Here is a 144,179-nt window from a genome sequence, read left to right on the forward strand (position 1 = left end):
TCTCTCTCTATGTAAGACACTGTAATCAGTGAGTGTAGCAATTTCAATGATCAATGCTACTTTTGCCTTTTTTTCATGGACTACTATATCTGTTTTCCTGCATCTATTTTTGAACTGTTGTCAACAGGTGATCCCATGTAATAAACTTCATAATTTTTAATAGTGATTTGTGTCTCATGTTTCCAATGTTTCTCAGTTACTTCAATATTGTCATGTTTGCAGAATGCCCATTGGAACACTCTTGCCACATTATTATGGCTTTCAGTATTCAAGCCCTTTGCCATGAGTTATCATACTCACTAACAAGATGTAAGATTGTTTCAAGTTCTGTTTTACAGAACCTGAATTTGTCTGTTTCTTTCACATGTTCAATGGACTTTGTAAACCAACATGTAAGTAGTCCACTATCCTGGGTTGCCGCTATTGACCTTTTATCTTTTAATTTAAATTCCCCACTCCTTAACCATTCTTGTGTCAAATCTTGATTGACATGTGCATCTTTTAAGAGTTTTCCATACTTGCTGCTTATTACTTATGGCTTTTCCACATTTCTTGCCTTCTCATCTGATCCTTTTCCTTATATTCTGCTTTTGTTTTGGCACATTCAGTTGCTGCCTGTTTTTTGTCTACTTCTGGTTTGATTTGCATTCCCACTTGACACTGATATGCTTCTGCTAAGGTAACTATAGAGGTCATCTTAGATTTCTTCTTGTTGTCAGCCTTTCACTATGTCTGAATCTGATGAGGTCAGCAGATATATATGCAGTCCCACAATTGCAGGTCTATACATATAATCAATTTCAAGGAGGCCAGTACTTGGTAAACACTGATTTTTTATAAAGCATTTGATAGGTGTAAAGCATTTTTCTTGTTTTTATGTTCAACTGATTCTATACCTTTTAGAAACAGACAATCACCTAAAACAGTAAGTTAGAACTGTATGAACAAATTGGTTTATAGCTTGGATTTTATTTTTAGCTGTCAAGGCTGTTTCCAATATTAGTTTTAATCTTCTAAAATATTACTTACTCAATTGTATTCACATCTGTTCATGTTTTATTGTCAATCTTTCATCAATTCCCAAATATTTCTAAACTCCCTCCTGCTCAAAGCTCCTTTATATCACACTCCTGTCCCAAACTGATATTTTCTTGGTACTGAAGCTTTCCTGCTTTAAATTTGCATTTGCACATTTATCAAGACCAAATGCCATTCTTATATAACTGAGAAAGTTGTAATCAATTGCAGTTGTGCTTTCAACTCCTCATCTGATGAGGTATACAATTTTAAGCCATCCACAAAAAAAGACGAAACGCTTTTAAACACAGTTTCTTCTGGGAGATAAATTGTAACCATGACCTAATCTGTTATGTAGACAATTTAATGGATTAAGGGCAAGCCAAAACAACAGCAGTGACAATGAATCACTATTAAATATCCTGCTTTGAATTTTATCCTTGGTATGATAATTTGCCCTTTGTCGTGACTTAATTGCAAAGTGGTTTGTCACTGTTTTATAGTCACTGTAATATAATTGATCAATGTAGGATGTATATTAGATATCTGTACGCACTTTTTTATCCATGAATGTGGGATACTATCAAATGCTTTTTTGTAATCGATCCATGCCATATTTAAATTCTTCCCCTTTTTACAATTCCCCATCTAGCAGCAAATAATCCTTTGTTCCATATGACTTTCATTTGTTACCCTGTTGTTCTATTGCCATTGAGTTTTCTTCTAAATGACTATAAACTCAGTCATTACCAATTCTATTATAGAATGTATATATTGTCGGAAGACAAGTATTGATCTGTAGTTTTTAGGATGGCTTACAAGTTCACTCTTAAGGAGAGTATCATTTTTTCCTTTTGTTAATTAGGTTGGTGTCTGTTCATAATACACATATAGGTAGCAATTGTTCATGGCTAAATCTTCATGTAAAAACAATATTTTTAGTCAGAAGTTAGGTACTGCATTTGGGTCTGGGGTTTCCAATTCGGAGCTTTACTTAGTTCTTTTTTTTTTTTTTTTTTGCAACTTCTCTGGCTGTTATTTCATCTCATTTCGTATCCTGTACATTTGAACTTCTTGATGTTTCTTTTACTTCTTCTATCCTTTCAGCATCTTTGTTATGTTCCACATGGTCTTCATAAATAGTTCTCTAAAATGTGTCTATTTCTTCTCTTTTGGCAGCATTTCAATTCCTTTTGCTTTCTTTCCCGATTCTTTATAAAACTTTTAGGTGTCATCAATGAATTGCCTATTTTGTACTTTTCCTTTACATTTTATCTGCATATCTTCTGAGTTCTTCTGCCTGTACTATCTTTACTTTATTACTTGTGATACTGTATGATAGATCCTGGTCTGTTCTGATACTAAAAAACGGCTGATACAGTGGAACTGGAGAACACCAAGGCAACTTAAAAGAATCACAATCCACCATCAGAACACACTTTATTGCAGCAAAGCTTTTGGGCAACACCCTTTCTCAGTGCCAAAAAAAAAAGAAGTTATGTACTTACCATAGCATTCCATGTTTGTAGTCCATCTCGCCTACATTCTTGCTGGATGGGTTCGGAGCCAAGAACTCTGCCGATACTAAAGCTTGAGAGGTTTTACTGGCTCAAGGCTAACCCCTATCCCATGGTGCCTCATGACAAATCCCCAGATCTTGTTTGCAAGAAAATAACTACATACATAATAGTCAGTAAACTATCAATAACTATGCACATATAAACAGAATACTCTGTATTACTATCAATGCCAGGTGGACAGACAACTACAGCCAGGTCAGACAGCATAATGGATAGTCCACCAGTTCCTCCAGGAAACAGGAAGGGAGAAGGAGGGTGGGGCGCAAGAATGTAGGCGAGATGGACTACAAACATGGAACATTATGGTAAGTACATAAATTCTTTATGTTATGTAGTCCTATCTTGACGTAATTCTTGCTGGATGGGACAGCGCCCCTAGCACCTTTATATAGGTGGTTCAAGCAAATAGACTCTTCAGCACAGTGGACCCAAAGGATGACCTGTCCTGGGAGGTCAAGTCCAATTTGTAATGAGTGACAAAGGTATGAGGTCTTGCCCAAGCAGCTGCTGCACAAATGGTATCATTTGGGAGTTTTGATCTAAAGGCATGCTGATACTGCTCTGGTTGAATGGCCTTTTACTTTAGCAGGTAATTGTTTGCCAGCAGTTTCATAAGCATATGAGATGCAGTCTGAAAGCCATTTAGACAACATGACCTTAGAGATGGACAAGCCTTTGTTTTTGTCTGAGAAGGAACAAACAATTGGTCCAATTTTTGAAAATCTTTAGTCCTGTGCAGGTAAAACCTGAGAATTCTGTGGATATCTAATTGGTGTAGTCTGTATTCTGATTTGTTACTATGATTTGGAAAGAAAACTGGTAATTCGATAGTTGTGTTGAGATTATGCTCTGAACATACCTTAGGAAGAAAGGAAGGATTAGTTCTGAGGGAGACTCTATCCTTGTGGAAAACAATATAAGGAGGTTTAATGGTGAGGGCTTGCAATACTGAAACTCTCCTAGCAGATGTTATAGCTACTAAGAACAATGTCTTCCATGAAAATCAATTTCAAATCAGATGAAGAAGATGGTTCATAAGGTGGAGAAATTAAAAAATGTGAGAATTAGGTTCAGGTCCCAGGGCTCTGGTGGTTGTCTGATTGGAGGTCTGAGAAGGAGGACTCCTTTCAAAAAGGTTTTGCATAAAGAGTGGGACATGATTGGATTTCCCATGTAGCCAAAATGATAATTAGAGATGGCAGCTAACTGAACTCTAATAGTAGCAGCTGCAGCTCCTTCTTAAAAAATGGATGCCAGGAAGGACAGGATAGACTCTATGGGAGCTGAGTAGGGATCTATGCCTTGGTTTTCTGCCCAATAGAAAACATTTTCCATTTACTGGAATATAATTTCCTGGTAGAAGGTTTGTGAGAAGAAATCAGGATGTGCTTGACTGTAGGAGAAAGGGAAATACACCTGGCTATTCATGGAACTGGAGCAGCCATGCTGTCAATTTCAGGGTTTGGATGGTAGGATGGAACTGTCCTGATTGATGAATCAGGATGTCTGGAGATGGTTCCAGAATCCATGGTTCCTCCAAGAGATAGGGCCACAGGAAGGGGAACCAGATTTGGTGAGGCCAGTAAGGAGCAATGAGTATCAGGATACTCTTCAACAGTTTTACTTTCTGAATCACTTTTGGTATGAGAGGAAAGGGTGGAAAAGCATAAAAGAGTCCCGAAGGCCAATTGTGGACCAGAGCATCCCTGGGTGACATCTCCAGGTGGGGAATTAGGGCAAAGTAGTTGCTGCATTTGGTGTTCATGTACATGGCGAATAGGTCACAGTAAGGCTGGTCCCATTTTCTGAAAATCTCTTCCGCAACTTCTGTATTCAGGGACCACTCGTGAGACATCAGAATTGCTCAACTCAGTTTGTCTGCTATTACATTGGACTTCTCCAGAATGTGCATTGCTACCAGAAAGGGTTGAGTGTCCATCGCCCATTTCCATACTCTTAGAGCCTCTTGACAAAGTTGGTGAGATCTGGTAACCCCTTGCTTGTTTATGTACCACACTACAGACATGTTGTCTGACTGAATCACAATTGCCCCGGTGGGAAGAGGACTGTGAAGTGCTTGCAATGCATATAGCACCACTCTCATCTTCAGAACATTTATGTGCAAGTGGTTCTCGTAATCCTGCCAGTTACCTTGGACCATCATTCCCAGATAATGCCCCCCCCTCCCTATCTTGGAAGTGTCCGTGGTCAAGACTGCATTTTGTTGAGGGGGAGCAAGTGGGCGACCTAGATGAAGTTGATCAGTACATAACCACCATGTTAGATCCTTCTTGCAGGAGTTTGTGAGGAGTATTTGGTGAGACAAGGGGAGATCCTGCATTGACCACTGGGCAAATAGTAGCCACTGAAGTACTCTCATGGGCAGACAGGCTAGGGGAACTGTGAGAATGGTGGAAGCCATAGTCCCTAGAACCTGAAGGACTATCCTAGCCTGTACTTTGTCTTTCTTCAGCAATAATCTAACATGGTTGTGCAATGATTCTATCCTTTCTGGTGTCAGTTTTGCTGTCATGGTGGTTGAGTCTATGTCTGAGCCTAAGAAGACAATGCGCTGTGATGGAGATAAGGCTGACTTTTTTTAGATTTATTGTAATGCCTAATCTGGCGCACAAGGATAGAGTTTCATCCCTGGTTCTGATTAGTTATTGCTTGGTGGTAGCAGTGAGGAGCCAGTTGTCTAGGTACGGAAACACCTGGAATCCTTGACGTTTCAGGTGAGCCATTACCACTGCCATGCATTTGGTGAACACTCTGGGAGCTGTAGTGAGGCCAAAGGGCAGTGTTCAAAACTGAAAATGACTGGCTCCCAGCCGAAAGCATAGATGTCTTTTGGAGTGCCTATTCATTTTGATGTGGTAGTACGCATCCTGAAGATCTATGGAGCACATCCAATTGTCTTTCCCAATAAAGAGAAATATCGACTGCAGAGTGATCATACGGAACTTCGATTTCTTTACAGACTTGTTGAGTATGCTGAGATCTAGAAGTGATCTCCAGTCCCCTGTCTTTTTTGGAACTAAAAAGAATCGTGAGTAAGTTCCGGATCCTATTTGCTCTGTGGGGACTTCCTGGATGACTCTTTTTTGAAGCAATGAGATGACCTCTGATGTTGCACGGTCTAACTGAATGGGTGGCACAATTGGTAGAGACCCGTTTACTGGGAGATCAGAAACAAAGGGAATAAGGTAACCTCTGGAAATTATGGTTTGTACCCAACGATCTTGGGAAATTTGTAGCCAGGCATTTGGGTACAGTGAAAGATGACCCCAGGCTGCCTCCAGAGACGGACAGTCGGGCAAACCCTCAGGGGCGATGGAAGGGACGATCAGAGATAGTATCTCTATCTCCCTGATGTTGCGGACCTCCTCTACTGCAAGGGTGGCGTCTTCTGTTATATCCTTCCCCTCTACCTCTAGGGGAGGGTTGACCTTGTTCCTGAGGGAAACTTTTTTGGGATTTACGGAACCACATTTTCCCTCCTCTTTGACTCTTGGGATAGGGTCTGGAAGGAAGGGAGAAACAGACTCCGACAGCAGATAAGGTTTTCCCTTCCTGCTCACACCTGGTTAAAGTCTCTTTTACCCGTGGTCCAAAAAGAGTTGAACCATCAAAGGCGACGTTGGTAAAGGAAGACTTAAAGGATTCCGTGAAGCTGCATAGACGCATCCAGGAATGTCTCCTAAGAGAAATTCCTGCTGCGGCTGCCCTGCTCGCTCTGTCAGCTGCATAGGAAATCAGCCTCATGGAGGAGTTAGCTATAGAAGTAAGGGTAGAGAGCTGCGCTGATACCTTGTCCATGGATCCCGAAGCTACTGTACCCTGAAGGGTATCTCCCAACTCCTTCAGGAGATCCCGTTGAAGTCTAGTAAAATGGGACAGGTAATTCAGCGGTTGCAAAGTAAATACCACTGAAAAGAAGTATGCTTTCCATACCTATCCTTCGTCCTGGACTCTTTATTAGGAGGATGGATGTTTGAAGATGTCTCAGACAACTCCTTTTTTGTGGCCACTGCTACCACCATAACATCCACAGGAACTCCTTTAGAAAGAAAAGATTTGTCTTCTGGAGCAGTCATAAATTTGTTTGGCCTCCTCAGGACAGGCTCCACTGTGTGCAGGGAGGTCCAAGCTGTCTGGGATATGACCCCCAAGAGTTGGTCATATGGCAGTGTCACCCAGGAGGTGGAAGGTCGGGAACCAAAGGCCTCAAGGTACACTGATTCATCGTCAGTAGGGTTAGAGGTCTTCCAGTCATCCCTCTGTCTAAGGATTTCAAGGATGTCTGCAAAAGAGACATCCTCAGAGGGGGATCTTGGGGACCCTTCTGACTCATCCAAATTGGTGTCTGACATGACAGACTCAGGTGAGTCAATGTGCTTCCTCTTACAAAGTCTCTTCCGAGGGAGCTCTCCAGTGGGATAATCTGGGGAGGTCTCAGAAGAGGGGACACCTCAAATGGGGGCTCCTTGAGTCTCTGGTTCCCTATGCTGAGGGGGAGGTGGAGAGAAGAGGTTGCTACTGGCTGCTGGTGGGACATCGGGTCCAAAGGCAGGGCTTTAGCACTGGACAAAGCTTTCTCTATTGCTTCAAAGGCCTTTCCACCCCACTCCAAAGAAGACCTCCACTCTGAGGAAATGGGAGATCGGCTCTGAGCAGGAGGGGCAGGTTCCGAAGCAGACGTGGGAACCGAGCTCAGTCGAGCCAAAGCACCGAGAGGGAGGGTCGGTTCCAAAGAAAAATTTGGGTGACTACCCCTCTCAGAGTCAACTCAAGAGCATCGGCTCCCAGACCCGTCAGCTCCAGACTGAGCTGATGAAGACAGAGTTATCAGTTCTGAGGAAGCAGGAAGAATTCTCGGAACCAAAGGATCTAGCACAGAAGGACCCGAAGTGTTTGACTCCAAGAGCAAAGCAGTCGGAGGAGGAGGAGCAGTAGTCTGAAGACGGGACAGTTCCAAACCCCTTGGGTCCAGGAGAGCTAACTTTTTAGCCAGAGCTGGGTCACAGAGCAGCCTCTTCACCACCCGCTCGATATCCTCATCTGAAAGTGTCCTGGAGGAACGGGTGGCAATAGAAGGAGATCTCCTCCTTTCTAAAATAGGAGATCTCAAAGTTGGTGAGATAGGGTCCAGAACAGGTGAGTGTCTCAATACCGAAGCTTGCCTCGGCACCAAAGAAACAGATGGCATCGAGACAGAAGAAGCAGAATCGGAGACAGAACTCCTTGTCTCCGTTGCTTTAGACTTCTTTGATGGCTCCAAAGCTGGAACCGATGGAGATTTTCTCTTCAAAGTTTTGGGAAGTGTCTGACCAAATTCCAGCTGTTCCTGGAATTAACAAGTCATAAGACCCCTGTCATTTTGTTTTCTTTCATTAAGAACCCTATTACTGAAGGTATGACAGAAAGTACAGGGTTCTTGTAAATGAGCCTCTCCCAGACAGTACACACAGCTGGTATGACTGTCAGTCAATGACATTTTTTGAGAACACTTGTCACATTTCTTGAACCCAGAAGGGTGGTGTTCCTTATGTTCTCTATCTTTGTCTTTGGACATATTGCTGAGAAAAAAACAAAGCTAATAATAGTAACAATAACAATAACAACAAGGCTATGAAGAGAAGAAAGATTTTTTCTTTTTTAAAAGAAGATGGACTAGCACTCAGAGAGGAAAGGCCCTCTAATTTAAATGGGCAACTACAGCCCTCTAACTAAAGAGGGCCGTACAATCCTGAGAAAGTGGGACAGGGGATCAAGCACTCACTACAATCACACAGGTAAGAGGTAAAAAATATTTAGATAGAAAGATGAAGAAAACTAGATAAAAAATATCAAGATTTATCAAACAATCTACTTAGCCAATGAGCCAGTAAGGAGACAACCTCAAAGTTTTCATGGCAAAAGAAATCTGGAGAATTGCAATGAGGTACCATGGAATAGGGGTTAGCCTCAAGCCAGTAAAAGCTCTCGAGCTTTAGTATTGGTCGCTCGGCTCCGAACCCATCCAGCAAGAATTACAGTGAGATAGGACTACATAACATCAGCATACATGAAATGCACCACATTTAAATAAGAGCAAAGTAGTATCATGTGACCACAGCCAACAAATCACAGGACAATCAATTAAAACACTAAAAGGACAAAAACATACTTATAAAACATATTTATAAAGCATTCATAAAACATTTATAAATGTTGCTGTTGTATTCTCACTAAAATGGGTTTAATACTTACTAAATTATTCAGACCAGGCTTTAAATCTGCACACAACCTAATAATCCACTCGTATGCTTTATTTTCAAAATAATTATTTAAATCACCTCTATTTAAATGTGGTGTATTGCATCTATACTGTTTTTAGCATTGAGAAAGGGTGTTGCCCAAAAGCTTTGCTGCAATAAAGTGTGTTCTGATGGTGGATTGTGGTTCTTCTAAACTGTTCTGATACTACACATTGATTTACTGATTGTATCACATCTAAGTATTTTTGTTGATCTATTCCCTCTTCTATACTCTTCTAAACAGCGGCACTTCTTGTCTTAATTGCTTTATAGCTTTCTCTTTTCGATACTTCCATGATAACATTTTATTTCTTCCCTTCCTTTCATTTATTGGTCTGTTTTTTTTTTTGTGATACTTTATCTGTTTTTAATTTTTCCATAGTAATACATCCTATTTATTTCTGTTATATCACATGAATTTCTGCTAACAGTTTTGATTTCAGTATTCACCTGTTTTATCAGACTTCTAACATTTTTGGTCTTATTTACTTTTCGTAATCTAGTTCTTTCAACTGTCTGTACCTATCCACCTCTATTAAGTCAAGCAACTCTTCCTTCAGATCATTTTCTTCTCAACTGAGGACACATTCTCTGCTCTCTCTTTCTTGTGGGGTGTTCTACAGAAAGTTCCAGAAATCTTCCTGTGACATATTCTCTTCAGCAATATCCTACATTATCCATTGCTCGTTCATATGGGAACTCACTGACCTATCACTCTACAACATTGACTGCATCAGAGTTGCCACTGTTTCCTGCCCCTTTCCTTGCTGTACATCTCATACTGAACTTTTGTACTGGTTCCCTACTGAAGGCTTCAGGGCATCTTTATGTGGCAAGTGATCAGATGCTTTCCTTTCCACCCCACCTGTTTCTTCTTAATTTGGGGACTCATTGCTCCATCGTGCTGTAACATAAAAAGAAGTTATGTACTCACCATAATGTTCCATGTGAGTTGTTCCATCTCACCTTCATTCATCACTGATGGGTTCAGAGCCAATCCTCGGCTTTGACATGGCCGACTAGCAAGCTCAAAGTTCTCCAGTAGCTCAAGACCCCACCCCTTATCCCATAATGCACTGCTGGAATTACCTCAGATCTTGTTATGCTGCATACCATATAATAGTACAATAATTATTCTGCCTAGGAATGAATACACATTGAAAAACCAGGATGAAGACAGCCTCCAAGTCAACTGTCAGCCAGGAGGGGGAAGGAGGGAGGGACGTGAGAATGAAGGCGAGATGGAATAACTCACATGGAACGTTATGGTGACTACAAACCTCCTTTATGTGAAGTTGTTCAATCTCACCGTTCATTCATCACTGATGGGTAGCGTCCCTAGCACCCTGATCTTGAGTGGCACATGGAAGTACACTCTTCAGAACTGTAGAACCAAATGAAGCCCTGTCCCTGGAGGCCTTATCCACTTTGTAATGAGTTATAAAAGTGTGAGGTTTAGACCAGGTGGCTGCTGCACAGATGTTATCCAAAAGGCAATTTGGCTTGAAAGGCTGACGCAGTAGAAACTGCTCTGGTTGAATGAGCCTTTACCTTACTAGACAATGGCATATTATGACAAGCATATGTATAGGTGATGCAATACGACAGCCACTTAGACAGGGTTGTTTTAGCAACTGGTTTACCTTTTCTGGTCTCAGAAAAAGACACAAAGAGCTGATCTGATTTCCTAATGTCTTTGGTTCTCTATAAACATTGTCTATAAACATCGAGTTTATGCAACATATATTCCAATTTGTTGGTTTGATTAGGGAAGAAAACGGGCATCTCAATGACTTGATTAATGTTAACCTCAGAACATACTTTAGGCAGAAAGGATGGATTAGTTCTGAGATACTCTGTCAGTATGGAAGACCATGTAAGGGGGCTTGATGCAAAGGGCTTGGAGCTCTGACACTAAGGACTGAAATGATGGCTACTAAGAAGATAGTTTTCCATGACAAGAATTTTAGTACACAAGATGATGCAAGCTCAAAAGGAGGAAGAATGATACGAGATAACATAAAATTCAAATTCCAGGGGGAATAAGGTGTCTTCACTGGTGGTCTTATGTGAAAGGAACCTTTTAAAAAAGCCTTAGATAATTGGTGAGCCATAATATTCAAACCATCAATCCCTAGATTGAAATTAGACATAGCAGCTAATTGTACTCATACCATAGCTGCCGCTGCTCCTTTGTTGAAGATTTCTGTCAAGAATTGTAAGATAAAAGACAATGGCACTTGATAAGGGTCAATGTTGTGGGAAGAAGCCCAAATGGAAAATCTCTTCCACTTACTACGATACAATTTTCTGGTGGAAGGTTTGTGGGAAGCCAATAAAATCTGACTAGTGTCATGGGAAAGATTATAGAGCCTGGCTATGCGGGGAATTGGAGCAGCCAAGCGGTTAGCTTCAGTGTCTGCAGTGACGGGTGAAGATCCCCTGATGGATCTGTCAACAAGTCCGGAACGGGGTCCAGGATCCAGGGATCTTCCAGAATATGATGATTAAGAAATGGGAACCAAATCTGCCGAGGCCAATGAGGGGCTATGAGGATGATTGTTCGTCCCAGTGAGTTTGCTTTCTGTAAGAATTTGGATATCAGGGGAATTGGTGGAAATGCACAGAGGAGACCAGGGGGGCCAATCGTGGAAAATAGCATCCCTCGGGGAGTGACCTGGAGTGGGAATTAGAGCAAAATTGCTTCTGCATTTGTTGCTGATGTGACTGGCAAAGAGGTTGCAGGAAGGCTGGCCCCATTTGCAGAAGATCCTGTCCACAATCTCTTGTTTGAGGGACCATTCGTGGGGCAACAAGATTGCTCTGCTCAGTCTGTACACTATTACGTTCGATTTGCCTGGGATGTGCATTGCCAATAGAAAGTGCTGGGATGACAGTGCCCACTGCCATACTCTGAGGGCTTCTCAGCAAAGGGGATAAGACTTGGTCCCACCTTGTTTGTTCAGATACCAGACCACAGATATGTTGTCTGTCTGTATTGCAATTGTCCCTAGAGGAAGAGAGTCCTGAAAGTATTGCAAAGCTAGAAGTACTGCTCTTATCTCCAGGGCATTTATATGCAGATGTGATTCTTGATCTGTCCATGTGCCTTGGGCAGTCTTTCCCTGAAATAGCCCCCCCCCCACCCTATCAGGGAAGTGCCTGTGGTCACAGTGGCAACTGGAGGGGGAAGCATGAAAGGACGTCCTATTGTGAAATGAAGAGACGTCAACCACCACTGAAGATCCTTCTTGCAGGAATTTGTTATCAGGATCATGTGACTCACTGGAAGTTCTTGGTAAGACCATTGCATGAATAGAAGCCATTGAAGGATTCTCATATGCATCCTTGCTAAATAGCAGCCGCCATCAATCATAGAACTTTCAATACCTCTACTGCTAGGGCTCTGTTCTTTGATATTAGGGACATGATGTGTTGGCGAAGAATAGAAATTCTTTCTAGCGGAAGGCGGAGAGTGGTGGTTGACGTGTCTAGTTCTGTCCCTAGAAAAACGATAAGCTGCGATGGCAACAAGGCAGACTTTTCGAAGTTGACTGTAATGCCTAGCTGATCATAGAGTGTCAGAGTAGCCTCTCTTTCTTGAAGAAGTTGATGCCCAGTGGTGGAGGTAAGGAGCCAATCATCTAGATATAGAAACACCTGGAATCCTAGATGCCTCAGGTGAGCCGTGACTACTGCCATGCTCTTGGTGAACACTCTGGGGGCTGTAGTGAGACCAAAGGGCAGAGCTCGGAATTGATAATGATTGGCTCCCAACCAGAAACACAGGTGACCTCTGGATGGTCTGGCCATCTTTATGTGGTAGTACGCATCCTTGAGATTGATCGAGCACATCCAATTGTCCTTCCCCAACAAAGAGAGTATGGACTGTAGCGTGACCATTCCGAACTTCTCTTTTCTCACAAATTGGTTGAGTCTGCTGAGATCCAAAATGGGTCTCCAGTCCCCTGTTTTCTTTGGAACCAAAAAAAAACCTTGAGTAAGTTCCGAATTCTGTCTGGTCTGCTGGGACTGGCTGGATGACTCTTTTTTCTAGCAATTGGTGTACTTCTATTGCTGATGTCCCAAGTGACTGGGTGGAACGTCCGGGATTTTTTTGACGGGAAGAGGCTGGGTGGAGAATGGTATGAAATACCCTCTGGAAATGATACTTCATACCCAACTGTCATTTTCTATATTTAGCCAGGCTTTGGGGTACAAAAATAAGCGACCCCTGACTGCCTCCAGAGTAGGACAGCCGGGCCTCCTTTCAGGAGCACTGGTAGGATTGACCAGAGAAGTGATCTCTGTCACCCTGGTGTTGCGGACCCCCTCTGCCGCAAGGGTGGCGTCTTCCATTGAAATCCCTTCCTTTGCCTCTGGAGGGGGGCTCTCCACGTGTGTCTTGAAAGGCTCCTTGGGCTTTCAGGAACCACATCTTTCCTCCCCTCTGACCTTTGGGAAAGGGTTGAGTGGGGGTGGAAAAACAGACTCCGCTGGCTGACAGAGTCTTTCTTTCTTGCTCACACCTGGTCAAAGTCTCCTTCACCTTTGGCCCAAACAAAGATGAGCCGTCAAATGGGGTATTAGTAAAAGAAGACTTGAAGTGTTCCGCGAAAGAACAGAGTCACATCCAGGCATGCCTACAGAGAGCGATTCCTGTACCTGCGGCTCTATTCGAACCATCAGCTGCATATGATAAGAGATGCATGGATGAGTTGACTATCGAACTAAGGGTAGAGAGCTGAGTGGCAATCTTATTTGATACACTTGAAGCTACAGCAACCTGAAGAGTATCTCCCAACTCCTTAAGGAGATCTCTCTGCAGTCTGCTAAAATGTGTCAAGTAGTTCAGTGATCTGTGAGAAAGTTGCTGAACTGAACATGCATTTCCCATATTTATCTATGATCCTAGATTCTCTATTAGGAGGATGGATAGATGAGGAAGTCTCAGATATTTCCTTTTTGGTGGCTGCCACCACCACCATGGCATGAACAGGGACTCCCTTGGTCAAAAAGAACTTATCCACAGCAGCTGAAATAAACTTATTAGGCCTCCGAGGAACAGGTTCCATAGATTCTGGAGACTCCCACACCCTACGAGAGACCAGATCCATAAGCTCATCATAGGGCAGAGATACCCAAGAGGTGGAAGTTTGAGACCCAAATGCCTTCAGGAGAACCGACTCATCCTCAGTAGGGCTCTTGGACTGCCAATCACCCCTCTGCCTAAGGATTTCAAGAATCTCCACAAAGGAGATGTCCACAGACGGGGATTTGGGGGACCCTTCTGATTCATCCAGGTCAGTGTCCGATGTGATAGACTCCTGGGAGGAGTCCAAATGCTTCCTCTTGCATAATCTCTTCAAGGGAACCTCTTCAGGGGGAACTACTGTAGAGGTCTCAGAAGAGCAGGGAGTGCCCTGTGGGGCTACCTGAGGCTCTGGGTAGCCCCATAGGGAGCACCCTGTGGGGCTACCCAGAGCCTCAGGTAGCCCCACAGGGCACTCCCTGTTGGGCTACCTGTGGGGATACCTGAGATTCTGGGTCTCTATGCTTGGGAGGACCGGAGGAAACAGAAACAGACACAGGCACTTTAGGGGAAGAAGAGGCCAGACCTTGAGATGAGGAAGTCTTGGGAGACAACTCTCACCTCATGGCATCGAATGAACCTCAGCTCCGATTAGAAGGAGTTGATGGCTCCGATGGAGCCGCGATCTCCTCCCGCACCAAAGCCGTGGGCTCCGAGCCTGAGATAGGAGCCGAGCTCACCCAAGCTGAGGCCCCGAGAGGAAGAGTCGGCACCGACAAGTCGGTGCGGCTATCCTCCCCAGACCCGACTGGAGAGTGTCAGCTCCTAGAGTCCCAGGTCAGTGCCGAGAACATCCAAGCAGTTGGAGCCGATGACACTGGAGCAGGTGTTGGCTCCAAGGGATCCACAATAACCAGGTCAGCATCCTCCAGCTCCGAAGGTCCGATATGACTCGGAGGAGGAGGAGCAGACAATTGCTGTTCTACTTTTTGTGAGGAGGACTTTGGCATTGGTACGGTACTTTGTGTTTTTACAATTCAAAGGTAGTGGTCTTCGGCTCCGACGGTTGTGTCTGAGCCAAATCAGTTTAACTAGGCCTGGTGCCTTTAAGAGTTTCTGAACCAGCTGGTCCATATCCAGATCAGATAGGCTGACAGACGACCTGGAAGAGTGGACAGATGGAGCCGATTGGAGCAATATGGAAGGAGGTTTTTTGGCAACCGGTTCCAAAGCCATATCCCGGTTCTGAAAAGAGCGGACTCTCTGACCTCCTTCCTTTCTTGGATCTAGAGTCAGTGGAAAACTTAGAAAATTTAGATGATTTACTGGCTCCATCCTGATCAGACAGTGCCTCAGAAAAGGGGTGTTTAATGATACCCCTATCAATCAATTTCCTCTTCCTTTCAGCTAACACTCTTGTGGAAAAGGAATGACATATGCTGCAAGACTCTTGCAGATGTACCTCACCCAAGCAGTAAACACACTGCACATGGGCATCTGTGACAGACATTTTCTGTCGGCAGTCTGGGCACTTTTTAAACCAAGATTATGGATGCTTGTCCTTATTGTCAGACATTACACAACTCAAACACACTGATTAACTAAGAGTTGTTTTAACTAATAACTCACACAAACATACACACAGCCCAAAAGGGGCACTAACAACTAAATAACTACAAACAGTAATGAGAGATCCAAAACAAAAATCCCAAAGGGGATCACTGACTAATCACTAATCCTAAGGCCAAAAGGCCGAAGGCAAGATAGAAATACTGAGGAAAGGGGTAAAAACACAGAAAAATATACTATTTACTATCTAGTATATCTGCTACTAATAATAGAACAAGGGTATATAAAAAAGAAAAAAATATAACTTGCTGAAAGTTGAAAAACTCCCAATAAAGTCTCGAGCCAAGCTGGAAACCAAGAGATCCGTGCCACGGCAAACTAGATCAGAGGTAATTCCACCAGTGCATTATGGGATAAGGGGTCGGGTCCTGAGCTACTGGAAAACTTTGAGCTAGCTAGTCAGCCATGTTGGAGCCGAGGATTGGCTCCGAACTCATCAGTGATGAATGAACAGCGAGATTGAACAACTTCACATCATGTGTTAGACTTTCTACACTAAATGCTTCACTTCACAGGTAAATCATGTCAGCTTCTCTTTGTTTTACTTCTACTTTACTAGGCTTCTGTTCTTATTTCCCTCTTTGTGACCTTACTTTTTGTATTGTAAAGTTTTCCATATCTGGATGCCTTTGCCTGCCTTTCTCTTTATATATCTTTAGAGCTGTATTTTGTATTGATTAGTTTGGCTTTCTGCTTTGTATAAATATTACACTATCAGATCTCTTTTTCTTTCCTATGTCCATATTTCTTTTTCAAACCTTTAAAAATCTATAGGTTTTGTTCTTTATATTTTCACACTCCTTCTGCCACTTCTTTTTTCTAATCAGCCAAAATTTCTGTCTTTATAATGCTTTTCATGAATCTGTTGTATTAATGAACACACATTTGCATTTGAAGCATTTGACAATTTTTCTTTTGCAAGTAATTTTCTTTTCTCTAATTTCTCTTAATCTTTTTGTATATCTTATATCTGGAAATTATGTGATTCTTACAAAATAGTAACAAAACATTATCTTTTCCTTATCCACAATACTCAACTCTATCATTTTAATGGCTCTTTTTTGCCCTGGCAGCTTTTGTGGACTACTACTTCTTTCTACAACTACTGCCAATCATTAGCAGACCAGAGTTCCGCTGTGGCGACCCCTAACCGGGAAAAGCCAAAAGACACAATAACAACAACAACTTCTTTCTACAACAGAGGGGCCATACTTCTGAGCCTGGCCTAACCCCATTTTAGGAATGTTTCCGTGTCTTGAGGATGTTGCACTGTCATTTTTTCCAATCCTAGCACCAGTGTGCATACCAGGACTGGGCACTTTTTTGTTCTCAGACTTGTGCACCCAGCTGTCTTTTTTTAGTTTTAACCTATGTCTGTCCATGATATATACTGTATAAAATACAGTCTATGCATCAGTGTTGTCTTGGTGAGAAATTTTTAAAAACAGAGTCCACCATGTGAAGGTAGTCACCCCTTGAGGATGAATTCAGTTCCAGCAATACTTCTCTCCTTTTCTTGCTCATGTTTTCATCTCTCCATTCAGACCATTGCTGAGTAATGAGTATGGTACTGTACGTTAGCAGCTATTATCACAGACATTGCAGAACCTGTGCTGAGTGTGCTGTACTGTTCATATTACCAGTTGTAACCATTTATACTAGGGAATCAGCATTGACTGAGTGGTAACATCCATACAGCCATCTGTAAACATCTGCACTCCAGACCCTGGCTGATTATGTAGTATTGTACATATTATCAGTTGTAATCATTTACTCTGGGAAACCAGCAATGAGTGTGTGTTACTGCAGATATTTCCTGTTGTAACTATTTGCCCACTGGAACAAGTGTTTAGTGTATGTTACTGACTATTACCACCTCTAACCATTTGCACCTGAGAATCTTTGCTGAGTGTGCAGTACTATAAATATTACCATCTGTAGACATTTACACCAGAGATCCAGTGCTGTGTATACTGCATGTATTATCTGCAGTAATCATTTAAAATGGGGAACCAATACTGACTGTGAGGTACTGCACATATTACCAGCTGTAGCCATTTATACTGCAGACCCAGTACTGAGTGTGTGGTACTGTACATAATACCAGGTATAAACATTAATACTGGGTGACCAGGGCTGAATTTCTGATACCGTACATATTACCAGCTGTAACCTTTTATACTATGGAACAGTGCTAATGGTGTGGTACTACACATATTACCAGCTGTAGTCACTTACACAGGGGAACCAGAACTAAGTGCATAGCACTGTAGGTTTTAGTAGCTGAAACAATTTACACCACTGAACCAGTGCAGAGTGTCTGCACTGTGCATATTAACAAACTGTAATAATCTAAACTGTAGAACCAGTGCTGATTGTATGGTACTGTAGATATAACCAGCACTAAACTTTTATACTGGGCAACATTACTGAGTGTGTGGTACTGTACATCTTGCCGAACCTAATCATTTACACTGTGGAACTGCTGAATGTGGGGTTATGTGTATATTTCATGTTGTAACAAATTACAATGGGGAGCAGTGCTGAATTTATCATAATGTATGTATTACCAGCTAAGTATTTACACTAGGAAACCAGTGCTGACTGTGTGTTACTACAGATCTGTACATGTTACCAGCTGTAACCATTTACCTTAAGGAACCAGTACTGTGTAGGGTACTGAACATACTACCAGATGTAACCATCTACACTGGGGGACTAGTGCTCAGTTAGCAGAACTCTACATATTACCAGCCATAAACATTTACATTGGGGAACTGGTGCTGAGTATGCATTACTGTATATTTTCCATTTGTAACTAATTACATCAGGGAACGAATGCTGAGTGCATGGTACCAGACATATTACCAGTAACCATTTACACTTGGGATCCAGTACTGACCATGTGATACTCTATATATTACAGTTGTAACCATTTACACAGAGAAATAAATGCTGGGGATGTGTCACTGTACATATTGCAAGTTATAGTTATTTACATTAAGGAAAAATAAGTTATGTCTTACCATAACGTTCCATCTGTATTGTTGATCCTCTTTCAGTCATTACGCATGGGTATCGGTTCCGACCTCGGAACCGAGCCGGCCATTTTCCAAGCCCGCGTCAGCTTCAAACTCTCAAGCTAAACTCTTACCCACAATCTCCCTCTCCCTGTTACCTCAGATTGAGTTTGCAAGTCAAAGAAGGTAGAGGCTACCTCTGGTCAAATAACCTAAGAGAACCGGATGGTGAGATCCACTAGAAACCACAGGAGTGGAAAGGAGGGAGGGTCGTAATGACTGAACAAGGATCAACAATACACATGGAACGTTATGGTAAGACATAACTTCTTTATCTGATATTGTTAATCCTTGTTCATTCCTTACGCATGGGACAGAGTCCCCAGCTACCTCTATTCCTGGGAGGCTCTCATGGAAGGACATTCCTGAACACCATAGAACCAAAAGATGCTCTTCCCCTGGAGGCCAAATCCAATTTGTAATGATCGATGAAGGTAGCCCAAGTTGCAGCTGCACAGATGTCGTGTAAAGAAGTTCTGGCATGGAAGGCAGCAGAAGTTGCCACCGACCTTGTTGAATGAGCTTTCATGGTAGTAGGCAATGAGATATTATGTTGTGTATAAATAAAGGTCACACAGTCCTTCAACCGTCTAGCTAATGTGATCTTAGCAATGGCAGATCCTAATCTAGGTCCACAAAAGGCCAAAAATAACTGGTCAAATTTGCGAAAGGAATAAAGTAAAGTAAAATCCACTGCTCAGCAAGCAAACACTGTAGTTCCGTGAGGTAGATATAATGTAAGTCACAAAGGAAGCGGAGTACAGCAGAAGTAAGAACAAAACTCCAAATTTAATTCCAGGAATGTGCACTTATAACATACAGATGAGCGCTTTCACCATTACAGCTTATTCAGATCCTTGTATAAAAGTCACAGTAGACCTCCCCTTATGTAAGCAGCTCAATTAATCAATTAAAACAATTTTAACAATTAAAAGCAATGCTGGAGAATTTAAAGAACTCTCCCATATATAAACATGTTAATGTAAAGTAAGACAAAAATATATAAAACTTGCATAGTGACTTAAAAACATATAAATAAACATTCTGATAAGTTAATATTAAAAAAATACATAATCAAAAACATATACAAATAAATGATAGTTCATTTTATGTGCCTGCATTTTCTCAGCTTAGGTTTTATAGAAGCTCTATCATTCAACCCATGCCCCCTATCAGCTTTCAAACGAATGATCCAGTCAGTCTCCTTAGATTCAGTAAGATTCATAGTATTACCACCCCTCTTATTCACAACAATTATCTCTAGGACCCGAAACAAGAAAGTATGATCATTGTCATTGGTGGTTATATGTTTTGCTAAGGCATTGTGTAAAGTGCCCTTTCTCATGTGGTAAATATGCTCTCTCATTCTATCCCTTAACGGCCGGTTAGTTTTACCAACATAGAAACTCGGGCATGCCTGACAAGTAGCTAAATACACCACATTAGGTGTCATACAATCTGCATCTGCCTTGATGGAGAAAATGGTGTGTAAATCCGGGTGTATAAATACCTCACTGCTATCAATAAATGAACAGAAGTTGCAGTGACCACAGGGTTTAGTGTGACCAGTGTTCTTCATAATCCTATCATGTCTGGGGTGAAAAAGCAATCGCTTTAGGTTGTTCTTATTCCGAAATAGGAAACTTGGTGTCTCCCCCACAATGCGTTTCAAGTCATCATCAACCAGGAGAATATCCCAATGTTTACTAATAATTTCCTTTAACTGATGTTGATCAGAGGTATAGAGAGTAGAAAATTTAATGGATCTATTTAACATATGATCTCCAACGGTTTGATCTTGGACCCTGGGTCCAAAGTATGGTGCACCTGAAGTAGTGCGTGACATGTATGCTTCCTTCATGTATGGTATAATCTCATTATCCTTGTATCCCTGGGTCAGTAATCTATTTCTCAGATTGTCTAATTCTGAGATAAATCCCTGTTCAGTGGGGTTCAATCTCGAGGCTCTAATGGCCTGTCCTTTCATTATATTCTTAAAAACAAATTGTGGGTGCATACTAGACCTTAATAACAAGGAATTGCAGTAACATGCCTTGCGATATGCCCCCGTATTTATCATATCATATGTTAATCTCTCAATATATAGGTCTAAAAAATCAATTCTATGTGTGGAATAGTTCATGGTAAAAGTAAGGAATGTAGTTAAATCATTCATAATGGATAGTATTGATTCCAGCTGTTCTGATGTTCCATTCCAAAGAACAAAAAGGTCATCAACAAACCTTCTGTAAAACACCACATATTCACAGAAAAGTGCATTCTTAAATAAAACATGTTCCTCCCAATATGCAAGGAACATGTTGGCGTAGCTATTTGCACATGGAGTGCCCATAGCTACGCCATCATGCTGTTTGTAGATCTGGTCTTGGAACATGAATAAGTTGTTCTCCAAGACCAGTTCCAGAAAATGGACTATGAGGTCTATCAATACTGCAGTGTAAGTACTGTGTGCTTTCAGATAATTTAACACATAATCAAGTCCTATATCATTAGGTATTACAGTAAACAGGGATTGAATATCAAAAGTCACAAAAGTACAACTAGAAATTCTATATTGGTGTCCAATACATTCATACAGATCAATCAAAAATTGCTTGGAATCCTTCAAGACTGTAACATTGTCATTCAATACACATCTCAGATGTTTCTCCACAAAAACTGAGAGGTGTTCAGTTACCCAACCACGGCCAGAAACTATGGGTCTCATGGGTGGGTTCTTCATATTTTTGTGTACCTTGGGGAGACCTTGTATAATCGGTATAGTGGGTGTATGAATCATAAGGTATCCATATAGCTCCTTATTTATTAAATTACTTCTAAGAATGTCATAAAGCGTGTCATGAATATATCTGACAACAGAGTGAACCTGTTCCATGGAAGTAGGTTCATAGAACCTGTCCTGTAACATGGAGGACATAGCCTCCGTATAAAATGACATATCCAAAACTACAACTTTCCCACCTTTATCAGCTGGTCTAATTATAATGGTAGGATCATTCTGCAATTTCCTCAGACACTGACGTTCCCGAAAACTCAAGTTATCCCGCCTCTTCTGTTTTTGGGGTCCCAGTTGAGTATTATAGTAACTATACAATTCCTCCTCTGTTAACTTAAGGAATGCTTCAAGTAATGGGTGGTGAGTTGGTACAAAATCACTTAAATTCTTAAAAGCAAACTTCCTGCTCTGGGCTGATTCTTTCTCAGAATCATTATAAATGAATCTAAGCATTACATTCCTACAAAAAAGTTTTAAGTCCACCATTGTATCAGTCAATTTGCTCTGGCTTTTAGGAATAAAATTCAAACCTTTGTTTAATAAATTGGTATCATCATCTGTTAGAGTAATGTGGGGCAAATTATAAATTAACGCTTGTTGTTCCACATTCTCTTTAAAGTCTGATGGGGCATAAAATCCCAGATTAACACACCATTTTCTCCATCAAGGCAGATGCAGATTGTATGACACCTAATGTGGTGTATTTAGCTACTTGTCAGGCATGCCCGAGTTTCTATCTTGGTAAAACTAACTGGCCGTTAAGGGATAGAATGAGAGAGCATATTTACCACATGAGAAAGGGCACTTTACACAATGCCTTAGCAAAACATATAACCACCAATAACAATGATCATACTTTCTTGTTCCGGGTCCTAGAGATAATTGTTGTGAATAAGAGGGGTGGTAATACTATGAATCTTACTGAATCTAAGGAGACTGACTGGATCATTCATTTGAAAGCTGATAGGGGGCATGGGTTGAATGATAGAGCTTCTATAAAACCTAAGCTGAGGCGATGCAGGCACATAAAATGAACTATAATTTATTTGTATATGTTTTTGATTATGTATTTTATTAATATTAACTTATCAGAATGTCTATTTATATGTTTTTAGGTCACTATGCAAGTTTTATATATTTTTGTCTTACTTTACATTAACATGTTTATATATGGGAGAGTTCTTTAAATTCTCCAGCATTGCTTTTAATTGTTGAAATTGTTTTAATTGATTAATTGAGCTGCTTATATAAGGGGAGGTCTACTGTGACTTTTATACAAGGATCTGAAGAAGGTGTAATGGTGAAAGCGCTCATCCGTATGTTATAAGTGCACATTCCTGGAATTAAATTTGGAGTTTTGTTCTTACTTCTGCTGTACTCTGCTTCCTTTGTGACTTAAATTTACGAAAGGGTTTAGTACTGTTTAAGTAAAAATGGATTTGCCTGTGGATATCTAGGGTATGTGGACAATACTCTCCTCTGCTTGAATGATTGGGAAAGAAAACTGGCAATTCAATGGCTTGATTAATGGACTTTTCAAAGATCACTTTAGGCAGAAATGACGGATTAGTTCTCAGACACACTCTATCTCTATGAAAAGTCAAGTATGGACTCTTGATACATAAAGCTTGAAGCTCAGAAATATGTCTGGCAGAAGTAATGGTGACCAAAAACAAGGTTTTCCATGACAAATACCTGAGGTCGCAAGAAGAGGCTGGTTCGAAAGGTGAGATTGTCAGAGCTTGTAGAACTAATGATAAATCCCATGGTTGAATAGGTTCTCTAAAAGGTAGCTTCAGATGATTCACACCTTTTATGAAGGTCTTGCACAATTTATGGGACATAAGAGAGGAATCTTGGACACCCTCATGAAAATTAAAAAATTGCAGCCAAATGAACTCTAATGGTAGAGGCCGATAGACCCGATTGAAAAAGGCTGGCCAGATAGTCTAGTATTATCGACACTGGTGCTGAAAAGGGTTCTACTTGTTTATCTTTCAGCCAGCAGGTAAATCTTTTCCACTTGCTCAGATAAGTAATTCTAGTGGAAGACTTATGAGAAGCAATGAGAATATCACGTACAGGTAAAGAAAGATCATTCTGCCTGGCAATCAATGGAATTGGAGTAGCCAAGCCATGAGCTTCAGGCTGTTCAAGTTGGGATGAATCAGATTCTGTGGATGCGAGATCAACTCCGGGGTTGGATGGAGAATCCATGGTTGATCTAGTAGGTGAGGCCAAAGGAAGAGGAACCAAATCTGTTGAGGCCAGTATGGTGCTATGAAGATCACCTTGCTCTTCAACTGACATGCTTTTTTCAGAAATTGGGGAATGAGGGGAAAAGGTGGAAATGTGTAAAGAAGACCCGAGGGCCAATCGTGGACTAGAGTGTCCCTGGGTGACTGTCCCGGAGGGGGGAATCAAGGGAAGTAGTTGCTGCATTTGTAGTTGGTCAGGATGCAAAGAGGTCACAGCAAGGACGGCCCCAGCGGTGGAAGATCTCCATCGCTATCAAGGGATTCAGGGACCATTCATGGGGTTGAAGTATGCACCTGCTGAGTCTGTCTGCTATCACTTTGAAACTCCTGGGAATGTGTGTTGCTAGAAGAAAATGGTTGGTACCTATCGCCCATTGTCATATCCTCATGGCCTCTCGACAATGGGGGTAAGATTTGGTTCCACCTTGCTTGTTGATGTACCAGACCACCGCCATGTTGTCTGATTGAATTGCAATTGTCCCAGATGGCAACAGTTACTCGAATCGTGGCTGAAAGGAGATGCTGAAAAGGATACCATTGGGTGAGCAGTAGCCATTGTAGAAGCCTCATGTGAAACCTGGCCAGGGGAACAATGGTGATGGAGTCTGCCATGGAACCCAACAGCTGTAGAACCGAGTGAGCTGTGGATTTTTCCTTTAAAAGGATTGGAATTAGTTGTTGCTTTATCCTTAGAATTCTGTGCTCTGGTATAGCAGCTCTGCAGTTTTTTGTGTCCAAGATAACCCCTATGAATTCTGTCAACTGAGATGGGGTGAGATTGGATTTTTGCCAGTTTATGGTTATGCCTAGCCTTTGAACAGTGAGGAGAGAGTATGCCAGGGCTTTTTCCAGTAGATGTCTGGTGGGGGGGGGGGGTGGAAATGAGCCAGTCATCTAGGCATGGAAACACCTGGAATCCTTGAAGTCACAAGTGAGCTGTGACAACTGCCATGCACTTTGTGAATACTCTGGGGGCTCTAGAGAGTCCGAAGGGCAGTACTCTGTACTGGTAGTGACTGGCTCCTGCACGGAAGCACAGAAATCTTCTTGATGACCTGTCCACTTTTATGTGGCAATACGCATCTTGAAGATCTATCGAGCACATCAAATTGTCTTTTTCCAAAAGCAGGAGGATAGACTGTATTGTGACCATTTGGATTTTTTGTACTCTCACAAACTTGTTCAATACACTGAGATCCAAAATTGGTCTCCAGTTCCCGGTTTTCTTTGGCACCAAAAATAATGTTGAGTAGAATTCGGATCTTATCTGGTCAGGAGGGACTATTTGGATGACTCTCTTTCTTAGCAGCTTTTCTATCTCTAGTGCTGCTTCTTCCCTTTGACTGGGTGGAACATCAGGAAGGTTTTTTGAAGGGGCAGGACAAAGATTGAATGGGGATATGATAACCTCTGGTTATAATCCTTTGTACCCAAGAATCGGTGGTGATGGTTAGCCAGGCAGAAGGGTACAAGGAGAAACGTCCCCCAACCACCTCCAGTGGAAAGGAGTTGGGCCGCTCTTCAGGAGCACTGGTAGGATTGACCAGGGAAAGAATCCCTGGAACCCTGGTTATGCGGACCCCTCTGCCCTGAAAGGAGCATCTTCCCTGTGAGTTTCCCCCTCTACCTCTGGGGAAGAACTCGGCCTGTGTGTCACGGAAAGGACCCTGAGATTTCTTGAACCATATCTTCCCACTCTTTTGGTTTCAGGAGAAAGCACGTTGAGGAGAATAATAACAGACACCTACGGCAGAAAGGGTCTTACCATCTTGTTCACATCTGGCTGGTGTACTTTTAACTTTGGGCCCAAACAACGAGGAGGCCTCAATGCGGGCATTAAGAAAGGAAGCCTTAAAGGGTTCTGCGATATTGCACAAGCACATCCAGGCATATCGTCTCAAGACCACTGCTGAACCCGCTGATCTAGCTGCTCCTTCTGATGCATGAGATATCAGTCACATAGAGGAGTTCGATATAGATTCAATGGTGGCCAGCTGAGAGGCCACTTTGTCACGGACCTCATCAGACACGGCACCAGCCAAGGTTTCAGAGAGCTCAGAAATCAAATCCCTTTGAAGCCTGGTAAAATGTGCCATATAATTCAGGGACCTGATAGCAAAGGTCGCTGAAGCAAAGGTGCGCTTCCATATCCTGTCCAGGGTCTGGGACTCTTTGTTAAGCGGATGGAAGTCTGACTATCTTCTTCTGCCAGATCCTGTTTTGTTGCGGCCACCACCACCAAAGCATCCACAGGAAGACCTTTGGACCAATGGGGATCCGAAGCAGGAGGGGACAAAATCTTATCTGGCCTCTGGGGAATAGCTTTAATGGTATCAGGAGCCTTCCAAGCATGCTGCAAGATGAGCCGGACAAGTTCATTGGCAGGTGGTGTAACCCAGGAGTTAGGGGGCCAGGTGCGAAAGGCCTGCAGGAACACAGATTCTTCAGAGGTCAGATTAGGGGACTGCCAGTCACCTCTCTGTTTCAGGATTTCGAGGATATCACCAAAGGATACCTCAGAGGGTGACCGAAGGGATCCTTCCCCCTCATCGAAATCTGTGTCTTCAGTGAGGGACTCCTCTGTGGAGTCCATGTGCTTCCTCTTACACAAACTTTTCCCGTGGACCTCCTCAGTGGGAGAAGCTGGAGAAGACAGCAGAAAAGGGAATTCTTGAGGGAATATGTCCTGCGGCCCTTGCACCTGGTGTCCACTTGGTTTAACTTGTGAAACCAGTTTGCCAGAGGAGGGCAACGGTATAGACAGTCCAGTATCACCAGCAGCAGTGAAAGCCTTCTACATCAGTTGAAAGGCTGGTCCACCTGAAGAGGAGTGCATGTCTAGGACAGGGGTCACCCCTCCCCTAAGTGGCTCAGCCTGCCGACCAGGAGTCCCTGAATGGCTATGGAGCAGCAAACTATGCATGTCACAACTGACATCCTGGGTTGTAGCAAAACTTTCTTGCCATGAAGGTAACTGTGGCTCTTTAGTGAGATCCATAAAGAGGACCGCAAAAGGGGAAGACTGTGCTATATCCATAGACTTCAAAGGCATTGAAGGAGGAGAATAAGAAGGGGTCTTTGGAGATGGGTGATCACCTCCCAAGGAAGGATAGTTCCTTAGGGGCGGGATACCTCTGGCCAATAGTACCTGGTCCAAAAGATGCAACACATCATGTTCGGAAAGGTTTCTAGTGGACCTCACGGAGACTGAGGGAGAAACAGGCCTGTCCACAGAAGAGGCAGACTCGGTGCCCATCTCATCTATCCACACTGAGGACAATGATGCTGAGAGAGACTGGACTACTGTTGTCTGCACCGAAGAAGTCATCGGTGCCAAGGTCATGGTCTGCACCGACACAGGGATCGGTGCCGAAGTGGTTGTCGGTGCCAAAGTTGGAACCGACAAAATTGGAGTCAACAATAAAGGTGTCGGTTCTGAAGAAGATCTCAGAGCCAACGCAGTCAAGGTCTGCGCCGACTGAAGGTCAGTGCCGATACAGTGGTAATAGACTGAACCGAGGAGCCCCTCGGTGCCGATATATAGAAGGCTGCAAAAAAAGACGGAGCCGAAATCACTAATGGAGCCAAAGGCCTCGGTGCCGAAGGTCTAGGCACCAAAAGTACATTGGGCTGACTGAGTAAGCTCTGGAGCCAAAACTTTAGCCTTTTTAGGTTTTGGTTGGCTGGAGTCCCCAGCCGGGGACGAAGGCAAAGATTTAGCCTTAGTAGGAACATCCAAGATTTTCTTATGGGCTCTAGGAGGGGTTGAGGCCTCCAACCCAGAAATAGCCTCTGAAAAGGGAGATTTAAGAAGTCCCTTCAGTAACAGCTTGTTTTTCCTTTCCAACAAGGTTCTATTAGAAAAGTTCTCACAAATAGTACAGGATGGGTCAACAGACAAATGGGTAGCTCCCAAACAATAAATACACAAAGAGTGTGCATCAGAAGTAGGTAGTTTGTGTCCACAATCAGAACACCGCTTAAACCCCAGACTACCCTTCTTATCTGACATGACAGCAAATTAATTAATAGAAAATGTATCACCAATGGTACAAGAGAGTACCCGAAGGTATGAGAGAAAAAAGGAAAAAGATTACCAACGATGGTAAAGAGAGAATACCTCGCAGTAAAAGTGGTAAAGAAAGAAGCAGAAAAACCTGAAAAAATTATGTATGCTAGATACTATAGGGTAAGAGACAATGAAATATGAACTTTTCTGACAGAAAAGTAATCTAAAAAACTATTAAACAACAATTGACTGTACTTAGTTCAAGAGAAGTAGCTTGACACGACCGAATGGCAATGCGGCAAACGAAATCTGAAGTAACAGGGAGAGGGGGGTTGTGGGTAAGAGTTTAGCTCAAGGGTTTGAAGCTGACGTGAGCTTTGAAAATGGCCAGCTCAGTTCCGAGGTCGGAAATGATACCCATGTGTAAGGAATGAATGAGGATTAACAATATCAGATCCAGTGTTCTGTGTATCAGCTTCTTCATAATTACTTACAAAGGAGAACCAGAGCTGAGTGTGTGGGGCTGTAGGGCTGATATTAGATCACCGAATGCTTAGGTAAGCATATGGTGATTAATCAACCCCATGTAAGTGAAACCTTACAAAACCGAACTGTCAGAACAGCGATTTTTTTCCAAGGGAAAAAAAATCGCTGTTCCAACAAAAAAAATAAAAAAAAGAAAGCACTTTAAAACATGAAATTAAGTGGGGTGCTTCCCCCCCACCCCCCTACTTAAATATACCAACTCTGAGACTGCACTACAGTGCCAAAAATGGCAAACTACTGAAGCGGCCAAGCAAATTCTTTCACAGGGAAAGAATTTGCTTACATGCCGCTTTGATATTTTGCTATTTCAGTGTTTACAGTTCGACCAAGACGCATTTGCTAACGTGTGTCTTCGATTTGCTGATAGGACTCCGGGCTGTATATACTACCAGTCCTACCATTTACACTGCGGATCCAGTGCTGAGTACATAGTATTATGCATATAACCAGATCTAACCATTTATAACTGTGACCGAGTGCTGTGTGTATGGCACTATACATATTACCAGCTGTAATCATTTACACTAGAGAACCAGGGCTGAGTGTTGGTACTGAATGCATTACCAGGTTTAACCATTTACCCTGCAGATCTGGTGCTGAGTATGTGGATCTGTATATATTATCCTTTATAACAATTTACCTGGGGAACAGGTGCTGTGTGCATGCTGAACAAAATACATTACCACATGTCAACATTTACCATGAAGAACCAGTGTTGAATGTGGGATATTGGACATATTACCTGCTGTAACCATTTACACTGCAGATCCAGTGATAAGTGCATGGTACTGTACATGTAACCAGCTGTAACCACTTACATGGTGGTACCAGTATAAGTGTGGGGTACTGTGCATATTACAAGCTGTAACCACTTACATGGTGGCACCAGTATAAGTGTGGGGTACTGTGCATATAACAAGCTGTAATCATTTACATTCAGTACCAGTACCCTATATGTGTTACTGTACATATTATAGTTGTATTCATTGACACTAGAAACCAGTGCTGAGTGGATGGTACTGTACGTATTACCAGCTGTAACCACTTACATGGTGGTACCAGTATAAGTGTGGGGTATTGTGCATATTACAAGCTGTAACCACTTACATGGTGGCACCAGTATAAGTGAGGGGTTCTGTGCATATTACAAGCTGTAACCATTTACATTGGGTACCAGTACCCTATATGTGTTACTGTACATATTATAGTTGTATTCATTGACACCAGAAACCAGTGCTGAGTGGATGGTACTGTACGTATTACCAGCTGTAACCACTTACATGGTGGTACCAGTATAAGTGTGGGGTACTGTGCATATTACAAGCTGTAACCGCTTACATGGTGGCACCAGTATAAGTGTGGGGTACTGTGCATATTACAAGCTGTAACCATTTACATTTGGTACCAGTACCCTATGTGTGTTACTGTACATATTATAGTTGTATTCACTGACACTAGAAATCAGTGCTGAGTGGATGATACTCTACGTATTACCAGCTGTAATCACTCACATGGGGGTACTAACTTTACTGATGTTACCATTGAGGAAGACCTTATTGAACTTTTGGCTAAAGGCTTGTCCTTTGTTCCTGACTATAAACTTAAGCTTGCCAAAACATTGACAGATTTGAAACTTTTTGTTCGTAAATTAAACCTCAATGTTCTTTTCAGTAATGAAACTCCTTCTGATATACCTAAGTTCAAATTAACAAGTACTTTCAATCCCCCTCTACACCCCAGCCTCTACACCTTTGAGAAAGCCTGTGAACTCGACCTTAGATACTTGGCCGAAACTATTCATAAAATAGGGGATAATATGAATATTTCCCCCGACCAGAGCTTGGCTTTAAATAAAATTTGTAGTATGGCTGTTAGGGTTATTAAACCGGATAAGGGAGGGGGATTGGTCATTTCTGACCAAGCTGAATATGTCACTAGGATGTTACGGGTATTAGATTCAACTGCCTATGAAAGTTCTTCATTAAATGAAATGAATGGCACCTACAACAAAATTAAAGGTTATTTCAGGGATTTATACCTAGAAGGTAGGATCAATATCGACACCTATAACTTTATTGATATTTCCTACCCCAAGGTTCCCATCATGTTCGGGATCCCTAAGATGCATAAGAGTATCACTGATCCACCCATGCGTGCCTTGATTGATGGTAGATGCTCTATGACTAATCCTTGTGCCCGCCTCATAGACAGTATTATCAGTAAATACCTGAAAACTATCCCCCAAATTTGCAAGGATTCTTGGTCATTCCTTTCTATGATTAACAACATTGAATTTGATAAAGATCTAAACTTTTTGACCATCGATGTGGTCGATTTATATACATCAATCCCACATGAGGAAGCTGTCGAATGGACTGAACTTATGTTAAAGGAATGTGGGGCTTCGAATAATGACATCTACTTGGTTACATCCTTATTGGATATAATCCTCTCTTCCAATTTTTTTCTTTTTGAAGGGGAGTACTACCTTCAAAAGAAAGGCATCGCAATGGGTTCACCGTGCGGTGGCAGTGTCGCCAACCTGGTAGTTGCCTACTGGGAGAAAAAGCATTTATTCAATTTCCCCCTTTTTTTGGAGACTTCAAGAACATACACCCGGTTTTTGGACGATATTTTTATATTGTTCAAAGGGGATGGGGAATCCGCATTAAAACTTATTGACCACATGAACACATCTATTGAATTTTTAAAATTCACGTATCATTTCTCGATGTCCGAGATTGATTACCTGGATGTTTTATTAAACAAGGATATAGACAATAACAAATTTTGTTCTACAATTTTTAGAAAGGCAACATATTGCAATTCATTTTTGCACTTTTCAAGTTGCCATCCTTGGAAGCAAAAGCGTTCTGTGGTCAAGGGACAATTGGTCAGAGCTGCATGCATGTGCAGCAGTGACCTTGCCTTTGAAAAAGAGTGTACCTTCTTGGTTGATATGTTTTTGAATTGTGGGTACCCGACTAGTCTTCTTTTTGATCTTAGAGATGAAGTATCCCGTAAACGCCTGAATGGGTTTTATTTACCATTATTACTTCCAAAGGAGCAAGACTTGGCTCTTATGACTGTACACTCTTTCCACGACCCAAACGCGAATGACATTTTGGAGTCTAGTGTTGACCACGAACCTTTTCATGATGGCACTAGCCGTAATTTTTCTACTGCTTTCATTTCCCTATACAACTCAAGTTCTGGGCATTTGTGTTCTATTTTACGTAAAAATTGGTCCTTCATTACCCATGCTGGTTTGCAGGATAGGCTGGGTCCTTCCCCATTGTTTATTTACAAAAGGGGTAACAACCTGAAGGACCTATTGCAAAGAAATAAAGGCCTTGATTCTATGGTGAAGCACAAAGGCACATTCACTTGTGGGTGTTGCAAGTGGTGCAGACATCTCAGGGTTGGTAATTCGTTTTCTATTGGCAAGAGAAAATTTTTTATCAACCATAAGATTAACTGCACTACTAAATCTGTTGTATACATCGCCTTTTGTGAATGTTGCCCTGCCTTCTACGTGGGAAAAACGGATAGGCGTCTCTGTGACCGTATTTACCAGCATTTATATGCCATCAAAAATAAGAAAACCGACAATGCCCTCTCTAAACATATTTTAGGTAACGGAGGGCATAGTTTCCTTTTTATGGGAATTGACAACATTAAACCAACTATTAGAAGGGGACCCCAATCTTTAATATTAGAAACCTGCGAGTTGGAGTGGCAATTACAACTGGATGCTTTTTCCCACCCCGGTTTGAACGACAATTGCAACATATCGTCCATTTTAAAATATAAAAGTTACCTGAGGTAAATGGCTTCATTGCTGTTTTCACCTAGCGGGTTAGACAACTGGCCTTTACTTTTGCCTTAGGGTTTCGATTATTAATGGAGCCCCTACACTACTATTATTATTATCATTATTATTACCATCCCTTTTATACACATTTTATTGTTATTATTATTATCATTTTTATGTATAGGTGAGTTGGTTTATTCTACTCTTTGTTCTCTGCTCTAATAGTTTTTTAAGTAGGGGCACCAGTAGACTTACTTGCATTGTGGCACCAGAGAGTGGTTGCCAAAAGGGTTTTAACTTGTTGTTGTTAAAATAACTTATTTTTTAACCATATTTGTTTTTAACCACACTTGTTTTTAAAGTAAATTGGCCAGCCTTTTGGCAGGTTCTTACACAAACATTAAACATCCTTTTAATACACCTGTCATAGGGTACTTTTATATAAGCACCAACATTTATTCTTTATTTAGTGCTGTATTTATTATTACAGCCTAAAGGCACAATTTGATATGCTTAAAAGTGTGGTTTGACTTGTCTTGCATTTTGGTGACTTTGTGAATGTTTTCCAGCCAAAAATATATACATATGCTTCGGCATATATACACCTTTAAGTGTTTTAACTTCTAGAGGAGGATATGACATCATTAATGGTTCATTTCCGTTTTTTCTCTTTTTAAAAAACACTGTATTTTGTAAAGGTTAATGCTGATGAAGCTCCTGCTTCACAGAGGTGAAAAACGCTGTGTTTCTATTTGAATAAAGTGCGTTTTCTACTCTTTGGAACCTTGGCTCGAGTGGCACCGTTTGTTTTTTTATTAGTTTTTGTTTTTTGGTTTATTCTACCAGCTGTAACCACTTACATGGTGGTACCAGTATAAGTGTGGGGTATTGTGCATATTACAAGCTGTAACCACTTACATGGTGGCACCAGTATTAGTGAGGGGTTCTGTGCATATTACAAGCTGTAACCATTTACATTGGGTACCAGTACCCTATATGTGTTACTGTACATATTATAGTTGTATTCATTGACACCAGAAACCAGTGCTGAGTGGATGGTACTGTACGTATTACCAGATGTAACCACTTACATGGTGGTACCAGTATAAGTGTGGGGTACTGTGCATATTACAAGCTGTAACCGCTTACATGGTGGCACCAGTATAAGTGTGGGGTACTGTGCATATTACAAGCTGTAACCATTTACATTTGGTACCAGTACCCTATGTGTGTTACTGTACATATTATAGTTGTATTCATTGACACTAGAAATCAGTGCTGAGTGGATTATACTCTACGTATTACCAGCTGTAATCACTCACATGGGGGTACCAATATGAGTGTAGGGCACTGTGCATATTATGAGCTGTAACTATTTATACTAGGTACCAGAACTGTATGAGTGTTACTCTACATGTAGGTATATTAATTTACACTAGGAACCAGTGCTGAGTGGATGGTACTGTACATATTACCAGCTGTAATCATTTGTAATGGGAAGCCAGTGCTAACTGTGTGATACTGTAGATATAACCAGCTGTAACCACTTACATGAAGGTACCAGTAGGAGTGTGTGGTACTGTGCATTTACTCTGAGTACCAGTATTACGTGTATGTTACTCTATATATACAGTTGTATCCATTTACACTGGGAACCATGAATTAGTGTGCATTACTTTACATATTACTAAATGTAGCCATTAACACTGGAAAATCAGTGCTGAGTTTGTGGTACTGTAGATATTATCAGCTGTAGCCATTTATACGGGGCAATTAATATTGAGTGTGCAGTGAGGAACATTTTAACAGCTGTAACTACTTACACTGAGGACCCAGTGCTGAGTGTACAGTACTGGACATATTACTAAATGTAACCATTTATGCTGGGGAATCAGTGCTGCAAGTCATATTGCACATATTATCAGCTGTAACCATTTGCACTGGGTACTAGTACTGAATGTGTGTTACTCTACATTTTACAGCTGTATCCAGCTGGAACCGGTAATGAGTATGTGTTACTGCACATATTACCAATTTTAAGCATTTAACACTGGGGAACCAGTGCTGTGCTGTGTGTGTTGTATGGTACATCAGTGGCGGATCCAAGAAATGTCAGAAGGGGGGGGCGCAGTCTGGAGAGTACACCAGCAGTGGAGAGGAATACTGGGTGTCAGGATCTGTTTAAAGACCACCTTAACATGCTTAACATATGAAAAGATAGCAACATGCATTATGTTGTACAACATTGTGCAGTGGCTGTAATAGTGGAGGAAACGAACTGCTACCCAGCATATAGCAAATTTACAAATAGCACCAGGTGTTTCAAGGCATACCCAAGTGAACTTTGGTTACCCAAGGAAAGTCACAACCCCCTTCCATAGTGGCATAGCTTGCACATGCACTATGATAGCCTAGTAAAGAGTCACAATGAAGGCAATATCACTACAGCAGATGTCACAGTAAAAGCAAGCAATTTTGTTAGATTTTTGTGAAAGCGGTGGTGAACAAAAAAAAAAAAAAACACCTCTACAACTTAAGGAAATATACGTTATAAAAATGCCTAAAACATAACCATTGTAGCATATCACAGAGGAATATTCAATATAACCCAAATCTGCTTTAATTTTATGCAATATCAAATATAAACCAGAAGCACAAACATTTGGGTGAATCAGTAAAGATTCCATTTAATTTGTGCAAAAAAATAACAGAAATCACTTTCTTCAGCAGAACACAAAACTGTCTTCTAACAGTTCAAGTCCTATCATTTCATCACATGACAGTCCCCATATCTACTGGCCCCATGAAGTATCTGGACTGACCCGTCTGTGATAAAAGTAATTATTGCATCAATGTTTTGCTTCATAGAAAGAGTACTCACAGCTTGTATTCCTCCTAGCTCCACCCAAATATACTTCCGTCCTGCAAAGTTTAAATTACAACAGCAAACACCAAAAGCCGGCCATTTCATCAACAGACAGGCCCCATACACATTGTCTGTTTTTTTTTTGTATCTGCTCTGATCCTATTTTTTTCCATACACACAGTAATCACAGCTTGTATTCCAACATCTCACAAATACATCTTGATCTTGCAAATTCAGAATTACAAAAAAAAACTGTAAGACCAATATTTTCATTCACCAGCAGCCCGCATACCATAAATTACCTAAAGTATCTGGCTTGACCCTGACAGGATAAAAAAATGCATGACTTTTTCTTTCATGGATCAGTAATTATAGCATGTATTCCTGCTTGCTTCAAACAAATACATTTTAATCCTGCAAAAGCCAGAATTGCAGCAGCAATAATCAGCAAGGCCAATATTTTCACCCATGGACAGTCCCCTGTATTCATTGCCTACCCACAATATCTGGTTTGGCCCTGTCAGGATACAAAATAACTTTAGTTTTAGTTATTTGTTGACCTTGTGAGGATAAAAATAATTGCATTTATCTAGTTTTGTTTCACAGGAACAGCAATAACAGATTGTATTCCAGCTTGTTTCACCCAAATATACATTAGTCCTGCAAAGTTAGAATTACTACAGCAAATCTTTTCATCCACAGAGAGTCTGGGACCCACTGCCTATCCACAGTATATGGTTTCATCCTGACAGGGTAAATAAACAAAACATAAACATGATAGCATTAATATATTTTGCCCCACAGATGAGTACTGGGTTAACTGCTTTTGTGGGCTATTTGAGCTTAGCAACTTTTTTCAAAGGTGTGAATCAAACCTTGTACTTTGTGTCTATGAGGTAAGTACTTTTCCAATTATACCAACCCCAACCTCCCATACAAATAGTCACAAAAACATGTATTCCAGCTTATTTTACAAAAATGTGCATTAGATCCTCAAAGTAATAGTATTCCAGCTTATTTTACAAAAATGTGCATTAGATCCTCAAAGTAATAATTATAATAGCAAGCAGCAGGACTTTATTTCATCTACATACAGCCTCTTACATATTTCTACATACATTATCTGGACTGACCATGCCAAATTTAACCAATACATTAATGTAACCATTGTTGTATTTATTTATTTTTTCGCACAGACAGTAATCACAGTTTGTATTCCATCTTACTTCATCCAAAATAACACAGTAGCCCTGTAAAGACAGAATTACAACAGCACACAGTAGCGTCAAACTTCATCCACATATAGCCCCATACCCTCTGCCTACCTGAAGCATCTTCTAGGCTGAACTGACCTTACCAGGATAAAAGAAACAATCGTAACGGTTTCACTGCACAGAACAGTAGTCACAGCTTGTATTCCAACATATTTCAACCAACTACAGATTAGTTCAAAGAAGCCCACATTACAATATCAAACAGCACAGCAGGAGCAATAATTTCTTCTACAAACACTGGACCCATTGCTACCTATAGTATCTGGTTTGACCCTGCCAGAATTAAAAGCAACAAAAAAAAAAAAATTATTTACATGCTACTATCCAAAGAAATTCTGTGATAAACTTTTTCTAAACAAGATAAAAAAAATTGCTTTCTTATCATGTGTTTGCTCTACTTTGTTATGAAAATATAGCAGACAGCTATTCCCTTAGCCTTCGTGCATGTTCCTTCACTTTGGCTGGGAGGTTGATCGATTGGTTGGGATGCACATATAATAAGGAATGGGGATTCCTTGGGGGAAAGTGACAAAAGGCATCAGTAAATTAACTTGACAATAGGCGTGACTAAATGTAAATAACCACGAGAAGGAAATTATTACCGCTACCGCTTTTGAAAGTGAAAACCTTCAAGGGATATATTAAATACGTGGCAGACTCTCTCAACATGGAAATGTGAGGAGTGTGGATTTTTTAAGATACAAATGAGGAACATTCCCGGTAATGAGGTACATTGGAGTGTTGCTTTCTAGTATCACCCATGGCATAGCTCGTTGAAAGTAGACAAATTTGCTTCATGTAGAGGTACAGCTGCAAAACAGCTGAAGGGATTTCAGTGATCCACCATTAAAATAAAACATGCCAGTAAACAGAGGAAGCTTAACAGGGGCACCCATACTGCGTTTTAACAGTGTAAAGACAAAACGGAGGTGTAACAGCTTTCAAAATCATTGAGTTTATGACTGGGTGCAAACTTTTGTTGACAGAGTACGAAACTTTAGAGAAAACACGTAGTGTACTTGTTAAATACAGTGAGAGATCTATGCCACTTAAAGTAGTCAAAGCAATTGTATTTCTAATTATTCTGCTTTCAAATTCGCAAAAATTGGGGAGGAGATGTGAGCAACTCCTGCTTCCAACACGTTTGGGAGAGTATCACCCAGTGGAGTGGGTATTTAGGAAATACCACATGTTCACATTTTAAATCACAATATTTTAATGGAAGTAATTGCAAGCACTCATCACATCATAAATGTATGTAGGATTAAAAAAAAATGCTAATGTGGCTTTTAGAGACCTTGATGTTCTGTCCCTTAGGTATAACGGTTTCATCCATCACCGCCAAAGGCATCAAACAGCAATATATATAGTTTGTGTGGCAGGTGCTATTTCAAAAGGTGTTAAGGTAATTAATAGCGTACCCTGGGGATCTATACAGAGTCACCTGTTTGAGATATACGTCTCTGATCTCAAAAAGGATAACCTCGTCCTCTGGTTAATCAGTGTTGCAGATCACAGCAAACTGGGTGTAACTTGTCACCCCCTCCAAATATCTGTACTCTTCAGAAAGAGTTTATCGTAATTTATACCAGGTTTATCGTAATTTATACCAGGTTTAATACCACCTGCATGACACATGGCCTTTAATTTAAAGATAAAGTGTTACAGCAACACAGTGTTTCTTTTGGAAAACAGAAATTTCCCACAATATACAGTACAGACTGAATGTACATATGTCATGAAGTATTTATAGACTAGTGCTGTGTGCGGTCTCGCTCTCTTTCACACAACCACATTAGACTAGTGTGCTAGCTAAGAAACGTTCCCCATAGGATTTTTATGTGAACATTCATTCAGTTCCTGTGTTGGGTACCAGAAGGTATTTGTTTATGGATATTGTAAGTTATATACATGAATTTTTCAGTTGGTCTGTGGGAAATCCATCTTCTGTAAAAGTGTAGTTAGAGTGAGGGATCTCTGTTGATATGTCAATACTAGAAATGTTGAGGGACAAAAAGCCGTAAACAAACTTCCGAAATGACAAGAGAATAGTGAATCTCAAAAATCGCTATTCTCCTTAAAACCTTTTTTTTTGCACTGAGATCAGGCCCTCACACCCCCAAACTTATATATATCGACTCAGATCTCATGAGAATTATACACAATTTAATTTTCATTTTTATGACAACAACAACACTGTATCTTGTTCTGCTACATACCTCTGTATACTCTGATAGAGTTGTATGTTATGTTGCTTTTGTAGGGGGTTGTAGCAGTAATTTTTTTCTTTTATTTTAGGCTTTTTGGGTTTTTTTTAAAAGAAAGTTGTTTTAGTGGTTCCTTTGAATTTTGCACTTGGCTTGGCTCTGGATTTAATTGATATGATGTATTGCTTTGGAATAGAGGTCTGTTTTATATGTTATTAAAATGTAGTTTGTACTGCAGTATTGGTGGTGGTTTTGTGGCATAAATAAGATAGGATTAACTTTATGTGATTGGCACAGGATGGTGATAAATTCCACTTATTACTGGTATGTCTTCATGAACTTGGGGGACCATCCTTACCATATTCTCAGCTAGCAGGAAGTTTGATAAATTATAGGAGAAAAAGACTGTATTGTAGAGGCTTCTCATGGTGAAAGAAAGTTCATCTCGAAATCAAAGTCCTAGTTGTCAGACTGTGAAGCCTGTCTCAAGGACCTTGGCAAGACCTCAGACACTAAGAACTGTCCCAGAGCTTACAGTCTGCGGCCTGGAATTTTGACTAATAGAAGGGCTTTCTTCCACCTTGGGGGTTTCTGCATTCTCCTTCTCAGGTATGACACATTTTTAGTGGACTAGTGAATTAATTTCATTTGGTCTCTTTTATTCAAATGGCAACTGTTTTGTCTAAGCAGAGCACTTTTCGTGTTTGAACAATGTATGGCCACAGCTGCTTCTGAACAACCACTTCCTGATGACTTTTATTTTCTTTTTGTCAGATCTTGAATCGTTACAATACCTCATGGTTGAAGGATTGTTTCTTGTTAATATATTCTTATAGTTATGTTGTTAGATAGAACGGGAATGTTTCATTGTTCTATGAGGCCGCATTGCAAATGTGGTTATAGCAACTCTGATGAAATCGGGAAATTTGTTTGTAGCCTGCAAATGAAAATCTGAGCAGGTAACAATCCCAGTGGCTGTAGGGTAGTATTCTGGATTTCCAGTTGTGTAAAGGGACAATCCTGCTTGTTGTCTAGAATACATTTTTCATGTCATTTTTTACTGCTTGCATAGCCTTCTGAACCTGACTATAGGCCTGTGGGTATTCTGGGCCAGTGGTAATGTGACAGAATTCCCATTACAATGCAAATCCCTGCAATTCTGAATTATGTACATTGTGAATGATTGGTAGAAATAACAGTTTTGGAGATAACACGTTTAGCAAAAAAAAAAAAAAAAAAAAAAAAAAAAAATCAATGTTTATGATACTAATCATAGTTCTTCCAGAGTTAGAAAGAACTTGAGGGAAAGCATTTTTGTTATTCAGGTTCCTAACACTGAACGATACTACATTGCTTTTTGCCATACTGGAGTTTGAAGCCTGAGTAGACTGACATTGCCTAAACAGGAACTCTGGTACAGAGAACGTTTTAGTAGCCAGAAGTCCAAAGGAGATAGATGTAGTCCATCCTTGTCAAAACAAGGTATTAGCAGCACAGATGTGTGTAAAATGAGGGACAGATATATTTTATGTGGCTGTACCACTGCCCAGTTCAGGTACAGAAGGACCAAACTCTTTAGATCCAGAGGAAGTCAAGGGCACAGAAACTGTTGCCAGTGTTGATGCATGTCCCCTGGGAATTCTTCCAGTAACACGCATCTTTCCAAATAGTCCCTTCAGCTTTTGGTTTCCCTTTCCTGGTACTCCACAACGGCAGTTTCCCGAAGCACAGAAGGAGTAAGATGAAAGAGAGCACAATGGGACTTGTAGTTTACTTTGCCCTTACAGAAAAAAAGCCAAAAATGATTCCTTTGAAAACTATAGTGTAACCGTTAGATCTCAAAATAATTTTTACATTACCTTAAAGCAGATCACTCAGTAGTTATAAAGTCGTTTCAAACGACAATTTCTCCAGCTAGTGTTTTCAAAATTGAGCAAAAAGATTGTTTATCTTCCGACAACACTTCACAGCTCGTACCAATGCGCGTTATGCGCCTAAATTAAAAAGGGAGATGCAGATGGAGGAGGACTGTTCCGTTATTAATGATGTTCAAAAAAAAAAAAATCTGACTGCAACCTCCAATCACATCCTCGATCAATGTATTTGGCGCGTTGGTGACAGGATTCTACGGGAAAGATGCATCTGAAAAAAAAACGAAAGTTGGAAAAGTGGCCGGCGCGTTTCAAAAAAAAAAAAAGAAAGTTTTAAAAGGGGCCGGCGCGCGCCCTTGCGCCCATGCCTAAATCCGCCACTGTATAATACTAGCTGTAACTAGGGTACTAGTATTAATATGTGTTGCTCTACATTTTACAGCTGTATCCATTTACACTGTGGCATTAGATCTATGTTTGTGGTGCTGTACATATTATTACTGGAAACAGCTGTAAAATGTAGAGTAACATTGATTTAGTACTAATATCCCAGTACAGATGGTTACAGCTAGTGATATGTACCAAATGACGCATATTTTATTTATTTTATTTTTATTTTACATTTGTTGACCGGGCTAGTCCAACTGGATACGTGTCCATTTTCAGTGGAGGCCCGGGGAGAAAAGTTCCAAAACAAAAACATACAAAAATATATATATACTAAAAGTAACATACAAACTACTTGTAAAAAACTAAATATACTTAAAAATATAAAAACATCTGATGCTGAGATTTGGAGAGACATTAATATAGAGTAATGCATCTTCAGTTTAATATAGTATACAAAAAGAAATAAAAGTACAGTATCTGGTAGGAACTAAACCTGGTAGGTAGTACTAATTAGTATTTAGTAGTGACGGAAAAGTGGTTAAGTGGATAGCAGATAGATTAGAGAATAACAACTAGGCAGGGTTAGTACATGAACATAACCAATGGTTAGAGAAGAAAAGTTTTAGATTATTTTTAAATAGTGGGAGAGAGGTTAGGGTTGTAAGGTCTTGTGGTAGTTGATTCCATATTTTACCAACATAGTTAGAGAATATGGAGTCACCTGCTGAGTTCTTGGATAAGGAAGTGTGAATCAACATTTTGTTAGCAGAGCGTAGATTTTTCATGTTGTAATAAGGTTTTATGAGGGAAGAGAGAATAGGGATATTATTGGGTTGGTATAGGGCTTTATGGGCAATTATTAGTTGGTTAAAATGTAATAAGTGTGGTAATTCAAGCCACTCAAGTTGTTTTAGGTTCAGACAGTAATGAGTCCTGTAAGGTGTATTTGTAGCAAATCTGGCGATGTTGTTATAAGCTCTAGCTAGTTTGTTAAGATTGTTTGTAGAAAGATTGCTGAATATTGGGGAAGCATATAATAGGGTGGAAATTAAGTGGGTTCTAGCTATTGTGGTTCTGGCAACTGGTGTCAAGAAGGGTTTTATTCTATATAGGGATCCAAGTTTTTTATTAGTCAGTTTTGTTGTATTGTTTATGTGAGTGTCAAACTTTAATTGATTGTCAATTGTGATTCCTAGGAGTTTGGTGGTGTGGTCTGGAGAGATAACAGTATTGCTGTTTGATGTAAGTGTAAAATGAAGTGGGGGAGACAAATGAGAGGATTTAAAGAGCAAAAGTTTGGGTTTTTTGGGGTTGAGCAGAAGACAGTGGTTGGAGAACCATTCTTCTATAGTGGTAAAGGCTTTTTTTGTGATAGAATGAAGTTCAGTTTGGGATGAGGCAGAGCAGATGATAGTAGAGTCATCTGCATATTGAATACAGGTGGAGAGTGGGGTAGAGAGATAGAGGTCAGTTATGAAAATGGAAAAGAGAAGTGGACCTAAAATAGAGCCCTGAGGAACACCCAGGGAGGTGGGAAGGAGATCAGAAAGATGGTTTTGCCAGAGAACTGCTTGTTTACGGTTTTCTAAGTATGATGTAAACCAGTTCATAGCAAGATTGTCCAGTGAGAGGGACTTCAGTTGGTGGAGGAGAAGTTGATGATTAACCATGTCGAACGCTTTAGATAGGTCAACAAAGAATGCTGAGGAGAGAATATTGTTATTACGATTATTGTTGATAGAGTTAGTAAAAGACAGCAAGGCAGTGGTAGTACTGTGAAATGGGCGGAAACCATGTTGGCAGTTAGCAAGGAGGTTATTCTGAAGTAGGTGAGTTATTAATTGTTTGTGGATACATTTCTCCATAATTTTAGCAAGTGGAGAGAGTAGAGCTATAGGGCGATAGTTGGAGAACTCAGTAGAGTCACCACCTTTGTGAAGTGGGATGATGTGTGAGATTTTCCAAATGGATGGAATGGTGCCTTCTTTTATAGTTCTATTGATCAATATGGAGATTGGGAAGGCAATGGCTTTGGCTCCTATTTGGAGGTATTCTGCTGGTAGTTTATCAGCTGAGGGGGTAGTAGGTTTTAGTTTTTGAAGTAAGGAGGAGATATAGGAGGTGGGTATAGGTTCAAGGTGAAAAGGAGGGGGAATGGCGCTTGGGCTTGGCAGATTGGAGGTATCAGGGTTTAGTTGATTTGCTAGATTTAATATAGTAGTAGTAGTAAAGAAAGTATTAAAGGCATTTGCTGTTTGTATTGGACAATCAGGTTTGGAGTCTAGTGGATAAGGTGTGGCAACTTTGCCTGGGGAAAGTAATGTGTTAATAGTAGACCAGAATTTTTGTGGCTGTTGAAGGGAAGTTTGCTGGAGCTGGATATAAAAGTTCTTTTTATCTTGTAGGATAGCTTTTTTTGTTAGGTTTCTTTGTTGTCTAAAAGTTTGGTGATCAATAGTGTCTTTTGTGGTACCATTTGGCCCAAGATTTATTTCTATTATGAATTAGTTTTTTAGTTGAATTAGAGAGCCAAGGTGCTGGTTTGTTTTTCATTCTTATGGAACGCATTGGGGCATGATGGTCTAGGATAGCTAGGAAAGAGTTATTGAAGTAATTAACTGCTTCATTAATAGGGAGTGACTTAAGGGGGGACCAATTACATTGTTTAAGTTCTGTTAGAAACAGTTCGTTGTTAAAATTTTTTTTGCAACGGGCAGTTCTGACTAGAGTGGGGATACTTAAACTTGTTTTATGTCTAATGATGTATATTAGAGAGTGATCACTAAGGTCATCTGGGAGAGTTCCTGTTGAATAGTTTTGTGGTGGACCGTTAGTTAGTATCCAATCTAGGATGGTTTCTTTATTATTAAGTTTGTTTGTTCTGGTTGGAGAGTTAATAAGTTGTGTGAAGCCATACAGGTTAATCAGGGTGGATGGGTTGGTGTTGTTACATAAGTACCAGTTGATATTAAAGTCTCCTAGTAGAATTGTTTCTTGAGGGAGATTTGAGGAGAGCCAGTTTAGTAGGTCTTCTAATAGTGTGTGATTATTACCTGGGGGGAGATAGGTGCAGATTATGTTAACTGATTTGTGTGAGTTTAGTTGGAGTTTAGTAATAATTATTTCTAAGTTGTTGTCAAAGGGTAGTTTTTGATTTATTTTGTTGATTTGTAGTCCTGTTTTGTAGAGAATTGCTACCCCACCACCTTTTTTATTTTTGCGGTCTTGTCTAAAGATACAATAGCCTGGGGGAATAATTTCAGTGTCTTTTATTGTAGGTTTGAGCCATGTTTCGGTTAGGCAGAGGATGTCAAATTGCTGGAAATCTAGAAGAGCATGAATTTGTGGTATTTTGTTGCATATGCTGCGTATGTTTAGATGGGCTATAGAAAGTGATTTGGAGTGTTTGGTTGGTGGTAAAGGGATTGTATTAGGTTTGTTACAGTTAGTGGGGGCTGGGTGTTGGTTTGGTCCTGGGTTGGGGTGAATGTCACCATGTGTTAAGGAATGGATTTGTGCAAAGTTGTAGTACTGGAGAGGTTTACAATGATAGTTGCATAATTTTCTAATATTTGGAATTGAGTATCTGATGTAAGTTAGGCGGTGATATTTGGCTTGATAGTACCTAGGCTTGTAGATGGCATTAAAAGAGCTTATTGATGAAGGTAGAGAAGTTGTTAGAGTTTGTTGGGAAGGGATAGTAAGAGTAGAGAAGAGGGGTTGTTCATAATACGTTAAGAGGTAAGTAGTGGTAGGAGTTGTTAGGAGTGAGAGTACTAGTAGCCATTGGAATCGGTTAGGCATAGTAGAAGAGTATAGTAGATATTAGAGGAGAAGGAGAAAAGAGAGGGTTTACTATATGTAGGATAATATAGATAGTGGTGGAAGGAGATTTATACTTGAGGAGAGTAGAAGTATAGATATGGGGTGTGGCTGTTGTAGATTCTTTGATTGGCTGTTGGTGAAAGGGGGTGGGAGTATGAGGGTATAAGTTAAGAGGTACTGGGGGCGGGTGGGAATTGGGGGCAGGGTAGGGGAGCGGAGTGAGCCGAGGCTTAACGGAGGAAGACACAAGAGAGTATCTTGCCAAGGAAAACAATCTGTGGAGTGGAAGAAGGAGCAGGTAGGTCAGAGATGGAGTGCAAGTTTAGTTGTTAAAGTCAGTTAATGTGTATAGTTATGTTGCTAAACTAGAGTGTGGTATGGGAAAGATGCGAAGGGGAGGGTAAGAAGGAGCAGGTCAGGAATGAGTCTCTGTTTACGGGAGTAGTGAGTGAGGTGTAAAGGAGGTTAGAAGAGAGTCTATGAGGAGAAAATAGAGAGGTATGGAAGCACCCGCTTGTAGCCAGCTATTTAGCTGCAATGACTGGTTCCTAAGCAAGGGGCTTAAAGAAGGAATAAGTAGTAATGTTAAAAGAAAGAAGGGAATAAGAGTAGATGAGAAGGTATAAGTAGAGATTCAGCAGTAGTAGAAGAAAGGGGAAAGGGGGTTATTGACTGCTGGCTGTTCTAGGGGGAAGCTAAACTAACCTATGAGAGTCGATTTTGTTAGCACAGACACACAAAACAGGATATACTTTCACTGTCTTATTGGGTAGTTTTCTCAGGGAGCTGGAGGATATGACCTTCGTTGGAAAAATTCCAATGCTTCCAGGAGGGTAGTAGGCAGGTATGCTGGTGCTTGAATGGACCAGATAAACAAGCTAGTGTAGGATAGGAAAAGAGAAAGATAGTGAGGCTTACAGTATGAGTATTAGAAGGCAAGATTAATTATAACAGATACCTTTGAAAACAATTGCCAACAATAATAGCTGTAATGTACATGTTAAGAATAAGTAGACAATAAATAAAAACCCAGATATGTCAAAGAATTAACAATTGCACACATGCAAGCTTTAAATACAGTATTAGAGTATAGGCATTGTATTTTGATATTATAATTGTTGTGTGAGACAGTTAAAATACCTTTCACAATAAGCTGAGGTTAAACTATGTGGTAATAACTAGAAATCCCTCTTGATGTAGGATCTAATACATGGAGACCTACCATGTAAAAACACTATAGCTTAGGAAGTTAATAGGCACTTATCCTGGGGTGATACAACTGCAGAAAAAAATCCTGCTTTAAAATAACAACTCCTTAGGTAGTCGCTAATTAATTAAGGTAAAATATAGTGGAATGCATTCGCTAAGTACATAAAAAAAACCCTGCTGTCAGCTTAAAGAAAAACGCCTCAGGTGGTCGCTAAGTAATTAAGATAAAATATGGTAGAATGCATTCATTAAGTATGTAACACATGAACCCAGTGAGTGTGCATCTGATGGGAGTGAGATCCCGGTTCAAAAATAAGATTATGTTAAAAGTATGCCCGAGAGGGTAATTGGGTAATAAAAAAGATAGCGATAGGGAATCGTGATTACATTTCAACAAGTCGTACACAGTATCAGTTCTAAGTTACAAAGGACAATGCGTGTTAAGCAAAACAGGTTTTGTAGCGCTATTATGTGACACGCTCAATATGTATTGTCAATTAGAGATGCTAGGCAGGTCCAGATAATTATCGGAATTTGGATATTATTCGTAGTAGATAAGAAGCAGTGCACTAGATACATATAAAGTTTAAGTAGGAACTTTACATTAAAAAAAGATATTCCTAATTAGTACGTGATTACCAAACAGATAGTACACTCATTAACAAAAGTCTGGTAAATGCTACTCTCTGACGCACTCGGTTAATAAGCCCACGTGTAGACAGTAGTCAGATCCGAATACTTATCAGCACCAGATCAAGTTCAATAGGACAAAGAAGCGTACACTTGGTGCAAAGAAAATTTCAGTATGAACCACAAGTTTAACAGCACATATTCACAAATATTACAGTGATTCCAAGCGCAAAAAGCAGCTCACAATAACCGTCAGACATTACTAAGCATATTACTCAGATTAGTATTGAATATGTCCGTTTACAGGTATCATTAGCAAGCAGTCTAATTGATACAAAGTAATAAAATATGGCACAGCACTGGATCCCTTATGTAAATGATTACAGCTCATGACATGCACAGTAACACATTTTCATCACTGGTTCCCTTGTGTAAGTGGCCACAGCTGATAGTATGTATAATACCACACATACGATCTCAGTACTGGTTTCCCAGAATAAATGCTTAAACCTGGTAACATGTGCAATAGCACACACTCATTACTGGTTTATAGTGTAAATGGATACTGTTATAAAATGTAGAGTAAAAAGAAGTTATTTAACTACCATAACTTTCCATGTTAGTTGTCTTCATCTCGCCTTCCTTCTTGCTGTTTGGGTTCAGAGCCGATCTTCGGCTCTGACTCAGCCATCTTCTATAGCTCGAGAGCTGTTTACTGGCTCAAGGCTACCCCTTATCCCAGAATACCCAGCATCAGCTACCCAGATCTCGTTTGTGATAGCCCACACTAGACATAAGTAGAGTAACCAGTTACCTAAAAACTGGTTGTCCAATACACCTAAACAAGGAAAGAGTCATAAATTACCTGGCATGTGAAGTAATAAAAGATACTCAGCCAGTGAAAACAAGAAGGGAACTCCTCTCAATCCTCTATGAAGGGGGAAGGAGGGAGGGACGCAAGAAGGAAGGTGAGATGAAGACAACTAACATGGAATGTTATGGTAGGTACATAACTTCTTTATGTTAAGTTGTCCATCTCACCTTCATTCTTGCTGTTTGGGACAGCGTCCCTAGCACCTAAAATCCCGGGTGGCTCATTGGAACAGACTCTTCAGAACAGTAGAACCAAAGGAAGCTCTGCTCCAGGAGACCATATCCACCTTGTAATGAGAGCTAAAAGTGTGAGGGTTTGCCCAAGTGGCAGCTGCACAGATTGAGTCTATGGACAACCTAGAATGAAAGGCTACAGAGGTGGCTAATGCTCTAGTGGAATGACCTTTTGGTTTGGCTGGTAGCTCTTTATTTCGTAACTGATAAATAAAGGCAATAGTATCAGATAACCATCTGGATAAGGTCACCATAGAAACTGGAAGACCTTGTTTGTTGAAAGCAGAAGAAAGAAATAACTGGTCTGACTTTCTTAGTTCCTTAGTTCTAAAAACGCAATTGTCTGTGCACATCCAACTGGTGGAGCTTGTATTCTGCCTTGTTGCTGTGATTAGGAAAGAAAAGTGGGAACTCTATGGATTGATTTAAATTGTTCTCTGAGCAGACTTTAGGAATAATGGATGGAGTGGTCCTCAGAGAAACTCTGTCCTTGTGAAACACCAGGTAAGGAGGACGAACACATAGTGCTTGAAGTTCTGAGACACATCAAGCTGAAATGATAGCAACCAGAAAAAGTGTCTTCCAAGAAAGAAATTTTAAGGAAAATGATGCTGCCGGTTCAAAGGGAGGCAAAATTAAGGAAGCTAAAACTAAACTGAGCTCCCAAGGAGAAGGAGGATCTCTAACTGGCGGTCTAAGAAGAGATGTTCCTCTCATAAAGGCCTTGCAGAGCTTATGAGATATTACGCTAGAATTAAACATACCAATATGAAAATTAGAAATGACAGCTAGTTGTACTCTAATGGTAGTGGAAGCCACACCAGACTGAAAGAGTTGTGCTAGAAATTCAAGAATTTCATGGACTGGGGCTGAGAAAGGATCCAAATTTCTAGATTCTGCCCAGTAAGGAAACCATTTCCATTTACTAGCATACGTTTTCCTCGTAGTAGACTTATGTGAGTAAACAAAAATATCATGGACTGCTGGGGAGATATTGGAAAGTCTGGCTAAGGTTGAAAGTGGAGTAACCAAACTGTGAGCTGGAGAGTTTGAAGGGATTGGTGCAACCCACCTGATTGATGAATCAGAAGATCTGGAACCGGGTCCAGAATCCACAGTTGATCCAGAAGGTGGAGGTGCAAGAATGGGAACCATATCTGTCAAGGCCAATATGGGGCAAAGAGGATCATTTTGCAACCCAATAATTTTGCTTTCTGTATGAGTCTTGGTATTAGGGGAAAAGGGGGAAAAGCATAAAGGAGTCCCTGAGGCCAATCGTGGAATAGAGCATCTCTGGGTATATGACCTGGAAGAGGAAGCAGGGAGAAGTAGCTGCTGCATTTGTTGTTGAGAGGAGTGGAAAATAGGTCACAGCAAGGCTGTCCCAATTTGTGGAAGATAAGATCTGCAACTTCCTGATTCAGAGACCACTCGTGAGGCATGAGGATAGCTCTGCTGAGCCTGTCCGCTATGACATTGGATTTCCCAGGGATGTGCGTTGCTATCAGAAAACATTGGGAGGAAATCGCCCATTGCCACAGTCTGAGTGCTTCTCGACACAAGGAGTAAGACCTGGTCCCACCCTGTTTGTTGATGTACCACACCACTGACATGTTGTCCGTTTGGATTGCAATGGTCCTGGAAGGAAGAGAGTCTTGAAGGGCTTGCAATGCTAGGAGCACCGCTCTGATTTCTAGGACATTGATATGCAGATGGTACTATTGAGGTTGCCAAGCACCTTGAACTGTCCTGCCTAGATAATGCCCCCCCACCCTATCAGGGAGGCATCCGTGGTCACTGTGGCTACCGGAGGGGGTTGTATGAAAGATCTGCCCTGAATCACTAGTGGGGAGACCATCCACCAAGGAAGGTGCCTTTTGTATGTTTCTGTGATCAGGATCATGTGAGACATGGGTAGTTCCTGGAAAGACCGCTGCGTGAAAAGAAGCCACTGAAGGATTCTCATGTGGAAACGCACTAATGGGACAAGAAGAAAGGCAGCTGCCATGGAGACTAGAGCTTGGAGGACATATCTGACTTGAATCCTTTTGCTCTGCATTAGAATTAACATTTGTTGATGAATAGTGGAAACTCTTTCCTGTGGTAATCTTGCAGACTTTTTTTGTGTTTAATTCTGCTCCTATGTATGTGATAGACTGACAGGGCAACAAGGCAGATTTTCCAAAATTTACTGTAATGCCTAGTTGAGTGCATGATGTGATTGTATAATCCCATGCCTCTAAGAGTTGATGCCTGGAGGTAGCAGTCAGGATCCAGTTGTCTAGATAGGAAAACATCTTGAATCCTTGACGCCTCAGGTGAGCCGTGACTACTGCCATACACTTGGTGAACACCCTGGGGGCTGAGGTGAGACCAAAGGGCAGAGCTCTGAACTGGTAATGACTGGTCCCTACCAGGAAGTGAAGAAATCTCCTAGAGCGTCTGTCCATCTTGATATGGTAGTATCCGTCCTGAAGATCTATCAAGCACATCCAATTGTCCTGACCCAGAAAAGGGAAAATGGACTGCAGTGTCACCATCTGGAACTTTTCTTTTTGTACAGATTTGTTCAATCTGCTGAGATCCAGTATTGGTCTCCAGTCCCCTGCCTTTTTTGGTACTAAAAAGAATCTTGAGTAAGTTTGGGATCCTAGATAGTTTGCGGGGATTTCGTGAATGGTTCTTTTTTTCTAGCAGTCTTGAAACTTCTGTGACTGCTTGATCTCTTAGATTGGGTGGGGCATCTGGGATAGGCTTTTTTGATTCTATGGGGGATTGATGGAAGGGAATTTTGTAACCTCCGGATATAATGGCTAGTACCCAACTGTCTCTTGTTATATTTTGCCAGGCTTTTGGGCACAGCAAAAGTCTTCCCCTGACTGCCTCCAGAGGTGAGCAGTTGGGCAACCCTTCAGGGATGCTGAAAGGGCTTGGCAAAGAAGGTTTCTTTGTCATCCTGGTTTTGCGGTCCCCCTCTGCCATGAGGGTGGCATCTGTTATTGTTGTTTCCCTCTCTGCCCCTGGGGGAAAAAATCACCATGTGTGTCAGGCAAGGGTCCCTGGGATTTTCGGAACCACATCTTTCTGTGCTTCTGACCCTTGGGATAAGGTCTGGAAGGGGTGGAAAAATGGACGCCCATGGCAGAGAGAGTCTTGCGTTCCTGCTCACATATGGTCAACATGTCTTTCACCTGAGGCCCAAAGGGAGAGGAGCCATCAAAGGGGGTATTAGTGAAGGATGCTCGAAAGGGTTCTGCAAAATGACACAGCCACATCCAAGCATGTCTCCTGTGAGCCACACCTGTCCCTGCAGCTCTGCTCACTCCATCGGCTGCATAGGAAATCAGCATCTTGGAGGAGGTGACTATGGAATTAAGAGTCACAAGCTGAGATGCTACTTTGGCTGGTACTCCCTCAGCTGTAGGATCTTGAAGGGTATCTCCAAGCTCTTTCAGGAGATCCCTTTGAAGACGTGTAAAATGGCATAGATAGTTCAGGGACCTCATTGAAAAGGTTGCTGAAGCAAACATTCGCTTTCCATATCTGTCCATCATCTGAGACTCTTTGGAGGATGAACAGATGAAGAGGTTTCTGCTAACTCTTTCTTGGTGGCTGCTGCAACCACCATGGCATCAATGGGCACACCTTTGGAGAGGAATTGTTTGTCCTGGGGGGCTGTAATAAATTTGTTTGGTCTCCTCGGAGTAGGTCCCACAGAATCTGGAGCTAACCAAGCCTTTTGAGCCACTACAGACATGAGTGGATCAAAAGGAGGAGATACCCAGGAGGTGGAAGGTCGGGAACTGAATACATCCAGGAATACAGACCTGTCCTCAGTAGGGGCTAGGAAAGTCCAGTCCCTCCTCTGTCTAAGCATTTCAAGGATGTCCGAAAAGGAAACATCTTCAGAGGGGGACCTTGGGGACCCTTCCAATTCATCCATGTCTGTATCTGAGGTGACATACTCAGGGGAGTCTATGTGCTTCCTCTTGCACTTCTTCTTCTGGGGAGACTCTTTTGAGTGATCAGGGGAGGCTTCGGAAGAAGAGGGGTCACACAATGGGGTGTCCCCTGGGGCATAGGTTCCCTACTCTTGGGGTCTGGGGGAGGAGTAGAGGTTGGTACAGACACCATGGGGGGAGGAGCCAATGGAGCTGGCGGTAGAGCTGTTTCGGGGGACAGTACACTCCACATGACCTCAAAGGTGTCCCGACCACTAGGCAGAGAAAGCTCTGGCTCCAAAGATACAGGAGTCCTTCTCCACATCGAGGGAGACAGCTCCGAGGCCGATGTTGGAGCTGAGCTCACCTGTGCCGAAGCTCCGAGGGGGAGAATGGGGTCGGACAAGGGTCCGATGCCACTCCCCCCCTCAGAGCCGATGAGAGAGCCCCGGTGCCCAGATCCCTCGATAGAAGGTACAATTGAGGTAATCGGAGCCAACGTCAGAACTGAAGGAGAGATGATGATCGGCACCAACGGTTCTACTACCTGTGGATCCATGGTTTCCTGCTCTGAGCTAAATGTAGTCAGAGGAGGAACAGAAATAGAGGTGGTTGGAGCCGATACCTGTTGAGGTGGGCTGAACAGTAATTTTGCCAGTGCCTGTGACTTAAGCAACCTACTTACTACTCTCTCCACATCATGATCCGATAATCTAGAGGATCAAAAGGAGTGGAAAGAATGATGGCTATGTTCACTCTATAACAAGGGTGACTGAGGTGTCGAGTGGATGGACTCCAAGAATGGAGACCTCAGTCTCTTATGGGTCCAGGACGGCTCCAAAATAGCAGATGGAGCTGACGGAGGAGTTGCCTTGCCAGTGCCAGCCGGCACCGACATACTTGGTTGGTCAAGTAAAGGAGTCGGCTCTGAAGGTGGAGCTGATGGCTTGACAGACTTAGGGGATTTCGCTGGCTGAGTACTTTTAGCCAGAGAATCCTGAGGCTTCAATAATCCTCGAAGGATTAATTTGTTTTTGCGCTCCTGCAGGACCCTTGGACTAAAACCGTGACATATAGAACAGGAGTCCTGCAGGTGAACAGCACCCAAACAATATACACAACTAGTGTGTAAATCTGTCAGAGACATTTTCTGACAGCATGAGTCACACTTTTTGAAGCCAGATACCTTGGTATCTTTAGACATTTTCTTACAACAACCACAACAGCAAAAAGAAAAAGCTATACTACAAAACTAAGAAAGTTTTTTTTATTTATTTATTTATTTTTTTTTTACATTTTTACAGTTAAGGAACAAAAAGGAGAGCCTCTAATTTAAACAGCTGTCCTAAGGGGGGGGGGGGAGGAAGGGAGAACTCTCTAATTTAAATGAGTTCAGGGGAAACAGAAGGCCTGCGAGTTAAAGAGCGACAGCCAACAAAGCTACAACACACAAGAAAGTAATAAGGGATAAAGTAATATATCTAGACAAAAACTTGACAAAAAACTTGACAATTTTTTAAGAATAAACAACAAATATAATAATAGAAAAAACTATACTAAGCCTGAGCCAGAAACAAAGCAACCTCGCAGCTGAAGCAGCAAATGAGATCTGGGTAGCTGATGCTGGGCATTCTGGGATAAGGGGTAGCCTCGAGCCATTAAACAGCTCTCGAGTTATAGAAGATGGCCAAGTTGGAGCTGAGGATCGGCTCTGAACCCAAACAGCAAGAATGAAGGTGAGATGGACAACTTAACATCATACATTCGGTACTAGCATCCAGTATAAATGGTTACAGCTGGTAATATGTGCACTTCAACAAATGCAGCACTGGTTCCCCCATGTAAATGGTTACAGCTGATATCATGTACAGTACTATACACTCAACACTCGTTACCCACTGTTAATGGGTACTGTACTACAAACTCAGTACTGCTTATTAAGTGTAAATGGTTACAGCTGATAATACACAGAAAACCATACATACACTCTCAGTATGTATTACCAGACTTAACCAGTTACATTGTGGAACTAAAGCTAAGTATTTTTAATAGGATCAGCTGTTACCATTAACTCTGTGTAACCAGTGCTGAGTGTGCGGTTCTGTACATGGTATCAGATGTAGCCATTAACACTGAGTAACCAGCAATGATTGTGCTGTACTCTACCTGTAATAAGAAGTAGCCATTCACACTGGATAATCAGTGCTGAGTGTGTGGTTCTTTATCTGTAATCTGCTGGAGCCATTAGCTCTGGATAATCAGCGCTGAGGGTGTGGTTCCATAGCTGTAATCAGCTGTACCCATTTGCACTAGTGAACTAGTGGTGAGTGTATAGTTCTGTATCTGTAATCAGACATAGCCATTTACACTGGGGAATCAGTACTGAGAATGTATGTGTGGTACTGTACATATTACCAGCTGTTAACCATTTAATCTGTAAACTGGTGCTGAGTGTGTGATACTGTACATAATGCCAGCTGTAACCATTAGCCTGGGTAGGTAGAGCTGAGTGTGAGGTACTGTACATATTACCAGGAGTAACTATTGACCTTTAGGATCTGGTAGTTATGGTATAATACTGTACATATTACCAGATTTAATCATTTATACTGTAGAACAAGAGCTACGTCTGTGGTGCTGTACACATTATTATCGGTAACCATTTACACTGGGGAACCACTGCTGAGTATGCAGTTCTTTACATATAATCAGCTGTAGCCAGCTGTATGTGCTGTTTTGCACCTGTAATCAGATGTAGCCATTAACACTGAGCAACCAGTGCTGAGTATGCGGTTCTGTACTTATAATCAACTATAGCCATTCTAACTGGATAACACTGCAGTGTGCAGTTCTGTATCTGTAATTAGCTGTAGCTGTTAATACTGAGTAACAAGAACTGAGTGTGTGGTTCCACACCTGTAATTAGCACTTTCCATTAACTCTGGTAACCAGAGCGGAGTATGCGGTTCCGTACAGATAATCAGCTGTAACTATTAACACTGGGTAACCAGCACTGATTCTGCTGTTCTGTACCTATAATCAACTACAGCAATTCACACTGGGTAACCAGTGCTGAGTGTGTGGTTCCATATCTATTATCAGCTGTAACCAGTAACGCTGAATAACCAGCACTGAGTGTGTGGGTCTGTACCTGTGATCAGCTGTAGCCATTAACACTGGGTAACCAGAACTGAGTGTGTGTTTCCACAAGTATAATCAGCACTTTCCATTAACCCTGGTTAACCAGTGCTCAATGTATAGTTCCATACCTGCAATCAACTGCAGTCATTAACACTGGGTAACCAGAGCTGAGTACGGTGTCCTATACCTGTAATCAGTTGTTACCATTAACAAGGGGGAACCAATGCTTAGTGTACGGTTCCTTACCTGTAATCAGTCCTGGCAATTAATGCTTTGTAACCAATGCTGAGTGTGTGAATCTGGACCTGTAATCACCTGTAGCCATTAATAATGAGTAACAATTGCTAAGTGTTCTATTCCATACCTGTAATCAGATGTAACTATTAGCAATGATTAACCAGAACAGAGTGTTTAGTTCTGTACTTGTAATAAGCCATAGCCATTTACACTGAGTAACCAGTGTATAATGTGCAGTTCAGTACATATAATCACTTGTAACCATTAATACTGGGTAAATAGGGTTGATTTTGTGGCTCAGTACCAGTAATGAGCTGTAACCATTTATACTGGGTAAACAATGGTGAGTGTACAGTTCTGTTAATACAGTCATATGTAACCTCTAGCACTGGATAACCAGACCCGAGTGTGTAGTTCCTTACATAAGCTCAGCTATAGCCATTTAAACTGGGTATCCAATGCTGAGTTTGCAGTTCCATACCTATAAACAGCTGTAACAATTAACACTGTGTAACCAGTACTGAGTGTGCATTTCCATAGATATAATCAGCTTCAACCATTAACACTAGGTAACCAGTGCTGAGTGTGCAATTCCATACCTGTAATCAGGTGTTGCCATTAACTCCAAGTAACCAATGCTCAATGTCTGGTTCCATAGCTGTAATTGTATGTAGCAATTAATACTGGGTAACCAGTGCTGAGTGTGCTGTCTTGTACGTGCAATCAATTTTAAGCCAATAAAGCTGGAAAGCCAGTGCTAAGTGCTAAGTTCGATGCCTGTAATCAACTGTAGCCATTAATACTGACAACCAGAGATGAGTCTGTAGTTCCATACCTGCAATCAGCAGTAACCATTAGCACTGCTTAACTAGTACTGAGTTTGCAGTTCTGTACATTTAATAAGCCGTAGCCATTTACTGTCAGTAAGCAGTGCTGAGTGTGCAGTTTCATACCTGTAATCAGTGCCAGACATTAACACTGGGTAACCAGTGCTGAGTGCATGATTCCATACATTTAATCATCTGTAACCACTTACACTGATAACCAGTGCTGAGTATGCAGTTCCATATCTGTAATAAGCAGTAGCTATTTACACTGGATATCCAGTGGTGAGTGTGTGGTTCCATACATATAATCAGCTGTAACCATTTACACTGGGTTAACAGTGCTGAGTATGCGTCTCTGTTATTACCATCAGCTGTAACCATTAACACTGGGTAACCAGAGCTGAGTGTGAAGTTTCTTACATGTAATCAGCTGTGGCCATTTACACTGAATATACAGTGCTGATTGTTCAGTTCTATTAATACAATCAAGTATAACCATTAACAGTTGGTAACAAATGCTGAGTGTGCAGTTCCCTACATATAATAAGCTGTAACCATTTACAATGGGTACACAGTGCTCATTGTGCAGTTCTTTTAATACAAACAACTATAAACAATAACAGTGGCTAACCAGTGCTCTCTGTGCAGTTCCATACATATAATCAACTTTAGCCAGTTGCACTGGGTATCCTGATCTGAGATTGCAGATTTGTACCTATAATCAGCTGTAACCATTTAAACTAGGTATCCTGTGCTGAGTTTCCACTTCCATGCCTGTAATCAGCTGTAGCAATTAACACTGGCTAACTGGGCTTTAGTGTGCAGTTCCATACCTGTAATCAGGTGTAGCCATTGATACTGGGTAATCAATGCTGAGTGTGAGGTTCTGCATCTGTAAGCAGCTATACTTATTAAAAGTGGGTAAAAAGAAGTTATGTACTCACCATAATGTTCCATCTGAGTAGGTAACTTCATTTTTCAGCAACCTGTGGGTATTGGATCCGTCCTGGATCCAAGCCGGCAGCTTTCCAAGCTAGAGATCTGAGCTCCAAGCTCCTCCCCCTTATCCATAATACCCTGTTACATCCCTCCAGTCCTCAGATTGAGTTTGCCCAATTACCAGACAACACCAAGACAAACAATACCTGAACATCCTAACCTGATGCATACCAGGATTGAATCATTCTATCATTCAGGTAACAAAAGCCAGGTTAGGGGGAAGGAGGGGAGATTGCCTGCTGACAAATGAAGTTACCTACTCAGATGGAACATTATGGTGAGTACATAAATTCTTTATCTGAAGTAGTTAACTTCATTTGATCAGCAACCTGTGGGACAGAGTCCCCAGCTACCAAAAAAAAAACTTGGGAGGTCCTCAAGGAAGGATATTCCGGATCACTGCAGAGCCAAAGGCCGCCCTCCCTCTGGATATCAGATCTAATTTATAATGTGAAATAAAGGTATGAGAAGAAGCCCAAGTAGTCACAGAACAGATGTCATCCAAGGGAACTCTTGACCAAAACGCAGCAGAGGTAGCCATAGAATGGGTAGAATGAGCATGAACCCCCAAGGGCTCCAGCCAACCAGAAATTTTGTATGTGAGCAAAATGCAGTGAGATATCCATCTAGCTAGAATCACCTTCGTTACTCGTTTACCCAAGGATGGCTTAGCAAAGGAAACAAAGAGCTGTTCCGCCTGGCGAGAGGCAGCTGTTCTGTGCAAATAAAAGCGCAATTGTCTATGCACATCTAATGAATGCAGTCTGTACTCCCCCTTGTTCTGATAGTTAGGGAAGAAAACAGGCAGATTAATGGATTGGTTGATGTCAGCCTCGGAAGCCACTTTAGGTAAGAAGGAAGGATTAGTCCTGAGGGATACTCTGTCCTTATGGAAGACAAGATACGGAGGTTTAGTACAAAGGGCCTGAAGCTCAGATACCCTTCTAGCTGAGGTAATAGCAATTAAGAAGGCAGTTTTCTGAGACAAGAACCTTAAGTCAACAGAAGCTGCAGGCTCAAAGGGTGGACCAGTTAGAGCCTGAAGGACTAAGGTAAGGTCCCACGGAGGAACCGCATTCTTGACAGGAGGTCTTAAAAGAAAGGTGCCCTTTAAGAAAGTCTTATAGATCTTAGTGGAAGTTAAAGGACCAAGATTGTCCCCAATGTGGAAGTGGGAAATGGCCACCATTTGAACCTTCACAGTAGAAGAACTGGCCCCTTGATGAAAAATGTGAGATAGAAATTCAAGTACTGCTGGAATGGGAGCCGTAAAAGGGTCCAAATTCCTAAGCCAAGCCCAGATGGAAAATTGTTTCCATTTACTGTTATAGACCTTCCTGGTAGAAGGCTTATGCACCGCCACCAGGATGGATTTAACTGCGGACGAGATACCGGGAGTCCTAGCCACTAATGGAACAGGATCAACCAAGCTGAGAGCTTGAGGTCATCCAGATGCGGAGTTTTCAATCCCAACGGATGAGAGATTAGATCCGGAATGGGATCCAAGATCCAAAGAGGAGCTATGAGTTGAGACCATAGGTACGGGAACCAGGTTTGACGAGGCCAGAATGGGGCTATGAGGATAACCTTGATCCCCAACTGACGAGCTTTCTGTAAGAATTTTGTCATTAACGGGAGAGGAGGATAGGCATAAAGAAGACCGGATGGCCAAGCATGAACTAGAGCATCTCTGGGGCTCTCCCCCGACGGGGAAATTAGAGCAAAAAACTTGCTGCATTTTGCGTTCGAAGGTGATGCGAAGAGATTGCAGCAAGGTTGACCTCATTTGAGGAAGAACTGTTTCACTACTAAGGGGTTCAGAGACCACTCATAAGGCAAGAGGATAGTTTGACTCAGCTTGTCCACTAAAATGTTGGACCAACCCGGAATGTGCGTTGCCAGCAGAAAACACTTGGTGGATATCGTCCACTTCTAAACTCTCATGGCCTCTTGGCAAAGAGGGTAAGACCTGGTCCCCCCTGTTTGTTGATGTACCAGACCACTGACATGTTGTCTGTCTGAATTGCAATAGTCCCCGGAGGAAGAAGGGCATGGAGAGCATGCTACGCTAGAAGCACTGCCCTTGTCTCCCAAACATTGATATGCAGAACTTTCTCTGTTTGAGTCCACGTGCCTTGGACAGTTCTGCCCATGGAATGCCCCGCCACCCCAGGCGAGAAGCGTCCATGGTCACCGTGGCTTGGGGTTGAGGCATCAAAAATGGCCGCCCTTCCTGAAGCTCTTGGGAAAGGAGCCACCAAAGTAGGGAGTCCCTGCAAACTCTGCTGAGGGGAATCTGGGAGTCCAACGGATGTTGAAGGATGGACCACTGGACTTGTAAGTTCCATTGAAGAACCCTCATGTTCAAGTGGGCTAGGGTTGAAAGGTTGATAGCTGCTGCCATGGACCCTAGGGCTCTCAGGGCTAATTCCACTGGTGGGGCCGTAGATTGTAGAAGTGCTAAGACATGGAGAGTTAAGTTGCGGAGTCTGTCTGATGTCAAGAAGGCCTTGGACTGAAGGGTGTCTACTTTGGCCCCTATGAAGTCCAGGACCTGAACAGGTTGAAGGGACGATTTTTTGTAATTTATAGTGATCCCCAACTGGTGGGCCAAGAACAGGAAGCAATCCCTGGCTGAGCATAGTAGGAGCCTGGTGGGAGTGGCGCGGAGCCAGTCATCCAGGTAAGGAAAGACCTGTATTCCCTGAAGCTTCAGGTGGGCCGCTACAACTGCCATGACCTTGGTGAACACCCTGTGGGCTGTGGTGAGGCCAAAAGGCAGGACCCTGAACTGATAATGACTGGCCCCTAACTAAAAGCGGAGAAACCTCCTGGATCACCTGTCCATGAGTATGTGGTAGAACGCATCCTTTAGGTCTATGGAGCACATCCAGTCATTCTCCTGCAGAAGGGGGAGAATAGATTGAAGAGTGATCATCCGGAATTTCTCTTTGGCAATGAACAGGTTCAATGTAGACAGGTCGAGAATTGGTTTTAAGTCCCCCATCTTTTTTGGCACCAAAAAGAACCTGGAGTAATTGCTTGACCTAGACTGGCCTGGGGGGACGTGCTGGATGGCTCTTTTTCTTAGCAGCTACTTTATTTCTAAAGCCGCCACCTCCCTCTGACTGGGTGGAACATCGGGGAGGCGCCTCAACTGAGGGGGGAGATTTATGAAGGGGATAGAGTAACCTCTGGATATTATTCGGAGCACCCAGCGATCTCTCGTGATGGATTCCCAATGTGCTAGGTGTTCCGAGAAATGCCCCCGACTGCCTCCAGAGTGGAGCAGTCAGGCAACCCCTCAGGGTTGCTGTGCGGGTCAGTCGGAAAAAGGTTCCCTCGACCCGAAATTCTTCGGCCCCCCTCTGCTCTGGGCCGGCATCCACCTTGTCCTCCCCTGCCTCTGAAGGATGAAGGGTCTGGAATGTAACAGGACTGCTGGAATTTCCAGAACCACATCTTCTTTTGTCCTCTCTGGTTCCTGGAAAAGGACCTTTGAGGAGCTGAGAAGCAGATTCCGATGGCAGACAGCGTCTTCCCGTCTTTCTTGCTCTGGAGCAGCGTATCACGGATGGTCTTGCCAAACAGCATAGAACCGTCAAAGGGAGTGTTAGCGAAGGACACCTTGAAGGGTTCCGTAAAGTCACAAAGTCGGAGCCAAGTGTGACGCCGTAAAGCGATGCCTGCTCCACTGGCTCTAGCTCTCCCCTCCATGGCATGGGAGAGAAGCCGCATAGATGTGTTGGATATCGATTTTAGAGTGGCCATGCGAGCCGAGAAAGTTCGTTTGTCCTCGGCTGGCATGGACTCTGGGGAAGACCCAGTGTACTCTTTTACTAGATCCTGCTGAAGCCTAATCACGTGTGCCAAGTAATTCAGCACCCTTATGGAAAAGGTAGCTGAAGCAAACATCCACTTTCCGATGCGATCCATCATCCGAGACTCCTTGTTGGGAGGATGGACCGAGGAACTATCCTGTGCCAGTTCCTTCTTGGTGGCAGCCGCCACACCATGGCATCTACCGGGGAACCTTTACTCCACGCTGTCTTGTCTGTCGGGGGACTAAGGATCTTATCTGGTCTCCTGGGGATTGGCTCTACAGTGTCCGGCTCCTTCCATGCCCTGGTAGTAATCAGGTCTACCAGGGGGTTGGCCGGAGAGAACACCCAAGAGGTAGACGGGCCTGCATCAAACACCTCCAGAAACACTGACTCATGCGAGGAAGGTTTCTGGGCAGACCACCCCTCTCTAATGCTCAGCATTTCCATAATGTCTCCAAAGGAGACGTCCTGGGGGGTGACCTGGGGGAACCTTCCCCTTCCTCCAAGTTGGTATCTTCCGTGAGGGACACGGGGGAGTCCAATGCCTCCTCTTACACTTTTGTTTGTGAGGGACCTCCTCGGTGGGACTGTCCGAGGCGGGCTCACCAACAGGGTCATGCTCCTCTACAGGAACTAGCTGAGGCATAGACGCAGGCTGTCCCTGGGGCCGGATGATGGAAGACAGGCCTATTTGCGAGGGAATGGCGGGTGGATCCATAGCACGAGCTGGGGACCTCGAATCCCTCAAGCGGACCCTCTCCACCACATCGAAAGCCGAAGGTGAACCACTCTCCCTGGGATCCGAGAACAGCCCCCTCAGATCAGACGTGTGGATCGGCACTGGAGCCAAAGCGATCGGACCCAAAAGAGAAGTGTGCTCCGACCACATCGGAGCTGAAGACACACTCACCTCTCTGGATCCGAGGCTCGGCTCATGGCCCTAAGAGCTCGGATCCGAAAAGGGACCCGATAAACTCGAAGGTAAGGCCGGCGTCGAAGTAGCGATTACTATCTTACATAAGCTCAGCTATAGCCATTTAAACTGGGTATCCAGTGCTGAGTTTGCAGTTCCATACCTATAAACAGCTGTAACAATTAACACCGTGAAACCAGTACTGAGTGTGCATTTCCATAGATATAATCAGCTTCAACCATTAACACTAGGTAACCAGTGCTGAGTGTGCAATTCCATACCTGTAATCAGATGTTGCCATTAACTCCAAGTAACCAATGCTCAATGTCTGGTTTCATAGCTGTAATTGTATCTAGCAATTAATACTGGGTAACCAGTACTGAGTGTGCTGTCTTGTACGTGCAATCAATTTTAAGCCAATAAAGCTGGAAAGCCAGTGCTAAGTTCTAAGTTCGATACCTGTAATCAGCTGTAGCCATTAATACTGGCAACCAGAGATGAGTCTGTAGTTCCATACCTGCAATCAGCAGTAACCATTAGCACTGCTTAACTGGTACTGAGTTTGCAGTTCTGTACATTTAATAAGCCGTAGCCATTTACTGTCAGTAAGCAGTGCTGAGTGTGCAGTTTCATACCTGTAATCAGTGCCAGACATTAACACTGGGTAACCAGTGCTGAGTGCATGATTCCATACATTTAATCATCTGTAACCACTTACACTGATAACCATTGCTGAGTATGCAGTTCCATATCTGTAATAAGCAGTAGCTATTTACACTGGATATCCAGTGGTGAGTGTGTGGTTCCATACATATAATCAGATGTAACCATTTACACTGGGTTAACAGTGCTGAGTATGCGTCTCTGTTATTACCATCAGCTGTAACCATTAACACTGGGTAACCAGAGCTGAGTGTGAAGTTTCTTACATGTAATCAGCTGTGGCCATTTACACTGAATATACAGTGCTGATTGTTCAGTTCTATTAATACGATCAAGTATAACCATTAACAGTTGGTAACAAATGCTGAGTGTGCAGTTCCCTACATATAATAAGCTGTAACCATTTACAATGGGTACACAGTGCTCATTGTGCAGTTCTTTTAATACAATCAACCGTAACCATTAACAGTGGCTAACCAGTGCTCTCTGTGCAGTTCCATACATATAATCAACTTTAGCCAGTTGCACTGGGTATCCTGATCTGAGATTGCAGATTTATACCTATAATCAGCTGTAACCATTTAAACTAGGTATCCTGTGCTGAGTTTCCACTTCCATGCCTGTAATCAGCTGTAGCAATTAACACTGGCTAACTGGTCTTTAGTGTGCAGTTCCATACCTGTAATCAGGTGTAGCCATTGATACTGGGTAATCAATGCTGAGTGTGAGGTTCTGCATCTGTAAGCAGCTATACTTATTAAAAGTTGGTAAAAAGAAGTTATGTACTCACCATAATGTTCCATCTGAGTAGGTAACTTCATTTTTCAGCAACCTGTGGGTATTGGATCCGTCCTGGATCCAAGCCGGCAGCTTTCCAAGCTAGAGATCTGAGCTCCAAGCTCCTCCCCCTTATCCATAATACCCTGCTACATCCCTCCAGTCCTCAGATTTAGTTTGCCCAATTACCAGACAACACCAAGACAAACAATACCTGAACATCCTAACCTGATGCATACCAGGACTGAATCATTCTATCATTCAGGTAACAAAAGCCAGGTTAGGGGGAAGGAGGGGGGGTCGGCTGCTGACAAATGAAGTTACCTACTCAGATGGAACATTATGGTGAGTACATAACTTCTTTATCTGAAGTAGTTAACTTCATTTGATCAGCAACCTGTGGGACAGAGTCCCCAGCTACCAAAAAAAAAACTTGGGAGGTCCTCAAGGAAGGATATTCCGGATCACTGCAGAGCCAAAGGCCGCCCTCCCTCTGGATATCAGATCTAATTTATAATGCGAAATAAAGGTATGAGAAGAAGCCCAAGTAGTCACAGAACAGATGTCATCCAAGGGAACTCTTGACCAAAACGCAGCAGAAGTAGCCATAGAATGGGTAGAATGAGCATGAACCCCCAAGGGCTCCAGCCAACCAGAAATTTTGTATGTGAGCAAAATGCAGTGAGATATCCATCTAGCTAGAGTCACCTTCATTACTGGTTTACCCAAGGATGGCTTAGCAAAGGAAACAAAGAGCTGTTCCACCTTGCGAGAGGCAGCTGTTCTGTGCAAATAAAAGCGCAATTGTCTATGCACATCTAATGAATGCAGTCTGTACTCCCCCTTGTTCTGATAGTTAGGGAAGAAAACAGGCAGATTAATGGATTGGTTGATATCAGCCTCGGAAGCCACTTTAGGTAAGAAGGAAGCATTAGTCCTGAGGGATACTCTGTCCTTATGGAAGACAAGATACGAAGATACGGAGGTTTAGTACAAAGGGCCTGAAGCTCAGATACCCTTCTAGCTGAGGTAATAGCAATTAAGAAGGCAGTTTTCCGAGACAAGAACCTTAAGTCAACAGAAGCTGCAGGCTCAAAGGGTGGACCAGTTAGAGCCTGAAGGACTAAGGTAAGATCCCACGGAGGAACCACATTCTTGACAGGAGGTCTTAAAAGAAAGGTGCCCTTTAAGAAAGTCTTATAGATCTTAGTGGAAGCTAAAGGACCAAGATTGTCCCCAATGTGGAAGTGGGAAATGGCCGCCATTTGAACCTTCACAGTAGAAGAACTGGCCCCTTGATGGAAAATGTTAGATAGAAATTCAAGTACTGCTGGAATGGGAGCCGTAACAGGGTCCAAATTCCTACGCCAGGCCCAGATGGAAAATCATTTCCATTTACTGTTATAGACCTTCCTGGTAGAAGGCTTATGCACCGCCACCAGGATGGATTTAACTGCGGACGAGATACCGGGAGTCCTAGCCACTAATGGAACTGGATCAACCAAGCTGAGAGCTTGAGGTCGTCCAGATGCGGAGTTTTCAATCCCAAAGGATGAGAGATCAGATCCAGAATGGGATCCAAGATCCAAAGAGGAGCTATGAGTTGAGACCGTAGGTACGGGAACCAGGTTTGACGAGGCAAGAATGGGGCTATGAGGATAACCTTGATCCCCAACTGACGAGCTTTCTCTAAGAATTTTGTCATTAACGGGAGAGGAGGATAGGCATAAAGAAGACCGGATGGCCAAGCATGAACTAGAACATCTCTGGGGCTCTCCCTCGATGGGGAAATTAGAGCAAAAAACTCGCTGCACTTTGCGTTCGAAGGTGATGCGAAGAGATCGCAGCAAGGTTGACCTCATTTGAGGAAGAACTGTTTTGCTACTAAGGGGTTCAGAGACCACTCGTAAGGCAAGAGGATAGTTCAACTCAGCTTGTCCACTAAAATGTTGGACCAACCCGGAATGTGTGTTGCCAGCAGAAAACGCTTGGTGGATATCGCCCACTTCCAAACTCTTATGGCCTCTTGGCAAAGAGGGTAAGACCTGGTCCCCCCCTGTTTGTTGATGTACCAGACCACTGACATGTTGTCTGTCTAAATTGCAATAGTCTCCGGAGGAAGAAGGGCATGGAGAGCGTGCTACGCTAGAAGCACTGCCCTTGTCTCCCGAACATTGATATGCATAACTTTCTCTGTTTGAGTCCACGTGCCTTGGATAGTTCTGCCCATGGATTGCCCCCCCCACCCCAGGCGAGAAGCGTCCATGGTCACCGTGGCTTGGGGTTGAGGCATCAAAAATGGCCGCCCTTCCTGAAGCTCTTGGGAATGGAGCCATCAAAGTAGGGAGTCCCTGCAAACTCTGCTGAGGAGAATCTGGGAGTCCAACGGATGCCGAAGGATGGACCACTGGACTTGTAAGGTCCATTGAAGAACCCTCATGTTCAAGCCGGCTAGGGGTGAAAGGTTGATAGCTGCTGCCATGGACCCTAGGGCTCTCAGGACTAATTCCGCTGGTGGGGCCGGAGATTGTAGAAGTGCTAAGACATGGAGAGTTAAGTTGCGGAGTCTGTCTGATGTCAAGAAGGCCTTGGACTGAAGGGTGTCTACTCTGGCCCCTATGAAGTCCAGGACCTGAACAGGTTGAAGGGATGATTTTTTGTAATTTATAGTGATCCCCAACTGGTGGGCCAAGAACAGGAAGCAATCCCTGGCTGAGCATAGTAGGTGCCTGGTGGGAGCGGCACAGAGCCAGTCGTCCAGGTAAGGAAAGACATGTATTCCCTGAAGCCTCAGGTGGGCCGCTACAACTGCCATGACCTTGGTGAACACCCTGGGGGCTGTGGTGAGGCCAAAAGGGAGGACTCTGAACTGATAATGACTGGCCCCTAACTGAAAGCGGAGAAACCTCCTGGATCACCTGTCCATGAGTATGTGGTAGTACGCATCCTTGAGGTCTATGGAGCACATCCAGTCGTTCTCTTGCAGAAGGGGGAGAATAGATTGAAGAGTGATCATCCGGAATTTCTCTTTGGGAATGAACAGGTTCAATTTAGACAGGTCGAGAATTGGTTTTAAGTCCCCCATCTTTTTTGGCACCAAAAAGAACCTGGAGTAATTGCTTGACCTAGACTGGCCTGGGGGGACGTGCTGGATGGCTCTTTTTCTTAGCAGCTACTTTATTTCTAAAGCCGCCACCTCCCTCTGACTGGGTGGAACATCGGGGAGGCACCTCAACTGAGGGGGGAGATTTATGAAGGGGATAGAGTAACCTCTGGATATTATTCAGAGCACCCAGCGATCTCTCGTGATGGATTCCCAATGTGCTAGGTGTTCCGAGAAACGCCCCCAACTGCCTCCAGAGAGGAGCAGTCAGGCAACCCCTCAGGGTTGCTGCACGGGTCAGTCAGAAAAAGGTTCCCTCGACCCAAAATTCTTTGGCCCCCCTCTGCTCTGGGCCGGCATCCACCTTGTCCTCCCCTGCCTCTGAAGGATGAAGGGTCTGGAATGTAACAGGACTGCTGGGATTTCCAGAACCACATCTTCTTTTATCCTCTCTGGTTCCTGGAAAAGGGCCTTTGAGGAGCCGAGAAGCAGATTCCGATGGCAGACAGCGTCTTCCCATCTTTCTTGCTCTGGAGCAGCGTATCGCGGATGGTCTTGCCAAACAGCATAGAACCGTCAAAGGGAGTGTTAGCGAAGGACACCTTGAAGGGTTCCGCAAAGTCACAAAGTTGGAGCCAGGTGTGACGCCTTAAAGAAATGCCTGCTCCACTGGCTCTAGCTCTCCCCTCCATGGCATGGGAGAGAAGCCGCATAGATGTGTTGGATATCGATTTTGGAGTGGCTATGCGAGCCGAGAAAGTTTGTTTGTCCTCGGCTGGCATGGACTCTGGGGAAGACCCAGTGTACTCTTTTACTAGATCCTGCTGAAGCCTAATCACGTGTGCCAAGTAATTCAGCACCCTTATGGAAAAGGTAGCTGAAGCAAACATCCGCTTTCCGATGCGATCCATCGTCCGAGACTCCTTGTTGGGAGGATGGACCGAGGAACTATCCTGTGCCAGTTCCTTCTTGGTGGCAGCCGCCACCACCATGGCATCTACCGGGGAACCTTTACTCCACGCTGTCTTGTCTGTCGGGGGACTAAGGATCTTATCTGGTCTCCTGGGGATTGGCTCTACAGTGTCCGGCTCCTTCCATGCCCTGGTAGTAATCAGGTCTACCAGGGGGTCGGCCGGAGAGGACACCCAAGAGGTAGACGGGCCTGCATCAAACACCTCCAGAAACACTGACTCATGCGAGGAAGGTTTCTGGGTGGACCACCCCCCTCTAATGCGCAGCATTTCCATAATGTCTCCAAAGGAGATGTCCTGGGGGGTGACCTGGGGGAACCTTCCCCTTCCTCCAAGTCAGTATCTTCCGTGAGGGACTCGGGGCAGTCCACGTGCCTCCTCTTACACTTTCGTTTGTGAGGGACCTCCTCTGCGGGACTGTCCGAGGCGGGCTCACCAACGGGGTCATGCTCCTCTACAGGAACTAGCTGAGGCATAGACGCAGGCTGTCCCTGGGGCCGGATGATGGAAGACAGGCCTATTTGCGAGGGAATGGTGGGTGGATCCATAGCACGAGCTGGGGACCTCGAATCCCTCAAGCGGACCCTCTCCACCACATCGAAAGCCGAAGGTGAACCACTCTCCCTGGGATCCGAGAGCAGCCCCCTCGGATCAGACGTGTGGATCGGCACTGGAGCCAAAGCGATCGGACCCGAAAGAGGTGTGCTCCGACCGCATCGGAGCTGAAGACACACTCACCTCTCTGGATCCGAGGCTCGGCTCATCGCCCTGAGAGCTCGGATCCGAAAAGGGACCCGATAAACTCGAAGGTAAGGCCGGCGTCGAAGTAGCGATTACTATTGGTGCCGACTCCCCAGCTCCAAGGCTACTCGGATCCGACAGCTCTGAAACCCGATAATGGATTGGAGAAGGATCAATGGGGGCAAAGAAGGAGGCCGAGCTCCCCCCCTGGAGGGGTGGGAGGCAAGAGCACTCCCATCTGCATCTGGGCCTGAAGGAAGCGACGCATCATCCGGTCCATGTCCACGTCAGAAAGGCTTCTCGTAGACCTAGAAGAGGCCACCGAGGCTGGCCAGGAAGGCCACCTTGACAACCTCAAAGGTGGCTGGGGCTCCTCCTCCGGCTCTGGAGAGAAATGTGGGGAATGGAGCCGAGAGGGGGAGGACCCGGGAACCTTCAAGGGAGAATAGAGCTGCTTAGCCGGCGGGGCCGAGGGGGCTGAGTCGGCCTGCCGCTTGTGGCTCCTATGCCTCTCCCTGTCTTTGTCTCTCTCTTTCTCCCTCTCTCTATCTCTCTTCTCTTTCTTTCTAGGGTCCATCTCTCCCTGGGACACAGTGGGAGGTTGAGTCCCAGCCAGGGGAGCAGGAACTGTTGGCTGAACAGCCGGAGCCGCGACTGGCGCCACTGAGGGAGAGGAGGAAGAAGTAGAATCTTCGGGTAAAAGGCCCACTAAGATTAACTTGTTCCTCCTGTCTCTCAAAGTCTGGGGGTTAAAGGGGGCACATATCTGGCAGCCTGATGTCAAATGTGCAACCCCCAGGCAAAGAACACTCTGAGTGTGGCCATTGGCTGGGGACAGCTTATGGCCACACTAAGATCATTTGGAAAAGATGGCCTTAGGGCCTTCGGCCATGTCTACCACAATCACACTCCCTAACACACAGATAAGGGGAAGGGGAATACATTAAAGTTAAATTAAACTAAACTCAACTAGTCTAAGGGATCAACTATCACACACACGCACACACTTTTTAAACTGGTAAAAAGGTAGAGAAAATTCCTATCCTTATCTTACCTAATCGCAAGGAGCTTGTCACTCATGCTTATAGAAGCTGCGGCAAATGAGATCTGAGGACTGGAGGGAGGTAGCTGGGTGTTATGGGTAAGGGGGAGGAGCTTTTAGCTTGGATCTCTAGCTTGGAAAGCTGCCAGCTTGGATCCAGGACAGATCCGATACCCACAGGTTGCTGATCAAATGAAGTTAACTACTTCAGATCCAGTGCTTACTGCAGGGTTCCATAACTGTAATTAGCTGTAGCCATTAGCTCTAAGTAACCAATGCTCAGTGTTTGGTAGCCATTAGTGCTGGTTATCCAGTGTTAAGTGTACAGTTCCGTACATATAATAAGGTATAGCCAATTAAAGCTGGGTAACCTATACAGAGTATGCGGTTTTGTACCTGAAACCAGGTATAGCTATTAACACTAGGCAATCAGTGCTGAGTGTGCAGTTCCTTACTAATAATCAGCTGTAACCATTAATGTTGGCTAACTAGTGCTGAGTTTGCAGTACTATATCGATAATAAGTTGTAACTCTTTACACTGGGTAACCAGTGCTGATGAGAGGTTTCGTACATATAATAAGCTGTAGCCATTTACACTGGGTAACCACTGCTGAGTGTGAGATTTTATATTTATTATCAGCTTTGTCCATTTACACTGGGTAACTGTGGTGAGTGTTATAGTTTCATACCTGCAATTAATTCTATACATTAAAGCTGGGTAACCAGTGCTGAGTGCATGCCTCCATACCTATGATCAGATGTAACCATTAACACTGGGTAACCAGTACTGAGTTTGCAGTTCCATACCTGTAGTCAGGTGTAACCATTCACATTGGGTAACCAGTACTGAGTGTGTGGTTCTTTACCTGTAATCTGGTGTAACCATTAACATTGCCTAACCAGTGCTGAATGTGTGATTCCATACTTGTAATCAACTATAACCATTAATGCTGGGTAACAAGTGCTGATTGTGCAGTTCTGTACCTGTAATATGCTGTAGCCATTAATTCTGGTGACCAGTGCTGAGTGTGTGGTTCTGTACTTGTAATCAGCTATAACCATTAACACTGGGTAACCAGTGCTGGCTGTGAAGCTATATAACTGTAATCGTCTGTAGCCATTAAGTCTGGTGACCAGTGCTGAGTGTGCAGTTCTAAACCTGTAACCAGCTGTAGCCACTGGTGACCAGTACTGAGTGTACTGTTCTATACCTGTAATGACCTACATCCACTAACACTGGGTAACCAGTGCTGAGTGTTTGGTTCTGTATATATTACCATCTATAACCATTTAGACTGCAGAGAAAGTGCTGAGTTTGGAGTACTAGAAATAGGTGGGAGTAATTTCTCCCATATCCTGTTATGGAGGACACACAAGCTCATTGCTAGCTGTTGCCATGTTGATTGTGAAACCAGTACTGAGTATGCAGTATCACAGGTTGGTAGCAGTGCTTCTGTCTCTCTCCTTGGAGGAAGGCATACCAGCACATTGTGATCCATTACCTTTTAAAATGGAGGCACCACTGTTGTGAGTAGAACTGTACACCTTTGATATTTACTGTGATTTCTATAACTTGGCTCTCTGCACCTTGACACTGAACCTCTGTTGTACTTCATACTATTAAATATAATCACTGGATTGCACAGTTGCTTCCATATTTATGTACAGGATACACCCTGTAAAACAAGTGGATAAAAATTAAGTTACCCTTATATACATGCTGAGACTCATATCTAGTTTGGGTCATAATGCAAGCATATTGCACATCATGGAATTTTTTTTTCCTTTTTCACTTGAAAGATGATTATTTCATGACTTTAGGGAAGCAGATATGCACTATCAATTATATAGATGGCACTTTTCATAGAGTGTCACAACAATATAAGTTAAACTGGGCTTTGGTAACTAGATTAATATATGTGGCTGTAAATACACTAGCTTGATTTTATGATTTTTTTTTTATACATAGATATAAATAGATAGATAGATAGAGATATAGATATATTTTAATATATTTCTGACACTTTTTAATATTAAGTTTAAGGCCATAGCTCACTGTTATGTGCATTTTAGCCATCCCATTCTGCAGTGAAGAGGCACCAGTGGAGAAAGAATGATGCTGCAGACCTTCTAGTTGTCCGCAAAGCCAGTACTCCATATATTATCAACTTGTACTTCTAAAACATGGTAAAGATGACTATGCTATTAACCAAACCCTGTAATCACCATTATTAACTCCTGCAGGATCAGAAAGCTAGCTACTTACTTTAACTTCTGTTTATCCACTAACCTTGAATACCATTAGTTTGTTTATGATTCCAGCATGAGGGATATTATTAAGGCATGCAGCCTTTATAGTATATATTAAGAGGCAGTACTAAAAAGACATGATCTGCCTTTCACAAAGCCAAAACTGCTTCATGTTAAGAAATGACAGAGTTTTGGTGTCATTCTGTACTGGCTTTAGAATTACCCTCTTTACATCACCTATCATAGAATACAGATGAGACTAATAGGCCTGTAGTTCTCCAGTTCTGATGCTCTCTCTTCATTGTGACTTTGCAATATTGCTGCCTGGTGTTCTGGATCAGGGGCAACTCGTGGGGGTAATGACACAGAGGAAACTACCAGAGATTTATCAGGGTTTATATATCTTTCGGTTTTGATTTGTTTAGGGCTGCTTAAATAAGGTCAGAAGGCATGCGTACTACTTTATTATTTGGATAGATGGAGAAAGCAGATTTGCTTTCTGGGACCCAGTATATTTTTTGCAGAAAAAAGCTTTGCTAACTGGAAAATGAAGAAGCCATAAAGAGAGTCACTAAAATAAGTTATAAGCTAGCATTTCAGACAACATGAATAAAAAGAAGTTATGTCCTTACCATAACGTTCCATGTGGAGTGTTCATCTCGCCTTTGTTCTTACACATGGGTGTCGGAGCCGATCCTCGGCTCTGAGTCGGCCGCTTAGCAAAGCTCTGCATCTAGGAGAAGCTCGAAATCAACCTACCTCCCACAATTCCCTCTGCCTCTACCTCAGATCTAGTTTGCAAAACAATACCAGATCCAGCAATAACCAAGGTAATCAAGTATAACAGGGATACATAAGTATACATAAGGAGCGGACACTAGCTCAAGCCAGTAGAAACAACAGAGAGACCACTAGTGGGAGACAAGCAGACCAGACTTCTAAATCCGTATGTTCTTCCAGACCTGAGGGTGGGAGGGTGGGGATGTAAGAACAAAGGTGAGATGAACACTCCACATGGAACGTTATGGTAAGGACATAACTTCTTTATGTGAGAGTGTTTAATCTCGCCGTTTGTTCTTACACATGGGTAGCGTCCCTAGCTCCGTTACCCTGAGTGACTCACGGAAGAACATTCCTGAGCACAGTGGAACCAAAAGATGCTCTATCCCTGGAAGTCCTATCAACTTTATAATGAGTAATGAATGTATGCGGTTTAGATCAAGTGGCAGCTGCACAAATAGTGTCCAATGGCAGACGAGCCGCATGAGCCAGAGACGTGGAAACTGACCTAGTAGAATGTCCCTTTGGTTTGGTGGACAAAATCTGGTTTGAAGCAGAATACACAAAGGTTATACAATCAGTTAGCCATTTAGAAAGTGTGCGCTTCATCACAGCCATGCCCTTTTTATTGTCCGCAAAGGCTATAAACAGTTGGTCCATTTTCCTATGGTCCTTAGTTCTATCCAGGTAGAATCTGAGTTGTCTATGAACATCCAATTTGTGTAACATGTATTCCAATTTGTTGGAGTGGTTCTTGAAAAATGTAGGAAGCTCAATGGACTGATTAATGTTGTTAACTGAACAGACCTTAGGGAGAAAGGAAGGGTTGGTGCGTAATGATACCCTGTCAGGATGATAAATTAAATATGGCTGTTTGATGGAAAGTGCCTGAAGTTCTGATACTCGTCTGGCTGAAGTGATAGCTACTAGGAAAAGAGTCTTCCAGGACAAGAACTTTAAGGGACAGGAAGAAGCTGGTTCAAAGGGTGGTAAAATTAACTGGGACAAAAGTAAATTTAGATTCCAAGGAGCTGTAGGTGACCTAACTGTTGGTCTGAGATGAAAGGACCCTTTCATGAAGGCCTTACAAAGCCTATGAGCCATAATAGGAGCTCCGTTTTCTCCTATGTGAAAGTTGGAAATAGCGGCCAACTGAACTTTTAAAGTGGCAGTAGAGGCTCCTTGGTGAAACAAAATGGACAGGAATTCCAAAATCTTGTTTAGGGGGGCTACTAAAGGATCCAAATGCTGTGTAGTCGCCCAGTAAATGAAACGTTTCCACTTACTGGAATATATTTTAATAGTGGAAGCCTTATGGGAGGCAACCAGAATGTTCTGAACCGCTGGAGCAAGAAGATCAGACCTGGCTAAGTAGGGAAGCGGAGCAGCCAGGCTGCTAACTTGAGGGATAGGAGCGACGGGTGAGGAGCTCCTGATGAATGAGTCAGCAGATCTGGCACTGGGTCCAGAATCCAGGGCTCCTGCATTTGGTGGGCTTGAAGAAAGGGGAACCAAATCTGTCAAGGCCAGAATGGGGCAATGAGAATTATAGTCCTCTCCTGGTCTTTGGCTTTCCCGGAGGCCAATCGTGAATCAGAGCGTCCCTGGGGACATCCCCTGGAGGTAGTAAAAGGGCAAAGTAGCTTCTGCATTTGGTGTTCATTGGAGATGCAAACAGATCGCAGCAAGGCTGGCCCCATTTGCAGAAAATCCTTTCCGCCACTTTCTGATTGAGGGACCACTCATGAGGTAACAGGATGGCTCTGCTCAACCTGTCCACTATGATGTTGGATAACCCCGGGATGTGCGTTGCTATTAGAAAGTGACCCATGGACTCTGCCCATTGCCAAATTCTCATGGCCTCTCTGCACAACTGGTAAGACTTGGTTCCTCCCTGTTTGTTTATGTACCAGACTACGGACATATTGTCCGTCTGTATTGCAATAGTCCCTAGAGGTAGAAGGGGGGAGAAGTGTTGCAACGCTAGAAACACTGCCCTCATCTCTAGAACATTTATGTGCAGGTTGTACTCTAAGCTGGACCATTCACCTTGGACTGTCTGCCCCTGAAAGATGCCCCCCACCCTATCAGGGAAGCGTCCGTGGTCACTGTGGCTGTTGGTTTGGGTAACACAAACGGTCGGCCACTGATGAAGTTGTGATTCTGTAACCACCAAGACAGGTGTGCTTTGCAGGTATTCGTTATGTGAATCTCGCGTGTCAGTGGTAATTGCTGGAATGACCACTGTGCGAACAACAGCCATTGGAGAACTCTCATGTGTAGCCTCCCCATGGGAACTACAATGAGGGAAGCTGACATGAGCCCTAAGACTCTCAGGACTAGATTGGCTGGGGACTTTTTGGACAATAGGAGGAGAGATACGTGTTCTTGCAGGGAAGCTATTCTTGTGGAGGGGAGTTTTAGAAGCAAAGAGCGGGTATCTAGATCTGCCCCTATAAATGAAATATGGTGCGAGGGCTGTAACGCAGATTTTTCGAAATTTATCGAAATCTCTAGCTGAGCACAAAGTCTGATTCTGTAGTCCCTGGCCTGTATCAGTTGACGCTCAGTGGTGGCAGTAAGGAGCTAGTCGTCCAGATATGGAAACACCCGGAATCCTAGGCGTCTCAAGTGAGACGCTACCACTGCCATGCATTCGGTGAAAACACTGGGGGCTGAGGTTAGACCAAAGGGCAGGGCCCGAAACTGAAAGTGGCTGGCTCCCAGCCGGAAGCGCAGGTGATCTCTGGACACCCTGGCCATTTTGATGTGGTAGTAGGCGTCCCTGAGATCTATTGAGCACATCCAGTCGTCCTTCTGTAAAAACGGAAGGATCGATTGAAGCGTGACCATCCAGAACTTTTCTTTCTTCACAAATGTATTGAGAGTGCTTAGGTCCAGAATCGGCCTCCAGTCCCCTGTCTTTTTTGGAACTCAAAAAAACCTTGAGGAAGTTCCGGATCCTCTTTGGTCCGCCGGGACTGGTTGGATGACTCTTTTTTTCCAGCAGCTTTGAGATTTCTATAGCTGCAGGTTTTTGCAGATGGGGTGGTACATCTGGGAATCTTTTTTGTGGTAATGGGGGAAAAAACAAAGGGAATTTTGTAACCTCTGGTAATAATGCTTTTTACCCAATTGTCTGAAGTAAGGCTTTGCCAGGCCTGAGGGTATAAAGCTAAGTGACCCCCAACTGCCTCCAGAGCAGGACAGTCGTGCCTCCTCTCAGGAGTGCTGGAAAGGCTTCTCAGGGATGGTATCCCTGTCACCTTGGTTCTGCGGACCCCCTCTGCCGCTAGGGTGGCGTCTTCCATTTCTGCCCCCTCCTCTGCCTCTGGGGGGGGGGCATCACCCTGTGTGCCTGGGAAAGAACCCTGGGGTTTATGAAACCACATCTTTCCACCTCGTTGCCCTTTGGGGTACGGTCTGGATGGGGTGGAAAAACGGACTCCGACAGCAGACAGAGTCTTTCCCTCCTGCTCACACCGGGTTAGGGTCTCCTTTACTTTGGGACCAAAAAGAGTGGCACCATCAAAGGGGGCGTTAGTAAAGGAAGACTTGAAGGCTTCCACAAAGGAGCACAGCCGCATCCAGGATTGTCTACGAAGAGCAATCGCTGAAGCTGCAGCCCTACTTGACCCTTCGGCCACATACGAGATGAGCCTCATGGACGAGTTCACAATAGACGTAAGGGTATTGAGCTGTGTTGTAACCTTGTCTGAGACAGCAGCATCTGTATTACCCTGGAGGGTATCTCCCAACTCCTTGACTAGATCCCTCTGTAATCGTGTGAAGTGTGTCAAGTAGTTCAGCGATCGCATGGAAAAAGTCGCTGAACTGAAAATGCGCTTCCCATATCTGTCCATGGTCCTAGAGTCTCCGTTAGGGGGATGGACAGACGAGGAAGATTCGGACATCTCCTTTTTAGTGGCTGTGGCCACCACCATAGCATCCACTGGAACTCCCTTGGTAAGGTATGACTTGTCCTGAGGGACAGTTATGTATTTGTTAGGTTTCCTGGGAACTGGCTCCACTGTGTCAGGTGCCTCCCATGCCCTTCGAGCAATTAACTCCATTAACTCATCGAAGGGCGGAGTGACCCAGGAGGAGGAAGGGCGAGCACCAAATGCCTTCAGCAGAACCGACTCATCCTCAGAAGGGGGTAGGGCCTGCCAATCACCTCTCTGCTTTAGGATCTCCAGTATGTCAGCAAAGGAGACATCCTCTGAGGGTGATTTTGGGGACCCTTCTGACTCATCTAAGTCAGTATCCGATGTTAAAGATTCTTGTGGAGAATCTAAGTGCCTCCTCTTGCACAACTTTTTCCTCGGAACGTCATCGGGAGGGGCATCCGATGAGGCCTCCGAGGAAGAAGGGGCTCCCTCTGGGAGTGGCTGAGACACTGGTGCTCTACGCTTATGTGTAGTTGTGGGTGCAGAAGTAGACAACGGACCTTTACGGGAGGGAGAAGTTGCTTCTGCTGACGTGGTTGTCTGAGAAGACAATACCTTCCCCATGAGGTCAAAGGCCCCCAGACCCCGAGCCGAGGAATCCCCCGGTTCCGAAGAACACGGAAGTATCTCCGACATGGAGGCCAAGAGCATCGACCCCGAGGACGGAGCCGGGGTGATCCGTGCCGAGGCACCGAGGGGGAGAGTCGACACCGAAACATTGGTTTGACTCTCGGTCCCGGAGCCAAGGATAGATCGTCGGCTCCGCGAGTCTGCCAATGTTTCCAACGGAGTCGAGGTCAATGGTGCCAACCGAGGAAGGGACGGTTCCGGCACCAAGGGCTCCACTATCATCAGATCAACATCCCCCAGCTCCGAAAGCTGAGTAGGCCTCAGAGGAGGATCAGATGGAGATAAGGGAAGGCCTTTGAGTCTCGACACCAATTGGGAGGAGACTGAAATGAGCTTGGACAGGGCCGTGTTCTCCATTAACTTCTGCACCACGCGATCTACGTCGGTCTCGGAGAGAGGCCTGGAAGATTGGGTCGAAGGAACCAAGGACGGTACCGACCTCAATAGAGTAGGAGGTGGAAGCTCCGACACCGGTTCCAAGACTCGAGGCTCGGTCACAGTAAGAAGTTCAACACTCGGCCCCGAAGTCTGTGGAACCGGTGAACGAACCTTAAACGAAGAACTCGGAGCCGATGACTTGGGCTCCGATGTCTTCTACTCCTTCGAGGACTTAGAAGCCTGGTCTGACTTGTCAAGCACCTCTTGGAAGGCAGGCTTCAAAAGACCTCTATCCATTAGCTTCCTACTTCTATCTGTCATGACCCTTCCACTAAAAGAATGACAGATAGAACAGTCTTCTTGTAGATGGAGAGGGCCAAGACAGTAGACACAGGAGCTATGGTTGTCAGTGACAGACATCTTTTGCCCACACTGACACCTCTTAAATCCCGACTTGGCTTTTTCAGACATCCTGTGAGGAAAAAAACTGTACCAATATCAGACAAACACTTTGTCAAATGATTAGATGTAAGTCCACAAACACAGCAATAAAAATTGCAGTATCAATCCTAATCCAGTAAGAAGGTGGGGTAGGCCGTAAGGTAAACTAAACTATATATATATATATATATATATATATATATATATATATATATATATATATATATATATATATATATATATATATATAAGAGAGTAGCCAAAAGGATGACCAGACCCACACACACACTAAATTTAAGATGCCAAAAAGATGAGATTATACAAGAAAAAGAAGGTAGGAATTTAGCTTATCTTCCCAAAGTTGGTCAGAGCTCTTCAAAAATGATGCGATCGGTTGCAGCGGCAAACTAGATCTGAGGTAGAGGCAGAGGGAATTGTGGGAGGTAGGATGGTCTCGAGCTTCTCCTAGATGCAGAGCTTTGCTAAGCGGCCGACTCGGAGCCGAGGATCGGCTCCGACACCCATGTGTAAGAACAAACGGCGAGATTGAACACTCTCACATTTGTAGGTTAACTAAACCCGACAGAAAGAAACAATGAAGAGAAAGAAGAAACTAGTTATCCTTGTGTTGACAGGGTTAGTTCCAGTAGACTAGTGGCCTCTTTTAAGCAGAAATGAAAGATAGTATTCATACTACTTTGAGAAATTTGTCCAAGGAATCAAAGAACTTCCCCTACTTGTTTAATGTACGGGGACACTGTGAGTTGTTACATTTCCTGCTTTCATTCTGGGTGCATAGGTGGCTCAGAGAAGCAGGAAGGAATATGGAGGCAATGAGAGGGAGAGAAGAAGTAGCAATCAGTAAATTAAAAGAAAGGATTTGGAGATGGTAGTGGAGTTGGAAAGTAATCTGTTATCAGAAGATAATGTGGGGTCCCTATCAGTTTGTCAAGTACACTATTCCCCAAACACCTCTTTGTCAAGCCCAATTAAATGAAATCTTATTCCATCATATGATTGTTTCATTTAATTTTTTCCCAGGGGGGAAAACAGTGGGCCATCATCAGGGATTTTCCCTTTTCCCCAGAGTAGTGCAATCTTGAAGTTGATATATTTAGTTGGGGGTGTGGAGGGTGCATCCCCCCCCCCAGGGTGGGTTTCAAATAGTGTTTTTGTTGCTGTCACTGGGTTGGCCAAGTGGTTGCTTACCCTGGGAAAGTATTTCATTTAAACAGTCATTCGATGGATTAAGTTTCATTTAATTGGGTTCGATAAAAAAGTGTTTGGGGGATAGTGCATTCAATAACTGATATACACTCAAAAATGTGGTCAGAGGTTTGGAAGAGGTGGCAGGAGTGGAGAAGAAGGGTGAGGTGAAGAAGAAGAATGAAGTGAAGGCAGTTGAACCTTGGCAGGATTCAGAAAATTGGTTTCAAAAGGGTCTGTTTGAAGGTTCTAAATTGGAGTGTATAATTACAACTCTCCAATTGGGAGGGTTGCAGGATGTGTACTTGAAAGAAAAGTTGAACCAGAACAAACCAGAAAGTGAAATGGCAGCTTTGTGAGGTGAAATTTTGGATAAAATAAAGGAAGAGGAAATGAAAGAGATTGTATGAAAGAAAAAGAATCATATGCACAAATGGTAAAAGAAGGAAAAAAATCAGCAGAAGGAGAAAGAAAGATGGCAAGAAAGAAATTTGTCATGCAGCTTAGCAGTAAAAAAGAGAAAGAACTTGAAAGGTACAGGGTATGGGGCATGGTGACTGCAGCTTTGAGTATTTCACCTAAAGAGTTTAGAGCCAGTAATGTCTGTTACTCATAAAATTTTGGTCTATTGACAAATTACTGGCTAATTGTTCATAGGTTCATAGGTAGGTACTAGGCTATTGGCCCTAGGGCCTGTACAAGCCTAGCCAAAAAGGTACCCTGGCTTTCGCCACCCAAGAATTTTTTTTTCCTGTGCCCCTGTCAAGCAGAACCACAGAAGTGATCCCCGGAGTGAATTTCCTATTACCCATCCAATCATCAAGATTTTTCTTGAAGAGTGCTAATGAGGAGCTCTGTTTGACATAGATAGGTAGTCTGTTCCAAAGTATGGGAAGTCTCTGGGACAGGAATCTATCCCTCCAGCATGTTCTGTTTATTGTGGTGACAAGGTTTAGGTCCCTAGAGCGTGTAGCTTGGAGGGATTGGGATTTCTTTAAGTGGAGCATGTCCAACAGCTCTGGGTTTGACATAGCTTTGTATGTTAGGCAGAGATTGCCTCTGAGTAGGCGATATGCGACAGAGTAAAGCTGGAGTTTTTTGAGACAGTCTGCGTAAGGCATCTGTTTGAGGCCAGTAATCCTCTTTGTGAGGTATTTTTGTGGCCTTTCCAGCTGCTGTAGATGCCTTTTGAGGTACATACCAAAAGGGGCATTGTACTCTATAATGGGTCTAATGAGTGATGAGTAGAGGGGAACAATGACCTGTTTTTTTCTGGATGGGAAACCTTTTGTGATGAGGTGTGCCACATAGAAGGATTTCCTGACCACTGTGGCAATGTGATTATCAAAGGAGAGACTACTGTTCACCTGAGTCCTAAGGTCTCTTATCACACATTCGGTGTTAAGTAGACTACCGCCTATGTGGTAGTTCATGGGTACAGAGTTTTTACCAAAGGGGATGACAATGCACTTTTTGGCATTGAGCTTGAGACCATGACTTTGACACCAGGCATTTGTCGCAGTGAGGCTCTTTTGTAGGATGTCCATATCATTAGGAGTTTCGATTATGGCTCCTAGTTTGCAGTCATCTGCGAATTTAGTTAGTCAAAGACCTTCTGTGTTAGCCTGTACTTCAGAGAAGTAGATATCAAACAGGAGAGGACCCAGGACTGAACCCTGTGGTACTTCACTTGTCACTGGTCTGAAGTCTGATTTGGAGTCTGCTACTTTCACAGTGTGGGTTCTGTCAGTAAGCCAGTTGGTAACCCATCTTGTGACATAGGGATTTATACCTAGTTTAGTGAGTTTATCTATAATTCCAGAGTGGGGGATGATGTTGAACACCTTGGCGAGATCTAGAGAGGCTGTGTGAACCACCTTACCCTCATCTATGGCTTTGGTGACTACTTCAAAGAGGTCTATCAGGTTTAGGAGACATGATCTGCCTTTTACAAACCTGAACTGTGTGGGGTCCAGAGTTTGGAGATCTCCAATGTCTTTGTTTATGAGTTCCATGATGATACTTTCCATGGCCTTGCAGACCAGGCTCATCAGGCTAATGGGGCGGTAGTTCCCGGGGTCTGTTGTGGTCCCCCCCCTTTGTGGAGTGAGATTAACCATTGTGGCACGCCATTCAATGGGCACAAAGCCTGAAGTGAGGCTATGATTGAACATGGTACTTAGGTGAGGTGCCAGTTCATTCTGTAGTTCGTGTAGAAGGCAGCCTGGGATGTTGTCAGGTCCCATGAATGCCGTGTTCTTGGCTTTGGAGAGTGAGGTTTTTACTTGTGCAGCCATGCTTACAAGAACTTTGAATTCTTCCTGTCTAAAGATGGGCTCCTTAGGGGGTGACAGGGGGGTAAAGTTAGCACTGAACCTATCTGCCAGGATGTTGGCAATATCAGTTGGCTCTGTATATTTAGTGTCATTGTGCTGTAGCTCAGAGCAGATCTGAGTGTTGCCATTGAGATTCTTGACATTGCTATAGAATTAGAAGTTATGTACCTACCATAACGTTCCATGTTAGTTGTCTTCTCTCGCCTTCTTTCTTGCTGGATGGGTTCGGAGCCGATCCTCGGCTCCGACTCGGCACTTTCTTAGCTTGAGAACTCCTTTTACCAGCTCGAGGCAACCCTATATCCCATGATGCAAGGCGGGACTACCTCAGATCTCGTTTGGTAGCTAACATACCCTGCTAAGGATAAACCTAGAACAACTAGGAAACAACAACTCCTAACAAATGACTCTCCTACCTAAGAGTCAGGAGAGAACAACCTGAGAAGAGGAGACTTTTCAAGATCTGTCCAGGCCAGGGGAAGGAGGGAGGGCGAAGAAAGAAGGCGAGAGAAGACAACTAACATGGAACGTTATGGTAGGTACATAACTTCTAAATGTTAAGTTGTCAATCTCGCCTTCATTCTTGCTGGATGGGACCGTCCCTAGCACCTGTATCCCGGGTGGCTCAATGGAACAGACTCTTGAGATCTGTGGAACCAAAACTGGCCCTATCTCTGGAGGCCAAGTCCAACTTGTAATGAGAGACAAAGGTATGAGGCGTGGCCCAAGTAGCTGCTGCACAAATGGTATCAATGGGTAGTCTATCCTGAAAAGCTGCAGAAGTGGATAGACTCCTGGTTGAGTGTGCTTTTGGCTTAGAAGATAGTTGTTTGCCTCTGAGAGAGTACACATAGGAAATGGTGGAAGTCAACCATCTGGATAAAGTCACTTTAGAAACTGGAAGACCCATCCTGTTTTCTGCATAGGAGACAAATAATTGGTCCGATTTTCTAAATTGTTTAGTTCTATGCAAATAGTACCTGAGCTGACGATGGACATCCAAAAAATGCAGTTTCTGTTCAGCTCTGTCGGAATAGTTTGGGAAAAAGACTGGTAGATCTATAGATTGGTTAATATTGGTTTGAGACACGACTTTGGGGAGAAAGGAAGGGTTAGTTCTTAATGATACCCTGTCCTTATGAAAAAACAAATAAGGTGAACGAATGCAGAGAGCTTGAATCTCAGAAACCCTTCTTGCAGAAGTGACAGCCAGTAAAAATATAGTTTTCCAGGTCAATAACTTCAAAGAGCATGAAGCAGACGGTTCGAAGGGAGGTAGTATCAAGGATGCCAACATTAAGTTTAGATCCCATTGCGGAGGAGGATGCTTTATAGGTGGTTTTAGGAGAAAAACTCCTCTCAAAAAGGCCTTGCATAATCTATGAGACATAATGTTATTGTCATGCAAGCCAACATGATACTTGGAAATAGCAGCCAGTTGTACTTTGACTGTAGATGACGAGGATCCTGAATGAAAAACCTCCGCCAGGAAATCTAAAACAGAATGTACAGGAGCAGTAAAGGGATCAATATTTCTGGAGTTTGCCCAAATAGAAAAACATCGCCACTTGCTAGCATAAACAGTCCTAGTGGACGACTTCAAAGAAGACACTAAAATGTCTCTGACTGAGTCAGAAATCATCGGTAGCCTGGCTAAGGAAGGAAGTGGAGCAACCAAGCAGTGAGGTTGAGAGAATGAATGGCCCGGTGCTGCTGACCCGACTGGTGGATCAAGAGATCCGGAACTGGGTCCAGATGCCAGGGCTGCACCAGAAGGTGACGATGCAGAGACAGAAACCAAATTTGTCGAGGCCAATATGGAGCAATGAGGATCAATTTGGCTCTCAAAACAGTGGCTTTCTGAATGACTTGTGGAATCAAGGGAAAGGGAGGAAAAGCGTATAGAAGTCCCCGAGGCCAATCCTGGGTTAGAGAGTCTCTCAGGGGTTGGCCTGGAAGGGGAAAGAGAGTGAAATAATCTGGGCACTTGTTGTTTTGAGGAGTAGCAAAAAGATCGCAACAAGGAGTGCCCCACTTCAGAAAAATCTGATCCACTACAGATTGATTGAGAGACCACTCGTGAGGCATCAGAATAGATCTGCTGAGCCTGTCCGCCAATAGGTTGGACCTGCCGGGGATGTGCGTTGCTATCAGAAACCGCTGAGAAGAGATCACCCATTGCCAAAGTCTGAGAGCTTCTCAACATAACGGATAGGACCTGGTTCCGCCCTGTTTGTTGATGTACCAGACCACGGACATGTTGTCCGTTTGTACTGCAATAGTCCCCGTGGGAAGAAAGACGTCGAGGGCTTGCAACGTTAAAAGCACTGCTCTCATCTCCAGGACATTTATGTGCAGATGGTATTCTATGGGTTGCCACGTCCCGTGGACCATCCTGCCCTGATAATGCCCCCCCACCCGATCAGAGAGGCATCCGTAGTGACTGTGGCAACTGGAGGAGGGGGAATAAAGGGTCGGCCCTGATGAAGAAGAGGGAAGATATCCACCATTCCAGATGAGCCCTGCACGACTGTGTGACTAAGATTTCGTGCCTCATCGGGAGACTGTGGTACGACCACTGCATGAAAAGCATCCACTGCAGAAGACGCATGTGGAAGCGAGCTAGTGGAAGGAGAACAATGGCCGCAGCCATAAGACCTAGAACCTTCAGTATAAATCTGGCTTTGATCTTGTTGCTTTGCAAAAGAAGCCGAACAATTTTGGATGTCCAGAATTCTTTGATCTGTTAGTCTGGCTGACATTTTACGGTGTTTAATTCTGCCTATAAAGGTGATAGATTGGCAAGGCCGCAGAGAAGATTTTTCGAAATTTACTGAAATTCCCAAACTCCTGCAAAGCTGCAGAGTGTAGTCTCTGGTCTGAAGAAGTTGACACTTGGTGGTGGCGGAGAGGAGCCAGTCGTCCAAATAAGGAAATACCTGGAATCCTTGACGTCTCAGATGAGCTGTGACCACTGCCATGCATTTGGTAAACACTCTGGGGGCTGAAGTGAGGCCAAAGGGCAGGGCTCTGAATTGGTAATGACTGGTCCCTAGCCGAAAGCGGAGAAACCTCCTGGAGCGCCTGTGAATCTTTATGTGATAGTACGCATCCTGAAGGTCTATAGAGCACATCCAGTTGTCCTTGCCCAGAAAGGGCAGAATGGACTGAAGCGTGACCATCCGGAATCTTGCCTTCTTGACAAATCTGTTTAGATTGCTCAGGTCTAATATTGGTCTCCAATCTCCCGTCCTTTTGGGGACCAAAAAGAATCTCGAGTAGACGCCGGATCCTACCTGGTCTGCCGGCACCGTCTGGATGGCTCTTTTTTCTAGGAGTTTTGAAACCTCCTGTTCTGCCAAATCCCTTTGACCGGGTGAGATGTCTGGAAGGGATTGTAGAGGTACGGGAAACCTTTCGAAGGGGATTTTGTAACCCTCGGATATAATCGACTGTACCCACATCTCTTGTGATAGGGATTGCCAGGCTACTGGGTACAGTGAAATCCTTCCCCCGACTGCCTCCAAGGGTGGACAGTCGGGCAACACCTCAGGGATGTTGAAAAGGCTTCTCAGGAAGAGAATCCCTGTTGCCTTGGTTCTGAGGACCCCCCTGCCTCTAGGGTGGCATCTATTATTGTTACTCCCTCTGCCTCTGGGGGTAAACTGACCACGTGCATCCAGTGTAGCTCCTTGGGCTTTACGGAACCACATCTTCCCCCCCTTCTGACCCTTGGGATATGGTCTAGAAGGAGTGGAAAACTGGACTCCAACGGCAGAAAGAGTTTTACCGTCCTGCTCACACCTGGTCAAGGTATCCTTCACCTGAGGTCTGAACAAAGCCGAACCATCAAAGGGGGTATTAGTGAAGGACGCCTTAAAGGGGTCCGCAAAATTACAAAGCCGCATCCAGGCTTGGCGTCTAAGAGCAACTCCTGTGCCTGCGACCCTGCTCGCTCCATCGGCCGCATAAGATATCAGCCGCATGGAGAAGTTAGATATGGAATTTAGGATAGCAAGCTGCGAGGCAATCTTTTCCTGAGCCCCAGCAGCAGAAGGATCCTGAACTACTTCACCCAGTTCTTTGAGAACATTTCGTTGAAGCCTGGTGAAGTGACAAAGATAATTCAGCGAACGCATAGCAAAGGTCGCTGAAGAAAACATCCGCTTTCCATACCTGTCCATGGTCCTAGAGTCCTTATTAGGAGTATGGACAGGTACTGAAGGATCCACCAGTTCCTTCTTAGTGGCAGCCGCCACCACCATAGCATCCACCAAGACACCCTTGGAAAGGAACTGTTTGTCCGAAGGGGCTGTAATGAATTTGGATGGTCTTCTGGGGACAGGTTCCACAGAATCTGGAGCCGCCCACGCCTTCCGAGCCACTACCTGCATAAGTGGGTCGAAAGGCAGAGACACCCAGGAGGTGGAGGGTCGGGATCCAAAAGCCTCCAGGTATACCGACTCATCCTCGGAGGGGTCAATGGAGGGCCAATTCCCCCTCTGTTTGAGGAGCTCAAGGATGTCTGAAAAGGAGACATCCTCAGAGGGGACCGTGGGGAACCCTCCGACTCATCTAAGTCGGTATCAGATGTAGTAGACTCAGGGGAGTCTGTGTGTTTCCTCTTACACGTCCTCTTCCGAGGGGGTTCCCCTGCAGGATCAGGAGAAACCTCGGAAGAGGAGGAAATTCCCAGGGGGGAAACCTGGGGCGATGGGTCCCTGGGCCTGAGAGCAAGAGGCTGGCAAGAGGCGTCTGCAGGCACTGATGAGGGAGGAGCTAGAGGGATAGACCGTTGACCAGGCTCAGAGGCCAGGACACTCCTCATCACCTCAAAGGCTCCCCTCCCCGGGAGACCGGAATATTCCCGCTCCGAAGAAACAGGAATTCCCGGCTCCAATGAGAGGGAAGGCTCCGAGGCCGATGTCGGCGCCGAGCTTACCAAAGCCGAAGCCCCGAGAGGGAGAGCGGGGTCGGACAAGGGTCCGATGCCACTAGCCCCCTCGGAGCCGACAGTGGAAACCCGATGACCGGATCCCTCCAAGGAAGGCCTCAAGGAGGAGATCGGAGCCGAGGACGACGGAGCCGAAGGATGTATCGGCTCCGGCATCAAAACAGTCGCTGTCCCGAGAAGCTCTGGCTCCGAACTCTGGTGTGGAGTCGGAGGAGGAAGTTCAAGGGGTAAGGCTATAGCCGAAGTCTGTTGAGACGGGCTATGGAGCATTTGGGCCAGTGCCTGAGACTTCAACAGCCTGCTTACCACCCTCTCTAAGTCATGGTCAGACAGCCTGGAAGATCTCGAAGATCGGCTCCGATGGCTCCGCTCCAACAAAAGAGGAGACCCCGGAGCCGAATGGATACTCAGTATCGAAGGGGACCGAGATCTCTTTCGGGTCGAAGCCATCGGGCCGAAGTCCCCTGAACTCCAGATGGAGCCGAAGGTTTCTCGGCTCCGATGCTGGATAAAGTGTCGGCTCCAGCCGGAGCCGACAAGGCCACAGTAGAGAAGGTATCGGAGCCAGCCGGCGCCGACCCTACTACTTTAACGGTAGATGCATCGGTTCCAGCGGGCGATCTCGGCTCGACGGAGCCGAAGCCACCGGAGGAGGCTTGGATACTGAAGCCTGAGCCTTCGGTGGTTTAGAAGGTTTCCCAGACCCTTCTGGCTTAAGTAAGCCTCGGAGGATAAGTTTATTCCTCCTTTCCTGCAGGACTCTCTGGCTAAAAGCGTGACACAAAGCACAGGAGTCCTGCAGGTGCAAAGGCCCCAGGCAGTACACACAAGAAGTGTGACCGTCTGTCAGAGACATTTTCTGACAGCACTGGTCACACTTCTTAAAGCCTGAGACCTTGCCTTCCCTAGACATATCCTAGGAGGAAGTAACACACACAAACCCCAACAAACACACAAAATTAATCCCCTACACACAACACACAGGAAGGGATTAACCAATAGGGTTTTAGGCCTAACTGAAAACTTTATACTAAAGGTTATAAAAAAGGGTTATAAAGTTTGAAAGGAAGGGAATAGGGTACGCTGTAATATACTACAGACTATACTAAGACTAAAAGGGGAAAATAAATTCCTAACTAAGCTTTTTCTGATTTTACCAGAAAATCACTTACCTCAGCTGGCAAAGGAGACCTCTTTCACTAAGCGGCAAACGAGATCTGGGGTAGTCCCGCCTTGCATCATGGGATATAGGGTTGCCTCGAGCTGGTAAAAGGAGTTCTCAAGCTAAGAAAGTGCCGAGTCGGAGCCGAGGATCGGCTCCGAACCCATCCAGCAAGAATGAAGGCGAGATTGACAACTTAACATTGCTTTGTGGTTGTCTTTAGAATCAGTGGTGATTTTGTTTTCATAACTAGCTTTGGAGGATTTTATGAGGGATCTCAGCTTCTTACTGAGGCTGACCAGAGAATTCCTCCAATCGTGAGATTTTACTCTTTTTTTGCAACAGTTTCTTTCTTCTCTTGTAGAGTTTGTTTATGGCAGAAGACCACCAGATTGACTTCCTTTTTTTGGAGGATAGCATCTTGGTTCTGTTAGGGATAGCATGATCCATGCACTCGTGTAAGTGCTTATAAAGTGCATTTGTGTAGGATTCAGCAGTCGTACCTCTATTGTTCATCTGCATGGGTGTCGTGAAGTTTGCCACTTCTGTCTTAAGAAGCATGAAGTTGGCTTTGGAGAAATTTTTTACGGTTGTTTTCCTAATGGGGGGTGGGAGCGGGATGTGGATGTCTAGGGTGATTAGCTTGTGGTTGAATCTGACCAACCAGGAGGCTGACCTCTGGTGTGGAACCCATGTTGGTGATGACCAGGTCTAGGATATTGCTGCCCCTGGTGGGGGTGTGGATAAGTTGATCCAAGGCAATGGAATTGATGATTTCCAGAAAATGTTGAGCAAAAGAGTTGGTACATGAGTAGTTTTCCCAGTTAATGGTAGGGTAATTGAAATCACCCATTATTAGAGTGTTGGGCTGTACCTTAATATTTTCCAGTATATCAAGAAAAGAGGAGTGGGAATCCTGGGGCATGGTGGGGGTCTGTAGCAAGCTACAATCTGGATTGCGGTTTTGCCCAGAGTTAGTTGAACTTGGATATTCTCGGATGCATTATGCTGAGCAACAAGCTTGGAGGTGTGGATATCCTTAATGAATATGGACATGCCACCACCTTTAGTGTTTCGGTTCGGGTTTGGGGGCCGAAAGGTGTGGTATGAATTATAGCCTGGTAATGCAGGGGTGCTCTCTGGAGCTTTGAACCAGGTCTCTGTCACTACACAGATGTCAATGTTCTCCATTTTAAAGAGTGCCTCGAGTGAGTGCATTTTGAGGTTTAGACTTTTAGCATTGAGTAGCATTATCCTCAGATTTTGCTTGCTTGTACCTATTATGGTGGTGAATTTGTCATTTGAACCTTGCCTAAAAAGGCACTATAAGGGTGGAAAAAGCCTTTTCCAGTATCTGGAATCCCAAGGGCGAAAGGTGCAGGCCATCTCTGGCAAAGCAGCGGGGTCTGTCGATCATGTCATCCCAGGCAGACAGATACTGGATTCCCTTAGAATGACACCAGAAGTTTAGCCAATTGTTAAAGTCAATCATTTTGTCCTTGTACTGTGGTATCATTCTGGGTGATGGCAGGATGCTACTCAGGGCTAGGGTCATGCCTGCCTGGGCTACAAGATCGGAGAGCTCCTTCATGTCTCTTTTCATGTAGTGCAGGGAGGTATGTCTCAGGTCATTCACACCAACATGGACAATGTACTTGTTGTGGAGAGACCTGAGTGCATGCATTATGTGGCGGATCCTGGCACCTGACAGTAACTTTTTCCTTGTTTAGCCTGGTGAGTGGAACATCAGTATGCCTGACTATAGAGTCACCTATGACTATAGTGTTGGGTACATTATGGCTTATGGGCTGTAGTTGAGTGGCACACTGAGTATGTGGGCTATGTGTCATTTGGGTTGTGTTGGGGGGGGGTGGAGGTTGCTTGCATTTCTGCTTTGGAGGTCTCTGTTGTTTGGGCAGATTTGTACTGACAGCCTCCGTGAATGTAGGTGTGTGTTTTGTGCTTGTGTGTGTGTGTTTTGCTGGTGTAGGTTTTCAGGGACTATGTGATGAGTGTGGTGCGGTGCAAGTGTTTGCCTTCTCCTCTTGACTGTCTAGTCTAGTGTTCGGTGAAGAGAGCTTTGCTTCCAGTTTGGCTATATAAGTGCATCTCTCACAGGTCGTAGTGTTGGGTGGTAGGAGGAGACGGTTGTCTGTGTACATGAGGCAATTGCGGCAGTGTCCCGAGACGCCCAGATTCATTAGGTATACAGGAGAAAACACCAGGAGCTGACCTTTAGACATGCCTGAATAGGTGCTTATTTATTAAGTACTAAAAACTGTTTTCCTCTGGACAAGTGACTGAAGTGAGGATAGTTGAGTGCTGTAGTAATTTGTAACTTATTTAGTGCTTACAATGAGTTCTGAACAAGTGCTGAGCTCAAAGAAACAGATTTGAGTGCTAAAACTAAAAAGCTGGCTAGTTGCAAGGGGAAAATTTGAAGAACAGACTTTATGGCGCCAGGAATAGTTTAACCTCAGTTAAGTGTGGGGGGGGGGGGCTTAGGAGCTCACAAACAGTCCTGGACACAGCAAATCTATATCTGGACAAGACCTGCCACAGGAAAGGGGGGAAGCAAGCTTAGAATTTTTTTTTTCAGTAGAAGTGGAAATGGAGAAAGCTGGAACAGAAGTTAATTCAACGTTAAGAATCTGAGTGGATTGGCCTTCACAAATGTTCTCTATTAGATTGAATGAACTAATGACACTAGACTGGAAGGAGTGTCACAGATCAAATATACAGTATGGGCGGGCAACTGCAAAGCCCCCAAGTATAAGAACACACAACACTAGGGAGTGGCCACTAAATGAAAGTTTTAAAACAGATCAAGGCGCAAGCAGACTCTAGAGAATGCTTTTAACTGTAAACAGACAATTATAGTAATGCACACTATTACAGTTCCTAGCTGTAGAACACAGAAACCTCAATAAATCAAAAATGCACAGAAAAGCTCGGATAGAGCACTCACAAACAGAAAATACAACTCTCACTATGAAAAAGCAGTTTACAGTTAAGTAATTCAGTAAACATGCAATTAGAGTAATGAAACAGTATCTAGCAATGAAAAATACAGTTAAAACATTGAGGATTTAATTCAGAAAATAATGACAGACATTTGAGTTTCAGACTTTATACCCATCAGAAAATTCATGTTAATGAAAAATCTTTTATTCTATCAACTTTCTAAGCTTGTAAGAGCAAGACCTAAAATTTGTCCCTACATTTAGGCCTTTGTCCCCCATTTCTTATGGCTTTGGCCAGATTTCTTGCTCTAAGAGGTTGAGAGGTTGGTAAAGACTGTATGTAAGGAAGTTACGAACACTAAAAAATATATGATGACAGAGGTTTATGGACTGGGGGATGGGATTGTGTGGTGTTTTTTGAAAATGGAAAATGAAAAAAAAATTGGACATATTCCAAATGTAATCGATGTAGAATGTAAAAGAGGTTTTGTGAGATATAGAGGACAGCTGAAAACAGTTAGTTATGTACTCACCATAACGATCGATGTATGTGGTCCATCTCGCCTACATTCATTACTGATGGATTCGGAGCCGAGAATCGGCTCTGACTCAGCCGACTATTTTCTAGCACAAAGTGTCTAATTGGCTGGGCTAACCGGTATCCCAGGATGCACCTCACCCCAACCCCCAGATCTTGTTTGCATACATCGCAATCACTGCACATACACAAACCTCACTAAGAGGAATATCACCCACCAGGAAAAGGAATAAACCGGTTTTGAAGGGTCTCAGAGCAATTTTCCTCCAAATCCTTCAGGAAGGGGGCAGGTGGAAGGGTATGTAAGAATGCAGGTGAGATGGACCACATACATCGATCGTTATGGTGAATACATAACTAACTGATGTTATGTGGTCCTATCTCACCTACATTCATTGCTGATGGGACAGCGTCCCTAGCACCTCTAACCCAGGAGGCTCATAGGAAAATACTCCTGAGAACCGTGGAACCAAAGGAAGCCCGGCCTCTAGATGCCACGTCCAGCTTGTAATGAGAGATAAAGGTATGATGAGAAGCCCAGGTGGCCGCTGCACAAATGTCATCCAAGGAAAGCCTGGCATGATACGCTATTAAAGTCGAGACCGCCCTGGTGGAATGAGCCTTCACTGGGAATGGTAAATTTCTGCCTGCTGATGAGTAAATAAAGGAAATGCCATCCTTAATCCACTTAGAAATTGTGCACTTGGAAACAGGGCCACCCGTTCTATTCTCTGAGAAGGACACAAACAATTGGTCCGATTTTCTTACATGTTTCGTCCTGTGTAAATAGAATCTCAGTTGTCTATGCACATCCAATTGATGAAATTTGAACTCTGCTTTGTTGGAGAAGTTTGGAAAATACACAGGTAACTCAATGGATTGATAGAGGTTAAACGTGGAAGACACCTTAGGGAGGAAGAACGGATTAAGTCTCAAGGATACCCTGTCCTTATGGAAGATCAAATACGGGGGGCTTAATGGACAACACTTGAAGTTCTGATACTCTTCTAGCCGAAGTGATGGCCACCAAGAACACCGTCTTCCAGAATAAGAATTTTAGTTTGCAAGTGGCAGCCGGCTCAAAGGGCGGAGAAGTGATGGCTTGCAACACCAGATTTAAATCCCATGGCATGACGGGTTCTGACACAGGAGGGCAAAGTAACCAGGCTCTTTTCAAGAAGGCCTTGCAAAGTTTATGGCCCATAAGAGCAGGCTCGTAGGATATATGGAAGTTAGATATGGCCGCCAGCTGCACCTTAATGGTCAAGGGAGCAGAGCCCTGTCGGAAGAGCATAACTAAAACGTCTAAGACCGCCGATATAGGGGCAAGGGTCCAGGCCTTGGGCCTGAGCCCAGGTGGAAAAGCTCTTCCATTTGCTGGAGTAAATTCCTCTGGTGGAGGACTTGTGAGACGACGATAGGATGTGCACTACCTCAGGCGAAAGGGAATGTAGTCTAACTAATGATAGAAGTGGAGCAGCCAGGCTGTCAACCTGAGGGACTGTAGGGAGGGGTGGAACTGTTCCAACATGTGAGTCAATAGGTCTGGCACTGGATCCAGAGTCCAAGGACCGTCCACTGTGTACTGCTGAAGGAAGGGGAACCAGACTTGGCGGGGCCAGTGTGGAGCAATTAGAACCATCTTGCTTCCCAAGTAAATGGCTTTCTGAATCACTTTTGGTAACAGAGGAAATGGAGGAAAGGCATAGAGCAGACTGAGAGGCCAACCGAGGACTAGTGCATCCCTGGGTGACTCCCCCTGTGGGGGGATCAGGGTGAAGTAGTTGCTGCATTTGGCATTGAAAGGACTGGCAAAGAGATAGCAACAAGGCTGACCCCACCAGCTGAATATCCAAGTCGCAACTCGGTTGTTCAGAGACCACTCGTAGGGCATCAGAACAGCTCTGCTTAGCCTGTCTGCTATCACGTTGGATTTTCCCAGAATGTGCGTTGCCACTAGAAACCGTTGGGAAGACACTGCCCAATTCCACACTCTCATGGCTTCTCTGCAAAGGGGGTAAGAGGTGGTTCCTCCTTGCTTGTTCAGGTACCACACAACTGACATGCTGTCTGAGTGAATAGCAATCGTTCCCCGGGGAAGAGAGCTCTGGAGTGCCTGCAACACTAGTAGCACTGCTCTCATCTCAAGGACATTGATGTGTAAGTGTACCTCGTGATCCTGCCACGTGCCTTGGACCGTTCTGCCCAGATAATGCCCCCCCACCCTATCTGAGAAGCGTCCGTGGTTACTATGGCAGCAGTAGACAAAGGAACTAGATTCCTCCCCTTGTCCAGGTTGGAGGAACATAGCCACCAATGGAGATCCTGTCTGCATTGTTCTGTGAGGAGAATTGGATGAGAGAGGGGGAATTTCTGAAAGGACCACTGGACTGAAAGGAGCAACTGGAGGATCCGCATGTGTAGCCTGGCTAAGGGCACTAGCATGATGGTCACTGCCATGGATCCCAATAGCTGAAGAACTAACCTGGCTTGAACCTTCTTGCGGGGCAACAAAGCTTGGACCTGAGATTGCAACACTGTTATCCTTTCTAGATGTAGAAAGGCCATCATTTGAACAGAGTCTAGCTCTGCGCCTATAAATGCAACATGCTGTGAGGGCAGCAAGGCAGATTTTTCCCAGTTTAATGTAATTCCTAGCCTTTGGCAAAGGGTTATGGTAGCCTCCCTGGCTTGAATGAGGAGATGCCTGGAGGGGGTGGTAAGGAGCCAATCATCCAGGTAAGGAAACACCTGGAATCCTAGACATCTCAGGTGAGCTGTCACCACTGCCAAACACTTGGTAAACACCCTGGGGGCTGTGGTGAGACCAAAGGGCAGGGCTCATAACTGGAAATGACTGGCTCCCAGCCGGAAGCATAAATGATTCCTGGACACCTTGTTTATCTTGATGTGGTAATAGGCATCCTTGAGGTTGATGGAGCACATCCATATTCCCTCTCCCAGCAATGGGAAGATGTATTGAAGAGTGACCATTCAGAATTTGGACTTCAGGACGTAGTGATTCAATCGGCTGAGATCCAGAATGGGTCTCAGGTCCCCTGTTTTTTTAGGCACCAAAAAGAATCTTGAGTAAGTTCCTGATCCAATCTGGTCTGAGGGGACCAGTTGGATGACTCCTTTTCTTAGCAGCTTTAATATCTCTAGTGCTGCTTGATCCCTTTGACTGGGTGGAACGTCCAGGATTTTTTTGATTGGGGGAGGGGGTGAAGCAAAGGGAATGGTGTAACCTCCGGTAATTATTCGAAGCACCCATCAATCCTGATTGATGCTCTCCCAGGCTTGAGAATGCCTCAAAAAACGGCCCCCGACTGGCTCCGGAATAGCACAGTCAGGCGATCCCTCAGGGATGCTGATAGGAAGATTCGTGAAAGGAGTCACAGTCTCCCAAATTGTGGGGGCCTCCTCTGCCCCTAGGATGGCATCTTCCAGAATAATTCCCCCCTTCTCTGCCTCTGCAGGGGGGCTCACTATGAGTGGCGGGGAAAGCCTTTTGTGACTTCTTGAACCACATCTTCCCTCCTCTCTGAGCCTTGAGATAAGGCCTAGAGGGAAAAGAAAAACAGGCCCCTATGGCAAATAAAGTCTTACCCTCCTGCGCACATCGGGTGAGAGTGTCTTTCACTTTGGGTCCGAAAAGAGATGACCCATCGAAGGGGGCATCAGTGAAGGAAGACTTGAAGGCCTCCGCAAAGTGACATATGCGCATCCAGGCTTGTCTTCTAAGAGCCAAACCTGAACTAGCTGCCCTACTCGCCCCTTCGGCTGCACAAGATATGAGCCTCATGGACGAGTTAACAATGGAACCAAGGGTAGACAACTGGGTGTTAACAGTCTGCGATACCGCCTCAGGCATGTTACCCATCAAGGTATCTCCCAACTCTTTGAGGAGATCTCTCTGAAGCCAAGTAAAGTGGCAAAGGTAATTCAGTGACCGCAGTGTAAAGGTCGCTGAAGACAGGGTATGCTTCCCATACCGATCCATGCTCCTGGACTCCTTGTTAGGAGGATGGACGGAAGAAGAAGCCTCTGCAACTTCCTGCTGAGTGGCTGACGCCACCACCATGGCATCTACAGGGACCCCTTTTGTCAAGAACTCTTTCCCTGGGGGAGCAGACAGGAACTTATTCGGATGACTGGGCACCGGTTCCATGGAATCAGGGTGTTCCCACACCCTTTGACAAATCAGGTCTAAGAGTTCATCGAAGGGTGGAGACACCCAGGAGGTGGAAGGTTGAGCTCCGAAGGCCTTGAGGAATACCGACTCCTCCTCAGAGGGGGGCTTGGAAGGCCAGTGGCCTCTCTGTCTCAAAATCTCCAGGATGTCAGAGAAAGAGACATCATCGGAGGATGACTTAGGGGACCCCTCTGCATCTTCGAAGTCGGTATCTGAGGTGATGGACTCATCTTGGGAGTCTATGTGCTTCCTCTTGCACAACTTCTTCCTGGGAGGCACCTCAGGCACAGACTCTGAGGGGCCCTCAGGAAGTTGGGGACCACTCATGGGGGTGTCCTCAGGCCTTCGAGCTCCACTGTCCACAGATAGGGGGGCATCAGAGGCTCTAGCCGGGGTGTATGGGGATGGAGTGAGTGATCCAAGTGATGTCACTGACGACCTGGCTAGTGTGCTCCTCATGGCCTCGAAGGCGCCCCCCCCATTCCGAGGACTGACCCGTCTCCGAGACCACAACCGGAGTCGGGGTCCTCCAAGCCGAAGTGCCGAGTGGGAGACTCGGGGCCGACAGAAGTCCCGATGCATCCCCCTCGGGCCCAACCAAGGAAACCCGAGTGCCGAAACCAGATGACGGAACCGAAATGGTTGGAGCCAACGACGTCTCTGATAAACCCACCAGGGGTATTGGAGCCAGTGCAAGGACATCACTCGGCACCGAACACTCTGGCTCCGACGACACAAAGGTGCTCGAAGGAGGAATCATCGGTACCAACAAGGGGGTAGGCTCCGGAGCTAACTGGGTCATAGCCGAAAACAATTTGGCTAACACCGGCAACTGAAGGAGCCTCTGGACCACCCTATCCACGTCCAAATCAGACAACCTCGAGGATTTGGAGGAAAGTGAAGGAGATGAGGATCTCCTACCTATGGACTCCTGTCTAACACTGGGTGACCGGCTCCGAATTGGCTCCAAAATGATTGGAGCCGAGGTCGACTCCAGTACCACACATACCTCCTGCGGCCCCAAGGACAAAGGAACCGAGGAGGCAGTATCCAAAACAGAGCTCTTGTCCTGCGGCTCCAAAGCCAAATGAGCTGAGGAGGTTGTAACTATTTTCAAAATCTTCTCCGGGGGCTCCGAAGAACTAGATGGAGCCGGAGATCTTTTCTTAGTTTTGGTGGATTTATACTTGCCAGTAGAAGAAGCAGACTCTTCTTCAAAAGCGGGCTTGACTAGGCCCTTCAAAATCAGTTTATTTTTCCTTTCCTGCAGCACCCTAGAGCTGAAGTAATGGCAGACACTGCATGATTCTTGTAAATGAATTGCACCAAGGCAATAAATACAGATGGCATGCCCATCTGTAATAGACATTTTATAAGCACATTTAGAGCATTTTTTAAACCCGAAGGGTTTATGCTCCTTCTGCTCTTTCGACATGTCCAACAATATCCAAACACTCAACAACAACAGGAGGAAGACAGGAAACACTACTGGATACAGGAACTCTAACTTAAACATTCCCTAGGAAAGGGAACTGACAACAGAACACACAAAAGAATGATGCGAAGGAGAGGACTAGGTCCCTCTAAATTAAATGGGTCTAGCTTGCCAAACACAAGGGAAACCACACACACTATCCAAAAATGAACCGAACAGGCTCAAACACACACAAAACACCTTATAGCTATGAAAATAGCTTTTTTTTGTATGAAGGAGAAGTACAAAACTTTAGAAAGTTTAGTAAAAGTGTACTTAGCCACAGCCAAGCTCGAGACCACGTCCTAACTCAATGAGCAGCAAACGAGATCTGGGGGTTAGGGCGAGGTGCATCCTGGGATACTGGTTAGCCCAGCCAATTAGAGACTTCATGCTAGAATATAGTCAGCTGAGTCGGAGCTGAGTATTGGCTCCGAACCCATCAGTAATGAATGTAGGCAAGATAGGACCACATAATATCATGTTTTGTTGCAAGGATGATCATTTAATAAGTAATTGTGATAAAATAAAAAGTTTTATTTGTCAAAAGATGATGCGTGAAGTTAAAAAATGTGATTTAATGTGTAAAAAATGTGGGCATATGGGACATGGTTGGGTAGATTGTGATGAACATACATAACTGAAAGAATAAATAAAATGACAATGAAGGTTAAATAAAATGACAATGAAGGTCTTTCCCCTGCATAAAACACTGGTAAGGGGCTATGTTTTGCTATTGTTAAATGCTTTAGTTTGGCATCATTGTTAGTTATTAGCCAACTATTTACTCTTGCTAATGACTCACATTGTACTCAGACACTTAGATAGCTAGTAAGAAGTTTATGAAAATGGTTTTATTGTATAACTTGTATATTTTTAGCTTGTTAAGTATTAGTTAGTGGAGCTTTTCTCCTCGGGCCTCCACTGAAAATGGACATGTATCCAGTTGGACTAGCCCGGTTAACAAATGTAAAATAAATAAAATAAATAAATAAATAAGAACAGATACAAGAATGTGTTTATAATATAAAAAAGTGTAAAACATGAAAATGAAGAACGAGATACCATACAAGAATGAAGAAAATAAAAATACCAAAGAGGAGGAGTTAGTACAGGCAACAAGTGAAGATGAGGATGTAAACTGGAAAGTGGTGAGAAGAAAAAATAATTTAATAAGGAAGGAGGGAAGATAGAAAATGGAAGTTTAAAAGTGTGATTGTAAAAGAAATAAAAAAGCAAAGGGTAAGGTGGAAGGAGACAAACTTATAAGAAGCTGAAAATTCTATCTATAAATGTTAATAGTATAAAGAATATTAGAAGAAGGTTAGGTATTCCAGAATGGTGTGCCCTACTTGATATGTATGTAATTATATTAGAAAACATGAGAATAGTAACAGAAGAAGAATGGCTACAGATGGAAAAATTATGGAATAGAAGCAACATTTGGAATATGGGAAAGATATATGTTCAAGAATTGACGTGTTATGTGATGAAACAATAAAAAATTTAGATTACACTATAATGGATTACACTATAGTGGAATTAGGTAGAATAACAGTGTCAGATGAAAGGTACAAAAAAAGACATATAGAATCATTGCAATTTATGCATATGTTACTAAGAAAGAAAGGAAATATTCAAAAAATCTTAAATTATGTAGGAGTAAATATGTAAATAATATGAGTAGGAGACTTTAACTGTGACTTAAAAAAGAAGGGAATGATGTTAGGAATGTGTATGAAATAATGAAAAGTGGAAAGTTATATTTATAAGATAACAAACACTGGACTTATTAAAGAAATGAGATTAAAACAAAAATTGATTATTTTGTAATATCTGATAATTTGAAAATTGGGTACTTATGTATTATCACAACCACATTCCAAACAGGAGATGCAGCTCATTTCCAATCCATTTTCCTTCTGAGGTATGTTATATATAGCTCGCAAAGATTTGGAAAACAAGTTGGATATCTGTGCCTGTACTTCATTTGGTGTTATTGGTTTTTAAGTTTAGAATAAAAGGAAGGAAATGTAATTTATAACTTTTGTCATCTGGAATGGACTGTGCACCCATTATACATGCACAGCTGAGCAGCTTGTGTGATTTATGTTGGATTTCGAGTGACATACTTCCAAAAATTATTAATTAAACAAAGTAGCAATAGGCTGGTTTTGCTGTTGGTGGTTTCTATTAATAATAATAAAAATAAATCACCCTGCAGAACTTTTAGTTATGTACTCACCATAACTTTAGATGTTTGGGATCCATCTCGCCTACATTCTGTACTGATGGGCTCGGAGCCGATCCCTCGGCTCCGACTCGGCACGCTTATGCTATAGAGCGAGGCCTCTTATTGGCTGAGCTATCTTTATCCCAGGATGCACCACCACTAATCCCCCAGATCTTGTTTGTCCGCATTCATGCACACATGCACAACTTGTTTATATAACATTGTTAGATGTTTCAAGATGAAACAACAGGATTCGGACCTTCTGATATCCTCTGATCTCCAAGGAAGGGGGAAGGAGGGTGGGTTATTAGGAATGTAGGCGAGATGGATCCCAAACATCTAAAGTTATGGTGAGTACATAACTAAAAGATGTTATATGATCCTATCTCGCCTACATTCTGTACTGATGGGACAGCGTCCCTAGCACCTAAATCCCGGGTGGCTCATTGGAAAACACTCCTGAGCACTGTGGAACCAAATGAAGCTCGTCCTCTAGATGCCACATCTAATTTGTAGTGGGAAATAAAGGTGTGGGGAAGACCATGTAGCTGCAGCACAAATGTCACTAATAGCAAGCTTAGAATGAAATGCTATCAAGTAGCCATAGCCCTTGTAGAATGAGCTTTGACAGAGGCGTAAGCTCTTTGTTAGAATAAAAATAAGCTTGAGTAATACAGTCCCTGATCCATTTGGCAATAGTGACCTTTGTGACAGCTTTGCCCAATTTATTGTCTGCAAAGGATACAAACAACTGATCTGTTTTCCTTGTTTGTTTGGTCCTGTCTAAATAAAAACGTAACTGTCTGTGGACATCTAGTGTGTGGAATATGAACTCCGCTTTGTTAGAGTATTTTGGGAAAAAACTGGAAGCTCTAACGATTGTTGTAAGCAGAAACTAGAACAAACTTTAGGGACAAAGGAAGGATTTGGCCTGAGGGATACTCTGTCTTTGTGAAAAACCAAGTGCGGGGTTTTACTGACAAAGTTTGAAGCTCTGAAACTCTTCTGGCAGAAGTAATCGCCACCAGAAAAGCTGTCTTCCATGATAGAAACTTTAGATCACATGTAGCTGCCGGTTCAAAGGGGAAAGAAGTCAAGGCGCATAACACTATATCGAGATCCCATGGAGGTGCAGGATGAGAAATCGGAGGTCTTAATAGAGCAGCACCTTTCAAGAAGGTCTTACACAATCTGTTGCTCATTAAAGGTGGGTCTATGGATTCGTGAAAATTAGAAATTGCTGCCAATTGTACCTTGATGATAGAAACTGAAGAGCCTTGATTGAAAAGAGAAGTTAAAAATTTTAGTACCTCTGCCACAGGAATAGAAATGGGGTCCAGGCCCCGGAGTTGAGCCCAAATAGCAAATCTTTTCCATTTGCTAGAATACAGTTTCTTTGTAGCAGACTTATGGGCCGAAGATAATATGTGTACAACATCTGGATCCAATGTATGACTCCTGACTATAGTCGGAAGAGGAGGAGCCAAGCCGTCAATTTTAAGGTGTGTAGGGACTGGTGGAATAGTCCCGACTGATGAACCAGTAGGTCTGGGATCTGATCCAGGAACCATGGACCTTCCAGAGCATGTTTCCGAAGATAGGGGAACCATACCTGACGAGGCCAGTAAGGAGCAGTTAAGATCATCTTGCTCCCCAAGAGAGATACCTTTTGAATCACCCTGGGAAGGAGAGGAACTGGAGGGAAGGCATAAAGCAAGCCGGTGGGCCAAGGACGGACTAGTGCATCCATGGGGCTCTTCCCCGGAGCCAGGGTTAGGGAGAAGAATTCTTTGCACTTCGCATTCAGAGGAGTCGTGAAGAGGTCGCAACACGGAACTCCCCATTTGCTGAAAATCTGACTTGCAACTGTCATATTCAGTGACCATTCGTGAGGAGAGAGGATGGTTCTGCTCAATCTGTCGGCTATCACATTGGACTTGCCCGGTATGTGAGTAGCCACTAGGAAGCGTTTGGTCAAGACTGCCCATTCCCAAACTCTCATGGCTTCTCTGCAAAGAGGATAGGATCTGGTCCCTCCCTGTTTGTTCAGGTACCAGACAACTGACATGTTGTCTGAGTGAACAGCAATTACGCCCTGTGGGAGATAATCGTGAAGGGCTTGAAGGGACAGAAGTACTGCCCTCATTTCTAAGATGTTGATATGAAGTAAAGTCTATTCTGGGTGCCATTTGCCTTGGACTGACCTGCCCAGGGAATGCCCCCCCCACCCCCTCTGGGAGGCGTCCGTGGTCAAAGTGGCCGCCGGAGGAGGTAGAACAAAGGGTCATCCCTGATCCAAATTAGAGGGCACTAGCCACCAGCGAAGGTCCCATTTGCAAGATTCCGTGATCCATACGAGGTGACTGAAGGGGAGTTCCTGAAAGGACCACTGAGCTGAAAGAAGCCACTGGAGAATTCTCATGTGCAACCTTGCCAAGGGGACTTGAAGAACCGTGGCGGACATGGATCCCCATAGCTGCAGGACCATCCTGGCTGGAGCTTTGGACCTGGGAAGTAAGGCTCGAACTTGAGTCTGTATAGTTTGTATTCTGTCTGTCGGTAGATAGACCCGCATTCGGTTTGAGTCTATCTCTACCCCTATGAATCTTATGCGTTGAGATGGCAGCAACACAGACTTTGGCCAATTGAAGGTGATTCCAAGGGAACTGCCCAGTGAAATAGTGGCTTGGAGGCTCTGCAGTAGTAGATGTCTGGAGGTGGCAGTTAGGAGCCAGTCGTCTAGATATGGAAACACCTGGAATCCTAGACTTCTCAGGTGAGCAGTCACGACTGCCAAACACTTGGTGAACACCCTGGGGGCTGTGGTGAGACCAAAGGGCAGCGCATGGAACTGAAAATGACTGCCTCCTAGGCTGAAGCGCAGATGTCTCCTGGATGCTTGATGTACCATGATATGATAATAAGCGTCCTTGAGATCTATGGAGCACATCCAAACACCCTTCTCCAGCAATGGGAGAATGGTTTGTAGGGTGACCATTCGTAACTTGGACTTTCTGAATGAACGGTTTAGGATGCTGAGGTCCAAAATGGGCCTCAAGTCCCCGGTCTTTTTTGGCACCAAAAAGAATCTTGAGTAAGTCCCTAATCCGATCTGGTTTGCGGGGACCGGTTGGATGACTCCTTTTTGCAGCAGCTTTGAAACATCTGAGGCTGCAGTATCCCGCTGACTGGGTGGCGGGTCCGGGATTTTTTTGGACTGAGAGGGGGGATGAGAGAATGGGATGGAGTAACCTCCGGCGATAATTCGAAGCACTCATCGGTCCTGAGTGATACCTTCCCAGGCTTTTAGGTGCTTCGAGAAATGACCCCCGACTGGCTCTGGAGCAGCACAGCCGGGCAATCCCTCAGGGACTATGAAAGGCTGAAGAGCCACGAAAGGACTCGCGGTCTCCAGTGTTGCGAGAGCCTCTGCCGCCTCTGGGACGGCGTCTTCCGGAAGAATTTCCCCCTCCCCTGCCTCTGGAAGGGGAATCCTCCTGCTGAGAGGGGTAAGGCTTCAGAGATCTACGGAACCACATTTTCCCTCCTCTTTTAGCCTTGGGATAAGGCCGAAAGGGAGTGGAAAATCATGCCCCTACGGCAGTCAGAGTCTTACCCTCCTGTTCACAGCGGGTTAGTGTGTCCATTACCTTGGGCCCAAACAGGGAGGACCCATCAAAGGGGGCGTCGGCAAAGGAAGACTTAAAGGCCTCCGCGAAATGACACAGGCGGAGCCAGGCTTGTCTCCGTAGAGCAATGCCTGTACCCGCCACTCTACTCGCCCCTTCGGCCGCATAAGAAATGAGCCTCATGGACGAGTTCAAGATGGACGACATTGTAGCCAGCTGAGAGCCAACCGTCTGGGCTAGCTCCTCAGGCAGGTTACCCAAGAGGGTATCGGATAGCTCTTTAATCAGATCCCTCTGAAATCTGGTAAAGTGCGTAAGGTAGTTCAAGGACCTCAATGTAAAGGCCGCTGAACTGAGGGTGCGCTTGCCGTACCGATCCATGCTCCTAGACTCCTTATTAGGAGGATGGATGGTCGTCGAAGCCTCTGCTACGTATTGCTGGGTAGCAGATGCCACCACCAAAGCATCTACAGCCACACCTTTAGTTAGAAACTCTTTTTCAGGGGGTGCCGAGAGGAACTTATTCGGACGAGCAGGCACCGGTTCCACAGAGTCTGGGTGTTCCCACTTCCTTTGACAGATCAAATCCAAGAGCTCATCGAAGGGCGGAGACACCCAGGAGGCGGAGGGCTGAGCCCCGAAGACCTTTAGGAACACTGACTCATCAGCAGAGGGAGGTTTGGACTGCCAGCTGCCTCATTGTTTTAGGGCTTCCAGGATGTCTGCAAAGGAGACATCATCCAAGGACGGACTTAGGGGACCCCTCTGCATCATCGAGATCAGTGTCTGATGTAAGAGACTCATCAGGGGAGTCAACGTGCTTCCTCTTGCACGATCTCTTCCTGGGGGGTTCTTCCGAAGAGGCTTCAGAAGGACCTCCAGGAGGGGGAGAAACCCCAGCGGGGGTAACCTGAGGCCCAGGGGCTCCACTGTCTAAGGACAGGGGGACTGCCAAAGACCCAGTCTCCGTATGCAGGGAAGGAGCTGGGGAAACCGTGGAGGTAGCCAAGGAAGATTTGGCTAATGCACTCCTCATAGCCCTGAAGGCGGGACCACCAGAATCCTGGGAGGGTCCCACCTCCATGGCCACAACAGTGGACGGCACTCCCGCCGCCGATGCACCAAGAGGGAGACTTGGGACCGAAAGCATCAATCCCGAAGCCTCCCCCCCCAGGGCCGAAGGAAGAAGTCCGTGTACTGAACTCCGACCCAAGAGCCGGAGTTGGAGCAAGGGTCGGGCCCGACCCTAAAACCTCCACCGGTTCCACCAGTGCCGGCTCCAATGGTGCCGAAGCTGTTGGAGGAGGAACCACAGTAGGGGAGTGGACCATCGGCTCCGAAGCCGAATGGGCTGGAGCCGAAACTAGCTTTTGGAACACCAGAGACTGGAAGAGTCTAAGGAGCACCCTGTCGATGTCCGAATCAGACATCTTGGATGATCTAGAGGATACCGATCGGGCCCGAACCGATTTCTCCATCAGCTCCGAAGGGCTCGGGGACCGGCTCCGAATGGACTCTACCACTATCGGCTCCGAGGGAGATCTCAAGGCAATTTCCCTCGGTGCCGATAAGGACTTTGGCTCCTAGGGGGAAGAGTCTGAGCCGGTAACCTTTATCGGCTCCAATATCCGTGGAGCCGATGAGGGTGACCCGCCTCTCGATGCCCCAGTCCTCGGCTCCGAAACCAGAGGGGTCGAGGCTGGAGGCATTGAGGCAGACCGTTCCGCCCTCGGCTCCGAAGTCCGTGGAGCCGATGGAGAAGTCTGCTTAGATTTTTTAGCGGTCGGTTCCGACGGGCTGGTCGGAGCCGACGCTTTCTTCTTTTTAGAAGGAGAAGGAGAGGAAGATAAAGCCTCCTCGAAGGATGGCTTAATTAACCCCTTCAGGATTAATTTGTTCTTCCTCTCCTGGAGGACTCTAGATGAAAAGCCGTGACACATGCTACACGATTCTTGTAGGTGCTTGGCGCCTAAGCAATAGACGCACGAGGAGTGGTCGTCCGTTATGGACATCTTAAAACCACACCTCGTGCATTTCTTAAACCCGGAGGGTTTGTGCTCTTTTGACATGGCCAAAATAGGCAAAACACAGTTATTTACAGCAAAAGTAAGGTTTGTCACAGTAAACAAAATATCTCTTCTTTAAAATTAAATTTTTTTTTTTTTTTAAAATACAAGTACAGTAAAACAAAATTTCACAGAAGAAAAAGATATAGAGAGAGTCAAGACCCTCTAACTTAAACGGGTACTTGACCCACAAACAAAAAACCAAGATAATAGAAACAACAGGGGAAGGCCCCTCTAACTAAAACGGGAAACCTTCCCTGACAGGAAAAAACACGAATTCCTCTACAAAAACTACCAACACACACTCGTATGACAACAATAGCTGTTAAAACAGCTTTTGGATTTAAAGCAAGCAAATTTCTGACAGGAAAAAGCCTAAATAAATAGTACTTAGCCCAGCCAAGTTGAGACCACGTCTAAGCTTTGTAAGCGGCAAATGAGATCTGGGGGATTAGTGGTGGTGCATCCTGGGATAAAGATAGCTCAGCCAATAAGAGGCCTCGCTCTATAGCATAAGCGTGCCGAGTCGGAGCCGAGGGATCGGCTCCGAGCCCATCAGTACAGAATGTAGGCGAGATATGATCACATAACATCAGATATCATTAATATCTGGAATGACATTTGAACAAACTAAAACTTCCTGATAGTCCACAGCAGTAGGCAAGGTTCACAGGTTTTTAGTACACTTCTTTCGGCTGTTCCCATTAGGATTTAGTAGAGGGATACGGTAAAAGTGCTACCTAATAAGCTAGAATATGTATTAGCTGCCCCAGCCAGACACGGCTGGGCTAATATACCCCCACAGTGCTAAATTTTTAATGGTGCATCCCATCATCGTTTAAACATGGTTGCTGCTCTACTGTTTTGCATATAAAAGGTGATGGTGAATGTCTAATTGAAATATACATTTAAAAAAAACAAAGTGCAATAAACAACTACAGTATACCAATATCTAATTCTGTGGCAACATTTTCATATGGGTAACTCACTGAAATAAGATACCCCCACCGCAAACTGCTACATAACTGCAGTCTAAATGATGTTTATATAATGTGGTTGCGGTAATACGTAAGTACCAAAAATTGTTAAAGAAGGAATAAAGGAAACAGTTTTGGATCATCTGGCTATATGGTTAGAAGTGCAGAAAAGGGAAGAATATATAAGATTAGGTAAATGCATAAAGATTTAATGAAAAAGACTTAGGGGAGGAAGATAGAAGGGAAAATGATCAATTACGGAAAGATCATGTAGAAATGAAAATTGCACAGACTGGTGGATAAGCTTTAAAAAATATAAAAATGCTTTTTGGAATGTCAGGCTGTGAACAGAAGGGAAGAAAAACAGACCCCCGGATTCATGAAGCCCGGCGCAAGGCCGGTGTAAGACTTGCGCCGGCAATGCAGAGTATAATCGGCGTAGCAGCGCCACATGCATAGTAATGAGTGCGCACCGCAACCACAAACACGTGCAGAGGGCACATGCGTGAGCCCAAGTAGGATGCGCCCGTAGGCGTGGCCAAGCCGGCAGGCGATGAGCAACCTAAAGTGCTGACTGTCACAGGCCGCCTGCAATAGTAACCGCACCAGCCAGGGTCCGTGGATAATGAAACGTACGCAGAGTATGCAACATAGTACCCGTTCACAAAAAACGGAGAACCAAACATTAACCCACGAAGTCCAAATTGTACCCGTCCAAGGAACAAAGGATACGTGTAATACCGTGTCCGTCACGCAATGCACTGTCAGTGGGCATACCCAGTGAAGGTGTACCGCAGCATGTCAGCGCACCGCACCTACACACAAGTAGCCCCATGGGCATGGTCACCAGCAGTAGTGAGAGTACACAGCCGGGCAGCCGTGTCGATATAACAACCAGAAGGAAACCAGATACCCTAAACACAGACAAACATGTGCATAGCAACATGTACTACACCCAGCAACGTGCCCGTCGCATACACATAGGACAGCTTATGCCCGTTGCCCTGACAACCCCCCCACAGGCCAACGAATAATAGTATGGACATATGCATGTAATGCTGTGAAGGATGTGTGGTAGTCCTCAGTATCACAGAGGTAGGTACACAGATACACTGTAATCAACCGTGACATATGTGCACTGTAGACAGCATACCTGCAGGTAATACATAGTTCAATCATGTGCCACAGAAATATCCACATACGAATGAGGACAGGGGATAGACAAGTGTGAATGGGACAAACTATGAACATAGGTTCATAGGTTCATAGGTACATAGTAGGCTATCCGCCCAAGGGCAGCTATAAGCCTAGCCCATAGTTATGTTGCCTTTGCCACCCCTTCAGTTCGAAGAAAACTATGCCTATTATACTGCTGTACCTCTGTCAAGCAGTGACATTGAAGTAATCCCTGGGGTATATCTGCAATCTCCCATCCATTGGTCAAGATTCCCCTCGAACAAGGCCAGCGAGGTGCTCTGCCTCACATGTACTGGGATGTTGTTCCACAGCATAGTGAGTGTCTGGGTGATGAATCTGTCCCTCCAGCACATTCTATTAATTACTGTGTCAAGGTTCACGTCACCTGCCCCTGTGGTTCTGAGCGATCTAGATTAATTAGGTGAAGCATAGTCATCAAATATGGGTTCAACATGGCCTTGTATGTCAGGCACAGGTCACCACTGAGCAAGTGGTATGCGACTGAATGGAGCAGGAGTCCTTTCAGTCGTGCAGCATAACACATATTCCTGAGACCTTGCATCTGTTTGACGATGAACTTATGGGGCCTTTCCAGCTGCTGCAGGTGTCGGGTCAGATACATTCCGAATGGGGCATTGTACTCAATCATAGGTCTAATGAGTGATGAGTACAAGGGGACGATGACCTCCCCTGATCTAGATGTGAATCCCTGCATAATCAGGTGGACAATGTAGAAGGTCTACCTAACTACGTTAGCAACGTGTGTGTCAAACGAATGGTTACTGACAACCTGGGTCCCCAGATCCCTGGTAACTCCCTCGGTGCTCAGTGGATTGCCACCTATATGGCAGCTAGGGGTAACCTTGTTCTTCCCGAAGGGTATGACTATGCATTTCCTGGCATTTAGCTGTAGGCCATGTCTCTGGCACCAGATATCCATATCTCTGAGGCCCTTCTGAAGGATATCTGTGTCAGATGTGTGTCCGACTATGGCACCCAGTTTGCAGTCATCTGCAAACATTGTCAGCCATAACCCCCCTGTGTTTGCTTGTACTTTGGAAATGTATATGCTGAAAAAGAGTGGACCCAGGACTGAGCCCCGTGGGACACCGCCTGTGACCGGCTGTGAGTCTGACATGGTGCCAGCAACTATGACCGTGTGGGTTCTGTCACCTAGCCAGTTTGCAACCCATCCTGCGATGTATGGGTTCACATTCAAGCCGATGGGTTTATCAATGATACCTGAGGGGGTTATTGTGTTGAAGGGCTTTGCCAGGTTGAGGTAGGCTGTATGGACTGCCTGACCCTCATCAATGGCCTTGGTGACTGTTCCTAAAAAGTCAACCAAGTTTAAAACGCATGATCTGCCTTTGACCAAGCCAAACTGGGTTGGATGCAAAGTATGCAAGTCCCCTATGTCTTCATCTATGAGTTCCATTATGATCCTTCTCCATGGCTTTGCAGATAAGGCTTGTCAAGCTAATGGGACGGTAATTACCAGGGTCAGTGGAGGCACCGCCCTTGTGAAGTGGGACTACAGTCGCCTTGCGCCACAACTTGGGTACGTTACCTGAGGTGAGGCTGAGATTAAACAGCTGTCCTAACTGTGGGTTTAATTCCTCATTGAGTTTGTGGAGTACACAGCTGGGACACCATCTGGTCCCATGGATGCTGTGTTTACTGCCTTGGAGAGAGCATTTCCCACCTGTGCATTACAGATGTTTCGGGGGCCACAATCCTCTGGTACAGATATCTCTCCACGTGGGGGGGGGGGGAGATGTTTGCACTGAACCTGTCAGCCAGTATGTCGGCAATGTGTGTAGGTTCAGTAATCTTCACATCATTCTGAACCCAGTCCGAGCATATCTGGGAGTGTCTTCCCAGGTGTCCAACATAGCTAAAGAAGGCCGTATGATTGTCTGTCGAGTCCTTGGTGATTCATCCGTCGGATTTGCCCTGGATGATGTCATGAGAGCTTGTAGTCCTTCACATATAATGAGCAAGGGTGTCATACCTTACAAGGATTCTGCTCTATCTTGTAGTAGCTACCTCCTTTCATTGTAGAGCTTGTGTATGGCTGGGGTACACCAGACTGGATGCTTGGCTTTGGTACAAAGAGTCTCAGTTTTGTAAGGGATTGCCTGATCCATGCAGTCCTGTAGGTGCTGGTAGGAGGCATATGTAAGTGATTCAGTGGCTTGAGTAATGTTTACCACTGGCTCAGGGGCCTTAAAGGAGACCACACTAGTGTTTAGAAGTGTGAAGTCAGCGTTTGAGAAAGCCATATGTATGGTAACCGGCACCACCCACAGCATTGTATGCCAATAGCAGAAGCTATTGTATGTTGTCCAAACACACGTGTCCGTACACATGGAACATCATAGCAATAAACCACGCCTGGATGTGGGTGATGCTAGACATACCCACGGCAGACGTGGTGCGTTCCCGAGGCCGACGCCCGAGGGACCACACACATAACCGGCCTTAGGCATAGGCCAAGTAGGCAGCCGCCTAGGGCGCCGCTCTGCTAGGGGCACCTTTACAGCCTTTATTTGGTGTAGGTAGACCAGGATGGGGGTAGCAGGTGATGTGGTGGGGGCACCATGGAGTCCTTTTGCCTAGGGCACCACCTGACCTAAGGCCACTCTTACAGTACCCACACCCAGACGCGGGTCATTGCTAGTATGCTATATCATCTATGGAAAGAAACCATATATTCCCAGACATAATGGCACAGCATAATGCCTGTCCGCCGCCCAAAGCAGACATACGGCACCCGCGACGGTGCGGACGTACTGCGCGAGATGTCCGTAACCAATGTTGACACTGTCTCACTATGTGAAATAATGTCAACATAGCGATTCAATACTAAACAGCGACGGAGAGCCTGATGTCCCCGTTGCTGAGCTGTACAACCTGTTCCACCATGTTAAATGTGTGTAGCAGAGCGGGACTGCCCCAAACTAAGCAACGGACATGTCCGTGGCTCAGTGGAAGCCATCACGCAATGTTAAACCCATGTAATATAGCGAGACAGGTTATAAATACCGAGGTTTAGTAATGGAAATAGGTCCGTTCGACCAGACCGTGTGCAATTACTATAACAAGATCTACAACGGGCACGCCGGCCAATCAGCGCACACGGTTAGGAATAATGGGGGGGGGGATATGGTATCATAGACATGGACAAACCGTGCCCATGTGACTCGTCTGACATTCGTACACGGTCAGGGCAGTTTCGTACACTAGGCGGACAAGACCAAACCCAAAGCACCACAGGAACACCCTGACAATCATAGGCCTGTATGCATAGGGGATATAAGCCCCTGTGATCTGAATATCCCTGCGGTCACGACATATGCATCCTGGGCCATGAGCGGGAGGGAATGAGGAATGTTTAACATGTAGTACCGCACCTTACCCAGCAGGAGAATGGATGCCTGTGACGTACGTGAGTGCGGGGGGGGTGTGGTGAGGGGATATGTAAATATAGCTAAGTACCATGGGTATGCATGTAAATGAGACCGAACAGCTAACGTGTAGTGGTCACAGTAACCGGCAAATGTGAATGCAGTCCCGTTTGAATTACGACTATAGAACATATAAATGTGAACGTGTACGTAATGCGTCCATGCCGCAAAGACTGTTACGTGTGTAAAGGTGAAAGTGCGTTCCGCACACGTCCGTCAACCGGATCAGAGATATGTTACCGGAACAGTCACAACTAGCACAGGCCACGTAACCACACAGACCCAGTAAACATATGTAACCAGAATACTTATATGCATGTGCGCCTGCGTGTAACCCACAATTAGGAAATGCAAGTGCGCATGTGCGTGTGTGATCCGCTCACAGCAGGGAATGTTAAGGCTGTGTCCTCCACATCAGTCATACATGTCTCAAAACTGTCAGCCTCTGAAAGTATGGAATCGGGCAATGCCATGTAAAGTACCGTTAGAAATAGTGAGAAACACACGCTATGTGATAAGACAAACATAGAATGTGGATAGAATAACGTGTGTGTTAGTAGTATGGATTGACGACGGTTATGCATCTGTAACTCGACCCACTTGTCAGAAGGTGCCCCCATACGAAAAGTGTTCAGTTGGCTCACACTTGTTGACCGGGCTAGGCTAGCTGGATATATGTCCAGTGTCAGCAGAGGCCCGTGGAGAAATGCTCCACACACAATAATGGCACAACATACCAAAGTACTCATATGTGTAACCAAAAAAGAACAACAATAGAAAGTGTCCTGAAAGGACTGGTTACACACAGATGCCAGACGACAGAGAAATATACAGCCAGTGGAAGCACGTCACAATTACGGCATCATGTCCCTATAGAAGCAAGAAGGTCTCATATGACACGCCAGCGAATTGCCAGATGGACACAGGTCAATGTAACACACAGCAACATTAAGGGCCAACCAGCCGTACACCATGCCAGAACCTGTACAGTGGAAAGGTATGGCATGGTAATTGATGTGTGTACACAGGTAATCCACAGACAGTAACAAAGCAAGGTATGAAACGAGGGGTTCACATGTATATATCTACACACAGCAGTCCGACGGCCCGTATATATGACGCATGGACATAGATTTGTCACTTGAAAACAAGATGTAAACAACTACAGTTTAGTCCATATCATATTGATATAGTAATAATACAGTCATATTCATATTTAACATTGTGACTCTTATTTACATTCATATTTATACAAAATATGCATGTAATTGTACTTATTTATTCCATGATTTGGAATCTTAATGCAACAATTATACACATTGATATACAAAAGCATTATCAACACACTACATTCTAAGATTTACTCACAACAATTATCAACTATGTTTCAATATACTGATTGTATTGACCAATATTGTACTTATATTAACACACTGTTGTTGTTGTATTATTGTTTCCATTCAGTAATGTATGCAACACTGAGTCGTACATGTCACTTTATCATCAAGACTTGGAGCACGGTCCGCTTAACTATGAGCAAGTTTATTAATTAGTTGACTTTAAACTGACTCTGAAGGAAGTATATAAGGGACGACTATCTAATGTATTTCGTACTCCGAAGATGCCCCATGTTAGTGGGTGAAAGAGCTCAGTATCCTTTGACTGTGGAGTGTATCGTTTTTGTCATCGTCTGTCTTGGCATGGTTTATGTTCAATAATGTCTTTTATGAAGATGACCAGGACTCAGGGTTTGCTGTATTTCCGCTTACTGGCACATGGATATAGATAGGCCAAGTAATACATAATATGGGTAGTCAAACAGACATCCGTGATTGGGGAACATACAGCAGCAGTCAAAACCACTGGCCAGATGGAGACAGTCCAACAAGTTCTACACTTTACATATGCACATTGGTGTCCATTGTAGGACCCCAAAAATTGATCCGTACGCAATATCAACCAGCTGCGATCGACCCAGAAGAAGTGACAGCCGTGACTATGGCACAGCTAGACATATGCACCACCAGCGTGTTTAAGGTTGATGACAAGTGTCCATGAAATGCAGGACATATGAACAGAAATCCCCAGATTGTCGAGTCCATAGAAGTGCGTCCACATCCCAGTCCCGCACATGAAGGATGTGTAATGGGTACCGTCGAGGGTTGCAGCCATGGGATCCTGGGTATGCAGAAATGGGGCTCGGTGTTGTTTGGCAGATAATCCATTGTCCCACCCCGTGGGAGGGATGTGGGTATAGCACATGCCTTACTCCCCACTAATGATGCAAAGCATCCACCGGATAATGCTAAAAGCAGGTGTGAAATGTGTACAGCCCTATATCAGTGTCCAGTAGGCAATTCCCATGGATGGACAAGCGTACGACCAAGATGGCACCCATAACTGGAAACCTGGTGGAATTACACAGCTGCAGTAAGGCATAGCACAGGAAATACAGATAGGGACTACAGTAGACACTCCCCATACAAAGTCAGACCACCGTGCGAATACCGGCGTACACAGCTCTCAATCTGCCATCACCAAAATGTGGATCACTCGCTTCCATAATGCGGAACAAATGGGCGACCTGTGGAACACATACTAATGGCACACTAACAACTTCAACTAGGAAGGTCATAGGATGGTTAAACTATGGCGTTCCCACTTCTAAAGAACATCCTTCAATGAATTAATAGGATTAATGTCAATTGACCATGGAATACACCTAATCAACATAAAATAACCACTGGCACCTTATGGCACACAATCCAAAAAACACATAGGTAGATGAAACAGTCAACGTAGAAATTGTCCAGGACAGTGCCCAAATGGTATAAAAAGGTTCCTTCATAGACAAGTAAGCGCTTTCACCCGTAGGCTCCGTCAGACTTACACATAACATAAAAGCATCCAGGCTTTAAATATCCCTCCTTACACTTTCATTGGTCAATTTCTCATCAAACAATGAACAATTAACCCCAGCATATAAAGCGCAGACGCAATGTTAACTACACACACATATATTAACATCTCCAAAAACATCCTATTAAAACATGTATTATATGATATTGTACTATGCCTAATACTCATCAATCAAAAATCTAACAATATATATAGAAGATATGTATATCATATCAATGTAATACAGTGGTAAACAACTGAAAGAGTGGACTAATGTGTGTTAAATGTATAGCTGTAGCTAAACTACATTCCTGTTATTTGGGTTTAAGCCACCTGCTTCTCAAAAGAGGCTTAATCTGTATTTCATCATTCAGCCCTGGTGTGTGGTCAACTCTCCACCTAATAATCCATCTCAATCCGCATTCTAAAGCATAGTTGATGAGGTCCCCCCCTCTGGTATTATAATCTAGCCTTTGTAAAACACTGAATGTAAACATATGCCTTGTGATGTGCTCATAGCCGGCCGTAGGCATAGGCCAATCCTGCGGCTGCCTAGGGCGCTGCACTAGCAGGGCCACCTTTCTAGTAGGTATGTCATGTAGGTACACCAGGATGGGGGCACCATGTGTTGTGGTGGTGGGTGCCATGGAGCCCTATCGCCTAGGGCAGCGGTCGATCTAAGGCCACTGCCGTAGGAGGGGTAGTACGGTCTGCAGGTATGTGCTGAAGTGCACATGAAACTGCGGTCTACAAGGATTACCCATAGTGGCGACACCTGCACAGACGGCTATAGCGGGACACACACACGACCATGCATACAGCTCAGATAGACATACACACACCATAAACAGGCAATTATACACAAGGTTTATGGCGTGTACGGGTACAGTGTCAGTACAGCAAGGATAGCTGTCTGCCACGATATCCAGCAGATGTCTCTAGGGCGTTCTGGAATACGGACGTTGCATGGACAATGAGTGGATATGCATCGTACCACAGTTCTATGTGTCAGCCATGCAAATATGCGATACATGGGACAGACAGCTGTCCATGCAAGAGCAGCGCTATGGGCACAACATAGGTATGTGTATATGCATCGAGAGAGATACAGACAGACACATGTGGCAAGGCCGGGAGTGTAACGTACACAGCACCACCCCACCACACCACAGCAGGGCACACGTGGAGAACACGCTACGGAGGTCGCCAACCACAGCAGGCACACAGGCAGTCCACGAGCTGCATCTCACCATCCACAAACACAGAGATGGTGGCAGGATATAAGTGTTCTGCGGAAACTCTAAAGCCATACCCTATGAACCCATATGGCTGGGAGCATAAACACACACACACAGCTGGCAGGCATGGGGATTAACCACACCCCCACCTACCCAACCGCACAACAGTATGACACAGGTATGGAACGCGCTACGTGGACCACTGAACACAGCACCGTCAGAGGCACACGTCCAGGTGGGTGACAACATCCGTAAAGGAATAGACGCCGATAGCCAAGGTATGTGTTGCGAAGTGTCTAAAATAACTACTCTCTACTAGGGCAGCTGTGAACACACACACACAGGGAAGGGCTGGGAGTCGAACCTACGCCTACCTACATGAACACACTACAGCATGATGCATTTATAGAACGTGCTACCGAGATTACTGAGCACAGTGCTGTCAGAGGCATACTTCTAGGCGGGTGACATCATCCGTAAGGGAATAGCTGAAAATAGCCAAGGTATGTGTTGCGAAGTGTCTAAAAGCATGTCCATCTGCAGAGGCAGCTGGAAACACACACACACGGGGAAGGGCCGGGAGTCGAACCTACGCCTACCTACACGAACACACTACAGCATGATGCATTTACAGAACGCGCTACCGAGACTACTGAGCACAGTGCTGTCAGAGGCATACTTCTAGGCGGGTGACATCATCCGTAAAGGAATAGATGCCAATAGCCAAGGTATGTGTCGAGAAGCAACTAAAGGAACTACTCTCCCCAAGGGCATCTGGAAACACACATACACACACCTCACACACACACGGGGAAGGGCCGGGAGTTGAACCTACGCCTACCTATATGAACACACTACAGCATGATGAATTTACAGAACGTGCTACCGAGATTACTGAGCACAATGCTGTCAGAGGCATACTTCTAGGCGGGTGACATCATCCATAAGGGAATAGCTGAAAATAGCCAAGGTATGTGTTACGAAGCGTCTAAAAGCATGTCCATCTGCAGAGGCAGCTGGAAACACACGCACACACACAGGGAAGGGCCGGGAGTTGAACCTACGCCTACCTACACGAACACACTACAGCATAATGCATTTACAGAACGCGCTACCGAGATTACTAAGCACAGTGCTGTCAGAGGCATACTTCTAGGCGGGTGAAATCATCCGTAAAGGAATAGATGCCAATAGCCAAGGTATGTGTCGAGAAGCGACTAAAGGAACTACTCTCACCAAGGACATCTGGAAACACACATACACACACCTCACACACACGGGGAAGGGCCGGGAGTCGAACCTGTGCCTACCTACATGAACACACTACAGCATGATGAATTTACAGAATGCGCTACCGAGATTACTGAGCACAGTGCTGTCAGAGGCATACTTCTAGGCGGGTGACATCATCCGTAAGGGAATAGCTGAAAATAGCCAAGGTATGTGTTGCGAAGCATCTAAAAGCATGTCCATCTGCAGAGGCAGCTGGAAACACACACAGGGAAGGGCCTGGAGTTGAACCTACGCCTACCTACATGAACACACTACAGCATGATGCATTTACAGAACACGCTACCGAGATTACTGAGCACAGCACTGTCAGGAGGCATACCCCTAGGCAGGTAATATCATCTGCAGAGGCAAGGCAGCCGATAGGGAATGAAGACAGAGTGCGCAGTCACACAGCATGTTACCATCCCAAGGTGGGCGTACAGTAACACGTTAGTGCTGCACTCGGGAATACCAACTAACTACGGAGCACTACATCATGACATGGATACGGGATGCACCACATACAGTATACCCTATGAGAGGGCATCTGGCGTGCATGATGTAGGCAGCCATTGTGGCATACCAACCACATATGACTCACCTGGATGGTCACCATGGCTATGCAGGATGTCATTGGCCATGGCTACATGCCTAGTAGCAGACATCGGTGCCGACTGTAGTGTGTACCCCCGAATGGTGTACTGGCCATGCCCTCACACCTAGCGGTTGCGAAGGGGAGACAGACATGCACACGGGGTATCAGCGCAGACGGGCATGGTGTGCACTGTACTGTGTGTCCATCTACACAGCTGCTTATTGGGCATGCTCAGACACTTAGAATCTGCACAGTGCAGACATGCATACACATGGGGTGAAATCATGGAAGGCAGAATGTGGACCGTCATGTGTGTCCACCCACACAACAGCAACCCGGCCATGCCACAGACGTGGCGGTTGCGAAGGGGAAACAGGCATGCACACGGGGTATCAATGCAGACGGGCACGGTGTGCACTGTACTATGTGTCCATCTACACAGCTGCTTATTGGGCATGCTCAGACACTTAGAATCTGCACAGTGCAGACATGCATACACATGGGGTGAAATCATGGAAGGCAGAATGTGGACCGTCGTGTGTGTCCACCCACACAACAGCAACCCGGCCATGCCACAGACGTGGCGGTTGCGAAGGGGAAACAGGCATGCACACGGGGTATCAACGCAGACGGGCGTGGTGTGCACTGTACTGTGTGTCCATCTACACAGCTGCTTACTAGGCATGCTCAGACACTTAGAATCTGCACAGTGCAGACATGCATACACATGGGGAGAAATCATGGAAGGCAGAATGTGGACCATCGTGTGTGTCCACCCACACAACAGCAACCCGGCCATGCCACAGACGTGGCGGTTGCGAAGGGGAACAGGCATGCACACGGGGTATCAACACAGACAGGCACGGTGTGCACTGTACTATGTGTCCATCCACACAGCTGCTTACTGGACATGCTCAGACACTTAGAATCTGCACAGTGCAGACATGCATACACATGGGGTGAAATCATGGAAGGCAGATTGTGGACCATCGTGTGTGTCCACCCACACAACAGCAACCCAGCCATGCTCACACACATAGTATGTGCTACGTGCCGTCCGGCATGCAGACGGAGTGCACACACCGCAAGTCACGGCCAGGTAAACCCGTATACACGCACAGGGTGGACACACATGCAGTTACACGTACACACACAGATGACAGCACAGGCGTCACAGGTGCAGGCTGAACATGTACACACTGCAGTGAACACTGTAGCTGCCATGCCAGCACCATGACATCGGTGCAGCAGTATGCCTCACGGTCCAGCAACAGCATGTGACATATGTCCACAAGCCTATGTGGCAGTGTACGTCCGTCGTGCAGAGTACACATGTACTATCAATGATCCCACAGGTGTGATGTAGTCCACCCATACCGGTATACATGGACAGGCGTGCTCCACACATACCACGGGCCTGACACAGATATGACACATTACTGCAGCTGTACCACAGTGAAACAATGTCCAGATATGTCATATATGTGATTGCCTGGCTGTGTGCATGGACTGTACACAGGATACATACGAAACATGTGATGCACCACATGCATAATACTGGCGTACGCGGTAATACACACATGAATGGAAGGTGGACACATGTCTGTGGTATGCACCCCCTACAGGGTGTAGCGGTGTTGACTGGGACACATACCCTTGTACAGTTTGCCTGTGACAGCTGTGATACCATACCACAGTCCATGTTCCATGTATGTTGACACACATGTCACAACGTAGCAATGCATACACACATGGCAACAGGGATACATGTGACACGTGTACTGTGCACGGTGCAGCCATGCATGAGCGGTGTCCGATGTCCATAACACAGTTGCAACCCCCTACCACATGCATACCCATCATGGGGGCCGTCATATGGTGGCATAGTAACAGCACGCATGGCAGTATGTGTGTACACCATGTGTTTAAACACCTGTCCACATGCATGTGTGCAGGTGCTGGTCACAGGTGTGTCACACCATCCTACCCTGCCATGTGCATACAGTCTGCTATGTCGCCTTTACATGACAACGCTGCCATAATGCATACCCATCGGCCATGTGTCATCGACCATATGTCACATGGCCACTGTAACCCCTACCACCTCCCAAGTGCATATATTGGCATAGCTGCCAGATACAGTGGTGGTACGCAGGATGCACTACATACCGCTGCACGCCTGCACATATCCCATATAGCGGGTGTGGCATTCCTAGCATCAACATGTGTGCAGGAATGTGTGCCCATGTATGCCACAGATCGGGGGGACTATGTGCCACGTGCCACACATCACTGTACACCATGGTAGAGATCTGTACATACCTCAGTGTGGGGTGCATGGATGTGGATGGTGCAGTACATGCAACACGTCATCCCTCCGTGTAGACATGTGTGGTCACCACCATGTCAGTGTGTCAACATGTGTGTATGTCTGCTGCCTGTTGTGAGGGTATATGCAGATATAGTGTTGTGACTGGACACTAACCACACAGGGTGACCATCCTGTACTGGTGCTGCATTGTACAGCCCTGTCAATGCCATACTTGTGTGCCTTACTGGCCACCTGTGCAAGACCACCCCCTGTGACATGGTGCGTGGGAGCATTGTATTGTGAGGGTGCTGACCACATAGGCAGGTGTCCCCATCTGCACGCAATGGGGTGTGTGCCATAGAGGTGTACGCCTCGCGATTGCGGACATATTCCTGTACCGGTACAGCATCCAACTGCTGCACACCGTGCACCACAGCTGACAGGTGACACCTGCGGTCAGTTGCCAGCACACTGCGTACGACACCTGCAGAATGTCACCATACCTGTACTGTGTCATGCCATGTATGTGATGTCTCTGTCCACCGTAGCCTGTGGCACCGACCACAGGCGTCAGGTGCAGTATGTGTGTGGACTTATGCGTCATGTACCGTGTAAGCAACGTTACACTATATCTGTCTCCATGCTCCGCAGGTTTACATGTATAACCTCTCTTCTTGCAATCTCGACTGTCTGTTCTCTATCACAAAAGCTCTGCACCTGCTCCCATAGTATTCCTACATAGGTAAAGTACATGTATACTAGATGGAGTACTACACTAGCCTAGAATCCCCTTGAGTACCCACTTCCCTATAGGTGCCTTCTGACCCAGTTACACAGCAAATGCATTCACGTTCTCTGGCATGTCGAAGGGTCAATTGCTAGCGACCTCTCCTGTTCAGATGGTGAATCTGGGCATCCTGGGCACTGTTACAGGTGCCTCATGGACACGGACAAGCCGCACCTCCCCCACTAAACTTAATACATGTGTGAGATGCAACTATATAGCCAGACAGGGGGCTGTGCTCTCTCAAACCATGACCGGCAAGACCAAACGGGAGGGGAAGGACACCATGCACACCACAAACCCAGTGTCACATGTAACTATCACAAATGCTAATCAAACACATGAACACACTAAGACATACTTGGTGGAACTGTTAAAACATGTAACGAACCTAACGAAGCCTCTGAAGCAGACACCCAAGCAACTGCCTCCACAAGACATAGGACATGCAACACATAGTTCTCAACGTCAGTGTGCTAAACAGTCAGAGCCCCAAAGGCCACACACAATGCCAGACACACTTGTAATGGGTGACGCCACAGTCAGACACACTGACGTCCCACCCACCAGACTGAACAAGGGAATGATCACAGTAGGGTGCCTGTCGGGCGCTGGAATCCGCCACATAACACACGCACTCAGGTCACTCCGCAGCATGTACAAGTATGACACGGTCATTGCCCATGCTGGTGTCAACGACCGGAGACATACCACCCTGGGATACATGAAAGGAGACATAGAGGGCCTCTCAGATTCTGTAGCCCATGCCAGCATGTCCCTGACTCTGGGCAGTATCCCACCCTCATCAAGTATGATGCCACTATACTGGCTCCAAGTGGCCACCCTTGATAATGTAACAGAAGAGCGGTGAAAAAGGACCAAGCAGCAATAGCGTAAAAATAGTTTTAATTTCCGCTTTCGTCACTCGACTTCCTCAGAATTCTGAGGCCGAAGCGAAATTAAAACTATTTTTACGCTATTGGTCCTTTTCAACACCTTCTTCCGCGATTTTTTAATTGGTTTGGTGCTCCTTTTGTTTATTTTTACCCTTGATAATGTGCCTGGCTACCGGTGTCATTCTGAGGGGATCCAAATTCCTCTTACCTGGGATGACATGCTTGGCACACCACGCCCCTTCACAAGGGATGGCTCGCACCTGTTGCCCCTGGTCTTCAAGGGTTTGGCTAAGGCACCTGCCACCCCCACAGTGCCCACTGCAGGCAAGGCTGGAATGATAAACCTACCACCCTACACTACAAACCTGGAGAAAAGACAGGGTAATACTGCTCAGTGCCAGTGGTCTACGCCCAAGCTGCACGCCCCCAAATGCCCTCCTCAGTATGGAGGACATTGATGTCAGTGCTGTGACTGAAACATTGTTCAGGGCTGCTGAGAGCACCCCAGCATTATCAGGTCATACCTCATATCACGCGTTCAGGACCATAACCCGGACCTAACACAGAAGGAGGGGGAGTCTCCATTTCCATGAAGGATACCCACACCTCCAGGTTGGCAGAAATGCACGTAGCAGCGGGGAACATCCAGGTGCAATTAACCATGGGTAGGACTGCCCTACAGTTTGTTGCATGCTACAGACCACCCTCCCAAACCCAGGATACCCGCACAGCCTTCCTGAAGACACTGGTGAGTATGAATGCTCTCACAACACCATCATATTGGGTGACATCAACCACCCATACATAGACCGGGGACATTACCCAGGACACAACACCCTACACCAAAGGTTCCAGGTGTTCATACACCTGAATGCTGTGGAACAACCATGCACATACATACCCACAAGGGAGGAACTATACTAGTTCTGATCATCACACATGGGGACGACATGCTCCACACAGGATGTACATCCCTCAACTGTGAGGTCAGACCATATAGTGAACTCACTGGAGATCCGCATCCTGCACCCAACACCGGCATGGGAGACCACAGTGAAGACCTCTCCACAGCGAACCCCACACGTCATACGACTGGTGTGGTACCCTACAAGGCCTCCATGCCAGTGGTAAACACAGGCCACACTGCTGAAACCCTTACAAATGCCTTCTATGAGCACCCCCAGGAATGTCTGCAACAAGTGATCCCTGATAACATCAGGACCTTGTCCACCAAAGGCAGGCACATGGTCTGGTGGACCCCAGCCATTAACAAACCGTACAACAAGAGGTGAAAGCTACTACATGACAGAGCAATATCAGTACCAGGGAAGGCATCATTGATTAATACTGGCGTTAACATACGAGCACTCATACAATCATCCAAGGCCGCCTGTGGGACTGGATTTGCAAAGGACACATAAGACAACCATAAGGCCTTCCTTAGCTATGGTAGGAACATGGGTGGAAGCACACAGTTATGCTCGGAATTAGTCCAGAATGGTACAATGATCACTGAACCCACAGACATTGCCAACAAACTGGCAGACAGGTTCCGTGCATACATCTACCCTCCCCCCCCAAGAGGGGACGTATCCATCCCACCAGATTCTAGCCCCCCAAACATCTCGTATGCCCAGGAGAGAGCTGATATCTGTAAAGCAGTGAACACAGCATCAATGGGACCAGATGGTGTCCCCGGCTGTGTGCTACACAACCTCAATGAGGCCCTCACCCCGCACATAAGGCTGCTGTTTAATCTTAGCCTTACTACGGGCTATGTACCCGATGGATGGCATACGGCAACTGTGGTCCCACTCCACCAAGGTAGTGCTCCTATGGACTCTGTACATCCCTGCCCAATAAGCTTGACAAGCCTTGTCTGCAAAGCTATGGAGGGGTCCATAATGGAGCCCATAAATAAAGACATTGGTGTACGGCAAATAATGGAACATACCCACATCGGCCTAGTCAAGGGCAGATCCTGCCTCCCAAACCTGGTCGACCTGTTTGGAGGAGTCACTAAGGCCATTTATGGGGGTACATCGGTTTGCACAGACTACCATGACCTGGCGACAGCGTTCAAACCACACTCCACGTGGGCATCATAGAAAGGCTCACCAGCATAGATGTAGAGACATATGTCACACAATGGTTTGCCAACCGGATGGAGGTCAAACCCCACAGGGTTAGTGTTCCTGGTGCCATGTCAGACTCCAAGCTGGTCCCGAGTGGTGGCCCACAGGGCTCAGTCCTGGGCCCCCTCCTGTTCGGCATTCAACTTTCCGATGTGCATGCAAACATAGGGGGATTGTGGCAGACAAGGTATGCAGATGACTGCAAACCGGACACCATACTCAACACCCCATCAGACACGGACATCCACCTGGGGTCTCATAGAAATGGATAACTGGTGCCAGAGCCATGGCCTGAAGCTACATGCCAGGGAAGGTGTAGACCTACCCTTTGGGAATGACATGTTCACCCCGAATTACCACATAGGTGGTAATCCATTAAACATGGTGGACGTGATCAGGGACATGGGTACCAAACCTGTCGGTAACCTCTCTCGACACTCACATTGCCAATGTGGTTGGGAAGACATTCCACTGTGCCCACCTGGTCATGACGGGATTCACATCCACATCAGGGGAGGTCATTGTACCCCTGTACTCTTCACACATCAGACCAATGATTGGGTACAACGCCACATTTGGAATGTACCTAACCTGACACCTGCAGCACTCGGAAGGACCTCAAATGTTCCACAACACAGGGATAAAGGTGCTGAAACATATGTCACATGCTGCCCGACTGAGGGGACTCCGGCTGTATACGTTCTCATACCGTCTGCTCTGAGGTGATCTGTGCCTGACATACACGGCCATGTCTGACCTGGGTGTCATGGACATGTTCCACCTCCTAGGCTCCAAACAACCACGGGCATGGAAGCAACTGACAGAAACCTCAACATGGACATAAATAGGACGTGCTGGAGGGACAGGTTCATCGCCCAGAGACCCCCTACACCATGGAAAAGATTCCCAGCCCCTGTGAAGCAGAGCCCCTCACTGACTCTGTCCAAGAGTAATCCTGACGTGTGGATGGGAGATCGTAGGTATGCCCCAGGCATCATCTCTGTGTCACTGCTAGACAGAGGGACAGCGGACCAATGGATATAGTATCCTCATCCTAAGGGGTGGTGAAAGCCACACACACTCTGGCTAGGCTTACACATGCCGTAGGGCACATAGCCTGGTATGTACCTATGCACCTATGTACCTATGTAGGTGTCCAGGCAGGTTGCGGGTACCTGTGGTATGCTGATATTGCCAGATGTGCCTGTGGGTAACCCACAGCTACACGTGGGGGACTGATAACAGTGCTCCCAGTAGGCACATGCAAGTACACCATTTGAGGCATACAGGTTAACAGAACCAACATGGTGCTACACATGTAACCGTCACACATACCGTGTACACAGCTCAATGTATGCTGCACCTGCACTACATGGTATGTCTGCTGCATGATAACAGTACACAACCCACATCACATACGCACCTGTCACCTGTCATACACAACCACTGCAACATACACATCACACACTATGCGGACACAGGTATCACATACACCTCTCACTAACTTGTCCACCCTGTGCATCAGAATATATTTGCATAACCGTGCACCCATGGTGTGGATGACAGTGATGCGGCAGAGGCTTCATCATATGCACAAGGTGATATGTGTGCCAGGGGCATAGGCTGTACCAATGGATGACATCATGTGTGTGTGTAAGGGCTGGTGCATTTACTGGGAATGACTGTGCAGAATGCATGTGGATGTGGTGGAGCCCTACAGTTGTGTCTGTTGTGTGTGGGTATGTGTGTACACAGTTCAGCCATCAGTGATGCCTACACGGGGTATACTTGGCAGCCCCAGACTGTACAGTGCAGGTTGTATGGCTCACTGTGTCCGTCTGTGGCCACATGACCCGTGCCTGCCTGAGGTCGCATGGGCACTACCTGGTGGAGGTATGGAGTGGCCACTCTCCGATGACACATGTCCGCTGGAACCGTGTCCACGCTGGGACCGGCCAGGGCCATATCCACATGGCCTGCTGTGTCCTGGTGTGGTTGGTGTACCACCAGCTGCACTGCTGCTGCTGCTACCGGCACTGTGTGAGTGGGCATGAGAGGTGGCACGCACATGTCGACCTACACTAGGTGGTGTTGCTGGCCTACGGCCACGTGTCCTACGCCTCACCCCTACCAGGTGTTCCAGCACAGACAGCTCACGCTCGCGGATTGACATGCCTCGGTTGAGGATTCCAACCATCTCACCTAATTGCCTATCCAGAACATTAGCAAGCTGCTGTTGAGCATTCGCCAATGACTGGATGCTCTCATTTAGAGAATGGATTGCGGCCCTCTGCAGCCTCTGCCCTTCTTGGTTCTGCCGTTCAGCACATGCCTGTGCCACCATTACAGTCTGGAACATGCATCTGGTGATACCAGCTGCTGCACCCTGTACAGCAGGTGCATGTCTGCCAGAGTTCCTCCTACGAGCAGCACCAGCCACATGCCTGTGTGGCACATCACCAGTCATTACACTGGCAACATGGTCTGTACCCGCACCTTCTGTAGCCACCACACATTCCTGCTCAATGCCAACAGACGCTGACGGTCCTTCCTCTATGGGCAACGGTGATGTGGTATGTGTCGGCATCAGAACCGTGTGCGGAGATGAAGGGGACATAGGTGGGATGGTAACCAATGGCACAGCTTCTGCCCCTGACAACCCTGCCTGTGCCTCATGCATATGGTCATCACCGCTAGTATCTGTGGGGACACTAGCATCAGATGGACCGCAGGAGGGGAACGCACCTACACCACCTGTGAATACAAAGACATACTGTAAGATACATTACACACACACAGACACACACTCAGACACACACACACACGCAGACACACACACAGACACACACACACACACACACACAGACACACACATGCACGCAGACACACACACGCAGACACACACACACGCAGACACACACACGCAGACACATCATGCATGTGATATTGCAGATGGCATGCAGCATTCCCACACCACAGCTCAGTGAATGCAGGCCAGACATTAATAGTGGTAGTATGCATACTGCCCTGGGGTCACTCTACATCAAGCAGGTGTCATTTCAGTAGGCATGCAGTACACACATTTATGGTAGTTTGCATGCATCACCGTGATACACCATGTGGCCACAGGCAGGTTAACAGTACACATGGCTGGCGTCACTTTGACATGTACTCCGCCAACATGTGCGATAACATGTGGACATGTGACAATGGTGTCCCACCACATGCACCACATCATACTGGACGTCACAGTGCAGTGTTATGTGTACAGGCTACAGATAGAATGCATGTGTAACAAAGATGTCTGTGCAGGTGTGGTTGGTGTGAGCTGTGTACATGGCTATACGGTGGGGAGTACAGGCACTGTGCCACTGCATGGCAGCAAGACAGAGGTATGTTTCTGTGTGATGCGTAACATGGACGCATTGCATTGCCATGTCTGCAACACAGTCATGCTGTTCCACAGCACGTATATGGTAGACATTGGTGGCACCTCCAGTGGCTGCAGACAGGCATTGCGGTTGTCTGGTGTACCACATCAAATGTACAGGTGGTCCACTACAGCTATGATCGCACTATGTGTGGACAAAGTGCAACGGTGTCTATCCACTCCAGATGTACTGTGTGGTAACATGCCTGTGGGTATCACCCATGGCCATGTTTGACTGGGTCATGGACAATTGTGTGTGATGGGCATCATGTACCCATCCCTGTGGTGGCCCATGTGACATACACCCATACTAGTCTGAGGTGTCACAATCCTGAGGGCTATGCAGACAGTGTGGATGTCTGCTATGTCAGGCGTAGGTCATGTCATGGTGTGACAATATTGCAGACAGAACACCACGTGCGTGGGACATGTCATGTGCCATGTCACAACATGTGCACACAATGCAGGGGTATATGTCACATTGGTAACACCTGTGTGCTGGCCAGATCACAGCTCACTATGTGGTACTGTGTGCATACCACAAATGACATTCCAATGCATACTACATATGCAGCCATTGTAGAACACCTCCACCATTGTATGCATAGCTGACTGCACATATCACACCGATGGGTTATGTGGTGTCATGCTGGTGTATACTAACGGTTGTATCTACTGTACATGGGTAGCGTGTGTGTCAGGTGGTGCAACCTGTTTACCGTGACTGGAGCAGACCCAGGTGTGCATGTCATACCTGGCCACATGGCGAATATCTATACACTGTAACATGCCTGTTACTAACAACAGTCTCACCTGCGACGGACCCATGGCTGTGCGACACGTCAGAGGTACCTGTATAGGGGCGACACAACAGTATACACATTATCCATTACTGTAGCCACAGTAAGCACTGTGCCTGTCACGTCACGTACCTGTGTGGTAGCATGTGTTATGCACATGTCTGCAAACACAATGTAGCATACTGTAGTATGCGGCTTGTGTGGCCATATACCTGGCATGTGTTGGTACATTATGTGGTGTACTGTGACACCCACACCTACGTCAGTTATCATACACACATGCAAGACTGACTTACCAGGCAGCTCCAGGCTCATTGGTTGGGAGACACCCACCTCCACGATGGCAGCAAGTGTTTCTGCATGATGTTCCCTGGGTGTCCCCAGACTGGCCAGGAGCTCCTCCGTGTGTGTGAGTGGGTGCTGGGTTGGTGGCTCACCACCTGTTCCACCTTGTTCTCTGGCGATTGCGGTGGCACGCTGTTTCGCGTGCCGTATTAGGTCTGTGCAGTGTTGGCGTATCTGCTGGTAGGTGCGGTTGTTGCCACCCACGTCGTTCACCCTCCTGCGCATATCCTGCCACAGGTCATCCCACTGCTGTGCTTGCTGTGGAACATGGCTGAATAGCAGGTCATAGTTGTCATGGAGTAACGGTATGATTACGTCATCCTCCTGGCGGATGAAGGCTGGCAGCCGGGAACGTGGCATTAACTGTAAGACATAATGATGGTGACAGGTCACATTTACACTGATGTACTGGCATACCGCTGGACATACATTGCTATGACATGTACGACATCTGCACAGTAATCTCTGCGATGCATCATGGCACTGACACAGCTGACGTGTTGCTGTCACACCGTTAAGCAGTGGGTATCATATCATATCTGTGTGTCAACTCATCACACTGTACACACACCATGTTGATGTTAACCTGCTGTGGACATGTGTACCTGCCTGCACCTGTGTTCATACCAGTTGGCACATGTCCCAATGTGCACACAGTTCTACTGTTCACCTGGATGCTGTGTATATGTCACTAGGCATCACGTACGCAGCCATTATGAACGTCAGCGGTGGCACTGCACACATACACATGGACACCTGTACATGCATGTGTTGTGCCATGTACATCTACACAGCACTGTATGGGTGTTGGACAACCTGCCACGGCTCACCTGTATTGCACATGTGATACACATGGGACATTGTGTAACCATATGACATTAGCAGGGAAGGTCATACATAGCATGTGCGCGCGCATGTTGTACACACCAACACATGGCACCTGTGACACCACAAGGTGCATCAGTGCCACATTACTGCTCTAGATGGTTGATAGTGCAAGTGCCATTTGGCCATCGCACCATGTATGACTGTGATAGCACGTGCAGCCTTGCTGGGCAGGGCTGCATGGTATGACAGGGTATGTCACATACATGGCGCAGGGATGGGTCCCACCTGGGGGGTACTGATATTGGCAGGGTGGCTGTCCATTCCATATGTCATTGCTATGTGTATATGGACATTACACATGTCTATCATCATGGTGTGGACAATGGCCTTCTGCAAGGTAGGCAGCATGCTGCTTGGTGGGGGTGTGTATGGTGCATGCTGGTATTGCACATCCATTGCATACACATTACCCCTGACAGGTGCTATGTGCTGCGATATTGTTCAACACAGTGCTGTATGTGCCCACACACTGACATCCCGTGCACATGGATGGTAGCCTGGCCTGACATGGGTACCACATATGTCTACATCCAGTGCCTGCTGCCACCGCCATGTCAGCTGGTGCACCACACAGCACCATCCCTCCCACAAGGACCGTGGTGTTGGGCACAGCATAAGTATCCATGTATGGGGACAGGGATGTTCACATAGCGGGGGCACTGATTGTATCATCCATCGGACCATACACGTATGACGCACACCCACACACACAGCCCATTCAGTATGTTGTTCGCAACACTGACACAGCTATACTGCTAGGCCAGGGACATTCCCAGCCATACATACATAGATGCGTGAACATCTGTCTGTGGCATGGGCTACAATGATGGTGGGGTTCAACACATAACGTGTTTGAGTGTGGTTGGCGCAGACGTTCTGTGCACATGTCTACACAGTAAGCCTGTTCTACAGTAGCCAGCGGTGATGTGCTGTGCACATGTCAATGCTGCACATTGTGTTGGTGTCTGTCTGTCCACAGGCCAGTGGTGGAACACACAGGGGTATTAGTGATCAAATATGCATGCCACCCTGTACAGCTGTACTGCTAACTTCTCAGGTGCTAATGTGTCATGGACATGCACACCTTACCCGGACAGGTGGTAGTGGGTTGCCACCCGTACCCATCTCCTCATGTGGTTGCTATGATCCAACACCCTCTTTGTATTGTATGTTCAGGCTATGCACCTGTGTGGGACATGTGGGCATGCAATGCACTACTGCGTACCTTTGCACCCATTGCACAACATGTCACATAGGTACACTGGCAGCCATACACTTGACAGCTTGATGACGGTACAACACGTGTTGTACACATGTAACACATATCCTGTGGGACATGGTCATATGTACAGGCATGTCCAACAGTCACGTACCACTGCTACCCCTATATGACGGATATGCAGTACATGTGGCGGTACAGCAACTGTCACATATAGTCATGCAATGCCCCCCTACCTACATGGCATGGTACTGCCTGTGGGGGATATGCGTCTGCATCCATGCTGTGCCCATAGCTGACAGTTGTACATCGATATGTGCAACATACCTCATTTGGTGTTCTCATGGGTGCATGTTCAACATGGCTCCGCATTGTTTGTGTCTGTCACACAGTCATTGTTGTACATGGTTTACATGCCAGCCATGGCTTACTGTGTGTGATTCCATGTACTGCATTGGGATACCATCATTATACATTATAACAGCGTATTCCAGCCATCACATAGCCTTCCTAGATGACACTGTTAGCCAGCCAGTAGTAGGTGTTCCGCCATCTGCACATAGGTCACACAGTACGAGGGCGGCTGACACCCATTCTGGGGTCAGGGTTCTGACAGCTGTGGATGGGTGTGATGCTGTCGACAACCATGACTGCACCTGATGGTCACATCTGGATGGGTAACATTCACAACACACACCTACCTTCACGTAGTAACACATCATCTACAACAATGGACATTCCTGCCAGAACAATGTGTGCAGTATGTCTGTATGACCACTGTAGGCACCACTGGTGGCCCCCAGCATGGCAGCCAACAGCACCAGTGTATATCCCGTGGAACCATGGGTTACACCATTCACAACACACCTGTCTCAGATGACCCTGTTGTGGATCACAGTGCAGTTCCACACATCATGTTACACTAGGCATCATGCAGTGATATGTTGCAGACGTGTGAACAGCTGTGCAACTCAACATATGCACACATGACACATCACCTGGTACAACATATCTCTCATACAACGTGTTATTGTGACCGCCCTGTGATGGCATTACACAGGCTACGTGTACTGGGACATGTGATGGCTCACCGGTATATTCACACTCTGGGTGTGTGTCTAGCCAAGTGTACAGTAGGCAGTGGTCTGAACACAGGGACACTGTACATTGACCTACTGTGTCACTGCAACTGTTGCCTATGCTCATACTGTACTTATACAGGCATGTGGTATCTGACCACTATGACAGTCCTGGTCGACCACACTGCTGTGGCACACATGACCTGCGGACATCTGCCTGGGGTGTGGAGCACACATGTACATCTTCACATGCTATACTGCCTCTGTGGCGGTGTCACATGACTGTCTCCAGCAGGGCTGTGACAGGCAGGCACGGCATGGGGTCATGTGGGACAATGCTTGCACCTTCCACTGTGCTGCACACAAGCAAGGCACACACACTAGTGCACCACTCACATTTATCTGCAGTGACTGGGACCTGCCTCCATGCTCTGCACAGCACACCTGCAAGTACAGATTGTACACGGATCGTACCTCCCAGGCACATACCTGGACTGCAACACACACAGGTGAGGGGATCCCACATCACACAGTGTTTTGCACACATACTGGTTATTTGCCGAACACAATGCATCATAGGTGCTCCATGTGCAGAAACCCATGTTTGTGACCGCTAGACACATTGTAAGACGCAGCAGAGTTTACATTGTACACCACAGGTTACATGCTGTCTGTGTTGTTATACTGTACATTGGGCCTCAGACAGATGATACTGCCATGTGCTGACAGCAACCCACACTTCCCTAGAATGGACACCCATGTACCTACACATGCTTGAGGCATGCACTCCACCCAGCTGGGTAACACATTACACAACACATACCATACCTACACTACCCTCAGCATGCACAATACCTCCATGTGTCTGGTGTGTTAAACCTGGGGTTATCCCCCCTTTGGTAGATGAACACATATGCTTCACGGCCCTGCTAGCCACACCCTGGACACACACCCATCGCAGCATACATGGAACATGTGTTCTACAGCCAGTACTACTGACATCTACTGACAGGAGTTGTTAATGGTATGACACCTCGGCAAATGGACAGTGTACATAACTATGCTGACACATACCACAGTGCACGTCCGTAGCATGTACACAATGGTAGGGACCATGCTATTCCACACAGAGACATGGCGGTACTGACCTTTTCACAGACGCCACGGTGGTGGTCATGTTCCATGCACATCTGATGTATGGGCACATGTGCAGGCTGTTGCGCGGTGGTGTATATTCACATGTGTGGGGTGCATCACTTGTCAGCCATGGTGGGTCCTCGTGGTCCATCACATGCTCCAAGGCTAGCTACCTACACATGACTGCAGCACATTGCAGTGTGGGTCCTCAGGCAATGTGGTGGTATGTCTGTGTTGTTTGGCTACATCCACATTCAATGTCATGTACAACAGTCACCCAGGCATTGCAGACTGAGATAATGTTCGCAACGTGCCAGGCAATGGTGTACTTACCAACAATACACACTCTCACTCACTACAGGGTTGCAATCCATACATGGACATCGTAGTGTCCCTGTGGACACATACATGGTACTGCCATGCACACGTTATGTCCTGGGACACTGGCCCGATGTCACCTTCCGATCTCCCTAGCTGTTATGTCCCGCCAACCTGTTTGGTATGTGTCTCCACACCAGCCCACTAAATTCACTGCTAGCCTGTTGTCGGACATTGTGTACCTTGACCGCCACACTGCCGCATCTATTGCACTACACATGGGTGGCACTGCATTGCACGTGTGGGACTTCATTCGTACACCCATGACTGGACCATTCTGTATGGCACTGGGGCACATCCTCACGAACGTGCTTCACGCACACATTGATGGCCTCCATGCCTTTGCTGGCACCCTTGTTGGGCTTCTGTGTGCCACAGCATGCCACATACACATGCTGGCCACCTGTCGTACCATTGCATAGGTGGTTGGGGTGGTACAGAGGGCAACAAATCAGACATTGTCCTCACATTGTCCTTCAGCACCATTCCACGTTCTGGTATTGGCAATGTACACATCCACCTGCACATCATACCCTGTGTCTCAGGATGTTAGGCTATATGACTCCTGGACAGGACACACAGTGGTGCAAGCATATCATACTACCTACTACATGTCAGGTACATATGGCATTACACAGTCCTCAGTCATGGGGCCCCTCATGTTCACTATTTGCTTACATACACAACATGCTCTTACAGAGTACTGTCCATGCCTAGATAGCCCACATCTACATACCTGACGCCATTATAGCTCCACCAGCTCATACTGATAACAACCATATGGGTGTCGGTGTGGCAGATACATCATGTGGGTGTCATGGTATCAGGATGCATGACACATGGTGCATGCACATCACCTTTGCATAGCAACATTCATCCACTGACTATCACATGGATACTGGCCCCGTACATGCATATCATATTCTACATGGTTGCTGTACACACAAATGCCCCACACGGTCCTGTGGTTACCGTATTCCACTGTGGCATGGATACACTTCTGCAGGGCCACACCTATCTGTACTGTGTGTGATGCTGGTACATAGGTAGCCATTGTACCTGTGGCATACACACATCTACACACGGTCAAGGTTACAATACCACATTCGTGGTGTACCTTCCACAATGGCTATGACTTTACATGGCACACCATTGTCATGCCACGATGTGTACCAGGCTCGGACAGTTTACATATGCGGCTGACAGACGGAAAACACATCTGTACACATCTGCATACCACATACACAGGGGTGCCTTCTGCTCTGACACGGACCATGTCCTCCGCATTACTGATGCATGTACTCCTCATACATGACAATTGCAGTGGGCAGTGTGAATGGACCGCTCATGGATATGTGCACACATGCCACATTGCATGGGCTGGGCTTCTGTGTTACTTCCGCAGACACAACACACACCATGCTGTGGAACATAGGTCCTGTGCACATCCCACAGGGACACACAGTGGCACTGTTCATGTGATAGCTCCCTTGCTGTTTGAGTGACACGTAGTCATGGTACCACCACAGCAGCAGTACTGTGTAAACATGCAATTGACACCCGCCTCTGCTGTTCACTGAACACTACCATGGGGAGGTGACACTACTGTGTACACTGCACATGTGTTTACACATGGACCTGCCAGACTTCATTGTTGCCCACATTGCACCTGCTACAGATCGTTTGGGCATGGTTACTTGGTGTTCCTTCCATTTCGGATGGCTATGATGCTACTACTCTGTCCCATACCTACAGGCCATATGTATCCTGTTATTGTACATACCAATAGGCAATACCTCCATTATGCATGATATGCCTGTGATACTGTGTATGCTGTCTGTCATATCCACCATGACAGCTTTACATTACACATAGTTGACATAGTATCCCCTACTGCAAGGCATACGTGCACGTCGGGCGCACATTACGTATGACATCGATGGTATATGCCCATACACATGTGTGCTGTGACAGTATACATACATGTCCTATCCCCTGCTATGGCACTTCCTTGTTGGACATCCACTGCCAGCATTGGCGTGTGGTGTGGCATTGTTCTCTCTTATGCCCCCCTGTGGCAGCCCTTGTGGTACCCCGGCTGTGTACATGATGTCCCACTGCTGTGCACATGGTGTCCACAGTCGTTGGTATGCTCAGCAGGATAGCACTACATGACCACCTTTCACCACTCTCTGCATTATGGACAAGTATCATTACTTACAAACACCATTCCCATACAGTACAGCTTCGTCATACACATCATGCATTACACACCCGTACATATCGTGTGTTCTACATACCTTGTCGGTGTTTTGTTCCGTTTTTCGTTCCGTGTATCGGTATTCCTATTTATTACTCTTTCCGTTGTACACTGCTGGTTCGGGATGAGCATACGGTTTGAATATCCTGGGAGTCATCCTTATATCCGTCGATACCTGCAACATGTGGGTTCATCACACCAATTGCTGTTCCTCGGTGTGTAATTGTGCACATATCACCTGTGCATCTACTCCATTCGTACATTACGCGTCATAACTAGGGTATGGTTGCATTCCTCACCTGGGCATTGGCTATTTGCCCTACCTTCATGGAGATGGTCTGTATTGTGTTATGTTATGTGTAACTGCAGACGCTATGTGTGGCGACAGGTACATTTCACAGTGGTGTTAGCCGTGGATTGTGTGTGTTGGGTATGGTATTATGTTCGACATGTGGGTGTCCCTGTCCTGACGGCGTCTGTTGATGGCGTTTTGCATTCGGATGTGTAACATAGCTATTGTATTCCTTTAAACAACGCATGCAAGTATGCATCCGCTGTTGATAATGTTTCCCACGCGAGATGTTGCGGTTATGCAGCTGTCATTGACTGCCTGTATGTTTGTGCTGCTATTACGGCTTGTATCCCTTTAATATGTACGATGGGGAATATCGGAGGTTGTAGGTGACGGATGCGGGTTGTGGGCCTTGCATCTCTCCATACACGGTATGCTTGTCTGTGTGCTCCATCCCTGCCTGGGGAGTTGACAGTTAATTGTCTGTTGGTCTGGGAGTGTAGGTTGTGTTGTTGTCATGTGGTGTTGGTATCGCCTGCGTGTGTGCTTCCTGCATGTATTCCTCCGTCACATCGGTGGTATATCTGTGGTTGTTTGTACGTGACGACTATCCCTTGTCATTCTGTCCCAGATATTTACAGTCATTGTGGTCCTGTACTTGGGATGGCCTGTTTGCCAGTGGTTGCCACCTATTCAGGTGGGGATTGCTTGTTTGACACTTGTAGAACACACAGCGGTGTTTACGGGCCGATACGTGGCCACAGTCAGTACCGAGGTAGCACATGCGTATTTCCGCGGTACATACCTATTGCTGTGTGACTTTGCCGACGTATCGTTTTGCAATTAGCATATCGGTGTCATACATACGGTCATGATTAGTACATACGTCCTTTCCATTTCCTGTGGGGTATATTCCTGTGCTACATTCTGGGACATTGTCACTTTGCATCGTTATACATCGCCACACGCCTAGCCAAGGTGGGGCTCTCAGTACTACTTTGGGACTACTGATGTACATATGCCTGTGGCTAATGTACTGTATGCCTACACATATTATTCCACTCTGCCTCTAACATAGCACCAACATACACATTTTATGGAGGCACACACATTACACTCGCACAGCGACACACACGGCACCCTCACAGCACACATACACATACTGCGGCAGTCACGGGGACGGTTGCGCACAGTACCTGCGTGGGCCGCATCACCGGTGGCAGAGTCTACCTCCCCCTCATATCATCAGAGTATTACCCGCGCATGTACTGTTACTGTACTGTGGCCTGGCGATCATTCTGACTCACGGTTATGCATTTCGGTATGTTGACCTTTCCATGGGTGGCGGTTTCCTCTTCTGTTAAACCTTCCGGATGCTCAGGTTGTCTTTCACTATGTATACTATATACAGATATCGCATGTTACATCTCTATCACCTTACATCCCCCTGATTCCCTGTCTTACCTGTAGTACTTATATGTATATATGTACATATATTTCTATATATGTAATTATATCTATCTACATATCTGTATATGCACATATCTACATGTTTATATGTATACACCTTGCGGCGAACGTGGCAGCATACAGCAACGCCGTCTGCTGTAGGACCCGCGTATGCTTCAGGTGTTGGCGTTCCATGCTCCGCTGGCTGTTGGGTGTACAGTGTTTGGGTGCTGCCTATGTTGGAGTCACACATGGGGCCACCCATACGGTACACTTTACGGGTGGTCATATTTGTGTGCTGTCCATTTCACTGTGTGTGCAGGTAGGGAGGTGTCAGTCCATGGGGCCTACGCTGTCAGAGTATGTGCTATACGTTCCCTCTTTGCCAGGGCATAGGCATATTGGGTACGCCTCTGTCTGCCTACTGGGGCTGGCACAGTGTGTTCATGGTCCTGAACCCTCTGTGCCTGGACTGGCCTTGGCAGTTGTGGTGGGCTTTGTGGCCCTTCACCATTATGTCCCTGCAGCAGCTGCTTCCGCAGGATCATATTATGTAGCATGGCACATACTATGAATATGTGGGCACATGTGCCTGGAGAGTACTGCAGGGCTCCACCGGATGTATCCAAGCACCGGAACCGTGATTTCAGCATCCCAAACACACGCTCTATGATTATTCTGGTTTGTGCGTGTGCCTCATTATGGCGTTCTTGCATGTGTGTGTGTGCATTTCTGATGGGAGTCATCATCCACGGCTCCAGTGCATAGCCATCATCCCCCACGATGTGGCCTTGTGGGATGTCCCCCCTGGCGAATACCTGGTACAGCTGTGAGGCATGCCAGATATGGGAGTCGTGGTAGCTTCCAGGGCTGCCAGCACACACATCCATGGTAATGCCCTGCGCATTGCACATGACCTGGCAATTGATGGTGGGGAATCCCTTGCGGTTTATGTAGCGTCTACCCTGCTCCCCAGGTGGTGACTTGATTTGTATGTGCGTACAGTCTATCGCACCCAGTACCTCCGGGTATTGTGCCACATGGTGGAAGTGGCACATATTGCTAGCCAACTCCTCCTGAGATCTGGGGAAGTATATATGCTCATTGGCATGTGGTAACATGGCATCCAGAAACTGGTGTAGTACCCTGGATGCTGATGCCTGTGAGATGCCCATTTTATCCCCAGTTGGCCTTTGAAAGGTACCTGTGGCCAGTATTCGCAAGCTTACACATACCTTTGTGTCCACTGGGATGGGCTCCCCTCTGTTGTTTCTTGTTCTCAGGCGTGGCCGGCACAGCTCCACTATTTGCTGTAACGTGTCCCTATCCACCCTGTAATGCTCTACTATCTCCAGGTCTTGTAGCCCCTGGTAGGTTACCCTTGGTCTGAACACTCTCCTTCTCCTCTGAGGCCTACGGTAGTTGTTGGCACCCTCCTCCACAACTCCGTCTGTCTCTAACACATGCTGATGGATCACGGCCATGGCGGCACCCAACATGTACATTTTAAAAGTTCCCTGTGTGTTTACACCTATGGTGCGGTGTTTGGGAATACACGGCTGTGTGTTGTGTGCATTCACACTTTATACTGTTGTGCTGTACACCCAGTGATGTCATAGGGTGTGTCTGTGCGGCCGTATCTGGGGATTATCTTCCGTGTTTTACCGTTGGCACTGCAACGCTGTTGCCTTTGGTGTTGCATTAATCTTGCCTGCAATGGATTACCTTTCGACCTTCCCTTACTGTTTCTGCACGTTGCATCTACTATTTCCTGGCATGCATCCTGCAGTGGCCTGTCATGTGTAGTTTCTGGGACATGGCATATCGTGCGTTTTGTGTGCCGCCGCCGTTATGCTGCCTTTTACTTGGCTCTGCTGTGTCAGGTCTTCACTCTTTGCAATCTGCTACCTCCCCTACTTTCTTTGCATTCATATGCCTCCCCTATCCCGTTTTGCAGGTTTCTGCATGCAGAGTTGTCAGCTGCCGCCGGTTGGCCTTCGTGGGTTGATTAGTGTTGATTGCTCATTACTACTCCAATTACACTGCTTCCGCATTTCCTCATATTGTCAACATCACCTTCCTGTTTCTGATGTTATTTGCGGGGTGAGCGTCAAATGACTGGGTTAAGGGAACGTAGTCATCCTTGTGCACATGCACCTCTGCGCGCATTGTGTGCTCTCAGCTCAACTATTTCCCCACACGCCGGTCCTGCAGCTGTGATGTGCAATGTACAGCCCAGGTTTGCTGAGCTCCAATGTGCTTCCTCCTACAGTGGCACACCCCTCTGCAGGTGACATGTATTCCCTCTGAGCCACTCCTTGGTGTATTACCGCTGCGCCGTTTGGTACAGCCTTATGCCAGCGGGGGTTTTGCGATTCAATATTATCTGCCTCATTTGCATGGCATTGACTACTAATTCATAGTTACCATGCCGAACACTGCCGCGAGTCCTTGGCAACCCTTGCACCGTGGTTGTGGCTTTCCATGCATACCATGGTGTATTGTGGCTGTGAAGCTGATGTGTATTACACTGCTGTTTTATGACATTGTCAAATTATTTCATTGTTTTGCACCTTCCGCAGACATGTCCTGGGGTTCTGCTGTGGGTTTCTGTGGACATACCATTTATGTTATTATTTACATGTTGTGCATGTTTTCTTTTGACATTCTCTGTGTCTTTCACCATTGGCATATGGCAACAGTGTGATACCTGACGTTGACAGCCTTCTGTTACTCCTATGTTATGTTTGGGTAAATGTAAACCATTTTTTTTTGGTTTACATTGCCGTGCCCTTATGCTACACCTGCGCCACTTCGTGGATCGCTATTTGCCTTCATTTGCATGGTGCAACACCGCACATGGGGTGTTTAGCATACCTATGCCGGAGGCGGCACAGATCCGGCGCACGCCGGTAGTGCACGTGGGATTGGATCGTACCTGAATCACTCGGTGGCCATATTTGGCGTTGTAATGCCTACGCTATGCGTGCGCCTGGCGCAACGTTCATGAATCCCAGGGAGAAACATTGGCAATTAAATCAGGAAGTATTTAAAAAGATATTAAGAAATAAGACAAGCTTTTATGAAAAGGAGAAAAAGATATATGAAACGAATCAGATGAAGATTAAGAAAATGTTATATAAAAAGAGGTATTTCTTACAAGGGAAAAAGAAGAAGTGGCTCCTTATTTGAGCAAGATAGTGAGAGAAAATGAGAGGGTCATATACGGGAGTTGAAGAATAATGATGGAGAAAGTGTGACTACATGGGAAAGATATTTGAAGTAATAACGGAGTATATAAAAATACATTCAAAAAGAGGGAAATAAAAGAGAGACAGATATGGAAAGTTAAAAACTGAATGAGAAAAATAATAAGAATATGGAGAAAAATATAAATGTGGAAGAATTTAATTAAATTCTAAAATAATTAAATATGGAAAAAGCCACAGGGATGGATGGAATTGATTATTATATGTATTATAATATGAAAGAATGGAAAAAGTATATTTTGTAGAAGTATTGAATGAATGGTTAAAAAAAGAGATATGTACTGGGGTTATGAATTTTTTTAGAAAAAAGGAGAAAAAGAGGATAGAAGAAACTGGAGACCAATAGTATTGAATAACACAAATTATAAGACATTTATGAGAATACTAGGAAAATGACTAGGAAATTGTATAGTTAAGTTGCTTGAATGTATGAGTTTTGGAAAGAAAGGGAAAGGAAGTCAAGATTTATTATGGATATTAAGAGAGGTGATAGATGATATTATGACTAAAAACGCAAACTAATGTTATGGTAGGAGATGTGAGTAAAGCATGTAACAGAATACAATATGACGGGTTATAGAATATATTAACAGATTACAATGTAAGTGATAAAATAAAAATAATTATGTCACTGTGTGAAAATAATAATGCAAGAGTGATATTAAATGGATGGTTAAGTGAAGACATTTAAATAGAATGTGGGATAAGGCAGGGCTGTCTGGCAAGCAGTATTTTATTTGCATTAGTTATGAATGTGATTGTTAATAAAATGAATAAAGAAATGAAAATGGTAACATATAAGATTATAGAAGGCATAAGTACCCCAATACTTCTTACTTATGCAGATGATATAGTACTAATTATTAAGAATAAGGAATGGATGGAACAAGGAATTAGAAAATTAAATAGGTATTTAAACATACTTGGTTTATGTATTAATAAAAATAAAAGCAGAAGAATTGGGTTTATGGGTAATTTTGAAGGTATTCAATTTAATGATGAAGATATAGATATTTTGGAATAATATTAGAAACAAATATGAAGAGAGAGAAATAATGGGATAAAAATATACAGAAATTAAAAGAGATATGTATATTATATAGGTTGATATATAAGATATATATATATATATATATATATATATATATATATATATATATATATATATATATATATATATAAAATCAATTCTATCCTTTTGGGTAAAATGGCCTATTTAGCAAGTGTATACATGATTCCATCTAAATATGAAAAAGAGTCATTGTTAATTGTATTCTTTTTTATATAGGGATTAAGACTGAATCCTGTTAGAAGGGGAATTCTGTATGTTAGGGAATAGGAAGGAGGATTAGAGCTAATTAATCCTATTGTTCATGCAGCTTCCTTGAATCTTTATAAAGCATTGGTAGAATTAAAAGTAGAAAATAGGAATTTAGTAGATTTTATAAAAATTAAATATAAAGATGTTTGGGAGAGAATATGATATGATAAAGATGGCAGAATGATGTAAATGAATATATAAAAGAGTATCAGAATAGCATTTTATTACGGAAACTGAATATACAAAATGTAGTGGAAAAAACTGAAAAGAATGGTATTTAAATATAATGAGTGAGCACTATTATATTTATCCAGGGAAGCATTTAGGAAGTGAATAAAAGAAATGCAATTAAAATAAGACTTGCATGGTGTAAAAGGATTTATGAATGTAAGGATTTCATGTGGAGAATGACACTAAGTAAATTACCTGTTAAAGCAAATATGCCCTACAAATGAATTCAAGAAAGGGTGCACAATTATTAAGAGGAGTTTGAGGTTGAAACAACAGAACATATTTTTTGGAAATAAAATATTGATAGATTTTAAAACTGCAGGAGGTAATAAATATGAATATGATGGAATATGAGTATTATGGTAACAGGAAAAAAAGAGGTGAAAGAAATCTGATAAAAATATTTTATATCTTATGGACTATACGGAATGAGGGACTGAACGAAATTAAATGTAATAGGAAATGGATATTATCTGATATTTTGAAGAAGATATAATTAAAGTACATGAGACCGTATCATATTATAAATATAAAATGTAAATAATTGTAAATAGTGTATATGATGTAAACAATATAAATATTGTATATCAGTTGTGATAATTAATAAAGAACCCCTACTCTTTGGAGCTGCTAGATGGTTCTAGAGAGCTCCTACAGTGAAAAGGAAAAGACCTAAGGAAAGCAACATGGAGGAGGAGAGAAAAGCTGTGGACTATTTGGAAGTCAAAAATGAGAATTTAGAGATTTTTTTTTTGAAAAGGAGCTTCAGAACGTCAGTAACATTTCCTGATTAATGGATGATAAAAGTTAACAGTGTTTAGCTGTCTCTATCAACAAGTAAATAATTGAGCCTGCTGAAGTTGTGCAAATAACAGACCTGGTGCCAGGAAGGTTTGCAGATGATGTTCTGTTAAAAAAGAATTGAGCAAGACAAGCTGGAGGGATAGGTTCCTGACCCAGAGACTCCCCATACTCTGGAATAGACTGCCCATGCATGTCAAGCAGAGCGCCTCTTTGGCCCACTTCAAAAGGAACCCTGATGACTGGATGGGTGATAGGAAATTCACTTCGGGTATCATGTCAGTCACCCTACTAGAAAGGGGTCCAGGGAAGCAAATATTTTGGGAAGAAATAGCCAGAGAATTGTTATGGCTAGGCTTGTATAGGCCCTAGGGCAAATAGCCTAGTACCAACCTATGAACCTATGAACCTATAAGAAGATCCAGGTGACAGTTCTGCTGTTTCATGGGGTGAGATGACAGATAATGTTTGGGAAATTTTGAGGTTAGTAATGTGTAAAAGGAACCAGTTAACTTATTTTATTTATTTAACATTCGGTGGCTGGTAAAGTCCAACTAGGACAGAGCCTATTTTCAGCAGAGACCCAGGAAGAAATGCTCCAGATGTATGTCTTTGGAATGTGGGAGAAAACCAGAGTACCGACAAAAATCTATCACTGCAGTCAGTTCAAATGGACTCCAAGTTCCCGTTTGTAAACTCTACTGTTTAAATTAGCCAAACCATTAATTGACAAAAATAATAAAACGATTAAGCGCTTTCGTCCTTCACAACATTAGGACTTCATCAAAATCATACATCCTCTCTAAACCAATCTTAAATAGAAAATACATCAATAAAATAATTAATCAATTAAGAACTACACTGTATTTAAAGATACAGTGCCTTAAAACCTTATAAAACAAACCATGCAATTGAATGCTAAAAACCTGGTCAGTAAAAACGTTTTAAACAATGCTGGACCTTAAATGCAAAATGGACTTAAAGAGAAATATTCTCATTTAAACCGGGAAGGAAGCAAGCTTGTAATCTAAGTTGCCATTTTGCCTCGCTTTGTTCTAATCTAGATTTTAAATCGTCTCCTCTAGGGTTCAAGGTTTCCTGTTCTAAAATTGCAAATCTGAAGCCTGTACATGTACCACTATTAAAAATATGTTTATATAGAGCATTATTCATATTATGTTTATTAATTTCATATATATGTTCATAAATTCTTTTTCTAAATGGTCTTTCAGTTTTGCCTACATAGAATGCTGGACAGCTGGAACAGATTGCCAAGTAAACCACCCCTTTGGAATAACAATTACCTTTACTAAAGGACACCTTAGAAACCAATTTATTGTCCAAATCCAAAGTTGCAGACTCCAAAATATAAGTACATTGGGCACAAGACCCACATTTAGTAGTACCTATTTTACGTGTCGACATCTTAACTTAATTGGTTGTTCAAACCTCTGTTTCAAATTTGATCCTGTTTTAATAACAAAAAAAGGGGAAGCTCCTAGAATTTGGTGTAATTCTGGGTTACCCTTAAGAATATTCCAATTTATCTTAATATCCTTCACATATTTAGCTTGCGGACCATATTCTACCCCCAAGATTCTCTCAAAATTATCCTTTTCATAAGGTGTAAACTGATGCTTGAGCTCAACTCCTAAAAGGGGCTTATATTTCGTACCCCAATTAGCTAAAACATGTTGCCTGATGTCTTCCACAAGGGATGTTGTGGGGTAACTCTGTGCTAAAAATCATATCTGCAACTTAACGCAATTCATTCTTCACATCTTCAAACTGGGAAGTCATCCTCGCTGCTCTGATACATTGGTCTTTGACAATACTAATTTTTGACTCAAGGGATGGCAACTTGAAAATTCCAAATAGGAATTATTAAAGGTTGGCTTCCTTTATATACAAGATTTAAAACATTCTCCTATGTTATAAATCACTGTGTCCAAATAATGCATACTATCTCTGTTTAAATTGTGTGGAAATCTTAAAAAGGTCGAAGTGTTGTAGTCATAAACTTATCTGTTTCTTGCTTTGCCCCATTCCATATGATAAAAACATCATCCAGGTATCTAACATATAATTTAGTATGTATAGCAAATTTGCTATTAAGAATAAAGTTCACTTCCTATTCTAAAAGCACTAAACTTGCATATATTGGGGCACAAGAGGCCCCCCATGGCAACGCCTTTAATCTGTTTAAAGTATTCCCTTTCAAAAATGTAATTATTGATAAACACCAAGGACATCATTTCAACAATCAAATTTATCCTATCGTTGTCCAGGGAGGAATATCTTATTAAAGTCTTTTGAAACATATCCAGGCCCTCATCTCAGGGTATAGAAGTGAATAAAGTGATCACATCTATAGCAAAAATAAATATCACTACTTCAACGTGTATTGTTAATTCTTCCTAAAAAAATCCCATGAGTCAACAATAAGGTGGTCTACTTTATTATAGATGGGTTTAAGCCATATATCTATTACCAATCCTGCGTGGTATGTCTTAGAGCTATGCTCAGATACTATGAGTCTGAAAGGTGGATTATCCACACTTTTGTGGATTTTGGGAATCCGAAAAATAGATGCCACTATTGGATTCTTGACCTTCAAAACCTTGGGGAAATTCTTTGCTCAAAATATATTCCTCCAAGAAAGAATCAATTCTCTGATAATTTATATTAATTTAATTAAGAGAAACTGGAGAATAAATGTTAGTATCATTCAATAAGTCATAAATGGCTTTGGTGTAATTCAATGGATCAAACAGAACTACCCCCGCCCCACATTTATCTGGTTTCATAATTCTAATAGATTTGTCATTCCTGAGCTTGTTAAACAATGACCCCTTAGTTAAGTTATAGAAATGATAGTTTTTTATTATTACTAGTAGCCTGTAACCTATATGTGTCATCAGTAATGGCTTTCTCCAATACAGCTAAAGTGGGAGTGCAATGGATGGTTAAAAGAAATTTTCTTTCTAAAATAATGGCCATCACCCAACTTTATATCTACATTTTTACCCTTGTAAAAGAGGGCAAGATTCAGCTTCCCAATAAACAGTTTAATTTCAATAATTCTACCAACATAATCAATTTTTTTGAGGGAACAGATTTAAACCTTTTAGAAAAAAGACAGAAATACTCTTTAGTTATAATATTATTTGCATAATTGTATATATAAAAACTTTTATCAGTGTGAACTAAATTATTAGAAAAAAGCTACCAGGGATACTGGGGTGCTCTTTAATTCTGTTCATACATTTGTGGGAACTAATTCCACTTCTGCCCTGAATCCATGTGAATCGTGTTCTTTTTCTGAAAGTTCCATGGATTCTGTTTCTGAAAAAAAATGTGATCTTTTGTTTACCTGATAGTTACTTCTAGTAGTATTCCCTTTAAATTCTTAAAATATTTTTCCTCATATGAAGGGACTTTATTAATTTTCTTCACAGGGTAAGCTGTCTTATTAACATATTGTTTCAAGTCCCTCTCAAGTTTTCTTGTTTTTCGTTTATGTATCTTATTACATTTAGTCTTAATTATATTGAACTGTTTGTTATAAAACTCCTTCCATTGATCAAAGACTGAGTCCTCCAGTTTCTCTTAATGAAGTTAATATAAATTATCAGAGAACTGATTCTTTCTTGGATGAATATATTTTGCAGCAAAGAATTTCCCCAGATGTTTACAAGGTTT

This window comes from Protopterus annectens, chromosome 5.part0 (genome assembly GCF_019279795.1).
Source record: "Protopterus annectens isolate FY-2018-M chromosome 5.part0, PAN1.0, whole genome shotgun sequence".
Classification (NCBI taxonomy): Eukaryota; Metazoa; Chordata; order Ceratodontiformes; family Protopteridae; genus Protopterus; species Protopterus annectens.